General features: G+C 41.7%; 3 protein-coding genes and 1 pseudogene across 4 annotated transcripts; 2 read left to right on the top strand and 2 right to left on the bottom strand.

Annotated features, from left to right (window-relative positions):
• Positions 1-1,876: 1,876 nt before the first annotated feature.
• Positions 1,877-46,908, bottom strand: Gopc (golgi associated PDZ and coiled-coil motif containing). 2 transcript variants are annotated; one of them, XM_036168880.1, is made up of 9 exons: positions 46,404-46,908; positions 21,915-22,079; positions 20,080-20,103; positions 16,060-16,235; positions 14,604-14,769; positions 11,703-11,798; positions 9,531-9,695; positions 6,448-6,628; positions 1,877-3,853 (listed from the first exon to the last, which is right to left on the bottom strand). In XM_036168880.1, exons 1-9 carry the CDS (start codon positions 46,689-46,691, stop codon positions 3,726-3,728), a joined length of 1,389 nt encoding a protein of 462 aa, XP_036024773.1. In that variant the 5' UTR covers positions 46,692-46,908; the 3' UTR covers positions 1,877-3,725. The 2 variants fall into 2 exon arrangements, with proteins under 2 accessions (XP_036024773.1, XP_036024775.1); XM_036168882.1 differs by lacking the exon at positions 20,080-20,103.
• Positions 46,909-56,084: 9,176 nt separating this feature from the next.
• Positions 56,085-67,536, top strand: LOC118570514 (nephrocan). The gene is made up of 3 exons (XM_036169063.1): positions 56,085-56,299; positions 63,230-64,131; positions 66,847-67,536. Exons 1-3 carry the CDS (start codon positions 56,111-56,113, stop codon positions 67,292-67,294), a joined length of 1,539 nt encoding a protein of 512 aa, XP_036024956.1. The 5' UTR covers positions 56,085-56,110; the 3' UTR covers positions 67,295-67,536.
• Positions 67,537-76,715: 9,179 nt separating this feature from the next.
• Positions 76,716-79,457, bottom strand: LOC118570679 (annotated as a pseudogene).
• A 2,374-nt stretch (positions 79,458-81,831) lies between these two features.
• Positions 81,832-107,493, top strand: Nus1 (NUS1 dehydrodolichyl diphosphate synthase subunit). The gene is made up of 5 exons (XM_036169064.1): positions 81,832-82,379; positions 98,763-98,888; positions 99,671-99,820; positions 102,466-102,565; positions 104,867-107,493. The coding sequence occupies exons 1-5, from the start codon at positions 81,962-81,964 to the stop codon at positions 104,955-104,957; spliced, it is 885 nt and encodes a 294-aa protein (XP_036024957.1). The 5' UTR covers positions 81,832-81,961; the 3' UTR covers positions 104,958-107,493.
• Positions 107,494-144,179: the final 36,686 nt, after the last annotated feature.

Raw genomic sequence — 144,179 nt, forward strand, 5'->3', positions numbered from 1 at the left:
TTATATCATGTATCTCCTCTTTTCCCTCCTGAGTTCTGTGTCCTTGTGGTTAAGTATGCTCCTCATTAACATCCTTTTCCAAAGTTAATCAATGCCCCCTCCCTGCAGCTAGGATTCTTTCTGATTGACTATACCCTTTTACCATCCCATCCTTCAAGTACTCCATTGGTTCTTGGTAGAAGACAGCTATGCGCTACATATGGGTATGGGCTTCTCAAAGTTTTGTTTAGACCACATTTTATACGGTCAGTTAGTAGGCACCCACTGCCTAGCATGTACCAAAATTCCAAAGCCCTGAAGGTAAGCAAGTGTCAAACATGAATCCTGTTGTTTATACAAACTTTTCAGGTGTGTGGAACCTCTTACTACCAGAAGCCACATCAAGTGGCCCTGAGGACAACATACCATTACCCACTAAGCTGAGGTTTTTTGTTTTGTTTTGTTAATACTGTCTCTGACTCATGCCTGGCTCAGCAATAGAGGTAGAGGTGTCCAGTAAGAGCTTCAACATCCCCCACCCCCCCCCCCCCGCCACACACACACAGAATGCACACAGATGTGAGAGCTAAATCACAGCAACCCGACAGCTGGAGGCAAGGGTTTCTAAGTGTTCAGAACAAATGACAGTTTCCGAGTTTATGAACATTCACCAAAAATTATTTCACATATAAGTTGGAAAATTCTAAGTTAGATGTATGTAGATGTTGCCATGGAGGAATTTCCTTTCAAATATTAATAGGATTGGGTTTATCCTTTTATCAAGGCTGTCCTTGCTATGGAACATTAACTTTTAAGATCTGTAATGCAAAACTAAGCCAAAGAGACTAGGTAGGGTTCCTGTCTTCTGTTAAAAGTTTAAAACACACTAATGGTCCCAGAGTTTCCTTCCTTCTAACTACCATATTTTTAATTAATTCAGATGAAACAGTTATGACAAAACAATTAATTCCTACCAGTCCCATAATATTCTACTCCAGAATCTGGATTCAATCTTTGCATATTTCATGACATGTTGGTGCAAGTCATACATGCTTCTTAGAACCCACAAAAAACAAAACAAAACAAAATATTTAATGTGAATGAAAGAAAAAGCATTTATTTTCCTTCAAATCTGATCAATACCACTTTAGTGTAGAAGAGGACATTTTTATTTACAGGCTAATTAAGAATATGATGCTCAACTTAACTAGATATAATACATTTATCATAAATCACCTTACATGTGAACCAATATATTTTTGTTTTAAAATATGAAAACGACATAAGCCCACTGCTGTGGGGAATATTCCAGCACCATGGACAGGTTGTGCTAACTTGTAATTTTTCCACTCTAATCAACAGGCTTCATCTCTCTTGAATTTAATTTAACAATAATCCCTAAGCCAAATGTGGCATTTCCATCATGTTCAGAACAGAGAGCTGCAGGAGCCAATTTTGCACGTTAGGGTGACTATCTGTACACACCGTCTCTTGGACAATTCCCCTTTCTGTCTGTCATGTTCTCACTGTTATGGCTTTCAAGAGCTGTCCGCCCATCTTTTAGCTTTGTCCAAGAAGCTTCAGTGTTATCTGGGCATCTGTTTTAATGTGCAATATAAAACTACTTTTCACTCAGTGCTTTGGAGAAGGTGAAATACCCAGTTCATCCCTAATGACTGAAATGAACTCTGAAAATGAACTCCCCACGAGGCCTGGGAAAGTGCCAGGATGCCCATCACAGCAGCAGTCAATCACTGTGCTCTCACAGCCTTTGAAACCACAAAGCAGCAGAGAAGTACAGTACACTGACCTGCAGAAACATAAACTACTCTTTCCAAATACACACACACTGTAACCATCTCACACAGTCTCTCAGGGAACGCACAAAATGCCCATCCAGTTTCTAAAAATCTTATCCATTTATTGTGCAGATCTTGAAAAAAATCCAAAGGCTTATAGCTTATATTTCCTAAATATTCAGTCATACATATAAGGCATATTCTTTGGGGGAGAAAAAGCCATGGTCATTCCCAGGAAATGTATGTTGAAAGAATATAGGAACAACATCATGGTTTCATGTCATAGCAAAAATGTTTTCAGATCTGTTACCACGGATATTTTTCTTCACCTCACTGAACACACTGGCTACCACCTACTTTGAAGATCACAAGTCATGCAGTGGGGCATGTATTTGGCATGGGAGAAATACATGAGAAAAAAAAACAATCTTTCTCTTAAGAGGCTTAGCCTGTCAGGAGCAAACAATAATATGTAACTTTTTATTCATTTGTACAATTAAAACACTAACCTTGCTTACAGGCAATGTTACACTACTAAGTACCTCAGCATCAGTAACAATATACAGACGAAGTGCACCTCTAGTTACCAGTTAACATGGTGATACTCTGAAGGATGAAACACCCACACAGACCATAAATGAGCAACAGTTACAAACTAAACTTATAAATAGCGAAATCACAAAATAAAGTATATACACTTTATAGATTTAACTTTGAACAAATATATAATGCATCTGGGAAAAAGAAGCATACCAAGAAAGGAGATAATAGAGGCTTCTCCCACTTAATATTCCCTTAGGTGTAAATCCTTTAAAACAGTGACAGAGCAAAAGTCACCACCTCTTTAAAGACAGTATTTGACTTTGCCTAACAAGGTGCAAAGGTCTGTGGGAAGGAAGGAGGGATCAGGCACTCTGTGCTTAGTTCTAATACAAGACAACTAACATATTTACAGAGTTTGCACATGAGTATTGCTTTAGTCAAACATATACTCAAAAGATAACCAATACGGTCACTGTATCAAAATGTCTCTACCTTGTCTTGCCCACCTTGGCTCCTGGCTTTTTAAATGATTGGCAAGTCAGGTACTTAAAGCATACTGCAGTTTGAACACAATGTATTTCATGACATCGTAATGTTTCCTGACTATCACAAGACAAAGCTTATGAACAACTGAAAATGTATAAACATTTGAGACTAAACACTAATAGTGTAATGCTCCAGTGCCATGCACACAGATCAACATAATTGACAACAGGTATTTCACACTCGTCTGCGTTCCCTTTAAAAACCCAAAGTAAAATGCACACTAACTTTTCAGAAACTACTTCTAGTGCAGCATTGATTGCTACGGATTGCCTAAAGAAAATATTTTGTACTGCAATAAACTGGAAAGCAAACCCGTTATAACAAATGATCATGAAGAATTAATTTAGATATCAGGAATGTACAACACACCTTTTTAAAAAACCTGAAACAAATTTTTCAGTTAAGCAAAAATGTCAACCTAGATTTCTGTAATTCACTGAGTCAAGCTCTGCCATCTGAAGCTCTGCAGTTTTTCCTTAGGGAATATGTGATACGGATTCATTTATTCTGCTGTGTTTAAAGGGTACTTAGAAAATCCAGTTAGCATTGTCCTGTTAAATATGAAAGGAGCCAAATGAAATAGCATCCACTTGGCCCTTAAGAGCCTAGTAATACCCCTTGGGAGACACATGCTTTGGTGCTTAGAGTCCAGGAAAATCAAAATTGCCTTCCATGCAATAGCTAGCGAAGGCATACCACAGAAAACGGGGTCTGTGCACTTAGAGTTGCTCACACGAAGCCCTGAGGTTCCCGCCTGTCTGTGGGCAGCACACAGCCTGCCCTGCCTGATCTTGTGCAGTCTTCGTCACCATCCTCACTAGTGCCCCAAGTGCAGAGTCTGACGGCCATCGGGGTGGGTCAGTAAGCCTTCTTCTGGTGCAGGCTGTGCAGATCGGCTGCTCGGGCGCTGCTGTCATCCAGAGGGCTCTCCCCCGAAGCCCCCATGTGCCCGTTCTCATGTGCATCACTCACGGTCTTCTTACACCCTGGAAGAGGAGAACACAAGGAAAACCAGGAAGCCTGGGCTGGAAATATGTCTAAGTTTGATACTAACACTGTCTTGATCAAATTACTAGTATTTAAGGGTTCATCTTATAGCAGATAGCAACATCACACACATTTTAAAGTATTATCTATTGAAGCGACCTGAAAGTTGTGAAATAAACCTAAATAAACAACTTAGGGTTGATAAACATTTAATTTTATTTACACAACTATCTACTGAAATGCAAATATTTTAATTTTTATATTTTGCTTCTACATGACAATGCGTTCCTGGCCAGCCTAGGAGTCACAGGAAGACCTCAAACCCCACAAAGACACACTTTTTAGTTATCTGGCTAGTTAAAGTGATATGCCATATGGCATTTATTTTGGCGGAGTCCTATTTCATGATTTAAGTGCATGCAGTTTACATAAGTAACAGGGTGTTTTCTAACCTCAGCTATAACAAAAAATAAGAAACATGTTTTCTTCCTTTCTATTTATTTATTTGTTTGTTTGTTTGTTTGTGTTTGGTTTTTGTTTTTCAAGACAGGGTTTCTCTGTGTAGTCCTGGATATCCTGGCACTCACTCTGTAGACCAGGCTAGCCTCGATCACAGAGATCCACCTGCCTCTGCCCTCCGAGTGCTGGGATTAAAGGTGTACACCACCACTGCCCCAGCTTGGAACAGGTTTTCAAATCCCCATGATAGTAAAAAGACAATGGAACCATGGGATAGCAGCTTAACACTGTAAGGTTCTGACAAAATTCCACAACATTCCATCCATGTCCATCCCGAGGGCCACCTCCCTCCTCAAGACAGAGTCTCAATGTGTAGCTCTGGCTGTCCTGAAACTCACTTTGTAGACCAGGCTGGCCTCAAACTCAGTTTCAACGGTCTCAGCCTCCTAAGTGCTGCTGCTGTTCATTTCTAGAAACATTTTTAACATATTCATTTTTATTTATGTGTATAAGTATGTACACATGTGCCTAAATGCCTGTGGAGGCCAGAAGAGGGCATCAGATTCCCTGGAGCTGAAGTTACATTAGATTGTGAGCTACACAATGTGGGTGCTGGGAACTGAACTCTAGTCCTCCACAGCGTGGCAAGTGCTCTGAACCTGAGCCATCTCTCCAGTGCCAGTAGCCACTGGTTTTACAGAAGGTAGCTAGATTTGCATCTAGGTTTTTGTTTACTTTGTTACTAGTGCATGCAGAATCAGCTTCACAGACCTATTATTATTTTCAAATAACTGCCAATTTTCTTTAGTACTACACAGAAATCTAATAATGTGGACCTCAGGCATCAACATTACATTACATTAGAGTTAAATTGCTTTTCTTACACTGTGAAGGTGAACACACACAATTCTGTAAAATCTCATACAGGTTATGTGAAAAACACTGGATTCCTGAAATAAGAAGCAATTCAAAAGCTGACATATTTTACTGTATTACGTAAGAATTACATTTATTAGTGTGTCCATCCAGCTCATTACAAGCTTACATATGGGAACCAGTCAAGCTCCTGGGGATTGATGCTGTGTTCTACAAAACACTAATTTTCACTGGAGAACTCCTGTTTTATTTCTGGCAATCAGTACTCTCAACTGTCTTCTCTGAAGTAATAGACTGAAAATTTTTAAGATAATGGCCACCCAACAGTCTGAATAATCAGCATCTGTCAGTCATTCCTCCAGAAAAGTTAGGAAGCTAACCAGGGCGGTACTTAAGACCAGTACCTTTGCTCAGTCTGCTGAGTAACTGACATGCATACTTGCATCTCAAATGGAATTTTCCAAAGCAATGGATAAAAACAACTGGCACTGGTGCCTATGCAAAGAACACTCAAGGAAAATAAAGATAAAAATGGAGGGGTTTGTGGTGCATGCCTGTGATCTCAGCACTTGGAGTCTGAGGCAGGAGGACTGCGGACTCAAAGCCAGCCCAGGCTTTACAGTGGGATCCTGTCTCAAACAGCAGATCAAAACTAAGCAACACACTCCAAGAATTAGCATTTAATTTTTTTAAAAAATCAGTTTTTATAGTAACCCAAATGCCAATTTCATCTAAAAATCAATTCTGTTTCATCTCAGTATTATCATGAAAAGCTCCTCCAGTCCATGCGCCTCTCTCAAAGGTCCCAAGGACTCCCTGACACTTATCTAGGATAACTTGGAAACCACGACTATACCCAAAGAAAGTGCTAGCATATTTCTTTAATAATTACCAAATTAAAAATCTTGAGGCTCATATATCCTGATTTGGGCAATAACCATAGACATCAATTTAACCACTAATCCACACTTAAGTTCTAACTCTTGTGTTCTGAGAAAACAATTTGCATTAAGATAGTTGTACTCTAAAGGGACGTTGGTTTCTGTTTCAGAGTTGAGAGAACTGGAATCGTAAGTGTCTTAGCCAAGATGAACTAGAAAACATGTAAATTAGTGTGCATAATAAACTTCCAGAGTGACTGGTCCTTCCTTTGGTCGGCACCGTTAAAGCTGTGTTACTGGAGAACACTGAGGCTTTCACGTTTCAAACTGTTACTAATAATCAGCATATTCATAATACAATTTAGAGGCATTTTTACCTTGTAACACTTTCATTTCGCCACCACTCTCTTTGCAGCTAGCACCAGGATTACCACCTCCTTCTAACTCATCAAGGTACAGACGGTAACGGTGTCCACTCTCGTCTTCATACTCGACATTTTCATCATCAGAATCCACTTCAGGAGCCACATACACCACTTCAAATTCAATCTCTCCTCTCTAAACAGGGATGAAGACAGAGAGTCAGTCACTGTGATCATAATCAAGACAGAACTCCCAGTCTTCGGGGACAGGTTCTGGGAGGAGGAGATGGCAGGCATGTTCCTTTTCAATCAGGCATGACTCTCAAGAGTGAATTGCCGGACACCAAGATGGCCAGACCACTCCGTGGATCATCTCTACAAGGGAGTCCCTTCTAACTATTCCAGTTCCTTCTACTGATCAAAGAATTCATTCATTTGAGACAAAGTCTCAAGTAGACCAGCCTGGCCCTGAATCTGCACACAGCTGAGGATGAGCTTCAACTCCTGATCGTCCTGCCTCTACTTCCCTTTTTTTAAAAGAAGGATTTATTTATTTATTTTATGTATACGAGTGCTTTATCTGCTTGTATGACTTTATGCCAGAAGAAGGCATCAGATCCAATTATAGATGGTGTGAGCCACCATGTGGGTGCTAGGGATTGAACTCAGGACCTCTGGAAGAGCAGCTAGTGCTCTAAACCACTGAGCCATCTCTCCAGCCCCCTGCCGCCACCTCTTAAGAAAAGGGATTACAAGTGTATGAGTGACCTGACCGTAGTATTTTAAATAGCGTATCTAAAATAAAAGGGATGCTTAACTATTAAATTTACAGAATATTGGAACAAGTATCCAGTTTAAAGTCATCTTACACTTTACAAGCAATTTAGCCTATCTATTTAACAGATATTAAATAAACTTGTATATAAGGGTGTCAAACAAACTTTACCAGTTCAAGAAATTGCTATGACTTATTGTTCTCCCTTTGAGACAGGAACTTATTCTGTAGCCTCCACTAGCCTGGAACTCAACCACACTAGCTTCAAACTTGCGGCAATCTTCCTGCCTCAGACTCCCCATAGTGGGATTATGGGTGTGAATTACTACACTCAACTTATTTTTAAGTCTTAAACCTTTGTTTAAAAGAAAAAAAAAAAAAACCAAAAGCAAAAACCTCTTACTGAGACAACAGTTAATAAAGGTATTTATTAAGATAAGAAGTTACTGTATTTATTGCATAAAATTATAGCTTTTATTGATCCCCAGAGCATCCCTATTACAGTCTCTTTCTCATAAATGAGAAGCCTTGGTGAGTACTAAAGAGAACGCGTAGCTTTCTGCACATCACAAGCAAGCACAAAGCAACAGCAATTTGACTGTGAAGTTCTTACTCGTTTCTATGCTAGGCTAGATGCAGTATTTTTATGGTTATTCTTTAGTAACAGCTCTATGCTCGAGTATAAAATTACAATTTTAAGGTAAAGAAAGCTCAAGCTGTCCCCGCTATCTACTGAGACCGCAGTCACCACATCCTAGTCTTGCGCTTGTCTTTTGTCAGAACAGAGCGTGGAGTCTTTGGTGCTCTGCTTCCCGGCGCTGCCCTGACAAGGGTGCTACAGGCTGTTTCCTCCCCGCTCTCGCTGCCTCCCTGCAGCTCCTTTGCCAGAGCTGCTATTCATCCCTTCTTAGGCTATGACACACAGTCCACGTGAGCCTGGAGACGCTGCCTACAGCAGCGTTCTCTCTTAACAGATAGTTACATGACGGCATCATCCCAATACAGGGCGCCAGAGAAAGGTCTGCTGGAAGTAGACGGCTTTTGGTCACAAGATATAACTGAAAGGACCCTCAGCACTCCTCTAGCCCAGTTTTCTTAGTTAACAAAATTAAGGTGGGCCGAGGGATGGCTCAGTGGTTAAGGGCACTTGCTGCTCTCGAAGAGGATGCAGATTTGACTCCCAGCACCCACATAATTAAAAAATACCATGTGTGAAGGTAGATATATAATGTGGTCTCAAAGGTATGTCCATGTCCAGCTCATGCCCACATACATGTGCCTAGGATACCTATAAATGTGACCCAACACAAAATTGTAAAACATTGTGTGATTCCAAAGACTAAACTTTGCAGGTGACAATGCTCTGTCAGAGTACCAGAAGGTTAGAAATACACACAAACACAAATTTCAGGCTTAATATAGAAGACCTTTCTAAAAGTCATTTCAGCAGGTCTTCCATTTATTGAAGCCATTTAATCCATGTCATAGAGATGTTTCATGCATCATCATATAGAGCTGAGCTAATTAAATATACAGTCACATTCACATACGATTGTTCTACACTACTATAGTAACATCAATGATCCCCAACCATAATATTGTAATTCCCTCAATCCTATTTTCAGAGGAAAACAGAGGTGGTAAGGACATGAGATAACAAATCTGACTCTAAATATGGATTCTTATTCTATAATTTAATTTGCTAGGCAATTTTGAGCACATCCTTCATTCTCTAAGAATTTCAGTTGAGCTACTTTATTATTTACCACTATCATTATTTCATATTATTTGTATTGGTATTTTGCCTGCATGAATGTCTGTGCCCTTGGAAACCAGAAGAGGGCCTGGGATAGATCCTGGAACTGGAATTATTATTAATGTAGGTGCTGAGAGTCGAATCTGCGTCCTCTGCGAGAGCAGCAAGTGCCCTTAACCACTGAGCCATCCCTCAGCCCACCTTAATTTTGTTAACTAAGAAAACTGGGCTAGAGGAGTGCTGAGGGTCCTTTCAGTTATATTTTATGACCAAAAGCAGTCTACTTCCAGCAGTCCTTTCTCTAACACCCTATTCTGCAGTGATGCTGTCAATCATGCACTGAAGTGCCTATCCTATTCTGAATACCAACACTTACCTTACTGCTCCATTTCAACTGGACAGATGAGATCGCCACACAGAGGACTCATGCAATCTGTTCAAGTAGCTTTGGAAAGGAGTAAACATAACCATCCTTTTCAGCAAGTATGATCATATGACATCTGTAAGCTTCAAAGAATGGAAACAAGCTCTATACCAGTTTTAATAACATGAAGAAAATTAATTCACCTGCTGGGAAAGTATGGTTACAGCTTCTTTATGCTTTGTGTCCCTTAGGTTAACTCCATTCACTGCCAGAATAGCATCTCCAACATGGAGTCCTCCACATCTATCAGCAGGCTGTCCTGGATGGATCTCAGAGATGAGAATGGGAACACCATGCTCCTTCCCACCCTAACAATAACAATATCAAAGGCAGTTAGTTAGTTTACATGTTATAAAATGGCTGCAGATCATTTTAGAGACATTTTCTTAAAAACTCATTTCAATAAGTAGAGGGTTTCTGTAAACACTTGCTACCAAAGAGGCACCTCTGACTACAATAACTAAAAACATTCAATTTTATGAAATATTATAGACTCCAAAACTAAAATACTCAAACAAAAAACTGCAATAACCTCATTTCCTGAACATTGAGAACAAATGATACACTAGTGTTCCACAGCACTGTGTGCCATCATGTGGGCCCTTCCATAGCACTTTTGTCAAATCCAAACTGTTATGTACCGTGAATAAGAATGGTTCCCATAGTCTCACATACCTGAATGCTCGGTCGCCAGGGAGTGGAACTTTAGAGCAATAGAACACTGACTAAGATATGTCTGATAAGATCAATTATTTTATGTATAACCAAGATAATACAGTTTTTTGAGACAAGTCTATACAGCTCTGGAGCTTGGTATGTAGACCAGGATGGCCTTGAAGTCACAGATATCCACCTAGCTCTGTTTGACAAGTACTGAGATTAAAGGCATGTGCTACCATGTACAGCTCTAATCAAGATAATTTTAAAATTGCATGATAAATCTTCAATTTCAGAAATACAAAAATATGTAATGTTGAAGAAATACAGTAATAGTTAAGTGGTCTCACTTTATATAGCTTGTGTAATTGTTATGTTATTTCTATTTAAAAATTTTTATTTTATGAATATTGGTGTTTTGCCTGCCTTTATGTCTTTATAATATGGTCATGCCAGGTGCCTGAGAAGGCCAGAAGAGGGTGTCAGATCCCCTGGAAACGGAGTTACAAACAGTTATGAGCTGCCATGTAGATGTTAGAAACTGAACCTGGGTCCCTTCAAAGAGCAGCCAGTGTGCTTAACCACTGACCCAAGGGCATTGCCTTTTGAAAAGTAGATACTTAAGAAATAAATACATATAAATTAAATCTTTTTTTTTTTTTAATGTCCTGGAACTCTGTAGACCAGGCTGGCCTTGAACTCAGAGATCCTCCTGCCTTTGCCTCCCAAGTTCTGGGATTAAAGGGGTGCGTCATCATCACCCAGGAGTTAAATAATTTTTTATAAGAAACATTTCTACATTAGGCAATACCAGAAAATAAATGAACTCATGCAATACTGAAACAGTCTCAAATGAAAACCAAAGGAAAGCAGATATAAAACAAAATGACTCCTATTATTTATTGCTATTCATTCTGTTGTCCAAGAATAAGCTTTGGTAAATTAGCAAAAAAAAAAAAAAAAAAAAGAAGAAAAGAAAAATGCTGAAATACGGATCCAAGGTCCAGTGAAACCTGACAGGTAAAAGTGAGAAAATGACACATAACCCAAGGAGACTAGAATCTGGAGCCACTTAACCTGGGAGGAAACAGCCATGGCTGCACACAGGCTCCAGAAACGAAACAGACTTGTACAGATCGTGCTTCCAGCTGCACTGAAGATGTTAGCAACTAAGTTATAACAAGTTTTATACACAAAAAAGGTTTTTTGCAAAAGTGCTGCTGCCTAAGTCTTGAAAATTTTAGGGGCACCTGGCAGAGGGATGAGGATCTATCCCTGGCACAAGAGCAGGCTTTCTGGAGCCCATTACCTATGGGGAGACACCTTGCACAGCCTTGATGCAGCGGTGAGCAGCTTGGACCTGCCTCAACTGAATGAACCAGGTATTGGTGACTCCCCATGAGAGGCCTTACCTTAGGAGGAGGGGATGGGGAGGCTGGAGAGAAGGCTCAGGGAAGGGGGGGGGTGGATGAGAGGGGGATCTGTGGTTGGTATATAAAATGAAAAACATTTGTTCTTTAAATAAAAATAAATAAAAAGAAAAATTTAGTTGTTTTGAGCTATATCCAAAACACTTTGTTCCCCAGACAATGCCCCACAAAGGAGCCTGGTTCTACCAGACACCTGTCTGTTAGGAATCCGGAAGCACTACTTCTTACTGTAATTGAAATGCCAAGGCCTTCGTGATCTTCCTTAAGGAGGAGAACTTTCCGAATAGGACCGACTCCCTGGCTTTTCTTCAAAGAGTCTTGATCCTTATTGCAGGGAAAAAAGAAAAAAAAATTGTAGTATTTAAATAACAAACCAAGCAGAACTCTTGTTATATAACGTGTTTTTAGAAATCATTATTAATCTCCTAATATAAAGAGCACAGTAATTAAAAGATGAAAATGCTGTTCAGTAGGTACGGTAAATTTTAAGATAATTTTCTCACCTTTTGTAAATATCTGTTTAGATTATAAGGCATTATAAAATGACCAGGAATCAGTCAATAAACAAGTATCTTCAAGGAATAACATATCTTAATATCCTATACAAATGCTAACTGATTTGTAGAGTTGAGAATTTTTTCAAGTTGAACAACTACTTACTTTTTATTCTTTAGTGTTCTAGAACCTACATGTTAAAAACAGTTCCTTTAGTTGTTCTTTCTTTGACCTCCCTTGTCTTTTTTTTAGTGCAAACCTAAGACCTTATTGCACACTAAGCAAACACTGCTCTGGCACACTAAACTCCCTCTGGTATCTCTGACCCTTTTCTCTCTACTAAACTCCTTTTCAACTCAGCAGGTAGTTCTAACTGCCTTCCAATTCTAAGAAACGTGACAAACCCCCAAGCCAAACTCAAACCCAAACAAACAAAACAGGAGCCCAACCCAGCACCCCTCCAGTCTTCCCGTCTTCTTATTACCATCGTCTACCCTCCACGCAGGCTCACTTCCTTGCCTCCACATTACTTCGGTCACTATGATTAAGACTATTCCCTAGTCTGCAATTTTCTTTATGGTCACTTGGAACAATATTGCTGAATCCAGTGAACGCCTTTCGTCACCACCCTACCCAGCGGAAAGTTGACAGGGCCCATAAATACCTGGCTGGAAACCCACTCTTTCCCTCTGCCTGTATTACACTTCTTTCCCAGGTGATCTGCACCTGACTGCTCCAGGCTTCTCTCTTTGTGACCACTCTTTCCCTCTGCACTAAGTTTCCATCCGTGGCCTCCTGTTCCTGTTACTTTATACATGCTTTCCCTGGCTACTTACTTCCATGATTTCAACTCTACCAGACAAAACAGAACTTCAGTCTTCTTTCCTGAACTGCAGCCACTCCCTCAAGTGGATGGATTTCTAGATGTCACAGGGCATTCCAAACACTGCTTGTCTAGAACTGAGGTCATCTTTCTTCCCACAGAACTTCCTTTTCCTATACTTCCTCCATCAGTAAAAGCCAAAGAACACTTAGTTAGCCAAACCAAAAGCTCAGACCTACTTCCTCATCTACCAGCTGTCAACAAACAGCTCAGCCAGGCAAACCCTCCTCACTAACTCTCTCAGAGCTGCCCTCCTGTATTTCCAGTGTTTCTTCCCTAGCTTTTCCCATTTTCTCCTTGGATCACCACTATGCCCTTCTAACTTAGGTAGCTGGGCACATTACCATACTATTATGTTCACTATTTTATTTCAAAGTCCGTAATTATCAGAGTAATTAATTAAGACTCCTGTATTTAATGTAAAATAACTTTGGTCTTCCGGTTTCTAGCTAACTAGTTAGATGATGTCACAAAGTTATTTGAGTATGCTTTATCACTCTGACACCACCCCCACCAACCACTGTATCCCTCTTGTAACCAACCGGTTCTCAGACCCACTGGACCTCAAGGTTAACAGGGAGCATCAGGCTCTAGAAGACAGTGACATATCTGTGCACTGTGACCGTGTTCCTCATTATGTCCTATTAATTCTTCTTAGAATAACTTTTGTGGAGGCAACAGATTATTTTTAAGGCTGTGGTGGTTTGAATGAGAATAGATCATATATTTAAATGTTTGGTTTCTACTTGTTAGACTGTTAAGGAAGGACTAGGAGGTGTGGTCTTGTCTCTGTCTCTCTGCTTGCTGCCTGCGGATCAGGATGTCAGCTCTTAGCTACTGCTCCAGCCTGCCTGTTACTGTGCTCCTCATTGTGATGTTCATGGATTAATTCTCTGAAACAGTAAGCAAGCCCCCAATTAAGATCTTGCTTTTCTAAGTTGCTTTGGACACAGTGTTTTATCACAGCAACAGAACAGTAACTAACACAAGGCCACATTCATATGGTACGAAAATGTGTGAACCACTGTGGAAAAGTGGTTCATATATTAATTGTTTTATTTGTTTGCTTTTTTTGAGACAGGGTCTCACTATGTACCTCTGGCTGTCCTGGAACTAATTTTGTAGACCAGGCTGGCCTCGAACTCACAGAGATCCGCCTGCCTCTATCTCCCAAGTTCTGGGATTAAAGGAATGTGCCATCATCACTTGGCCCAATATATTAAATTTTTTTAGTTAAAGTCTATATTATCTAATACAATTTAATAAGGATTTATCCAGGTAGAATGCTCCCATACAATGATGGCCATAGAAGCAGAAACCTGGATAAAGACTTCAAATTCTTCTAACAGAAGACAAAATGAATGTAAATATTATTTCAGAATCTACGTGTGGATGTAGGTACCAAAATTCCCTTGAAAAGTTCTCCCAAGTACAACTCATCACAGATAAGTTTATAATAAATTTAAACATGCTCAATCATGGTACAGAAAAATTTGAAATATGATCCAAGGTACAAACATTAGTGTTTGCTAGACAGGGCTTACTGTCTGAAGAAACACACTCTTGGGACCTCAAGTCAGAAAATCGACCAAAATCCCTTTGGGTAACTGAACCTTCTAAAGAAGCTAACGAAGCTGAACCTCCTTTCACTCTTTAAGGAAGTTTCAAATACTGGTAGAAGGGAAGAAAGAAAGAGAAGCAGACTGGTAATCAAGCCAAGCCAGGCTGAGTGGGTGGGGGCAGGAACATACGTGGCCCGGGGGCGCCTGCATGGGTCGCTTCAGGTCATTGCGTCCTCTGCAGGCTCTGATGACGGTTTTGTGGCGATGTAAATGTATTTCCGCTTCTAACTGGTTCCAGAGCTTATCATGAGCAGGTCCCTTCATATCTCGTCCCAGTAACTGTATTTGTTGGACCCTTCACATGGGAAAAAAGAGAGGAGCTCTTGGTACGCTTATTAGATTTAAGATATTTGAGAAGAATTATTACTTTAAGTAGCTATTGCATACATTTTAGTTGATAACAAAACTAATACCCAGGTTTTTCCCAATGTCTCTCAGATTTGTACAGGTAAACTGAAAGGGACAGGAATTAAGGAAAAACCAGCTAAGGCTGGGCGGTGGTGGCCTGTAATCCCAGCACTCGGGAGGCAGAGGCAGGCGGATCTCTGTGAGTTCGAGGCCAGCCTGGGCTACCAAGTGAGATCCAGGAAAGGCGCAAAGCTACACAGGGAAACCCTGTCTCGAAAAACCAAAAAAAAAAAAAAAAAAAAAAAGGCAGCTAAAAAAACTTTTTTAAAGAGATAAGTGAGAACTACTTTAACTATATACTTAATTTAAATATATCTAAGAAAACATTTTTTGAGGTTAATGGCAACATGTTTTATTTCTTGCATAACTGAATTCAGTGTACTATTGCATAGAAGCAGTTAGATGACTCTGACCATATAAAAACATGTCTTTTAATTATATTTCAAAAACGATAAAAAAAATTTGTTTAAGGGCTAGAGAGAGAGAGTTCAGTGGTTAAGAGTACTTGATGCTCTTGAAGAGGACCCAGGTTCAGTTCCCATCACCCACATGGTCTCACAACATCTGTAACTATTGTTCTAGGGTATCCGACCTCCTTTTCTGACCTCTGAAGGCACTGCACACACAAGGTGTAGATGTAACATGCAGGCAAAACACTCACACATAAAATTTAAAAATCTAAAAATAATTTAAAAAAAATCTTTGCTTCATCTCAGTTCTTAATAGAACATAAAAATGAGTATAAAGTGATTTGATACTAGCATACCACCAAAGTTTGTGACTGATTTCCCTAACAATATTAAAGCCAACAGAACTAGCCTTTATAATAAAATTACTTTTATTCTTAAATACATCTGAGGGGCCAAAAAGAGCAGATGTAACGGACCAAGGGACTGCTTATTGATGACCACATGGGTACTGCCTGTCGCGGTCAAGACAGGAAATAACCGAAACGTATTGCTTGGCAGAGTTATAGGCATCTCACAGTGCGTTAGTATCAGTCTATATGTGTAAACGACACTTAGTATGGATAAATAAATAATGCTGCCAATATTAACTCAACACTGCTAAACCTGCAGCTACACACAAAAATAACTGAGGTAAAATGGTTCGTTTATAGGAGATGAGTCAGCCGCTGGTCGCTAAGAACACAAGCAGAGCTAGCTGTCTTACAAACCTGCCCGCCAGCTCCTTATCCAAGTACTTGGCAGCCAGTCTGGCCCCGTACACTTCAGCCTGCAGAACGGCTATGTGCCTGCGAAGGGCCTCGTTCTCCTTCCTGAGCAGTGTCACTTCAGCCTCCAGCTGAGCTTCCTTTACCTTCTCTGTTTTACTTGCTTCGAGTTCTCTTTCCTAGAGGAATTTAGAAACCATAACTTTATAACAATGTCCTTATGATTCTACAGCCAGGAGAATGATGCCCCATAAAAATACATGCAAGCTCAGGACATAACACAAAAACATGGGAAACTGGATTGGAACACAAGGCTGAATCTAGTTCTTTGTTTTTATACGTATTTCAGTGTGTGCCACACATATGTGGGCTGTCCGCGGAAGCCAAAAGAGGCTCAGATACCTGGGAGCTGCAGTTTCTGGTAGTTGTGAGCAGACTGATGGGGTGCTGGGTCCTCTGGAAGAACAGCAAATGCTCTTAACTGCTGAGCCATCTCTTTAGAGGATAATTCTTTGTTTCTGAGACAGCTTTCTCGGTAGCTCAGGCTGGCCTGCTCACTATATAGCTCTGGCTATCCCTGAATCTGAAATCCTTCATCCATCTTTCAAGTGCTGGGATTACGGATACATAAAACAATACAGTGTCTTGGACCTTCTTTTGGATAAGTGTGTGCCACGATGCACTCTGACATTAGAGAAGCAACAGTAGTCTAAAGTCAACACTGAGTTGACTCACTTTCTAAGATGACTAGACTAACAGAAAACAGTAAGTCACACATGGCAGCTCCCAACTGCAAGCCCCAGGAGGCTTGTGTTCCCAGCCACCCTTGGCTACACACCGTTTCAGGTTGACTTTTACCCACTGGACCATCTCACTGTCCTATTCTAAGTCTTAAGAAAATGCCACATAACCATACTTGGAGACCCTGTAGTTACTATGTTAGAACACACTTAAAAATTCTGTAGGAAAGAATGTCTGTGGTATAGAGCATTCTTTTCTTTCTTTTTTTTTTTTTAAGATTTCTTTATTTATTATGTATACAGTATTCTGCCTGTATGTATGCCTGCACACCAGAAGAAGGCACTAGATCTCATTATAGATAGTTGTGAGCCACCATGTGGGCGCTGGGAATTGAACTCAGGACCTCTGGAAGACCTCTGAGCCAACTCTCCAGCCTGGTATAAAGTATTCTCACTACATGGATCTAGGGTCTTGTATTTATAATTTCCAGCAGATCACAGAGTCATTTTTCTAAGGAAAACAACTTCTTCCCTTTGCCTCCAATGAAGTCAAACAGTCACCCATTTTCAGCTCTCATAAAAGAAGCTATATCTTTAGCCTTCTCTGTGCGTCTACAGGTACTAGAGGACATAATCCCAAAACCATCATTATTACATCCCCCCCCCCCCCCCCCCCCCCCCGCCCCAAGACAGGGTTTCTCTGTGTAGCTCTGGCTGCCCTGGATCTCGCTCTGTAGCCCAGGCTGGCCTCAAACTCAGAGATCCACCTGTCTCTGCCTCCTGAGTGCTGGGACTAAAGGTGTGCGCCACCACCACCCAGCTAAATTTTTACTGTGAGCTCATATATGAGAACTAATGTGCACTTTTCCTTGTGTTTACACAGTGTGTTTATGCTCACAGACCATGGGATCAGTATCCAAGTATAAAATGGGAAGCTTCAAGTCAAAGCAGAATGTAAAATGGAAGGTACAAGTCCTGGCCAAAGAAAGGCAAATTCCAAATCAGATGCTAAGTGTGTGACTAAACACACCTCTTCTACAGTTGAATAGAGGCGCCACAGGTATTAGTTCTGAGTCAAAACCACACAAACACTCCACATTAGCATCTATCCTGATCAGAGCCACTCCTGCTGACTTACAGAAGTCCACAGAGCCTAAGAAAATACGATTATACTTATATGATATGTATATCATGATATATGATACATTTATCATGAGATACAGAGGACATTACTCAATTCACCATTATGACCCCTTTATGAATACTCTGCTTCTCACAAGGAGAAGCTGTTTCTGTTGAGGAACTGGCAAATAGTATTATTCTGTTATAGGCACCAACTAAGCAGTTATTTTTCTTTTTATTCTAGATACTGAGAAGATATACACTGGATATGTACCCAGCCACTGGGAGGCTGAGGTAGGACAATCTGGAGTTCAAAGCCAGCCTCAGCTGTATAGCAAGTTTGAAGCTAGCCCAGGATACCAGAGACCCTCCCTGTCTTAAGCAAACACTTGGGCATGGTGGCTCACTCCTGTAATCCCAGCATTCTGGAGGCAGAGGCATGAGAAACTGCTCCAGTCTGAAGCCAGCTTGGGCTATACAGCAAGTTCCAGGACAGCCAGTGCTACACAGTGAGGTTTGCCTCAATAAAGAAGAGGGACAGAGAGAGAACACAAAACAAATATAAGCAAATGTTGGCCAACTTGCTGAATATATTTTGGTACTAATTTAGTTGATGCTTTTGTTCTATTTTGACCAACATAAAAATGAGATGTTCAAAAACAAGGTATTATGTCATCTTAATATACATGTATTTTAAGTGCACTATGTGTATATACACATGCAGAAGGGAAAACTATCAAATGCTGAATATCCAGCAATTTCTTTGAGTACAAATGTCTGTTATATATAAGGCTGGGAGTGTAGCTTAATGGTGAGGGCTTGCCTAGCATGGGTCTGATCCCACCTGGGGAACCCCGTCTCATTTGTGAGCATATTTAATATATGATGGGTGAGCAGGAGAAGATAAGCAGGGTTTGCCCCAGCTTTTGTAAATATGAACACACACACAAGCCCACTCACAGTCTCTAGGCATTCTTGGTAAGAGTCATGGAAAGCTAGTAACGTAGACTCTTTTCTAGCAGCTCCCTCCTTCCCCTTGCTTTCTCTTTGCTGAGATAGTCTCATCACGTAGCCCAGGCTGGCTGTGCTACCTTGCCTGGTTTTATGTGGTGCTGGGCGCTCTATCCACGCTAGCAACACTCCACTCACTGAGCTTCATTCCCAGCCTGAAGACCAAGACTTCTTTGGTGTATAGGTTATATCAACATTACTACAAGGATTATCTCCTTCCAATTACTTTAATGAGCTAGTTATAGTTGTACTAATGAATTTCAGATGCTTATGAGGCTACCACTTTCTCTTAATAATTCAAATTCCTAAAGACTCTGACAGTCTCTGAGACTTGAAATGAAGATATGTAAGCAAGCTAGCCACAGGGTGCACACACCTTTAACCCTAGCACTTGGGGGACAGAGACAGGCAGATCTATGTAAACTCAAAGACAGTCTGTCATTTAAAAAATATGCAAATAAGAATATGATTAAGGAAACTGAAGAGAATTACTTTAAGATTTAAAGATAATTTGTAAGTTTGTTTCCTGGTTAAACTTTTTGTATTAGGTAATAAGCATGAAGTTTGTTTTGTGTTTTAGACTTATAAAAAATGTATTTTTAAAAAGTGGTAAAGTCATAAGTCAACTGGAATCTGATTAGCTTGAGGTAACAGGAAAGACACTAAGAATTTACATGCTGTTACTGTCTAAAATAATTTCTGATAAAAATTTTAAAATGCAGTGCTTTAAAGGCTACACAATCATTTCCAAACCCGCTAAAAGGTACTAACACATGCAATGGATGGAGGAATCAGCATGCATACTCTCTAAATGGAAACAAGTTCAGATAGAAACTCGGGGGTAAAAACTAGGTCTCTTCAATACATCTTCAGTACCCTCATGCAGGTATTTTTGCTGAAGTAGAAGTGTGAGCAAATTACAAGACTCAAAGGTTGTCAAAAACTGATGGTCTCTACAAGTTCCAAATGAAAGGCAAGTCTTTAGCCCCAGGCGGGGAGCAAAGCACAATGGGCCCCTCTGAACTTCAGGTATCCAAACATGGGAAAACTGGCACTAACACTTTTCAGAGTATGAGGACAGGCAATACACAGAACACCAGAACACTTCAGCAGGACACAGTAACTAAAGCGTGAGAAATAATAGACTTACCAGCTCCTCCACAGAGGGGACAGACTTCAGATACAAGAAAAAAGGTTTGTAATTAGAAAACCATTAAACAGACAGATTTATCTAGTGGTATTATCATTACAAGGAAAGCTTCCACAGGTTGATTATCAGATGGGTAAATCTCATTAGCACAAATATATTTGCAAATCTATAAACAACAGTTTTAATATTAGACTAAACTTTTTTTTAAAGATTGATTTATTTTTATTATGTATACAGTGTTCTGTCTGCATGTATGCTTGCAGGCCAGAAGAGGGCACCAGATCTCATTACAGATGGTTGTGAACCACCATGTGGTTGCTGGGAATTGAACTCTGGAAGAGCAGCCAATGCTCTTAACCTCTGAGCCATTTCTCCAACCCCCTAAACTAAATTTTTTTAAATTAAAATTAGTTAATACAACTGTCCCACTATTTGTTTCTCTACAGCACCTGTTAAAAGTTTAGGACTTGGAGCTGGGCAGTGGTGGCATACACCTTTGGTTCCAGCACTTGGGAGGCAGAGGCAGGAGTATCTCTGTGAGTTCAAGGCCTGCCTGGTCCACAAAGTGAAATTCAGGATAGCCATGGCTACACCGAGAAACCCTGTCTGAAAAAAAACCCCCAAAAACTAACAAATAGTTTAGGAACTCTTCTAAGGAAAATGTAGAATGTTTCTGCATGTTAATATCACATAACTCAAATAAGAATTTATGATCTGACTTTTAAGGCAGTTAAATAAAAGCTATTAATATAGATCCACAGCCCTTCAGTTTATGAGGACTTTAGGAGAATATAAATGTTGAAGTAGATTTCAACATATCAGTACCTAAACCAGTCAAACCTGATTAAGGGCAACTAAGCCAAACTTGAACCTGTTCTACACTCAGGGCACCAGAAGCAGGGTTCCATGGCCCATCCCTCCCAAGCTTTACCTTCCTTACTGCTGTCTCCACATCGTTAGCCAAATGTCTGGCACAGGGTCGCACTCAATACATAGGTTAAATTGAAACAAGCCTTACAATTTTGTTTTCTATTTAAATAGCCTGTTTTGATTAAGTGTGTTCTGACTAACTAGAGTGAACTGACAACGAAACCATGTCTAGACAGGACAATGTTCAGCAGCAGAAGAAATGCTCACACTCTACTGGGAGCTAAGAACCTTGTTGGTGTTTAACTACCCCGGTCCCTTCTCTGTATTGCCAGCACTCTGACTTCACCAAGATACACGGACTAACACACAGCTAGGGCTGAGCGAACGAGACGCTGGCAAGTTACTGAGGAGATTTATCAAATGCTCTTTATGAAGGCTACCACAGTTATGACTTTTTCTGCTCCTCTTTAGACTCTTCCTTGTTCCTATCTAGGCAGAGACACGAGGAAATCCCAAGGCTGGATCTCATCTGCTAAAAACGGCAGAGCACAATAGAAGCTCAATCTCTAGGATATAGGGAGAGGCTGCATCAGTTCTGGGATGCCTGCCTCAGGGTTAGCTGAGGAAAAAAAAATCAACAACACTATTCAAGAACAATCTCAATGCCACTCGGGATTTTTGCTACAGCAGCTGAATTTAACCCCAACAGACAGTAGAACAAAAATTTGTTTATGTTATATCACAAATACGCTTTAAATATATTTATACCAAGATTTTAAAATAGAGACTTTTCTGTTCTATCAGGTAGCTATTGATATCATCACAGATGCTACTGGTGAACATGATGACCATAAACTTTCTACTGCCTAAATTCTCACAATGAACACAACAGTTGAGAATTGTAACTCCGCTAAACACCATCTCGACACCCTCCAAAGCACCACTGCCCACCATGGTTCACTTACCAACTTTGCCTTAATGGTGCCAGAGTCGGCACTTTGCCCAGTTTTGGCATGCAGCTGAAGCTGTGTAGAGTGCAGCTGTAAAAGCTGGTCGTGGACCTCCTTCTCCAGGACAACTTTCTCTGCTTGAGTCACTGTCAGTTCAGAGCGTAGATCGACCAGTTGAGCCTTACAGAGCAACAGGAAACATTAAAGGCGCTTAATTTCCTTTATTATTCAAGGATGACAAAAAGATAACCCTTGAAATGGAAACATAAACACTAGCCGACTGTTAGCTGATCAAAATACCCATCTGAACTAACGAAGGCTGGAAAGATGGTCAGTGGGTAAAAGCACACGCTACCGCCTTTGATCATCAGGGCACACATGCACACACACAAATAAACAAAATGCAATTAAAAAAATTTAAACTGGCCGGGCGGTGGTGGCGCACACCTTTAATCCCAGCACTCAGGAGGCAGAGCCAGGCAGATCTCTGTGAGTTCGAGGCCAGCCTGGTTTACAGAGCAAGTTTCAGGAAAGGCACAAAGCTACACAGAGAAACCCTGTCTTGAAAAACAAAACAAAATAAAAACAAACGAAAAAACAAAAAACAAAAAATTTAAACTGACCAGAAACCAAGTGTGAAAAACAGAAGTAGCAGGATCCTAACTCTACTTGAAGCAGTGTCTTCTAGTAAGAGGTTACTTCCATTTTACACAGCTTACTCTAACAACCCTTTTCAAAGGCTTTTCATGATAAAGATGACTTCAAAGCTTTTGAAATCACAGAAGTGTTCATCATCCCGTTCAGACAGTATGTGTTGTGGTGGTTCACTAACACCTTCATGTTAGTGGGATTCTGTCTTCAACCCAGAAACCATCAGCCTACATTAGACTTCTGGAACTTTTCCCACTTGCAACATCCATTAATTCGAATGGTTTCTAGTCCAAGCCGTCTTGAACCTGCTATGCAGCTGAGGATGACTCTGAACTTCTGATCCTTCTGCCTCCACTTCCTGGTGCTCAGATTAGATGTGTATTTCCATGTTCCATTTATGTGTAACTAGGGACTGAATCCTGGTCCTCATGCATGCCAACTGAACTGTACCCGCTGCTCTTTATTTTTAAATTTTATTGTGTGTATTCACTGTGTATGGCACTGTGTTACGTACGGACATTTTCGCACAAGCATATATTCTATGTTGAGCTTATGCCTGCCCTCCACTTCCTACTTTCCCTTTTCTTACAACCTTTTGCACTGGATTTTTAATAAGACCCCAGGTATGTAGGTATATAAGATAAATACACAAACATTTCCTGGTAATAAATCATAAATTTATTTTGAAACAATAACTAAACAATCCTCCATTTATTAAAGACCAATACTAATTTGCATAATGAGGTATGGTATTTATTTTTACATAGTTCTTGACTAAGGGTGTGATACTATAAGACACAGGAGGTGTGCCTAACATGGGTCACATGCCCATGGGTGGTCACATGTGGTTCAGAACAGCTATGAACGCAGCCCAACATAAAATGGCAAAATGGTAAACATACTTAAAACATAAGAATTTTTTTGGAACTAGAATACACAGTTCTCAATTGTGACTTCATAGGTGACAAGATGTCATGAGGTTGGCCAAGCTGTAGGTAGTGCACCTTCAACTTTTTCAGAGTTGATCAATACTCTGATTGGATAGATAAGTGTCAATGCAGAGACTATGGTTCTGTGTGCAGAAGTACGCTTAGGGCTATTTCAGAAGCTGCTGGAAATTCTTTCCTAATCCCAAGTCAAAACTCATTTACCAATAAAAAATGTTAGTAATTAAAATGCTACTATTTTTATTTATGTGTCTATGTTCCACAGATGTGCCTGCATACCTGATAAAGCCAGAACATACTGTATTTCCTGGAGTTGGAGTTACAGATGGTTGGTTGTGAGCTACCTGACGTGGGTGCTGGGAACTGAACTTGGGTCATCTGAAAGACCAGCAAGTGCTTTTAACCACTGAGCATCTCTGCAGCCTCCAAAATATTTATTTATTCATTTATTTGTATGTGTGTACATGTCAGTATGGAGTGCTGCAACATGTGTGGGGAGGTCAGAGGACAACGTTGGGTTTGGTCCTCACCTTCCACCTGGAGGTAGAGCCTCTCTTGTGTGCCGCTCGCTGCACTGCACATTCCGGGCTATCTACCCTGGGCTTCTAGGGAATTCTCTTGTCCTGGCCTGACATCTTTCCCCAACCCCCCAACCAATTTTACACTGGCTCAAGGGATCCAAACTCAAACTGTGAGGCTTGTACAGCAAGTGCTTTTTATCTGCTGAGCCATCTCCTTGGCTCAACTATTCTATTCTATTCTATTCTATTCTATTCTATTCTATTCTATTCTATTCTATTCTATTCTATTCTATTCTATTCTTCTCTATTCTATTCTATTGCATTCCATTCCATTCCATTCCATTCATGTTCTTTTTTGAGATAGTGTTTCTCTGTGTAGCAGTCCTGACTGTCCTGGAACTCACTCTGTAGACCAGGCTGGCCTCAAACGCAAAGATCCACCTGCCTCTGCCTCCCAAGTGCTGGGATGAAAGGCATGTGCCACCACCGCCCAGTTACTTTTTTTTTTTTTTAAATGAAACTAAAGTCAGAAACTCAAATACCAATTTTTGAGATCTACCATTCCAACACAATATAATCTAGGTATATACTGGCTTGAGTTTTATATGCTGAAGAATGGTAACGGGAAAACATTAAGTTTTTGTTTTCTGTAGGTAAGCTGTACATATCTGTATGAACAGAAAACCATGTGTGCTGTAAGAGCACTATCAATCATAACCTGCATCTGTGCCAAGGTGCTTCAGGCATGTTCCTCGGCACTGTGTGGTGCAGCAGTGTGCACAGTGCACACTGTGTGTGGACTCAGAACCAGGGCTGCCGTAAGGTTGTGTGAGGCAATACCGGCAGGTGCTGCCAGAGCACCTTGGGCTCACTATGTGTTTGAGTTTGAATTCACTTTTGGTTGCTGCACATTCAGAAGCCTTTTACTGTTCTCCAATTTCTTGAGCCCCTCACATTCAGTTGCAAGACCTCATACAGGAGCCCAAATCTCAATTTATGGGATGTTTTTGTCAGAAAACTACCCTTTGACCCCGTGGAGCAATTATTGTAAGTGCAAACGTGCCAAGTGCTGAGACCACAGTGAGCTTAAGTGTCAGAGTTAACCGTTAAGTTTTCAGTTATAGCAGAGAGGCCTCTCAAGAGGGCTTATGCCATTAGAAGGGTCTGTTTCTGCACAGCTGATAAGTGTTTTACCATTGTGTACTGCACACAGCCCTTACGTTTGCTCTTCCCAACTAGTCAGCACCTACACCTTTCTTTCCTATTCAACTCAAAAGACTTTGAAAATTTAATATTTAATTTAAAAATTAAAAAGCCAGAGAACTATACTGTCATAGAAAAAACAAACAAACAAACAAACAAATCATGAGTTACCTTGGCTCCAAGGAAAATCAACTTACGGTAGCAATCCTGTTTGGCTTTCTAAAAAAATCTACCAAGGTGACTTTATAAATGGAAATAAAGGATTTTATAATGTTAAAAACAGTGCTAGCAATACTCTGTGCAAGACATGCAAAAATAAGGTCAAAACCAGAACAAGACAAAAACGTTTCCAAGGTGCAGCCATTGATGCAAGAAGTTACATTAGGATTAAGAGCTTACTTAGGAGGAAGGTCTTAGATATGCCGATCTTTGTGTCATACGTCACAATATGAAGAACACCAGAAGTGCAAAGCTGAGAGACTAGCACTGGAACTGGGAGCAGAGATATAATATCCCAACACAGAGTTACATGGAGAAGAGAATGTAGGGCCTGGGACCTGGGAAGTTACTAGTCAGGGGTGGTCTGAGAAGGAGAGGAAAAAAAAATAGCACATGAGGACATCTAGTCAAAATGTGGTGGCAAAAATACTGTCACATGCGATGGCTAGTGTTGATTGCTAACTTGACAGAATTAGGATTACCTGGGAGATGGGCCTCTGTGTGTGTGTGTGTGTGTGTGTGTGTGTGTGTGTGTGTGTGTGTGATCTTGTTTTTGTTAATTCATGTGGGACGACCCATCTTAATTATAGGTGGAACCATTCTCTGGGTAGAGGGTCCTACACAGTATAAAATGCAGAACTCTGCAGAGCACTGCACGCAAGCAATTGCTGGTCTCTGCTCCTTGACTACGGATGTAATATGACCAGCTGTGCCGCCGTGACTTCCCCACAATGATGGACTGTAAGGTCAACCGTGACACAGAAAAGACCTGTTCTTCCTCAAGTTGTTTCTACCAGGGAAGAAACTTGTAATTTTTATTTGGTTTATTATTAGTACTATCACGGGGTACAACTTTGTCCAGTTAGTTCTCTTGTTCCACTTGGACATGAGTTCTGGAACAGAAGAAAGCTAGCTCTTTCTGGCTTGTGTGTCAGGTGCCTTTACCTTGGGAGGGTTTTTATTGCTACTGTTTTTAGACTGGGTCTATGTAGCCCAGGATGGACTGGAACTACATGAAGACTAGGCTGGTCTTGGATTTATAGAGCTGCCCCTGTCCTTGCCTCCCAAGTGCAGAGATTACAGGGGTGTACAACCATGCATGGCACCTGGCAGATTTCCCACCCCTACCCCCACCCCAAGACAGGGTTTCTCTGTATGTAGTCCTGGCTATCCTGGAACTCACTCTGTAGACCAGGCTGGCCTCAAACTCACAGACATCTGCCTGCCTCTGCCTCCCAAGTGCTGGGGATCAAAGACATGCGCCATCACCACCGCCCAGCTCTGGCAGATTATTTTATCACAGCAAGACACTGCTTCTTTCTTTGCTTCCTACAGACACCTCCATTACCCAGGCCTTCTTATTCTCTGTTGTTGCTGTCACCGTTGGTGCTAGAACAACTCAGGCCCTTGTGTATGTCAGGTAAACACTCTACCTTGGAGCTACATCCCCAGCCCTTCCCTCCTTTTCATAACATTCTTATTCAGGTATACCTTACATCGGAGCAATACACAACTCACATATTGTCAAAAAGAAGCATATCTATTTAATAGCACACAACTTAAAAAAAGAGCAGTCTGTTTTTGAATGTTACACAAATGCAATCATACAGGGCACATTCACTATCTGGCCTTTTGTTTCAAGAGTGCATTTAAGATTTACTTATGCAGGGGCTGGAGGGATGGCTCAGAGGTTAAGAGCACTGACTGCTCTTCCAGAGGTCCTGAGTTCAATTCCCGGCAACCACATGATGGCTCACAACCATCTATAATGAGATCTGACGCCCTTTTCTGGTGTGAAATGCAGACAGAACACTGTATACATAAGAAATGAATAAAAAAAAGATTCACTTATGCTATACTTTATTTTCATTTCATGTGATTTTCACTAAGACACAATTTGTCAATTTCTTTTACTTTCAATGGGTACCCCTTGTGGCTATAGGTATGAAAAGGATAAAACAACCTGTCATTTGTTACATATAGAGTACACTTGCCTTCCTTGACTGTGTGTGTCTAAGAGGGAAATTCTGGGTTACAGAATGGAAACAGTTGTTTTGTGATTGATTCCAAGACCCTTACAGAAAATGGCTAATATTTACATATAACCTATGTGCTCTATATACCTCTAGTCACCTCTAGATTACTCATGTAAATGCTATGGAAACAACTGTTATAGCATTCTTTTTTTCTTTTTAAATAAACTTTATTATCTTTTAAAAAATTGCAAAGAAATAAAACCATCACACACCAAAATTAACCAGACTCAAAGTCTGTACAACTTAAGAACTGTTAGAATTGGCATTAGGACAGAAGTTGTAAAGGTCAGGGTTACAGTGTATCATTGGCATTAGGACAGAGGTTGTAAAGGTCAAGGTTACAGTGTATCATTGGCATTAGGACAGAGGTTGTAAAGGTCAGGGTTACAGTGTATCATTGGCACTAGGACAGAGGTTGTAAAGGTCAGGGTTACAGTGTATCATTGGCATTAGGACAGAGGTTGTAAAGGTCAAGGTTACAGTGTATCATTGGCATTAGGACAGAGGTTGTAAAGGTCAGGGTTACAGTGTATCATTGGCACTAGGACAGAGGTTGTAAAGGTCAGGGTTACAGTGTATCATTGGCACTAGGACAGAGGTTGTAAAGGTCAGGGTTACAGTGTATCATTGGCACTAGGACAGAGGTTGTAAAGGTCAGGGTTATAGTGTATCATTGGCATTAGGACAGAGGTTGTAAAGGTCAAGGTTACAGTGTATCATTGGCATTAGGACACTGGTTGTAAAGGTCAGGGTTACAGTGTATCATTGGCATTAGGACAGTGGTTGTAAAGGTCAGGGTTACAGTGTATCATTGGCACTAGGACAGAGGTTGTAAAGGTCAGGGTTACAGTGTATCATTGGCACTAGGACAGAGGTTGTAAAGGTCAGGGTTATAGTGTATCATTGGCATTAGGACACGGGTTGTAAAGGTCAGGGTTATAGTGTATCATTGGCATTAGGACAGAGGTTGTAAAGGTCAGGGTTACAGTGTATCATTGGCATTAGGACAGAAGTTATAAAGGTCAGGGTTACAGTGTATCATTTAGGGAATACAGTTGAGTAGATCAAATTATTTTTACCTACATTTGACCTGTGGGGTCCCCTTTTCCCTCAAGGTCTGTTGGCCATCAGTCCATGAGGACAAAGGGGCAGAAATGGCGACGGAGAGCTTTGTGTGGCCTGTGAGCACAATGAAATAGCCTTCTGAGAGACAGCTTCAGTGAGACAGCTCAGCTTTATTCCAGAGTATAAGGCATATAGGGGATTGGGACGGTAAGGGGGGTGGTCACACTAGAGAGAAGTCAGGCATCTGGGTCTAGAGACATTCTCCAAATAAGACAAGGTAGAGAACAGGAAGCCTTCTGGAGGGGGTGGAGAGTGTCCTCCATATTGTATCGAGCTGGGAGAGAGCTGGCAAGCCATGGTAGACTGTAACCTCTGACCAGCAGGGCCTCTCAACATTGACCCATGGCTTCTTGACTGTCCAGATGTAGAACTGTGTGTGCTAAAGCTCAGGAGAAAAGGCCCAGCACCTTTTCAAGGGATTGTAGGCACCATCATGCCCACCAAGTATGAGAGCTACGCTCCACCTCTTCGTCTGTATGTGATTGCCAGTCTTTTTTTTCAAATGTTAGCTACCTTGATAAAGAGGTAAAGGCAGTTACCTGTGGTTTTAATTTTTTTTCCCTCATTGCTCACTTTTGCATGTGCTTTACAATGAACTTTGTCTTGAAGTCTTTGGCTCACATTTTCTTTCCTTGAGTATCTACATATGCTACCCTATTGGCCTCCAGTATAAAACACTGCCACTAAGAATCCAGTGCTAATTTTTCCCTTGGAAGTGACTTGTTTTTTTTAGATTCCCAGTTACTTTTGTGGCATTCTACTAAAATATATCTCGTCCTAGGTCCACTTCAATGTACAGAATCAATAGTAGTTTATTTCCATCTGTAGCCCAGGCTAGCCTTGAACGCCTGATATTCCTGCCTTACCCTCCTTAGTGCTGGGATTAGAGGCCTGAGCTGATACATCCAGTTGGTTTAGCATTTAAACAGTGAATTCATCAGTCATTTTTTCCCCTGTGGTAAAGTTTATATAGCATTAAATCATTATTTTAAAACAATTCAGTGGTATTACAACATTTAAAGTATCTGTAACCATTCAAAAGAAAAGCCCATGTTCACTAATGAGTTCTCTCTGCTTCTCCACTTCTACCAGCCTTCCAGTAACCACTAATGTGCATTTTCTCTCTTCTACAGAGTTACCTATTCCAGGTACTTTATATATAAATGAAACCATTTATGCCTGGCTTCTTTAATTTACAATACTGTTTTCAAGACTCATGCATGTTAACAGCACATATCAATACTTTGTTCTTCTGATGGCCATTTTGCTATGAAGGTCCAGCTAACATCAACAGTGCTCTTATAAACATACATGTACACCTATTTATGTTTTCAATTCTTTTGAGTATACCCAGAAGTGAAAATTCTGGGTTCATTGATATTTCTATGACTAACTTTTAAAGGAACTGTTGAACTGACTTCCATATGGACTCCTCAGATGCAGAATCATCTTGAGCTCCCACCAGCAATATAGAAAATAGGGTAGAGACAAGAGGATCCCTAAAGGTGACTGGCCAGCCAGCATAGTCTAATTGATGAGTCTCAGGCTCAATGAAGGTCCTTATCTCAAAAATATATACATAAAGGAAGGCTGGGGAGATGACTAGGTCTAAATGCTAGCTGCACAAATCTGATATTTGAGTTAAATTCTAGAATCTTAATAAAAGCCAGATGTGTAAGGATGCACACATAATAATCCCAGTACTCCTAAAAGGAGATGGGAGATGACAGAATCATCTGGAAGCTAGAGAGAGAGTGACCCTGGATTATGTAACACATCAGCAGAAAGAACAAGACAGATGTTTCTTCAAAACAAGGTGATGGCAAAACTGATGGGCATGGCATATGTCTTTAATTCTAGCACTTGGGAGGCAGAGGCAGCAGATCTGCCTGAGTTCGAGACAAGCCTGATCTACATAGTGAGTTTCAGGCCAGCTAGGGATATACTATGAGTCAGTCAGTCTCTCTCTCTCTCTCTCTCTCTCTCTCTCTCTCTCTCTCTCTCTCTCTCTCTTTTGGAGCTGAGGATCAAACCCAGGACCTTGGGCTTGCTAGGCAAGCACTCCACCACTGAGCTAAACCCCCAACCCCGTCACTATCTCAATAAACAAATAAACAACCAAGGTGGAAGGTAAGACCTGACTCCTAGAAGTTGTTCTCTAACCTCTACATGCAGGCTATGACTTATGTCCACCTATCCACACATCCTTAAATAAATAATAAACCCTTTCTTTCTACCTCATACACACACAAAAGCAGCTTTGGTTGAAAATTTCTAAAAACCTATAAGTATCCTCAGACCTTTGGAATGTTTGTTAGTGAGACATCCACACCACCCTGACTGGATTTCCTGTTGTTTATAGGCACTTCTCTGGCCTCTGTCACCTGTCTCTCCCTTTGGCATCTGCTGGTGACTTGTGTCTGGGCTCCTTGGAATCCCTTCTGCCACACAGGAATCTTTCCACTTGAGATGTGGGCAGGTCCTGCTACTGCAACTCACTATACTCTGGAATTTGAGAGGAAACCTTCACATCTAGTTTTGGTGAGCAGTCCACCGTTGGGTTTTATTTGTGATTCCAGTTTCCCTTTTTTAAGTTAAATTTTTTTTTACAAACGTTCTTTCATCACACTTTTCCTTATATCACAAGTTCTCATTCCTACTTTTACTATAATAGGGGTGCTATGATACTTTAGACCAGTGGCTCTCAACCTGTGGGTCTGACCCTTCCAGGGTCGCATATCAGATATCCTGCATATCAGATATCTACATTACAATTCATACCACAGCAGCAGAATTACAGTTATGAAGTAGCAACGAAATAATTTTATGGTTGAGGGTCACCATATGAAGAACTGTATTAATGAATCACAATGATAAGAAGGCTGATAACCACTGGTTTAGACTAACACTATGCAAAAGAAACAGCCAGACATTTGATTTAAATATTTCTGATAACTATATTAATAAAAGGGGCCAGAGAGATGGTTCAGTAAAGGTAACTGCCACCATGCCTGACAACCTAATTTTAAGCCCTGGGAGACCAACATGGTGGGAGGGAGAACTGACATCCATATGCAATGTAAAAATGTAAAAGGGGGGGCACCCTCAGCTACAAAGTGAATTTAATCTCAGCTTGGGCTACCTCAGACTCTATCTTAAACACACACACACACACACACACACACACACACACACACATATAAAAAAGCCAGTGAAATAATTTCTGTAGTACAGTTTATTTAACACAACATATTTAACACTTACTGACACATTACACTTTTTATACCAAGTCTTTAGGTCCATTATGAAGATATCTGTGTAGCATATCTCAATCAGAACTAGCCATTTTTCAAGTACACACAATGGCCTCATCACACTAGTTAGTAACTACTGATCTAGACATTATAATGTCAAACTAGGGATAAATTTCATTATAAATTACATGCTTAAAGGGATAATACTAGCAAGTGAATCATATGTAATAAACATATGTAATATATAAAATAGAGCAGTGTAGCTGGAAGTTTTCCGTGCCCTGCCTGGTCCTGCAGCTGTTTGGACCCAATTATACATACAGAGACTTATTTTACTTACAAACTGTAAGTTGCTAGCTAGCTCTTCTCTCTTAATTAACCCATTCCTGCCTTCCTCTAAGCTGTCTTGCCATAAGCCAAATGGCTTTCTTTATCAACCAATCAGAGCAACACATATTCATAGCATACAGAAAGACATCCCATAGCACTTCCCCTTTTCTGTCTAATCAAAAAGGTTTTAACTTTAACATAGTAAAGTTACATATAACAAAACAGTTTCCAAGCAAGAATTACAGTTACAATATCTAATCTCTTCGTATTTGGCAAAATTAAAGAAAATATTCTATCATCTATTTTATATTTGTTAGTCTAAAGTTTATCTTTTACCATAACCAAGGAAAATTATGATTATAACTATCTAGTCTTCAACTACATCAAAGACCCCAGGATATAATATTACCTAAGTAAATAGGAAGTGCACTGTAAGCAACTTCCAAAAATTCTGGAAATGACAGAGACAGCTGCCTGCCTGGATAGTCACCCAAAGTTCTTCTGTAATGTTGGAGCATCCATCTTCTGCCTATAGGCTTAGAGTCTTTCAGTCACTTCTCTCTGTGTCCTGTAGAATGTTTGGCAGTCTCCTCTGCAAAGCAGGAACCCAAAGGACTGTTTCGCCTTGTTTTGGCAAATTCAGTGGTCATTTTTCCGTGGGTCCTGCATATCCAGTCAATACAACATTTTGTCAAGCAGTCTAAGCAAGAACAGTTTCTTGCCCAAATGGTCATTTTGTGCCAAGAAGATAAACTCCATATAGAATGTCTTCAATGCCCATCTTTCTTTTTGAAGTAAATCGGCGCTGCCAGGAGCAGACGTGTTTCATTGTTCACATCTAAGTTTTTAAAACATTTTAAATGCCATATTCTATAGTCTTTAAGTCTTTGAAGTAAACCTACCTAACTGAAATATATCTAGAAATATACCTAGAAATCTTAACATGACTATAAGTTTGTCTATCACAGAAGACTAATTATTAATCTGCATTTCTTAATTATCCACTACAATTTAAATGAGTTAAATAAACATAATACCTTAAATGAGAGTAGAAATATATATACAGTATAACAAAATTAATTTCAAATTTATATCAATAGACTAAAATTCATAGCAATATAAAACATTTTTAAACAAGTTGTTCTTTTAAAAGTTCTTTTAAAAAATAATCTACCTTTTTATCCTATCATGTCTAGAGAGCAATATTTCATTTCCATCATTAGCTATAAGAGTATGTAGCAGGTTTTGTTTCTCATTTTTCGGCACCGGGAATCAAACTTGACCTTGCATGTATTAGACAAGCACTCTACCACCAGTCCTCAGTGACATTTCTATCGCCTTCGATAAATCTTCAACAGAAAAAAAACTCACAAGAAAAACCTTTCCAATACCATAAAGATGGTGGACAGGCCTCATTCAACAAATTATCCACCAAAGAAAAAAGTATAAACATTTAAAACCACATCCCACTAGACAATATTGAGCACACTTTGAAGACCACTGCTTTAAAGAGCCTGGCCTAGAAAGTCAAACAAACAACAGAAATCCTCTGAAATTATCATAAAAAGAAAACAATGATTTTCATAATATATGTACTCAGAGCAATATAGATAGCTTGCATTACACCCAGCATACCCAGAAAGTTTAGATTCAACAATTTAATCTACAACAACTTTTTTGTCTCGTTTCCTGCTGTTGCCTTCCATGCTACGTTTGATTTTTTTTCTTTGCAATGTCTTCTAGTGGACTTTTTCATTCTTTGCATTTCTTGCAAACTGGAAGCTGGAACTACATGCTTTTAGCCTTCTTAGTAAGAGTATGGCATGCTGTGTGTTTTATAAGTGGACATATATAGTCTAGTTCTCTTTCTAGGTTTTCTCTTTGAATCCACAAATAGCATGATATATTAATACATGTAAAAATCTGTCATTAACAAAGTTGTAAATGCAAATTAGCTCTAACTATATCCTGAAGGACAAGAAAAATGGGGCTGTGAACAGGTCTTCAAATTGAATGTGGTCTATTGCATAGGTTCAATTAAAGGAAGGAATTTCCTCTTAGTTTGCTCAACACAAAAATAAATATTGGGGCTGGAGAGATGGCTACGTGGTTAAGAGCACTGGTAGCTCTTCCAGAGGACACAGGTTCATTTCCCAGCATTCACAGGGTGACTCGAAACTGTCTATACCTCCAGTTCCAAGGGATCTGACGCTCTCTTCTGGCCTTCATGGCCACCAGACACGCATAGTTCACAGACATACAAGCAGACAAAACACCCATACGTATAAGATTTAAAAAAAAAAAAAAAAGATGCAGGTATCAAAATCTGAAGTCTTATTTTGTATCTTGGGAATAAGACTTTCAGAATTACTCTAAATTCTTGCTTAAAATGTAAGCATTCTGCCAAAGAAAATTTAATCACAGATAAACTTTAGGTAGTGATTTAAAATTCTTTCCTACTATTTAATGGCCACCCTTTAGCATGGCAGACTCTAGAAAGGGACCTACAAGAACCCAAAGACTATGATTATTATGATTATGACAATGTTTAGGTAATGCCATCAAAGCTGCATTTTTCCTAAGACTACCTAGGTGCTCAGTGGCCAGCTGTATTCCTTCCTGCCGCCACTCCTGATTTCCAGGCAGCACAGTGGAAGTATTATTATCAAGCAGGACCAGAGGAAAACTGCCTCTATCACTACAGAATACGGTTAGTGCACTAACAACAGTCACACTCCCACAAAGCAAGCAGCTACCCACCATATGGTAGGCAAGTCTATTACCTCTACTTGTCATACTTCACTTTCTTTTTACAGTTAAGGAAATGGAAAGCAGGACTTAAACAGTTCACCCAAGACACACAGCCAAGCAAGACTTGAAGCTAGTTTAAAAAAAAAAAAAGCTTGAGGATCCTTTACCTCATTGTTGTAGACCGTGCCTTTCTCTCCCTCTCAAATAAACAGGAAGCTTTTGCTGTTGTTGTTGTTGTTTTTGGTTTCCCAAGACAGGGTTTCTCTGTGTAGCCCTGGCTGTCCCAGAACTCATGCTGTAGACCAGGCTGGCCTCGAACACAGAGATCTGCCTGCCTCTGCCTCCTGATTGCTGGGATTAAAGGCATCATGCGCCACCACTGCTTGGCATAATACGAAGCTTTTTATTCAGAACAATTTCCTTTAAAAAATGTTTACAAAAGAAACTGCATGCCCTAAGTTTTCCTTGCTTGTCACTATTTTTTTCATTCAAAGTGAACTGATGGATACAGTTCTGCTTCATCTCTCTCTCTCTCTCTCTCTCTCTCTCTCTGTCTCTCTCTCTCTGTGTGTGTGTGTGTGTGTGTGTGTGTGGCTTGAGGGCTTCTGTACACGGATGCAGCAGGTTTTCATCAAGCCCACTCCAGATTCCCTCTTCTTGTGTGTTCCTTTCTTTCTTTCAATCTTTTGTTTTTCAGGTTCACTGAGTCCATGCAGCACTGCCATGGGGGAGGGGGGAGATGGGTTGTAGCTGATCAGGGTTCTAGCTGGTCAGGGTTGAATCCCTGAGGGAAACAGACTTTCCTTTTCCCAGCAGCCATGGCTTGCCAACAGCTCCTCAGTTACACTGCAACTTTTATTCTGAGCAAACAGGAAACTACTGGGATTAACTCCCTAAGACTTTCTTAGCTCTGTTCACTTGGGTCAAAGAACCCTCTCTATGTTGTGTGCACATCTGCCAGAGGTGGAGGAAAGGAAGGAAGAAGGAAGGAAGGGAAGTGGGGAAGGGAAGGAGAAAGAGAGCGAGAGATGGTGTGCGTGAATAAAAGCTAGCTTTCAGTAAGGGAACAGAGATCACTGTGAATATTTAGTGCTTAGGGTGACCAAGTTAAAAACAAAAACCAGCTGATCAACCTTAATCAACACCCCAAAGGTGTTTTAAAGAAAACATCTGACCTGGAAGGTTCCTTAAATCAACCCCAGGAAAAAGATTTTCTAAGACAGCGGTCCTCACAAGGCGGTCTTTGGGTCACCTGTGTCAGCAAAGGAAGGAAGGGGTCAGCAGACAACCCAAGGCCGATGTCACCAGGCGTCACCAGGCTTCGCTCCTGTTTCCTTCTCACAGTTTCACATCCAGCAGCTTCAGCCCACCCGGGTCCTTTTTCTTTTTTTTTTAAAGCACATGGTTAGAAAACAAGCCTAACTTCTCTTCCACGTGGCGTCCTCCTACCGGCACCATTTACTGAAGAAGTCTGTCCTTTACCACTCTGTGTTCTCGCAGGTTTTCGAGTCAGCTCACTGTAAACTGGGACGGTTCATTTCTGGGCTATTTCGGTGTCACTATGCTGCTGTTCCGGTGACTAGTTTGGTGGTTTATTTCCCTTTTTGCTTTCATAACTGCTTTGGCTATTCAGGCTTTTTTTGTAATTCTATACAAATTTTAGAGTTTGTTTTTTTTGTGTGAGGAATATCATTTGTACTGTGATAGGAACTGCATTAAATCTGTACATTTGTGTAGTATCAACAGTTTAACAATATTCTTTCAACACCAAACACAGGTACTTGTCCATTTTTTAAAGCCTTATTAAATTTCTTTTCTTGATTTTTTATTGGTATAAAACCTTAAAAGCACAGTGTGGTGGTCCCCATAGACTCATATATGGAATGTTTGTCCCCAGTTGTTGGAACCATTTGAGAAGGATTAGAAGGTGTGGCCTTGTTGGAGGAGGTGTGTCATTCCAGTTAGCTCTCTCTGCCTAGTGCTTGTGATCAGATGTAAACTCTTAACTACTGTGCCAGCTCCACTGACTGCCTGCTGCTGCCATGCTCCCTGCCATGATGTCATGAATGCTAACCCTCTGGAACTATAAACCCCAAATACACCCTTTCTTCTATAAGTTGCCTTGGCCATGGTACCTCTTCACAGCAAAAGAAAAGTAATTAAGACACACGGTAGCAAAAGCAAAAATAGACGAAGGAACTATAACACACTAGAAACGGCCAAACAAAACCCAACAACCACAGATCAGCCTACAGTGTGGAAGACTATGTGCAAACTATACATCTGATAGGGAAGTAATATCCAAAGGACACAAGGAACTAGGACTACTCCACAACAACTAACCAACTACCCCAGTTAAAAATGGACAAGACACTTGAGTAGACATTTCAGAAAATATTTAGAAACAGGTACATTAAAAAAAAAAAAAAAAAGTGTAACAGCAGGGATCACTAGTGAACTAATAAAAGTCAAATCAACAACAAAATATCACCACCACCACCCCAGTTAAAATAGTGACTACCAACGGAAATAAGCCAAGGAAAACACTAACAAGAATATGGAGGAGGGAAAAACAACAAATAGTATATCCATAATTGAAGACAATATGGTGTTTCCTCAAACAAACAAAGAAGCACAACACCAAAGATACAACTACCTGCAAATTCACAATTTAGGTCTATCCAAAGGAAATGAAATTAGTACACCAAAAAAACAAACAAAAACCTACACACACACACACACACACACACACACACACACACACACACACACGGAAGCCTATGCTCAGTGTAGCACTATTTGTTATAGCCAAGTTAAGAAATCAGCATATGGGCTGGAGCAATGGCTCAGGGGTTGAGAGTGCTGCCTGCTCTTTCAGAGGTCCTGAGTTCAATTCCCAGCAACCACATCTATGGCTCACAACCATCTATAATGAGATCTGGCGCCCTCTTCTGGTGTTCGGGCATATGTGCATGCAGAACACTGCATATGTGATAAATCTTTTTGTTAAAGATTTTATTTATTTATTATGTATATAGTGTTCTGCCTGCATGTATGCCTTCAGGCCAGAAGAAGGCATCAGACCTCATTACAGATGATTGTGAGCCACCATGTGGTTGCTGGAAATTGAACTCAGGTCCTCTGGAAGAGCAGTAGCCAGACACTCTTAACCACTGCTGAGCCATCTCTCCAATCCACGACAAATAAATCTTGTAAAAAAAGACAAAGAAAAAAAGAAATCAGCCTAGGTACCCATTAATGGATAAAACAACAAACAAAAAACAGTATATAAGATGTAGTACACACACACACTCACACACACAGGTGTATATACACACAATGGGACAGTATTCACAAATCAAAAGAATGTTATGTGGGCAACCCCAGCAGCCAGGTCAGCAGAACCCTAACCCAGTAACTGATGGAATCAGATGCAGAGATCCACAGCCAAGCACTGGGCTGAGCTCCTGGAGTCCAGCTGAAAAGAGGGAGAAAGGGTTATATGAGCAAGGGGGTTCAAGATCATGATGGGGAAACCCTCAGAGACAGCTGACCTGAGCTAATGGGAGCTCATGGACTCTGGACAGACAGTTAGGGAGCCTGCATGGGACCAAACTAGGCCCTTAGCATGTGGGAGACAGTTGTGCAGTTTGGTCTGTTTGAGGGGCCCCTGGCAGTAGGATCAGGATCTATCCCTGGTGTATGAACTGGCTTTAAGGAGTCTATTCCTTATGGTGGGAACTCCCCAAGGGAGGCCTTACCCCTTCTGAGGAGTGGATGGGGACATGGAGGGAGAGCAGGAGGAGGGGAGAGAGGGGTAACTGTGGTTGGTATGTAAAATTAAAAAAGAATGTCATGTGAAGCAACATGTGAGGTAAGCAACACGATAAGTGAAGTAAGCCAGACACAGGCTGAATACTGCATGATCTCACTCACATGTGGCACCTAAAAAACTGTTTTCATAGAAGTAGAGGTTCAAGGGTTACCAGGGACTTGAAGAGGTGGGGAATCAGTAAAGTCTAATCACAGGTACAAAGTCATAGTTAGAGAGGAAGGATACATTCTGGGGTTCTACCATACAGTTAGATGCCTAGGGTTAACAATAATGTATATATTTCAAAAGAGCCGGAAGAGCAGTTTTTACACATTCTTACCATAAAGAAATAATAAGTGTATCAAAACTAATGCTTATAAGTACAATAATTATATGTATGTATGCAGGCATACATGTAGACAGAACACTATACATCATTATAAATCTTTTTTTAAAGACTCAGAAAAATAAAGAGGTAAGATATCCAAGGTCCCTATAAAGTCAATTTTATATATTAATATACATATATATATATTGCACATATAATTATACATAATTAAAAGCTATGTGAAGGAAATTAAAAGACTACTCAGTAGAGGTGCGTAACCATTTTTCTGCAAGGAGTTTCAGCCATTACTCAAGCATTCTCACACTCGGGACACTCACAGTGGAGGTCACTTTCATGATAATAAAATATGACTTGCTTTTTCCTAGGCTGATGTCTGTACCAAGAATGCAAAAGCTCCAGTAAGTGAAGTGCTGACATGTGTGCACAGGCCATGAAGGGGCAGAGACTGCACCGGTAGTTGCTACTCTCTCCACTGCAGGCATTCAGCTTTAACACAATGTTCCTAAACCAGGCGGTGGTGGCGCATGCCTTTAATCCCAGCACTTGGGAGGCAGAGGCAGGCGATCTCTGTGAGTTCGAGGCCAGCCTGTGCCACAGAGTGAGTTTCAGGAAAGGCTCCAAAGCTACACTGAGAAACCCTGTCTCAAAAAAAGAAAAAACGGGCTGGAGAGATGGCTCAGAGGTTAAGAGCACGGACTGCTCTTCCAGAGGTCCTGAGTTCAATTCCCGGCACCCACATGGGGGCTCACAATCATCTGTAATGAGATCTGGTGCCCTCTTCTGTATACATAATAAACAAATAAATCTTAAAAAAAAAAAAAAAGAAAAGAAAAGAAAAAACACACAAAAAACCATAATGTTACTTACTCATAAAAATTACCAACTTCTTACAAGTTTCGGTCTTTGAATGTATGTCTTTTTAACTTTCTACATGATAAGTTGGAGGCAAAGCATGCACACTGCACACCAACACGTTATCCCGAAGAAAAAGCACCCAGGAGCCGAGCGGTGGTGGCACATCCCTTTAATCTCAGCACTAGGGAGGCAGAGGCAGGGGATCTCTGTGAGTTCAAGGCCAGCCTGGTCTACAGAGAGAGATCCAGGACAGGCTCCAAAGCTACACAGAGAAACCCTGTTTCGAAAAATAAAAATAAAAATCAATTTAAAAGAGCACCTAGGCATCTGCTTGACGAACATCCTGACATGGGAGAAAGACCACGTAGCTGAGTGTGAAGATGGACACCTGAGCACCAAGAGGCTAAACCAGGAAGATCACAATCAGAGGATAGCCTGGACTGCATAGTGACATCTGTCTCAAAGACAAAATATGGAAAAAAGGGACAAGCCACAGTTATTTAGATTAAAATGTGGCAGATACATTCCTGAGAATGAATAGAACAGTATTTGAGACTAAAGATAAAACTGGAGTTTTTTAAGTGAAAACCGGAATCCTGGAAAACTTGAAAGCCACCATCGTGAACTTGGTGACTTCCCCAAATCCTGCGATTTTCTTGATGACGTGGGAAACACTAACAAATTTAATACTTAAATATTCTGTAAATTTTTGTATCAAAAACTGGATAACCTTAAAAAAAATCAGCAAGTCATTTTTAAAATGACAAAAAAAATTACAAAATCATCCCTGAATAAAGAACCACTCAACCTACTAGACAGACCAATATTTACTAATGTAACAGTGGGGGTGGGTACAGGAGGGTAGTCAGGTGGCAGATATAAATACAAAGACGTAGGCAACAAAGGAAAAAAGTACAAAGATAAAATAAATATGAAAATGTCATAATAAAACTCATGGGTTGGGGATTTAGCTCAGTGGTAGAGCACTTGCCTAGCAAGCGTCAGGCCCTGGGTTCGATCCTCAGCTCAAAAAAAAAAACCAAAACAACAACAAAAAACTCATTATTTTGTACACTAAAAATAAAACAATTTAAAAACAAACCCATTATATGAATAGTTCATTTTATTGCTTTGAGACTCTATATTACAGCCAATCTTTAAGAAACAATCTCATCAGGAGGCAGAGGCAGGTAGATCTCTGAGTTTGAGGCCATCCTGATCTACAGAGCAAGTTTCAGGACAACCAGGGCAACACAGAAAAACCCTGTCTCTAAAACACAAAAACCAAAAAAACAACCCAATCTCATGTCTATAGCCATACACCCTGAACACACCAGATGTTGTCTGACCTCAGAAGAAATTATCTCGTCACCTCTTTAAGTTGTTCTGCAACAGTCTCGCTCCTAGCTGGCCTGGAACTTGCTATGTAGCCCAGGATGGTCAGGAACTCACAGGGATTTGCCTGCTTCTAATCCTGAGTTCTTACCAACTATTACCACCAGAGAATATCAACAATTGCCTGAAGGAGCTATCACAATACTCCTCCCTACCAAGCTACAAATCTCTGTCTGGTCATACTTTTTCCTATGAACAAAATGCTGTAACAATAAAACTGAATACAAAAACAGATGTAAGAATCCAACTATTACCCATTAAGCCAGATGTTAACAGATTTGAAAAATACAGAAAAAAATGTTATTCTGCTCATTAATTTTACTTGGCTTTGAAAAAGCTATTTTAATTTTAAAATACTATTAACATTAATATGGTGGTGGCATGCCTACCATCACAATACTTGGGAAGCCGAGGCAGGAGAAACCCAAGAGTCCAGCATAGATTACATACTAAAACCTACTTACTGTCCATCCCCATCCAGGTTAATATATATTAATATTTACAACTTATTTTCAACTTCTACAACAGTAGTGTCACACACACACACACACACACACACACACATACACACACACAAATAAAGCTCTCTGGGGTCCCCAAAATTTAAGTGCTAAGGGGTCCTGAAATAAAGAAGTTGAGAATATTGTCAGTGCTTTCGAAAGGTCTGTGTCGGTCAAATGCACCATGAGCTCTCACCCATCGCTGTACTTTTCATTTCCTAGTTTCTCTGCCTTATACAATGTGGGATAATATTTCCGTATCTCCTAGCTTAATTTCTATTAATCCATTATGCTTTAGGTTAACAGTAATTTCTTCAGGGAAATGGAGATAGGGGGATCAAAGATTCAAGGTCACCTTTGGATATAATTATGAGGTTGAGGCAGCCAAGATTTCAAGAGGTCCTGTTTCAGAAATAAAAATAAAGAAGCTGGGGAGATGGTTCGGTTGATAAAATGCTTGCTCTGCAAGAATGTGGACTGAAGTTCAGGTCTCCAGCACCCAAGTCAAAAGCCAGGCATGGAAGGGTGCCTGTAACCCCAGGACTGGCAAGCGGAGACAGGGCATCCCATGGGCTTGCTGGCCTGCCCAGTTTAACCAAATTGGCAAGCTCCAGGTTCAGAGAGAGACCCTTCTCAAGACATGAGGGGGATACCTGATGATGGTCTTTTACACACACACACACACACACACACACACACACACACACACACACACCATTGCACAATAAACAAATAAAACAGCACACACTTAAAGCAGCATGAAGACAAATGTATCATCAGCTTAATGTCAACCCAACTTCTGACCAAGGCTTACCACTTCTCTACTAACGATTTGAACAATAAATCATTACAATATGAACAATAAAGAGACTAGTTCAGCTTCTGTGGAAGAAAGACTGAGAAGGTATATTTTTGATTTTGGAAACAAGGTGTCATGCAGCCCAGGATGGTCCTAAATTCAATGTGTAGCTGAGGGTGCCCTTGACCCTCTTCTCTCCACCTACACAGTGCTGAGATTATAGACAAGGGCCACCATGCCCAGCATAGGTGTACTGTTTTGTTGTTATTTCTTAAAAGGATAGAATAAACAGAGCTTACATTCCAAAACAGAGGTGAATTATTTTAAGGCATTGGTTCATAGCCTTTGTTCCTCTATGGCTATTATTGCCATTGCAATTGATATTATACTGGTGACTCGAGCTGGGCCTCAACCAAGTGGCTCACCACTTTTTTTCTCTTCAGTTGCCAACTATATATATATATATATATATATATATATCCAAATACAACTTACAGCAAAAAGCTATGTGGATGGTACTTATATTTAATTTAAAAGGGAACCTATGATTTTTTTTTTTTTCAGTAAAACTGTTTTCCTAGCCACTAGGTTAATCTTTAGTGTAGTATTACCTAAAAACACAACGACTGGGTAAAGGGCAATTTGGAAGGAAACAGAAGACCAATTTATATGGGTTGTTCATTTTCTTTCTTTCTTTTCTTTTTCCCCCCTTTGGAGACAGGGTTTCATGTAGCCCAGGCTAGCCTTAAACTTCTGATCCTACTGCCTCCACCACCTAAGTACTGGGATTACAGATATAAATTACCCACACTGGAGTTATGTGTGTCTTGAGAAGATAAAACATTTTACTATAAGGTGGTTTAATATTAATCTCTAAAACCACGAAACTTGGTGTACATTTGTTACACAAACAGTAAGCGGCTTCAAATATTATTTCAACATCCATACAAAATAGTAAAAAAAAGAACTAGTTCATTTGTTTATTGAGACATAATTAAAACAGAGTAAGAAAGCATCACAATCTCTTCTAAGATTTCAATACTGAGAATCTCAGTAGACTGTCAACAGTTCATACAGCATCCCCTGAAATTCTGTGTATAGTATACTAGGTCTACTCTGAAAGGTGTGGCTAGCCAGAAGTCTTCTCACAGCAGTACACAACTACTCTACGTAAAGTACATAAGATGTTTCATGTGTAAAAATGAAGAACACAGATGAGTCATGCATAGTTGCAAATACATAGAAACAACAAAAATCAAATTACCTCCCTCGGGCTGGAGAGATTAACCTCAGAGGTTAAGAGCACTGACTGCTCTTCCAGAGGTCCTGAGTTCAATTCCCAGCAACCACATGGTGGCTCACAACCATTTGTAATGAGATCTAGTGCCCTAGACATACATGCAGGCAGAACACCGTATACATAATAAATAAATAAATCTTTAAAAAAAAATATTACCTCCCTCACCATTTTCTAAGATCTCTGAATCAAGAGTTGCATACACCCTGAAAAATACACTCACATTGTGATATGCTAGCATTTCTTTTTCTTCCTTCCTTCCTTCCTTCCTTTCCCAAGAAAGGGTTTCTCTGTGTAGCACGAGCTATCCTGGAACGTGCTTCGTAGACCAGGCTGGCCTCAAACTCATAAAGATCCACCTGCCTCTGACTCCTGAGTACTGGGATTAAAGGGGTGCACCATTACACCAGGCCTTATCTTTTTTTGGTTTTTTAGAGACTAGGTTTCTCTGTGTAACATTCCTGGCTGTCCTAGATCTCACTCTGTAGACCAGGCTGGCCTCAAACTCGCTGAGATCCATCTGCCTCCCAAATGCCGGGACTGAAGGCGTGTGCCCCTACGGCCTGGCCTTAGCATTTCTTTTTCAAAGAAATAATGCTACTTCCTAAGATGGGACATCGACTCCGAAGACGTAAATACAGTTTCTGAAAATAAGGAGAACCTGCATAAGTTATAACATGCATGATCTAGTACTTAGAAAAATATTCCCTTAAAGTATTTAAGAATTTCTAAAAAGTTGAGCACCTATTAGTAATAGAAAAACTCTTTTTTTCAAAATCAGATTTTATAGCTAACAACGGAAAGCACGATTGTTTAGCTTCCTTGGGTCATTTAAAAAAACAAGTTGGAAATTGTTTTATTCTTTAAAAACTAGTTACCACCAACATATGGTTAAAGATGTAAATGATAAGTAAGTTCTCGTGTGATAAGAGCTCCTCATCTTTGATCTTTAAAGTTACAATACTATTTTAAAAGGCACCAAATGCAATTTTACTACCTGAAAACCCAGCTGATAGTAATTACCATTCATTGAAAAAAAACCAAGAGACATTTTCTCTTATCTGTACTTAATGCTTTGTTTGTTTGGTTGGTTTTATTGTTGTTGTTTTCGGATGCAGGGTTTCTCTGTGTAACAGTCCTGGCTGTCCTGGAACTTACTTTGTAGTCCAGGCTGGCCTCGAACTCACAAAGGTCTACCTGCCTATACCTCCTAAATGCTGGGATAAAAGGCAAGTCCCACCACTGCCCAGCTATCCTTAATACTTTTACATAAACTTTCATCCCAACCTTTTCAAAAAGGAACCGTAAAATCCTACATATGTTAATAGATGCTAATCAAATACTAGTGGCACCATGTTTTCCACAGTTAACTAATATGGAAGGTTGATAACCACTAAAGGACAGGAAACAAATCTGGCATACACATTTAATCTGGACATAATGGGCACTATCATTATTACAGTTAGCAGTAATGAGGAACTCTTTGGAAAGCTAAGGCACATACAACTTCACACATCACAGATTATCTCATTTTTAAAACCTGTTTAAAATGAAAGACCTTTCTCTGTTTAAACTGTCTATTTCTAAAGTGCTTTCCACATAATGTTAATACACCATGATTTCTAAATCTTGTACCACTGCCCTCGTTTAATTTTTCACACAAAATGGGAGGCTTGGAATTTTTGTCTTGGAATCTCCCCACCCACCCTCTGATTAGAGACCAAAGCAAAAGACTGTCTTTGTACACTCTAAAATGTCTAAAATTTGGAAAATACTGTAGAGTACAAACACATATACCTCAAAGTTGGAAGTTACTTGAATATTGACAGGGAGCTCTAAAGACATATCTGTCTGTAATTTAAGGACCAAGTGCGAATGTAAACCGAGAAGGACGGTAGTAACATACATTCCATTCCATTTCCCTAAGAACTTTCCCTTAAAGTTCATGCATGTCTCTGTGTACAGTCACGGACGTTGATCTGGGCTACATCAGATGAAAATAATCAGAGCTGCAACTGTCTGAAAACATATCAATCTGGCTTGATCATTATCAAAGCTGGTCTGCAAAACTCACACGTCCAAAGGAGGGCCGAGGTAGTATTTCCCCGACAGAGGATCTTGGTTAATGTGACACTTACAGGGCAGATAGTGTGATTAGCTCCTGTTCCCTATCAGTGAGATGCTGGGAGGTGGACGACAGACCCAGGAGCCCCACACGTCGGTCTCCATCCTTTTCCTCCCCCACCCGCTCCTCCTCACTCCTTTGCTTCACACACACACACACACACACACACACACACACACACACACACTAAACGCACTCTCGATTACATTCGAAGCTGAGAGGTGTCCCAGGGGACAGTTTTACAGGGTCGTTTTCCTGGCGCGTTAAATGGGAATCTAACGCCCTCGGACAGCCTGGGGTTGAATGCCTTTGCTGCCAGCCCCCGAGGCTCACCTCTAGCTTGTGGTTGATCTGGGACACAGTCTGGGCTTTGTGGCAAAGCTGCGCAAAGCAGGAGCTAAGGCTGGTCATCTTCTGTCGCCCCTCGTAAGTGATGTCCGCCTGGTCCGGATCGATCTCCCCCAGAAGCAGATCCACATCCACGAAGGCCTTGTCGAACTCCTTCTCCAGCACCTCCAGCCACCGGAACATGGACACCCCGCCAGGGGAGACCCCCACAGGGCAGGAGGCGCCCCCTGGGCCGCCGCCGGCTCCCGCCGGGCATGGGCCGCCCGCCGACATGGCGCCGTCCAGGGCCTCGCCGACTGCTGCTCAGCCTGGCCGCCGGCCCCGCGCGCAGGGAACTGCTGGCACCGCGGCGCCCCTCGCGAGCGCACACCAGCCCCGCCGGCCCCCTCGCTCCCCTCGCGCCGCCAACGCCGGCAGCGCAGCGCCAGAGCCGCAGAGACAGCGCGGCTGAAGCAGCGACGGCGCCACACGGAAGACCCGCCCGCATCCCGGCCCGCCCCCGCCGCGCATGCGTGGCGGAGCCCCGAGCGAGCGCAGCCCAGAGGGAGGAAGTGGGCGGGGCCGTGCGGGAGCTTGGCCAATGAAAGGCCTCCGCCTCCGCCTCCGCCTCCGCCTCCGCCTCCGCCAGCCTGTCTGCGGCCATATTGACAACTGGCAAAAGCCTGGGAAGCCGTGCGATGCGCTGTCTACGTGCGAGTGGGGAAGGCGGGAGGAAAGGAAGGGTTCCAAACCGCAGAGGGGACTGGCATCCGCCAGTTTGACTTCACAGTGGGCGGGAACCGGTCCACAGACACCTGGGAAAGTCGCTGCTAGGGTGACAGGGAGCTCGGGTGGGAGCGCCGAGGGGCCGTGTGAGCATGCGCAATAGCCACGTTTTGCCTTCGGCTTTCCAGTTCTTACTTAGGGCGGGGTGGGTGGGTACACTGGCTGTTCTTGGTAAACCAGACAGTGCATTCCAGTTAGAAACTGCCTGAAGCTGTCCACGACCGGGTTTTTGCTGAATCAAAGGCCCATTCTTGTGTGGTTGACAAGTGTGGGTTCAGGGCCTACACGCTGTCACATGCTAGCTGCTCCACCTCGGCGGTGTTACCTAACTTGGCAACCTAGTTGCCAAAATTTACTTCACTTAGTATTAAGGCAAAGTGAAAGCGTTAATATTTGGGACATGGCATTCATCTTACAATATCACGGATCATATATTTGTAAAGCAGCTACTTGGGATGCTGTGCTTATCTTCTAAACTAGTATAGTGCCGCCTTCCTGTGTCATTTTTATATGTTCATAAAAATTGAATACATGTCCCAGTTGAGGCACTTGAGGACATACAGTCTAGTGAAAAGACCCTCACTTAAGCTGAGCTCATAAACTAGTGAGGCTCGCACAAATTTTAATTCCAAAGGTATGTGCATTGGGGAGCATTTAGCAAGGGCTTTCTTTACATCCCGCCTCCCATCTCTTCCACTCCCCACCTCCACCTCTGTCTAGTCTAAGAGTAGACAGTCTGGAAGGGAAAAGAGAAGCCAGTCAGTCTAATTCGAGTAGACTGGTAGGAGCTTGTGTCTCCCACCTCACCTACAGAAGTATTTGGAGACTGAGTCCAGAATATTTTGTAAACTGTTCTTGGAATAGACCCCTGTATGGCCTTCTAGGCCTCTCATCAAAGTAGTCCCAATAAGAATTAAGAAACAGAGTTAGTTTGCATTGTGAGTAGCAATGCAAGGCTGGTTAGTATCAACCAATAAAGTTTTGGCTTCAGTGAACTTAGCTAAGTGAAACGCATGCGATCCTTCTGTTGAGCGTAAGCAGAGACTGTCTCATAAAGCCTTAGTACACAATAGTATAAAACTTCCCATCCTCTTCCAATGTCGCTTGTATTTTGTTTTATTTTATGCATATGGTGTTTTGCTTGCATGTATGGTATTTCTGTGTACCACATGCATGCTTGGTGCCCAGGAAAGCCAGAATAGAGTACTACATCCTCTGGAACTGGAGTTACAGATGCTGTTAGCCACCATGTGGGTGCTAGGAACCAAATTCTTCGGCAAGAGCAGCCAGTGCTCTTACTGAGCTCTCTCCAGCCCTCCTGCAGATTTGTTATGTTTTTTTTTTTTTTTTTGTGCAATATTTGCAAGAACATTGAGGAAGCTCCAGGCTATTTTCTCTAGTTATACCCCCCCCCCCACACACACACACACAAGAACTTGAAATAAATGAAAAATTACTGTGGGACAATAGTAAAATACTTAAAACTACAATAACACTAGCTTTCAATTATTAAGAATGTGCTATGTGTCAGTCATTTCTTTGATTTTCAAAAAACCCTATGGTAGGTATAATTACTCTTTTATAAATGAGTTGTAGGCAGATCAGGCATTTTAGTAATGCCACAAAGCAGATATTTTAATGTAGGCATCTTTCTTACTAATCCTTCATGTTAACATTAGGACACAAAGAGTAGGGAATCCATGCTGCTAGTGTGAAAAATATTTCCCAGGTGTGTGCACACTCAACTATCACAACATATAAAATGTATTTCCCATTATAACGTTTAGTTTAGATAAACCACACAAATAAAATTTGTGTTTCTTTAAGAGTATTAAACTTAGTACTTATTATGTGTGAGACTCTGAGCTGCATTTTGTATTTATGGACCAGTGTTCTTATGGCTGGCGAATATCCTAATTTTCAGCATTGTATAACCCAGCTTCATTTCTGCCACAGCCTTTACAACTCCAACAAGTCATCCCTTGGATGTCTCAGGCTCATTTCATGTCAGATTGTCCCTTCTCATTATCGAGCCGTGAGGCAGCCGCCGCATCCTTTAGGCTCACCACCTTGGCAGCCAGTGATGATTTTAAATGCTCATGAGATTGCCTAATAGAACGTTTTGTCCACTTGGAGTTGGGATTTTGCAGTTCTGCAAGTCACAGTAGTGCAGGACCGTGGAGAAGACATCTGGTGCTGCCATCTGTCGTCCGGGTGCTCTCGCTGCGTTTCTTGCTTTGTCTTCGCTGCGATTGGGACTGTCTGTCATTTCAGTACCTGGGACGTTGGTTATCACGCAGCTTTAAAAAGACTGTGATATCTCTATTTTCAGTTGGATTGAAAGATACTTCCAATAACTCATCAATGATGCTTGTGTGATTTGAAATAACATCACTAAGACCAGTTCGGTTTTATTTTGTCATTGTTGTTTTGAGACAAGATTTTGCTATGTATCTTTGGCTGGCCTGGATCTTGTTGTATAGACCAGGCTAGCCTAAAACTTCTAGCAATCTTCCTGTCTCTGCCTCACGATTTCTGGGATTCAGACATGAGCCACCACACTCAGCTTGACAATTGTATTCATGTTGAGTGTCACAACTAAAGACAAACAGAGTGAGGACCAAGGAAACAGAGACAGAAGGAAGATGCTGATAGGTTCTTTGGTAGCTAGTTGGTAGCTGTGAAGTTAGTGAATGGTAGAGATTTTCCTAGAGCACCCCCAACTCTCATGACACTGGCAAGTCTATGGAAAACTTGCCTTCCATGGGATCAGGGAGACGATCAGTTTTTTGGGTTTTGTTTGTTTGTTTGTTTGTTTTTTGTTTTGTTTGTTTGGTTTTTCAAGACAAGGTTTCTCTGTGTAGTTTTGGTGCCTGTCCTGGAACTTGCTCTGTAGATCAGGCTGGGTTTGAACTCACAGAGATCGGTCTGGCTCTACCTCCTGAGTCCTGGGAGTAAAGGCATGTATGTGCCACCACCGCCTGGCTGACGATCAGTTTTTAACTGTCTTGTGTTCCAGGCTTTATCCTAAGTATCTCTTATTCCTGTTAATTTCCTATAACCCTGCCAGGAACAGGAAAAGAGATTAAGTGCTCTTGATAGTTATAAACAGTTGTATGAAGAATAAAAAAAAAAAATGCAAGGAAAGTTTGTTGCCATTTTATTTGAGCCATGTACTAATTTTAATAGTTATTATATCTATTATATAAATTGCTACAATTTATAATTTTGAGAAAGTCGTGCAAAAGAAGCATTTCTGGGGGTTGGGGATTTAGCTCAGTGGTAGAGCGCTTGCCTATCAAGCGCAAGGCCCTGGTTCGTTCCTCAGCTCTGGGGAAAAAAAAGGTGAAGCATTTCTGGGTGGTTTGTTTAGCTTCTTTCTTCCTCTGTTTGTTTCTTTTAATATAAATGGGGGAAACTGATTGTTGTCATATTCTAAAAATGTGAGAATTTTAGTGGAGTAATTTAGGATTAGCTCAGCCACACTGCCTCCCTTCTTTCTCCTCGAGGGAATGTATGGACTCTGTTCCCAGTTAAGTTTCTACAGATGCCTGCAATAGCTCTTTGTGATAATCATTTGAAACATCTCAGACTGGAAGCCCTAATCTGTAACATGCTTGTACTGCAATCTCAGGTGCTGCTGGCCTGGGAGATGGCTCAGTGAGTAGTGTGTTGGCTGCCCAAGAATGAAGGCTTGAGTTGAGGCCCTTAGCAGCCTCTTTTAAAAAGTCAGAGTGGTGATGGTGTGCATCTGTGATCTCAATGCTGGGAGGCACAGACAGGAGGGTTCTGGGTCTTTCTGGTCAGCCCATCTAGCTGAGTCAATGAGATCCAGTTTCAGTGAAAGACCTTGCTCCAAAAACTGAGTTGGAGAACGACAAAAGGAGACACTTGTGGTCACCCTCTAGCCTCTCTATGTGCACGAATGGACACGTGTATTTACGCGCGCATGCTACACACACACACACACACACACACACACACAAATTTAAAAAGAAAAATCTCAAATTCTAACAGAATCTGGACTATAGGAAGAATGCTATAACTATGGGTAACTTTGATAGTTAAGATAGTCTACTATTTACCTAGGAAATTCTAAAAGCAGTTACTTTTCAAACACACCTTTAATACATGCAACAGAACATAGCTGAATAAACTTTTTTCTTTTTTCTTTCTTTTTTTTTTCTTTTGGTTTTTCGAGACAGGATTTCTCTGTGTAGTTTTGGTGCCTGTCCTGGAGCTCGCTCTGTAGACCAGGCTGGCCTCGAACTCACAGAGATCTGCCTGGCTCTGCCTCCACCACCACCCAGGTAAATAGACTTTTATATTGTCTAATGGGTTAGAGATATTTCTAGAATTAGTCCTTAAATTTTAAGTAATATTTTTCTAATTTGAAGAGAAAGGTTTATTTAACAATATTCTGTCTTATTTATTAAGTCCAGTATAATTTAGGTTTCAAGAACTATTTTTCCTGTTCCACAATTAAAGCTTCCTAGACACCGTATTTTGTGTATAGACAGACTTAAAGTCTGACAAAAGGTTGTCAATCCTTGCTACTATATATCTGTTTTCCTTTGTACTACTAAGGCACACTTGAAGTTCTTCTCTGCTCCACACTCTTGGTTTGCTCTTTCCCACGGCTCATTATCTAGGCCACCATCGTCAATGGCTATCAGCATTTACCTACCGGTCACTGATTCTTTCTCTTTATTCCCTGTCAAGTTAGTGTTTACTTCTCAGGTTGTCAGTCTTTACAGATCAAACACAGCTCACCCTCATTAACCTCCTTCATTTATGTTTCTAATAGGTTACTTCTTCAAGCACCCTCCCCGCAAGAAGTACATTCTAAACACCCTTCAATGTTTTCTTTTCTCTGTACTTTGATTTTAAAATACAAGAATGCTTCGACACAACTTTTTCCGAGACTTGCTGTTTGTAGCCCAGGCTGGTTTTGAACTCACTATTCTTCTGCCTCAGAAGAATCTACCACCATTCCCAGTTAGCTTCACTTTATAGAAGGAAAAAAAAAAATGAAGTGTAGAGTGCATTCTTTTAGAGTGTATTTTTTTCTGTTTTACTTTTAACACATTTGTTAAACATGCCCAGAATAAAACATTTTGAAAGAATCATGTACACATTTAAAACAAAATGCTCAAAGTATTTTTTTTAACCTAAGAAATTCGTGTGTCTTTATTTTTGAAAAGCTTTCTGTTTACCATTTGGCTAATCAGTTTGTAGTCAGACCACGAGCTGATACCCCTAGTGGTAGATCAGGTGCAATTCAGGTAAATCGGTTTCTTTTCTGGATTTCAGTTTTCTAAGGATAGCAGGGAAATTAAAACTCATCAAAAATGTCACAAACAAGAGACAAATCCTCCATTTAACATAACAGGGATAATCATTTAAAAGAAATTTCTACAGAGTTCTTCATGATGCCTTTTGTGGTAATGGCTCCCAAAATATTACAAACAAGATATTATGTAACTTCAGAATGCAGGCCAATTATTTTTGATCCTTGATTTTAATAAATCAGGAAAGGTCAATATCCATTCCAGTTTCCTGAAGCTTTTTTCTTCTTTAAACAGTGGCACTACTGATATTTTGGACTGCAAGAATTCCTTCCTATGGGGGACGGCTTGTCCAGTAGGATGTTTAGCAGCATCTCTACTTGTTACCACTTCCCCTCCAGTTTCATGTTTCACCTTGCAGGGTGTCCCAGGAAGGGCCCTTATGCTATTGTTCTTGATCCTGGTTGTAACTTAAGGAAACCTTTCTCATTATGCCCAGAGTCCTGGAAATCCTGCGAACAAAGGGAGAGGAATTCCTCCGCAGCAGGAACCCAGTTAGTTAGGTGGCACCTGCCTGGGTTTCCAGACACAACAGCCACATCGACCAAAGGAAAAGCGGTGGTGGAATCTTACATCATAAATCAGAGCAGGACCTAGGAGAAGCTGCTGCTAGGAGCTTGAACCATTGTGGCCACGGAGAACTCCAGCTGATGTCAGGGTCACCAAAGCAGTAGTAAATTGATGGCAACTTCACTCCTAGGCCCTTCCTTAACTCGATTCAAGCAACTCTTCAGGAGCCAGGTGTTCTAGTGGTGACTGGTCCCAGGGTTGAGTAGCGACCCCTCCTAGTGGCACCTTATGTACACAGACTCTCCTATGCAATGTGCGCATGGCCATTCCATGCAGCACGAGGGCTCCCTCTGCTGGTGTGATGGGTGCATGATGCCTGACCTAAAGCGAGGAGAAGAAAGAGGGCCTGTTGAAGAGGCTGTGACCAAGGAGGAAGGTCAGGGTGTAGGTTGGGGCTGTGCTACCTCCTGAGTCCACTGAGGCTCAGCCTGAGGTGGCAGACTGATCTGAAGACACATAGGTAGTAGCAGCTGAGCCTATCCACTGGAAACTGGAGTGCCAAGGCACTGGGAACTGGTCTGTAACTCTCCCCTGCTCAGGCCACTGAATGAGTTGGAACAACCACAGATCAGTTGCAAGCTGTTGTGCAAACACTTAAGCAAAATAGAAAGAAGGCAGATGGAAAATACGGTTTCTAAACAAAACAAAACAAAACAATACTTTCAATGGAAGGGAAGAGTAAAGATAAGGCAGGAAGGAACCTGGTTTGAGAAGCTGAACCAAAACCTAATCAAGCCCAATCCCATTTATTTAATTCCTTGAGACTGTTATTTTCTGTGCTGAAAGGTTAAACATAGGTTCTAGGATGCATATCGAATAGAGCTGCTAGGTAAGTCATTGTATTTACATAGTATTCCTGTACTGGCGTTTTCTTCCTGCCGTAAACCTGGTACAAGCATCACTCTGGGTTTGTGCTCTGGGTTCTCTCATGTGAAGAGCATGGCTTATTCTTGGTCTTAGGGACTCAAGTTCCAGAACCAGAAACCTGAACCATATGTGACTACCCCTCAGTTAGCATGCGGAAGCTCCAGATGTCAGCAGAAGGAAGCTAAGCTGCAGGGCAGTTCCTGTGGTGATTTCTTTCTTTCTTCCCCCTTTTTTGACAGGGTCTTCTTGTGTTGAACAGATTGCCTGGAACTCACAATCCTCCTTCCTCAGTCTCTGGAGTGTTGGGATTTCGGGGCTCCACCATGCCAAGTCTATGGCTACTTCCTCGCACAATCAATAGTGAAAGCAGCCTCCACATTAGATCCTGCAAAACATGAGAGTGACATACAGATTCGCATGTGTCTATCGAGCACTTCTCATGCCTTTTCAAAGCCTAAGCATAGAAAAGGGCTAGAAAACAATTTTTTTTATACACACATCCCTCCATTCTTTTTTTTTTAAGATTTATTTATTTATTTATTATGTACACGGAAGAGGGCACCAGATCTCATTACAGATGATTGTGAGCCACCATGTGGGTGTTGGGAATTGAACTCAGGACCTCTGGAAGAGCAGTCGGCTGCTCTAAACCTCTGAGCCATCTCTCCAGCCCCCAAAACAGTTTTTTAACTTTGAGACAGGACTAAAGCTGACTTTCTCCCCTTCTTGCTATCTTTCTTTCTTAAATTTTTTATTACATTTTGGTGTGTGTGTGTGTGTGTGTGTGTGTGTGTGTGTGTGTGTGTGTGTGTTGGCAGGCATGCAGAGGTCAGCGGACAGCCTTTGAAAGTCAGTTCTCACTTATCAGGGATTGACCTCAGCTCATGAGGGTGGTAGGCAAGTGCCTTTACCCACAGAGCCATCTCGACTGCCCTTTTTACTTTCCTCCAGTTTTTAAAAGCACCTATGTACTTTGAAATTGGAAAATTTTGAAAACTTTCAAAGTAGCTATTGTTAGACAAAAGCAATAAAGTAGATAAAGGCAGAACATGGATGAAAAGGAATTTTTTTAAATCACTCTTTGTCTCTGATAAAATTAAAAACAACAACAAAATCTAGGAGCAAATAGGAAAAACCACCTGAAAGACACTTAGTACTGGTACCCTGGCTCTCAAATCAATTGGTTATTAAGTCAGTGAAGCTGGTTTCTAACTGCAATCGTATCACAGAGCTGGGGGTTCGCTGGGGCTTTTCTCCATTAAAGGGTTGCTGTGGCTAAGCAGCGTGATAAAGTTCAGTTTTCTGTTAAACACTTCCAAAGGCCTCAGCAGGGATGCGCCATGTGGGACAAAAAGCCACGGCAGAGAATCACCCTGGATACACAACGCTGTCTGTCCATCTACACCCGGACAAGATTTCACAATCAGCAAATCCCTCTGAAGAAAAGAAAGGCCTTTTGTACCATCATCACAAGAAAGATAAAGACAGTAGACCTATTTAGTGTTCTGTTTTTAATAGAGTTAATATTTTTGAGTGAGAAAGCTACTTTCCCGGACATTGTATTTGGGTGAATGAGAGCTAGATAAAGCAAGCTCTTTATCTACGGCTCTAAATAGTTCTCATTGCAACCCATTGTTTCATCTAGCAATAAAACAACACAGAAACAGTAACAAGTAGAGAACCGGCCTGTTTCCCCTTAATAATTAATGTGAGAAGAAAACACCTGCTTGCTGAGGTCCTGCAAAAATGGTTTTAATACAGGGTCACAGAAAATGCAAAGGTTTTATGGCCCACTATAAACCAGCTCTTTGTCTTTTCCCACTAATTCCTTAGTGTCACATTTAACAAAACGAGGAAACTACAGATAATAGGAGTGTTTGCAGATTAGACTCGCAAGCCATAAATAACATAGGGTTTTGTTCACCTAGAGATATTAAGGCAGCTTATCAATGTTTACGCCCTTCCTCTTTGTAATGATTGCTAAACCCAGGCAAATGAAACAAATGGAGTTTTCTCCCCCCTCTGTCGTCTCAACACTGACAGAGTACACATTCATAAGATTCTGTTATCAGAGGCCACGGTATAAAGAGTAAGGTGTCACCTCAACAGTTGCTTGCTTCCCGCAGACTTCTGCGTTGGAAGATGCGTCTGCTTTGGGCCTTCCTTCTTTGCCTCTCTCTGAGCCATGGCCTGGGCACTAACTGTCCAGGGCGATGCAGCTGCGATTCTGCGCAGTTTGTACAATGCTACAGGCTCCTGGAAGTACCTTCAGGCATTCCTCCCACCACCAGGAGACTCTACATTAGCCACAGCAGAATCCAGCACCTTCAGGTAACCTCACCCATCTCCACTGAAATTGCTACAGTTTTGTTCTTGGAGCAGGGAGGGTGCGGGTTGAGTGTGGGGATTTTAACATTTGAATCATCCTAATCAAAAAGGGCTAATTCTCAAGTTAAACCATTCTGCTGCCGCTTGCTGAACATGAGTGAGATGCTCTATGATTCTGGGTATTTCTTTTTAGGGAACTAGTCACATACACCCTGCCCTGAAAGTCAGAATTTCATTTCAACTTTTATCCAACAATTGAAAAGCCATGCTTTGACAAAGCACTCATGAAGAATGGACTCTTCTGAAAGAGTACGTTCATTGCCTAGCATGGAGAACAAATCCTTCCAAAGGAAAGGGTTTCATTTTATGCCACAGGTAGCCAAACAGAGCATCACAAAACTATCAAGATGAACTGGCCAGATTCACTCCTACAAACCCATGTCCAGTTGGGTTCCTGGTCTTTTTGAGAACCTAGGTGGGGCTATGTGGCTTAACTTTGTCAAGTTACTTGCAGTTCTCATGATGGGGCTTGAATTATGACTTCAATTTTCTTGCTTCTGTATCCAGAGGACACTGGAAAGGGTACCATAGATTTGTCTGACTTTTTTAAGTTAAAAGAAATCGATTTTTGACCTTTGGTGTTTTGGAAGGCATCAGGAGACAAGGGCTCTCTCAGGTTAGATGCCTGACCATCTTAGACAAGCTACTAGCAAATCTCTGTGCCTCGTTTTTTTACTCTTGATGAAGTGTGAAGGCTGCATTAGCTAGGTCCTCTTCTAGATGGTAAAGTCTAGGGCTGTCCGATCTTTCCCTTCAGTTTTCGCTGCTCGGAGGTCCAAACCCCCAACACAAGGAAATGGTTTTCCGAGAACTATTAGGAGAAGCTGCTCCCCTCCAAATAGAGACACCGCTGCATTTTCATGTGGTCGAGAACTTTTCCAGGCTCTACAAGTCCAACTCTCTGCATCTGTTTGCTCCCTTTCTACCTAACAGTGCCTAGCACCAGAGGGCAAATCCGCCCTTGCCTGCTGGGTCTTCGCGTTTAGTCAAGACAGCTGGGTAAATGCGAGACACTTCAATATTTGTTCTGCGGCCTCAGCTGCCAGCAGAGTCTGGTAATGATTCTGCCACGCTGTTGTCAATTGATGACTCATCAAATCCTGTTATTGACTGAGCCAATCTGTCACCTGTTTAGGCTTATTGAACGGTAGTATCGCCGCCTCTACGACTTTAACTCTCTTAGTGGTCTCTTGGGAGGGCAGGTCACACCGGAAAGATTGATGGAAGACAGATTGTTTCGTTGAGGAGACAAAGAGCTCCAAGTCACCATCTTTCTCTTGTGCACAGGGAGAGCAACGCATATTCTACAGGGAATACAAGGTCTCTTCTGTCTATTTGGTTTGGACTTAACAGAACTGGGTGCCCATATGTAAAGAAAGCTACTTTGAGTAAAGCCTCAGATTATTAGTAACACAAATTTTGTATGACTTAATTATAAACGTAAATATAAGCCGCATTTAATGGGTTTGTTATTTGTTCATGCAGTTTAACTGTGTTTGGGATTGTGAACACATGCTTGAGATTAAGAATAAAAGACTAGGGGTTGGGGATTTAGCTCAGTGGTAGAGCGCTTGCCTAGCAAACACAAGGCACTGGGTTCAGTCCTTAGCTCTGGGGGGAAAAAAAAAGGAATAAAAGACTAAAACTTCTGCTTCTGCCCTTAGTAGAAGAGGAATTTTACTTATTGGACTTGCCTGTAAAAACCCCCACTTTTCTGAGGTTCATGCTTTTGGCCCATAATTGTCTCCCCTTTCCCTTTGCCCACATTACATTACGTGTCTGGTCTCATCCTAGCTCCTTGTTTTCCCTGCTGCCCTAAGTCCTGCGTCTTCTTGGGTGTCTTTAGCCTCTAGGTGATGCCTAGTCTAATGTCCCAGTCTCATGCCTCCTTGGTCTCAAGATGTATATTTCCTCAATTTCACCTTACCTCAGCCATCTTAGTTCTATCACTTGGTTCTGTGAAAATCACATCTCATAGTTCCCGTTACCACTGTGACCATCTCCACTCAGTTGCCTCTCTTCTACCTATGGAGACGTGGAGCCCTGCATTTACCCATGTTGTCCCAGATACTCGGTTTAGTGCCCACCTCCTTCCTCTCATCCCACTGCTACTTCTCTCTGCATCCCACTTTTAATTATCTAAACACCCTTCCAGCAGGCCTCAACCTAAAAGGAGGGTGCTAATTCTCCTTTATTTCTTCTATCCACAGACAAGTAGGTGCTGCTGGAGATGATCACACAAACAACAAATAGAAGGTCTCCAACCAGATGAATGTCTTGTTCATCCCTTTTCTTCTTCTTCTTCTTCTTCTTCTTCTTCTTCTTCTTCTTCTTCTTCTTCTTCTTCTTTTTTAATTTTATGTGCATTGGTGTTTTGCCTGCATGTATGTCTGTGTGAGGGTGTCATATCCCCTGGAACTGGAGTTACAGACAATTGTGAGCTGTCATGTGGTTGCTAGGAATTGAACCTGGGTCCTCTGGAAGAGCAGCCAGTGCTCTTAACCTCTGAGCCATCTCTCCAGCTGCTGCCCGCCCCCTTTTTTCTTCTTTGTTTGGGTTTGCCCTTCACTGCCTCACAATCTTCTACAACTCCAGTACAGTTTTGGGTGCCCTCGTCAATGCCGCTGCCTCAGTCCTAACAGATGGCTGGTGGTCCACGACAAAATTCCACCTTCCTTCATTCCCGCTCAGTGTGTGCTAACACTATCTCCACCTCCCCTTCTTCTCCTTCTGTCTGGATATATATGATATATATATATATATATATATATATATATCATATATATATGATATATATATATATTACATATCATATATATATATATACACACACATATATGATAGCTTATTATCCATTATAGTCATCAGACGTTGTATTGTTTCTTCATTTTGTCTATTGTGAGGCATGGCGCTATGAATACTTACGTTTCAGTACAGAAGTTTTTGTATGGCTCTAGATTGTCCCTTTTTTTTTTTTTTTTTGGTATCTACATAGGAATAATTTTTTTCCTGAAATGGGGGCTCTTCCAGCATGTTGAATAACTGTCGGACTATCTTCCACAGTGGATACATGATTTTGTATTCCTGTAGCACATTTGACACTTCCAACCATTCCACATTCTCCCTGACTGTCGTGGCTCCTTCTCTTTGTGACTGAAGCCATCTCGGTGGGTTCAGTTCAGATTTGTGCTTCCCCAGTGGCTAGTGACACTGAACATTTTTTTTTTTTATTTGCTTGTTGGTCATTTATATATTGTTTTGGAGGGGAGAAGTATAAATGCAAATTCCTTGCTTATTTTTTAATTGGGCTACTTGTGTTTTAATTATCAAGTTGTAAGCATTCTTCAGGTATTGCAGGCACAAGTCTCTTGTTAGAGATATTACTAGTGATTTTATTCTCCCAGTCTGTGGGCTGATTGTTGTTTTTTTTGGTGGTGGTGTTTTGTTTGTTTTTGGTAGTGTTCTTTCAATACACGGATGTGTTTAGCGTTAAATGGTTCTGGTTTCTTCTTTGTGTGTCTGTGTTTCATTTGTACTTCCAGCCTCATATCTAAGATGCTTCACCTCAGCCAAGGTCATGAATATTTATGCCTATCATTTCCTCCGAGAATTTATAGTTTTAGCTCTCACATTTAGGTCCACAGTCTCCATCCAGTTACCTTTTACATGTGGTGTGAGAAAGGAGTTATCCTTACTCCTTAGTATTCTTCATCTTTTCCTGTTGCTACTCAGTAACTAACAGTTACTTTCAAGCCACCATGAAGTACTTGATTGTACTGAATGAAAGACATGAAAAGCATGTGACCCAAGTCCCATGTAAACACTGCCAGGGCATCAAGTTCGCTCTTGTTTGGGGAGGCACAGACTCAGTTCAGTTCTTTGTGTCCATGTCTGTAACAGAACTAAATCAGCCCACTCATGTCATTCAAGTTATACAAGCCCAAGCGATACATTCTCTTCTATGGAAGAGGTCAAGTGTGAGTATAGTTTGGAGTCAATTAAAATGATTCAAACATACATTATTATTATTATCATTATTATTAGTGTGTGTGTGTGTGTGTGTGTGTGTGTATGGAAGAGAAGTTATATCAATTTCCAACTGGGTCACTTAACAGTGGGACTACAGATTATTTTTATTGTCTTTCCACATTTCCCAAGATCTTTAAGATAATTTATAGAAAACAAATGTTTCTTTCATAATCAGAAATGAATGAAGGTTTCTTTAGAAACTCCTTGCTGGTTGCTTCATACAGGCCAGAGGCCACCTCACTGTGGGAGTGGCAGTGTTGTCCTTTATTGGGCCTATAAAGAGTCCAAGCAAGGAGAACGTGTGTGGCACCCCGACAGTTGGACCACAGCCTGTCCTGGACTGAAACCAGAAACAAAGCCTCTCATGGGAAAGCCGATGGGGGCAAACCTGCTCTACACCACCTCACTGGCTTTGTCTTATTAAGAAACCTGAATAAGCTGCGGGCCGTGCCAAAGTCAGCAGTAGGGCAAACTCGTCTCTCTCCACTTTTGTCAGCACATCCTTGCTGAGGTCATGGGAACGGGGAAATCCGTTCTGGCAAACTCATTTCCCCATTGTCAGCTCGGCAAACCCACCCCCACTATTCAGAATTAGTGGGTGACTTCCACAGTCTGACCAGGAGACTACGTTCTCTGCCCTAATATGTCACAGCCAAAAGGGTCATAAAAATACAACACTTGAATAAGAAACCTGTGCTGGTGACGTGCTGTCAGAATATGCTTGGGCAGGCAATTTCAATCTTCCTTTCTTTCTATTTTTTCGAGACAGGGTTTCTCTGTGTAGTTTTGGTGCCTGTCCTGGATCTCGCTCTGTAGACTAGGCTGGCTTCGAACTCACAGAGATCTGCCTGGCTCTGTCCCCCAAGTGCTGGGATTAAAGGCGTGCACCACCACCGCCTGGCTAGCAAATGGTATTTTTGTTTTTTGGTTTTTTTTTGTTTTCAGTCTGGCAATTTCTTAAGCCTTGGCAGTCCTCTTTGAAGAGTCAATAATCACACTTAGTAAAAATTAAACAGTAAAATTTCTAGAAAGTGGTGGCTATGTTAGTTAACAGCCATCAAAACTAATCCATGGGGTTGGGGATTTAGCTCAGGGGTAGAGTGCTTGCCTAGCAAGCACAAGGCCCTGGGTTCGATCTTCAGCTCAAAAACAAAACAAAACAAAAAAACAAAAAAGACAACAAAACAACAACAACAACAAAAACCCACAACCTAATCCATGCTGACTCTAACAAAAGTAATAAGAAAATACTTCCATGCTTGATAAAAGAAAAAAGCTAGCTACTAAATTCAGTTAGCATGTGGCGGCATCTCCTTATTATCTAGGCTGCTTGCTGTGCTTCATAAGTAGAAGTGAAAGCAAATTGAAACTTGGTAACATGCTTTGTCTAGTCCCAAAATGAATGACCCATTCGGATCCATGCAGATGACTCTCACAGCGTCATTAAGGTTTGTGGTCATTGAGGATAAGTAGAAGTTTTAGCAACACCAGATTCTTTTTTGGGGGATCCAACAGGTCAAGAAATGAAGGTCCATGTCTATTCCTGACTTTATATAAAAGATAAGCACCTAGCAAAGGTCATTTCAGAATGTAGCATGCAAATGGAACAGGCTAGTTACTTTTGGGAGAGGGGGACTGAGATTTACCATTGAAATGGGAGACCCAGACAAGATAACTTATAAAATACCCGTTTTTCTAAAACTGTGTGGAATTGTGTCCAGATCTGGAGTTCCTTTTGAAATGTCATGATTATAGGCCAAACACAATAAAAATGGTGGGGCTGAGGAAGGGTGGGCTTTGGAGTCCACAGACCTTGTTGAACTTCTCACTTACTACTGCCTAGTTTTCTCATCTCAATACTAGTATTGGTAATAGCAAACTTGAAATGCTGTTGGGAGGCTGTGGGAAATATTTAAGAAAGTGCATGGCAGTCATAAATACTGAGCAAGTGCAAGAAAACACTTGCTGTGAAGATGAGGACAAATTAATAGAGCTGATGGATCATTGAGGAAGTCCTGAACAGCAATATATACCTCAATGCCAATGTGTACTGCGAAGACACGTGTATACCTTTGTCTCTTCGGGAATCTTTTTCATTAGTGAAGTACACATTGGGGACAGAAAATAGTTGGGCTTATTTTCTAAATTAAACATAACTGAAAATGTTTTGAGTAATATTCCAATGACAGAAGAATCGGTGACATTCAAGTTTTTGCTTTCCATATTTTTCCTCTTGTAATCTTAGTTTTTAGGATAAGAAACTTTTTGCAGTTTGGTGAGCCGTTTGTAGATTGTTCAACTTCTGATTGTTGTAATGCAACAAGAGAACACTGTGGGGCACGAAGCATTGTGCAATTTTTAAGCACTGCTGCCTTGAAAAGAATTTCCTGGCTCCGAAAAAAAAAATGTAGTAAGAGTTGCCCAATATCATACATGTGCCAGTAGTGTGTGAAAGAGTGTTTTTAATCTATTATACTGATGGGAGCTATATTAGTCAGGTTTCTCAAGACCTAAGTTGGGAGGCAGATGTGGAGGGGAATCCAGGAAGAGTTGGGGGTGGGTAGGGATGGAAATGATCTAAATACATTATAAACATGTATGAAATTACCAAAGAACTTAAAAGATTATCTAGACTTGGTTTTTAATTTTTATTCTAAAAGATAATTAAGAAAACTCAAAGGGAAGTCTGAAATATCACTAGTGTTGTAACGATAATGTGTGCATTTTTTTTGACAGAATCTTAATTTATGTCTCTATTTTCTTGTCTTCTCCCTTCTCTCTGTCATCATCACTGCTGCTGCTGCTGCTGCTGCTGCTGCTGCTGCTGCTGCTGCTGCTTTGCAGCTCTCTAACTTCACTGGACTGTTGGCCCTGGAAGATTTTATCCTGCTGGCCAGTGGAACAGAGTCTGTAGAAAACGACACCTTCAAAACCCTGAGTGCTTTAAGGACCCTAGAACTTTGGAAAAATAAATTGAGACGAGTCCCCAGTGCTCTCCCAGCCAACCTTGAGGTGTTAAAACTAAACGATAACTTGATATGTGCTCTACACGGATCAGATTTTGAAGGACTGAAGAAATTAAAAGTCCTTGAACTTAAAAACAACTTGATCTCGTCCCTGTCTCCCAGCACGCTCCCCTCGCTCATCAGTTTGCAAAGACTGATGGTGGACGGTAACAACATAGAGTCTATAGCTGGACCACTGAGCCTTCCACAGCTCAAGTACATGAGCATGGAGAACAACAGACTCCATCTTATACCAGGGAATGTCTTCACTTCTCTGCAGAATTTGCAGTTCCTCAGTTTCAGCGGTAACTTTCTGACGAAGATTCCTATAAATCTACCCAAATCTTTGCTATCGTTAAAGATGGAGAGAAACCAGCTCAAAGTCATTAGGTTTCGAGATGTGAGACACTTGGAGAACCTGTCCCATCTTTACCTGTCAGAGAACTCCCTGTCTTCCATTGATGGGGTGCAGCTACTTACCAACTTAACTACTCTTGAGGTCTCCCAAAACCGGCTTCAAATGTTGCCGCCCAGGCTCCCGGCGAGGTTACAGAAGCTTGACTGTAGCAGTAACTTCATTCAGAAAGTGACAGCGCCAGAGTTCCAGGACCTCCGAGACCTGAAACACCTGTTTCTAGACAACAACGTCGTCAGCTTGTTCGAGGCTGGAGCCCTTCAGAGGTGTTCTCAGCTGTCCAACCTGGCCCTGGAGCAGAATCTGCTATTGTCCATACCTCTGAGGTGAGTGGATGCTGTCATTTTCTGCAGATTGCACATCCTGCAGGCACTGGGACACATCAGCGGTCCACCTGAGTCATCGGTCAGAAAATAAAACTAGGGCTTTGGGACAGACGTTCCAACAGTGGTAGAGAATCCCCAGCATACAAACCGAACTCGTAGGGAATTACTTTTGCTGGTGGAACAGAACACACAGGGGCTATGGAAACTGACAAATATAATATGAATACACTGTGAAGAGTGTGTCTTGATTTCTACATATACTGTGTGCATAACTGGCTGACTGGGCATGGGTAGCCACCGGCCAGGACACCAGGAAGTGGATGGGACATATTTGGCAAGGTATTTTTAGTTTGAAGAGCATCAACGTAGCACTCATGTGGGAAAAAATTATAATCTATAATTACTTATTAGGAAGCTCCTATTCTTCTCAGCCCTATGACCACCGGCTTAAGCAGGCTCCGCGTAGCCGAGTCTGTTTGAGAGGGTGAATCTATCAGCCTTGGTCTTCCTTTCTGTTTTCGGCTATGCATCTGCTTCTCTTCTCCTTCTGGCCCCTCCTCTCCCTTCCTTTCTTCCTCCCCAACCTTTTCCCCCTCTTTAACTCTTCCTTGCCCTCCTTCTATTTTCTTCTTTCTCTTCCTGTCTCCTCACCACTCACACTTCAGTTTCCCTTTCCAAATATTCCTCCCTCCATATGCAATTCACTTCAACTGTTTCCTTAACTGCCCAGCCATCCCCTTAACTACTCACCCATCCCCTTAACTACTCAGCCATCCCTTAACTGCCCAGCCATCCCTTAACTACTCACCCATCCCCTTAACTACTCAGCCATCCCCTTAACTACTCACCCATCCCCTTAACTGCCCAGCCATCCCCTTAACTACTCAGCCATCCCCTTAACTACTCAGCCATCCCCTTAACTACTCACCCATCCCCTTAACTGCCCAGCCATCCCTTAACTACTCAGCCATCCCTTAACTACTCAGCCATCCCCTTAACTACTCAGCCATCCCCTTAACTACTCAGCCATCCCCTTAACTGCCCAGCCATCCCCTTAACTACTCAGCCATCCCCTTAACTACTCAGCCATCCCCTTAACTACTCAGCCATCCCCTTAACTGCCCAGCCATCCCCTTAACTACTCAGCCATCCCCTTAACTACTCACCCATCCCCTTAACTGCCCAGCCATCCCCTTAACTACTCAGCCATCCCCTTAACTACTCAGCCATCCCCTTAACTACTCAGCCATCCCCTTAACTACTCAGCCATCCCCTTAACTGCCCAGCCATTCCCTTAACTACTCAGCCATCCCCTTAACTACTCAGCTATCCCCATAACTACTCATGATCTAGTCATAAATTTACATCTGTGTGCACGTGTTTGCGTGGAGGACAAATCAAGGCTCCTGTGTGGAGGGATGAGAACAGCTAGCCAGAGTTGATTCTGTCCTTCTGTAATGTGAGTCCTGGGCATTGAATCCAAGCTGTCAGGCTTGGCAGGGGGCACCTTCACCAGCTAAGTCATCTCACTGCCCCCCCCCCATTTACTTTTAAGACATAGCATGTTATTTATTATCTCTATTTAAACATTTTAAAAACTTTACAACACTTCATTTAAAAAAGGCCTTCTCATCCTGCCCACTATCTTTATCAAGTTTCTTAGAATTAATAAAACAGTTTCTGGCTTCCATGGCACCCACCAGGAAAGGAAGAATTATCTTTAATATGTACGGATTTTTTTTTTTTCTTCTGAGCTGGAAAGGAACTTTTTATTATGTAGTGTGATAGCTGTACCCAGTACAAAACATCAAAAAGTGATTCCTGCCACCCGCACGAAGAGATATTATCACTTAAAGTAGACAGAAGACGATTTGAGCAGCGAGCTTCTACTTCCTCTCTCCTGTCCTCTCTCCTTGTTGTTTTCCAATAGTCTTGTCTCCTCTTTAAGATGCCTCCTGCACTAGGGATACTACCATGTGTGATGGAACTGCAGAGGCATCCCCTTTTGTCTTTTGACTTTGAACATGACTTTTGCAATACAAAATTTTTTAAGCTTATTGATGTATCAGTTTTTAATAGCATCTAGATTTTTGAGCCATAGAAGTTTTTTCCTTTTTCTTTTCTTTTTTCTTTTTTTTTTTTGAGCTGAGGATCAAACCCAGGGCCTTGCGCTTGCTAGGCAAGTGCTCTACCACTGAGCTAAATCCCCAACCTGAAGTTTTTTTAAATTAAAAAAATTTAAAATTTTTACTAATTTACAAAACAATTAGTATTTTAAAATTTTGATAATATTTTATAATCACATAATAGCTCATTATTTTCTAAAATATTGGACATTAGGATTTTATTGCTTCTTGCTGTTATAATTCAACATGCTACAAACACTTGCAAATAAATCTTTATTCATTTTCCATATTATTTCCTGGCTGGACTCATGACATTATTTAAACTTGTTACATTTCATTACATGGCTTCTGAAATGGAACCAACTGATGATTTCCTCAACAGCTTTTAGTATATCTTTTGGAGAAGAACGTTTTAAAGTTTAAAAACAAATCATTTAATAATTTCATACATCAAATCATACAGCTTGTTTCCTGCCTTGGGAAGAGATGAAGCTGTATAGAGAGGCGGCCGCTGCCTGTTGTCTTGGAGGTTCTGAACGATGGTTGATGGTAGTAGCATCCTCTCTCATGCTGTTTCTTAACTTTGCAGGCTCCCTAAGACCCTGGCCAGGCTGGACCTCAAGGGCAATGCCATCCAGGACATGGCTGAGAGGGAGCTCAGGGACCTCAAACTGCTTCAGGTTCTCAACCTGAGGAACAACAAGATCTCTGCCTTGGACCTCAAGGCGCTGGAGGGGTTGCCCCGACTCCGGCACCTGTACCTCGATGGAAATCCCTGGAACTGCACATGCAGCCTCCTACGAGCCAGGGAAGTCCTGAAGGCCAAGGGCACGGATGTGAAAGGAGGCCAGTGTGCGGCCCCGGCAGAACGACAAGGGGAGAGCTGGATGTCTTCCAAGAAGATCGTGAGGCAGTGCGAGCATCACATACGCCAGAACGAGAAAAGCAAAGAGACCAAGAAGAAATCAAAACCGGAAGACTCTTCCAGCACCAGACTCGGCGTGGATGACGACGATGACGATTACGACATAGATTAGAGATGAGCTTTGTTTTCAGTTTAGAGAATGATTTTTAACGTTCACTCTCTTCAGCAGAAATGTGCTGCCATTTAGATAGGCAAGCCTCCTTTGTAAGTGGTGTTTGTATTTTTGAAGGTGAAATAAGGGTTAAGATTAGTTAAAATGTGGGAGAAAAGAAACAATAGATGTGTTTCCCATTTTGAAACAATTTGTATCTTAGTCTGCAACCTAGGCAAATAATGTCAAATAAAATTAACATTCAATCAACTTCCCATAAATAGAGTATTTCATGTTACCAAATAATTGTTGACATTTGTTTGTTTTTGTTTTTTCAAGACAGGGTTTCTCTGTGTAGCTTTGCACTGTTCCTGGAATTCACTCTGTAGTCCAGGCTGGTCTCGAACTCACAGAGATTCACCTGTCTCTGCCTCCCAAGTGCTGGGATTAAAGGCGTGCTCCACCACCGCCCGGCTTATTATTATTATTTTTTTTAATTGTTGACATTTTTGTACAAAGCTGCTGATAATGGCCTACACTACAAACTCCTACTATAAGCCACAAGAACAGGATGACCAAGTGTGAAAGCCCCTACTAGAACAATCCACAGTAATTCACAGAATCAACGGGAAAGCTGAGGAGGCTGGCGAGAACAGTGGGTTCTCCTTGCAGGAGAATGAAATGCCTAGGACATAGATAATCATCAGGGAAGGCTCCTCGCAGTTTCTGAGGCATCAGTGCATGGTTGTGTGGTACGAGCTTGTAGCGGAGGCCTTGCTCACTCACCTCATGGTGACCAGAAAGGAAAGAGATAGAAGAGAGCCAACCAACTGGATATGGCTTTTAACTAACACCCAATCACCTGCCTTCCTCTAGCTAGTCTCCTCTACTTCAAAGTTCCATAGTGGCTTGGGTGGGGTGGGTGGGGATTCCAGGAGTCATTTCAGGTTCAAATATGGGAGCCAGGGATCAGGACCCCATGAGGGGCTCAACAGAAGTATGCAATGGGGTCATCCTTAGCTTCTCCAGGGCTCTCCTCTCTGGAGAATAAAGCACTTTCTAGTGCTCCCGGAATCTGTTTACCTATCTTCAAGACTTCTACCCTTGGAGGTGGGGGGCAGGGAGGTCATTTGGCCTAGTTTGACTCCTGTTTGCCCAGGGGACAGAAGGTCTTTATCAAAACCCAAAGGAAGGCAGAAGAGGAAGTGTGAGTTAGCGGTGTATTATCACAGATGTCGCTGCGTGCTCTAAGTTATAACATTCGGTTTCTCCGAGTTAACCACAGTCTCCACAGTGCCTTCCTTTGGTAAACTGCATGTTCTTGAGGGTGCTTTGAGTACAGGAGCATACAGATAGCAGAATCATACCTTTTTTTTTTTTTTTTTTATCAGTCCGTTCACTATTTATGTGAATGCATTTGAAACCCCATTCAAAGTTAGTTTTTGTTCTCGTTAGAAAAAAAAAAAAATTATCTGTGAAATAGTTAAGAAAGTTTTCCACCAAATACCCCTCTTGGCAGAGAAAAAAAAAAAACAGAGATCAGGAAGTTGGGCAAAGAAGCCACCAAAAGTAGCCCTTTCTCCAGTGGCATGTTTTAAATTAAAATTTCACACAGGCCGGGCGGTGGTGGCACACACCTTTAATCCCAGCACTTGGGAGGCAGAGGCAGGCGGATCTCTGTGAGTTCAAGGCTAGTCTGGTCTACAAAGCAAGTTCTAGGAAAGGTGCAAAGCTACACAGAGAAACACTGTCTTGAAAAACAAAAACAAAAACAAAAAAAGAAAAAAAATTCACACAGGTTTTTACTTTATTTGATTTATGTTTGTATTTTCTTTCTTCAAAATATTTATGAAAATTGAAATTCTTTGAGAGGAGTCTTATGTATATTTTGGTTTCTAAAACTCCCTAGTACACTGACATTTCCTTCCCTGGCACAGAAATACATAAATAAGAGGATTTAGACGCATTTTTTTCTTGCTATTACACGAGTTAGATCTATAGTTCTCTCTAAAAAAGATTAGTTATGTGTGATGTGTAATGATTTACATACTCTAACACCTCCTGGGAATTTATTCTCAGTTTCCAAAGCTGCAAGGGCTTGAGAATGAAGCTAGTCATTTTGCACATGGCGGGGATAGCCTGGAGGGCTCACAGACAGGAAAAGGCAGAGCTAGGGCTTGTTTTCAGTGCTTCCCCAGACTGAACCAGGGTTTGCTGCTTGCTGAATAAGGGCTCTACTGTGAGACACACTCCACCCCTGCATCCGTCTTTGGTTTGGGTTCAGCCTTCCAACATAGCGTGCATGCGTGTGTGTGTGTGTGTGTGTGTGTGTGTGTGTGTGTGTGTGTGTGTGTACATGTGTGTCCATGTGTGTCCATGTGTGTAGGGATTGAACCCAGAGCCTTGTGCTTACTAGGCAAGTTCTCTATCATGTATCAATTTCCCCAGCTCTTTCAAAATGTTTTCTTCTGAGACAAGATCTCATTATGTTGACCAAGTTAGCCTTGAGCTCACTCTGTAGCCCAGACAAGGTTTGAACTTGTGATCCTCTTGCCCCCGGCTTCTTGAGTAGGGATTATGGGCTTGTGCAACCAGAACCAGCGTACTTCTAGGCCTTTTAGATAAGGTACATGGATTTTACCAGCACTGAGAAATTAAATACACATACACACACACACACACACCCACCCACCCACACACACACACTTAAAGCTCTGTTTTGTCAAGGACCATAGTTCAGTTATGTCTATCATCACTCAGTTAGATAATTTACTCAGCTAAATTTGCTTAATCATATATACACACACATCAATGAATGAATTACTGTGCTCATAAGTGACCCAGAATTTCAACGGTTTTCCATCATATACTTGCAATTGTTTGATGAATGTTAAAAACTGAATGATTGCTAGAGTATTGACCCAAAACTAAAGGAAGGACACAAATGGCCCAAAGCACAATTTATGAGAAGAAACTTTTTGTGACTGGTGATAACCTAGTTCTAATAGTGGGTTATCTCATCATTAAATTGACAGATTTTTGTACTATCTCTGAGCCCTAGGTTTGCCTTTATTCTAGATGTATCTGGTTTTGACAAAGAATGACATATTTTCCTATTTTTCTCTCTAAGGTAAAATATTATTTTAATATACTCTGTAAGTTTCCCACCAAACACTGTTGCTAGGAAATCTAGTATAGAGGACTTGATGTAATAGCCATTATTCAGATGTCCAGGTAGTCACCTTGATGGCTAAGATCCGATATCAGCTTGACTGGATTTAAAATTGCACAGGAGATTAATGCCAGGGAAGTCTACAGGGGCATTTCCAAGAAGGATTAACTGGAGAGAGATTCACCCTGAATGTGGGTGATGCCATCTCACAGACTGGGACTCAGGCCCCATAAAAGGGAAAAAGAACCAAGTCAGGGCATTCCCTTTCCTCTGTCCCCCAAGATGTGAATAAGTAATGTCCCTCTTGCTACAGCTTCTGGGCCTTCCCCACCACGAGGGATTATACTCTCAAGCCATAACAGAAATAAATCCTCTCATTTGTTCTCCCAGAAGCTATTTCTTGTCGGGTACTCAGTTACAGAAACAAGAGAAGTAATTAAGACCATCACTGACAAATGGCTGTACATGGATCTAGTGTGGATTTAGAAAATACTTTATGGTCATTTGGCCTCAGCCATTTTCTTCCCACTTCCCACTACCCGAAACCCTGGATCAGACCACTGTTTGTAAGGCTTGTACTATTTATTTCTTCTCGGCCACTTTTACTATTTATTTATTAAAAAAAATTTTTTTTGAGATAGGGTGTAGCTTTGGAGCCTTTCCTGGAACTTGCTCTGTAGAACAGGCTGCCCTTGAACTCACAGAGATCTGCCTCTGCCTCCCTAGTGCTGGGATTAAAGGCGTGCGCCATCACTGGGCATTTTATTATTTATTTATTGCTTATGCTGGGGATTGAACTAAAGCCTTGTGCAAACTGGGCAGAGTCTCTACCTCTGAACAAAACCCCCAGCACTGACTTCTTTCAGTAATCACAAAAGCCACTGAAAATTTCCCAAAGAGGCCACAAGTGTCCAGAAGTTAAAAGGTAGCTCATGATAATGATCCATCTAGAAATATAATGACATTCCAAAATAGGCTATCTTACAGGCTGTATATTTTTAACTTTAGTTGATTAAAGGTTTTTTTTCTATTAATTGGTTTTAGGTATTATACATAAAAATGGGTTTATTATGAAATTTTTGTACACATATTTTATTACATTTTGTTATAATATTTATCTCTCTCCCAGCCCCTTTCCCTTCCTGCTGTCCATTTCTCCCCCACTTTCACATCACACATGTTCCATTACCCTCTCCCACTGCTATCTCTTTTCTTGAGACCTTTTTTTGCTCTTTCACGGTTCCCTTTCTGCAAAGGCTACGTGTCCCACAAGAATTCTATGAAAATTACTTCCTCCCGTTCTTGTAGTCATTCCTAAAGAGTGAATGTTCAGCTGTTTCCTCATCCTTTCCTTTGTTTGGGGGCCTTTAAAAATGTGAAGGTCAGCCTGGTGATGGTGGCAGACGCCTTTAATCCCAGCACTCGGGAGGCAGAGCTAGGTGGATCTCTGTGAGTTCGAGGCCAGCCTGGGCTAGCTAGTAAGTTCCAGGACAGGTACCAAAACTACACAGAGAAACCCTGTCTCAAAAAACAAACAAACAAAAATAATTCAAGTTGTAAAGTGTGTGAATGATAACTCCATTATATACACACACACAGAGACACACACACAGACAGACACACAGACACAGACAGACACAGACACACACACAGACACACACAGACGCACACAGACACACACAGACACACAGACACAGACACAGACACAGACACACACACACACACACACACACACACACACACACACACTTTAGGCGGCCTCCCCATTTTCAAAGGTCTCAGTGTTGGTTACTTTTCCTTCCTCTATCCTGCCCTCCCAACCACACCCCTTAGCCCTTCCTGCTTCAGCACCCCCTCCATCCTTTCCATCCCTCTGATGGCGTCTTCCTAGCTTCCTGCCATCTATGGGTTTACAGGGAGTTACCCTTTAATGGGGGGACAACGCCACCGCCAGCCACGGCAGGTTATTATAATGGTTTGAATGGGGGACATTCTCTATGGGTTCAGGTGTTTGAGCATTTGGTCCCCAGTTGTTGGAGCTGTTTGGGGAGGTAATGCAGCCTCACTGGAGGAAGTACATCACTTGGGGGTGGGCTTTGAGAGGTCATAGCCTCAACTCACTTCTAGTTCTTGCTCTACTTCATGTTTGTGGTTAAAGATGTGATCTCTTAGCTTCCTGCTCCTGGTGCCATGCTTTCCTGCCATGGCAGACTCTCATCCCTCTAGAACTGTAAGATGAACTAAACGCTTTCCTCCATTAAGTTGCCTTGGTTATGGTATTTTATCACAGCAACAGAAAGTTAATTAATATAGGTATTAAATAAACCCTCTGCATCAGGTATGGATTACCTCTTCTCAAGTTACTGGCCAGTAGGGTTTCACAGACTTGCTCCCTGTCATCCATTACAGGCTATTGCTGTTACTCTCAATTACCCTCCAGGACTAGGACTGAGAGTAAGGCCCCATTACTGAAGATACCACATACCTGAGTCATAGGACATACAGATCATAGGCTATGGGGTGAACCCAGTACTATGATGCTGCTAAATAGACATAATAGACTGCCCTTGAATTCCTTCTCTTTATGTCTGTAGACTAGTGCATCTCTCAAACTTGATAAGAGAAGCTTCTTTAGGCAGGAGATGGCAATTGATACAGAGACCCATAACTATTCATTGTGCAGAGACTGAGCAATGGTGGAGTGTTCAACTCCAAATGGGATGTCTATATTATACTTGCTTCCACAAGGCTCAAGAATCATAGCAGAAGAGGGGGCAGACATTTGCAAAATGAGGTTTACTAGACATGACAGTGAAGTTGCACCCATGAACTCACAATGGCTGGTACAGCAGGTCCAAGACTCACCAGTCAAAATCCCAACATGGATGGGGGATGTTAATGAAACACCACTCTGACCTGAGGAGCTATTGCCAATTAGTGACTGTTGGAAAAGGAAGGGTCAGTTTTCTACGGTGATGCAGGCCCCGGGAGGCCCATGCTCCCATACTCATGCACATATAGGCAGCACAAAATGGGCTCAGAAGGTATTGAAAAAATGAGAAAGATCAAGAAAGCAAATGAAGTTGGGAGGGTATGTGGTGGAGGATAAGGGAGGAGTGGAAGGGCAGATTTGCTTAAAACATTATACACATGTATGAATATTCAATAAAATATTTAAAATATATAAAAAGAAAAGACAAAATAAAACAGTGAATAAAACATTAAATAAGAAGATAAAAAAATATTTTACACTGTTGAAAAGTTATTGGCGGATGTTTCTGTCCCACTGGCCAGCTCCCAAATAACCACACAGAGACTTATTATTAACTATAAATGTTCAGCCAATAGCTTAGGCTTATTACTAACTAGCTCTTATAACATAAATTAACCCACACTTATTAATTTATGTGTTGCCATGTGGCTCATAACTTGTTATCTCATTTTCTACACATCCTGCTTCCTCTGCGTCTGGCTGGCGACTCTGCCCTTCTTCATCCCCACAGTCTCTCAGTCTGGCTCTCCCACCTAACCTCTTCCTGCATAGCTATTGGCCAGTTAGCCTTTTATTAAACCAATGAGAGTAACACATTCACAGTGTACAAAAGGATTATTCCACAGCAAAAAGTATTCAAAATTTTACTTCACCATTAAAAAAAATTAGATGTATGACTGAGGATGTAGCACATGTGCTAGCATTTGTGGAGTCCAGGATTTGATCCCCAGCACTTATATTCCAAGCATAGCGGCACATAGCTTAATCCTAGCACTCTAGAGGAGACAGAATGATCAGAAGTTCAAGGTCACCCTCAGTTACTAGCAAGTTCAAGGTGAGCCTGGGGAACATGAGGCCCTGTCTCAAAAGTGAAAAGTGAATAATACTAAATATGAAGTAGATTGACAGATGCTGGTTTAACTGACATGATTCTCTGGTTTGCTCCCCTCAGCTGCTGAAATATGGTAAGGTTTTAATAAAAAAGAATGTCAAGATAATAAAACTTGATTATTTACAACATTAAATACAGCCAGCATTTATAGGTTACATGTGGGTGTATAAAGTTTGAGCCATGAATCTAAGGGGCCAATGAGCTAATTTAAATATGTAAATCAAGACTAGATAACCTAGAAAAGTGGTTGAAGATTGAACCAAACTACAGTGTTTATTCCATACCTACATAATTTTAGGGACTCACCAAGTATAATAGGAAGGCAAAAATAGTTCAAAAGTTGTATAAATTGAAAAAAAAAAGAAAAAGCTCAAAGTTGGCAAGAAGACACTTTTATCAAAAAGAGTATTGCCAGGAATTAAATGGACTCTCAAAAGGGATACACCAACAGGTCTGTACCTTTATAGGGATGGGGGAAAAAAAGGAACATGGGTAAAAGAACCACACAGTATAGTACTAACAATACACGACACTCTCATGAATAAAATGTCTCATGAATTCTTATCCCAGAATTAAAGAAAATTTGCTCAACTTGACAAAGAATGTCTACAAAAGCTGCAAAGAACACTTTCAGCGTGGGGAAGTGAGGCCTTCCTGTAAGGTCAGAGGCCCCGGGGCCCTCTCTCATCTCTCCTTTTTCGTCATCATATTGGAAATACCAGCTGACACAATAAGACAAGGAAGGGAAGCAAACACTTCACTGGTTGGGAAGGAAGACATTGTGGATGGCAGAGCTGCAGATGTAGGAATCCACAAAAGGTGCTACTAGAATAACAAGACACTGTAGCAAGGTTGTAGGATGCAAGGTTAACAGAGAAAGCCAATCATTTCTTTATGTATCAGCAATAAACAAGTAGAATTTAAAATTCAGAACATAATGCTATTTATGTTGGAATCCCAATGAAATACTTATGTATAAGCCTAACAAATTATGTTCAATGTCTGCATGAAGAGCTCTGAAAAATGGATGAAGGGACTTGAAGGAGAGATTGTAACTGTGGCTTTGTGGTTGAACGCTTGTCTAGTATTTACAAGGCTATGAGTTCAATCCCCAGCCCTCTGTGTCCTCCAAAAAGATTATTCATTACAATGAGTAAAAAAAAAAAGTATATTTAAGAAAGAAATCGGAGAACAACTCACTAAAGAAATAGACAACCAACGATCTTGTAAAGAAAGATTTACTACTCTCTTGATCTGGGATATTTCTCAACTTGGTCTATAGATTCAATGATTTGACTCCCCCGTCAAAAACTTATCAAATTATTTTATGGGTATTGACATTTTCTTCCAAAATAATCCTACCTTGACCATATGATCCAACAATATAGCTGAGTTAGGCTTGAGTTCTAGTACTTACCTAAATAGGTTTGAATAACAGCTTGATCTATGAGAACCGTAACTTGGAAGCAATCAACATGCCCTTCAGCAGGTGGATATATAAGTCCACTCAGACAATGGAACATTAACACTATAAAGAAATGACTTACGGAATCATGAAATGCAAAAACAGCCTTACTCTGTACTAAGTAAAAGAAGGCAGTGTGAAAACCTACTTCCTGTGTAACTTCAACTGTGGAGTGTTCTGGAAAAGGACAACTGTGGAAACAGTAAAAGGGTTACTGGTTGCCATGACTTAGCTGTAAGAGGGATGGTTTGAGTTGAGTACAAAGAATTTTTAGGGCAAAAGGTGTTATGTATGATAACACCATGGTGGGAACATTGTAGAGTTTTCAAAACCTACAGAACTATACCAGCACGAGTGAGCACTTAAGTGTAGTGTGGGAGACAATGATGTGTCGAAACAGATTCAGCAGCTGCTAGGAATGCATACCTCTTGTTAAGATATTGAAACGGCATGAGGCAGTGGTTACATGGGAGCTGTCTGTACCATGTGTCTTATTTTTTCAATAATTTTTTTGACAACTTCAGTATGCTGTTTCCATGCATTTCTTTTCATCTTGATTTTCTTTCTTTTGAAAATTTGAAGCTTTTATTACCAAGGACGTCATTACAAATATTCAGTTTCCCAATATTAAATTTACCAACTTAATTACAAATATTAAATTTCCCAGTTTCACAGTGGGCACGTGCACATTTGACATACTGTGTTTTAAAATAATCTTCATTATAATTTATTTATTTGTTTTTATTCTTCAAGATCCAGAAGATGGGCCCGGTGGTGGTGACACACACCTTTAATCCCAGCACTCAGGAGGCAGAGCCAGATGGATCTTTGTGAGTTCAAGGCCAGCCTGGTTTACTGAGCGAGATCCAGGACAGGCACTGAAACTATACAGAGAAACCCTGTCTTGGGGGGGGGGGATCCAGAAGATGGGCCATGTCTCTTTATTTATTTTATCTTTTCATAGAGTGGAAAATTTTATAACAATGGTTTCAACAATAAAACAAGTGAATACTTAGAAACATGAACAGTGTCTCCCATAACAGTGGCCATCGGAGGGAAGAGAAAAGAGAAGTCTGCGGGTTTGCCTCTTTGTCAAAGCAGAAGCAGGACCCCAAAGCAAAGGCCAACTTCCCTCCATTCAGCTGGGAGCCCTGAGACCACAGTTGGGCAGCAGCTCAGGGCAGGGTGGAGGCAGCCAGAGGCTAGGTCACAGAGAGAGGGTGGGCAGGAGTCCAGGATCCAATTCCTCTAGGTGACATCACCATGGGGCATCATGGGCTGAGGAGTCTGCAGATAGAACATCGGCACTGCAGAGACTGAGACAGTAAGCTGCTCATCACCCGCTTGGCGTCCCCGGAGCTCTGGGAGCAGGCAGAGTTGCTAAAGGGACAGTACCTGGCTCCCCAGGCACACCACTTCAGCTTAAGCATGAGACCCGTCATGTCGAGGAGGTTCATGTGGTCCAGCCCTGGGTGGTCCAAAGCCAGGTCGCACTCGCTCGTTGGAAGCTTACACCTCAGCGCTTTATTGGGCCTCCGTGGGTCGGACATACTGTTGGTGACACAGCCAACTGGAGACCATGTTGTCCATCTTTCACTACTCACGCCTCTTTATTTTACCACATAGTGGAGGGGTGGGGGGAATCCACGGTAAAGGCTCATTGTGGGAATCAGCCATAAGGTTACAGTTCTCTAGAACAGATATTACAAGGATTGAAATTTTATCTCATTTTTTTTTTCTTCAGCTGATTAAATTACTGAGCACTCACCACAAACCAGACACAGGAAGCATTCCAAAGCACACAATTGCTTTAGTTCTCAGGACAATCAGAAGCCAGGAACACCATTAACTGGGAACCATGAACATCATTAGGAACCTTCACAGAGCTATCTCCACTTCGATGAGGCTGCAGGAAAGAGAAGAAGGGCTAAGCGTAAGGATTATGTCCTTAATTACGTCATCAGCCTACGAGGGCGTCCCAGCCCAAAAAGTGGGCATGCTCTGTGTTCTCTCTTTCCACACTCTCTCCTTCCATATTCTCCCCCCTCTGCGTGGTTGTTCTCTCTGTCTCTGTCTCTGTCTCTGTCTCTGTCCCAATAAAGCTTTAGAAAGGTAACCATGGCTTGTGACTCTTTGGGTGGTGGCCAGCCATGAGCCCCGCAGCTTAACAAACACTAAGTGGGTGGAATCATGTCTGTTGAGTCAGAACCTGGTACCTTATTCATTATTCTTTAATTTAAAATTTTTCTGAACATTTTATTTATTATCATTTTTATGTGTATAGGTGTTTTGCCTGCATGTATGTCTGTGTACCACACTCATGCAGTGTCTACAGATGTCATCGGATCCCCTGGAACTGGAGTCACAGACAGTTATGAGCTGCCATGTGGGTGCTAGGAATAGAACCCGGGTCCTCCAGAAAAAGAGCAAGTACTTTTAACTACTGAGACATCTTGTCAGCCCCTTTATTCACTATTCTTAATTATCTGGAAACTATTACTTCTGTCAAGACAAAAATGGCTTCACTTGCCTACACATCATTTGTTCATTGTGACAATTAAAATAATGCATTTTATAACTGGAAAGTAAAGAAAATATTGACACTGAAATGTTTGGGACTTCATGACTATCTCAGGCTGCATTACTCTTCATTATTATTATTTCTTTTGTTCCTGGTCTAATTTAGGATGTATTAGGTTACATGTGTTTAATAAGTCAAGACTTTATATTCTGAAACCCCAGTTTCCTTAAAAGGTTACATTACTTCCTTTTTTGGGGGAAATAACAAAATAAGAAAATGCAGCAGGAGGCATCCACTGTGGCTTTTCTGTTATTTCAGAATAGCAGCTTAGAGTGAAAGGCACTCTCTGAGTAGAGAGATGAGCCAGGGGTTGGGAACCACTGCCAGATGTAGATTCATGGTGCGTTGGCCATGCCAGACCACTGTACCTTGGATGTACTTTTTACTATTGCCTCAGTCTAACGAGACGAAATGTACCCACACGCCTGGTTACACAAGGTGCTTCTATTACAGGTAGGCAGAAGAGGACAGCAGAAGTCTAGGACGCAAGATGTGTCTGCCCAAAAGCTGTCCTGGGAGGATGGAATCTCATTTCAAATGTCTCACCTCCATTGCAAATGAGGCACCCCAGAAAGCGGCCTGTGTGTGTGCGGGGGGGGGGGGGGGTATAATCTGGACAACTTGCTAAGCTGTAGTGCCAGGTGGGTATTAGAACAAAGACCCGGCAGTTGAGGGCAGTACCTCAGTGTTACATTCTAAACGTTACAGTGTTCCATTCTAAAAACATCTACAGGTATTCCTGAGAATTCCAGAAAAGAGGTTGAACTAACTCAGCCCAAGATCACACAGAGAACTGTCCTGCATAAGACACCTCCATCTCTACAGAGGCAGAAAAGCTGAAAAGCAGACCTCCACTGCTCTATCCCTTAGGAGGCTGAACATCCTTAATGTAGAGGAACTGTTTACCTGCTTCTGCTATTTTAAGAGGAAAACAGTTACCAAGAGATGCAGGATCTACACGTCAGCGGGTGACGCCAGATGGAGACGTGGCCAGAAATCTCTTGCTTGAGTTTGTAATCCAAAGCAGTACGTAGATGCATCTCTAATGCTGCTGCAGATCTGAGAATCTGCCAACAGGACATGAGCGCGATGGCTGTAGCCTCGCCAGAGCAGCAATCATGGGAACAAAGAGCCGAGTACAACAGAGAAACACGGTAGGGTGTTGGCTGAGAGGGTTGGTGCCTCTGTAATGGTTAGCCAGGTGGCCATGTAATGAACCCCCTCCCTCCCCATGGACTTTTGCTACCAGTGGCTCTCAACAGCAATGGGTGTCTAGCAGCTTCCTTAGGAGTTCATCTGGGCTGCAGAACATTACCATGCAGCCAGAGGAGAAGGCTGCATCTTGCTTGCTTCACAGTCTTTCCTCTCCCACTACTTTATCCATGATCAGAAGAGCTGTGCCCAGCAGACCGAGAGGGAGAGAAATGTGCAGGGTGCGTCTCCAGCCCAAGCTGGCACTTCCTCGGGTGGAGCTTGCCAAAGGCAGGAAGATTTGCAAGATGGACACAGGATGCAAGTTTTAAACGACAGCAAAGCAAGTCTTACAAACAGAAATGAGGCCAATTGAAAAAGATGCCGGATGGTAAAAAAATTAAGAAATGGAAACAGTTCCTGGTGAGAAAAGGGGACTGTACAGACCCAAACTAGCTGTATTACACATATTCAAACACACACACACACACACACACACACACACACACACACACACACACATATATATATATATATTGGTTTTTCGAGACGGGGTTTCTCTGTAGCTTTGGAGCCTGTCCTGGCTGTAGACCAGGCTGGTCTCGAACTCACAGAGATCCACCTGCCTTTGCCTCCCAAGTGCTGGGATTACAGGCATGCGCCACCACTGCCCGGCCATATATTTATATATTTGTATGGAAATATAATACATACATATGCTGTAGGTAGACATGGTGGTCTTGAGAAATGAGTTCAGATTTGGATAACGCCAAGCCAGGATTCAGAAGAAAGAGCCTAAGCAAAAGAGGCAATAATTCTCCAGAACTGCTGCAGGGAAGTTCCGAGTGGCTGGCGATTAGTTTAAGTGGAGATTAGCTAGAATGTGGGGCTGTAAAGTAACAGGACTAGAGGTCACTTTACATCAGATGGCAGAGGTGACTGAGCATCATGCCCATCTTCCCATCCACTGAAACCTAATTCATAATCGGAAGTCAGAATTACTTAATGAAGTGACCGGGTCATCAGGTGGTGGACCACCTTTTCCACGTGAGTAGTGGGCAGCCACAGCATTCTGTAACTGTTCGGGCAAGGATGCAGCTATTCTAGAGACACTTCTGCTCCCGAGCTTGGCTGTTTGATTATTGAAACAAAATGGATTCCAAGGAATTAGAGTTTCCACAAGGGTCTCTTGTTGAGAGAAGGAAAAGGCTGGAACTTGGAGCCAGAAGAGGACTTGTCTCTGGGAAAAAGACTTCAACACAACTTGCCAGACTCTTCTTAACGGAAGAGACTGGGGCTGAGACAATGGTGTGTGTGTGTGTGTGTGTGTGTGTGTGTGTGTGTGTGTGTGTGTGTGTGTGTACACGCTGATCCTCTTCTCATACGGCCACATTGAATCAGTTTCCCCCTTCTGTCTTGTTTCATTGGTCTATTGAGGAGGGGCAGCATCGCCTGACTTGTTAGGGATGCCAGGGACTGATTCTGACCTTAACAATGCCACAGCAGTTCTCTTACCAGGACCTATGCTTAAGGGCCTCATTCCCACTCTGGGAAAAGTTTTATTCTGGTCGGAGGATTGGACAACGAACTAGGATGAGACCTCTCCAAGAACATTCTAGCCTTTGGGAACATCTATTCGGGAGACCCTGGTTGATTTCCAACATCTGCACCTGCTGACCTGGGTGGAGTCTCTGTAATTTCCAACTGACTTAGCCCACTTTTGTTTTGTTTGTTTGTTTTGAGACAGGGTTTCTCTGCGTGCAGCCCTAACTGTCCTGGCACTCACTCTGTAGACCAGGCTGGCCTCGAACTCACGAGATCCACCAGCCTCTGCCTCCTGAGTGCACGGGCCACCACGCCCGGTGTCCACTGAAGATCACTCTTAACTCCTTGGGAATCGTCTGTTCCATGGCCGTGAAAGGTGATGGACAACACGGGATGCCCCAATCCCCTAGTCTCTGGGAACAGCCCAGTCCACTCACGACTCCATACGCACCTGGACCGGAGAAAAGGCCGGAGGCGTTGGCGCATCGCCCTCCTCACCTCCAGGGGGCGCCAGCGGCCGGACGTCCGCCTCATTCTCCGGCGCACGCTCTTCCCTAGTCGCTGGGCGGCAGCGGCGGCAGCGGCTCCAGCCTCGACTCCCCGGGCGCGTCAGAGCTCCCCGGCAGCCAATCAGAACGGTCCATGTACCAGCGGGGGCGGGGCTGCCGAGGGCGGAGGAAGATGGCGGCGGGGGCTAGGTGAGGTGTCGGCCGTGGCGAGGGGCTCGGGCGCGGGGGGGGGGGGGGCCGCGGAGCGATGGCCCGCTCCGGCCGCTGGGGCGGATAAGACCCCGTCGCGCCGCCGCGGGTGTGGGCCGGAGGGAGGAGACGGTGCCCGAGCGCCACGGAGTATGACGGGGCTGTACGAGCTGGTGTGCCGGGTGCTGCACGCGCTGCTCTGCCTGCACTGCACGCTCACCTCCTGGCTCCGCGTTCGCTTCCGCACCTGGAACTGGATCTGGCGGCGCTGCTGTCGCGCCGCCTCCGCCGCGGTCCTAGCGCCGCTCGGCTTCACGCTCCGCAAGCCCCCGGCCGCCTGCAGGAACCGGCGTCATCACCGGCATCCCCACGGGGGACCCGGGCCGGCCGCCACCCACCCCCGGCTGCGCTGGCGCGCGGACGGCCGGTCCCTGCAGAAGCTGCCGGTGCACATGGGCCTGGTGATCACCGAGGAGGAGCAGGAGGAGCCCAGCTTCTCGGACATCGCGAGCCTCGTGGTGTGGTGTATGGCCGTGGGGATCTCCTACATTAGCATCTACGACCACCAAGGTGAGGACGGGGCGAGGGGTGAGGTGGCAGGGACGCTTCCGAGTCCCAGGACTACACGTCCGTCTGACTAGTTGGCTCCTGGTCGCCTTGCGAGGCCTCCTCCCTCCAGGCCCAGCGAGTTTAGGTGGCTCTGGGCCCTTAAGTCTAAATCACAGTGCTGGTGCTTTCGAGGAAGGGAGTTTAGTTTTATTGAACGTTGACCAAGTCTTTGGATTTGGTTGTGTATTTTTTAACACTTAAAGAAAAAATACTTATGATATTCCTTTGAGGTAGATGGTATCTATTTAAATGGCTGTGTTTTACAAAAGAGGGAGCTGACATTCAAATATTCAAAACCATAAACTGATTTGCCCAAGGTCACCAAAGTAGTAATGGGGAAATAATTGTAACCAGTCAATGTGTTCTTCAAAGTGTCTCTTGAAAGGGGTTCAGTGCATTCATCTTAAGAACGACTGGGCAGTGGAGGACTTAAACATGAGCTGTATCGTAGGTTTTCCAGATGAGCTCTTGGAGTTAAATGGCGTTTGAACTGAGTTTCTGAAAAGCATGTGAGAGTTTAGATAGGCCCAGAACACGATGCTGCCCTGCTCTCTCCAAGCCTGTGATCATTTATCCTCAGTGGCCAGTACAATACTGCAGTTGTCTTCTGTAAGTTCTGATCGAGGCAATGAATTTCACCATAGCCCTGTTAAGTACAAAATTCAACACTTAACTTCGTGGCAACAAGCCTAAAGCACTGTGCCAGATATAGTCCTCGGAATCTTGCCTTCATCGTGTGTGCTCTCAGGCTGGCGGTGGCGAGAAAGGCACACACCAGGTGATGGATGACGTTTGGGGAGTAGAGTTACTGCTAGAAAAGAAATTCTGAACCGAGGAACTTGAGAGTTGGTGGAGAGGAGATGAAATTTGAGCAGGGCATTGAAGAATAGGGGAGAGAGAGTGAATGGAGGCTCCAGAAGTCAGGCTTGAGTTTCAGTCCGTCCTAAGTGCAGTGGTATTTCCTTGAGGATGTGGTGATAAGGATGAGTTAGGAGGGTTGGTATTCAGGAAAGAAAAACGACTGTTTTATCCTTGGTTCAATAAATTGCCCGTGTGCTCTGGAGAAGCCCCTTGAGTTTTACCTTTACATCTTTACCAGCTAGGTAGTTAAGTGCGGGGTTTGGCTAGGGTAAGTAGTAATCACTGACTGCTCTATCATTGTTCTCCAAGCTACCAAAGAGTTTTGTTCCATGGGAGCCTGCAATCTGAGATGATGATTTGCCCTATAGGGTAAAGCTTAATATATCCAGAGACTGACAGTACAGAACTTGCTAAAGACTCAAGAGACCAGTAGAAGTCAGGAGACTATTAGGTGACAGAGTCCTTGGCTAAACCAGTACAGTCAGAAGTGTGGGATATAATATGGCAATTAAAAAATGGAAATTAAAGCCATTAAGTACTGTGCATTGACTTATATCCAGTAGGAAGGAAAAGCTATGCCAAGTCTTTGGACACAACTGCGTCCAAGCAGAGATTATACTGCCGTCACACTTCCTTGTTCCTGCAATTCCTGTTAGTGCGTGTCTGATGTGACTCAGGTCCTGGGTCATGTGCTCTTAGACGGAACATGATTGGCAGTGAGAAGAAGTCAATTAAACCAAATTTTGAGGAGAACCGAGCAGAGATTGAAGGGACGTTTTTACTGAATGGGCTTCAAGGATTCTGTGTGCTCCTATAAAAGCATTTTTAAGCAATAATTTCATAGTTTGAATAAGAGGTCTTCAATTATCCGGCTTTTGACTGATTCGTTTATTCAGCAAGCCATAGTTGGGTATATATAAATACCATGCCTTTCCAGGCATGAGCATGCAGGAGTAAATGAAAACAAAACCTAAGATTTTATTGAGAGTCTTGCAGCCTCTGTTGATGTGTTAGAAAGTAGATAGTTTTAGAAGCATAATGAGGAGAAATAAGCCAGAGCAGAGGAGAGGGTGGCTGAAAGGCAATGATGAAGGAAGAGAGAGCTTTAAATTGGGTGGCCAAGTCAAACTTTTAGATAGATAAAGATATTTAAACGTTTTTCTGTTTCCTCCAATATACTTCTATTTAAGCTTGCTTCTGTACACTTAGAAAAATTTATGTGTATTGACATATACATAAATGCTACATTCACTGATACGTGCCTTGCTGTAGAGGTCTGAACATGAAGAAGTAAGTGTAAGAAATGGTATAACATTCAGGGAGAGATGCCTACTGCACATAATGCAGGCTGATGAATAAATCACAAATGACAACTGAGTGTGATAGACTTTAGGGAGAGGAAAGAGGCAGTTCCCTTAGATGTGCTGTACTCACCGTGTGGTCCTAGGAAGAGGGAAACGACATTTGCACTGGAACTAGCAAAAGCAGATAGGACTTGAACACTGTCCCGCCCCTGTGTGTAAACTGGGAATGGCACCTCTTTGGTAAGATCGTGATAAGATTCCATTAAACGATAGCATTGGCTGGAGTCTTGGGGACGGTGACTGGACAGGTAAGGTTCCGTAGCAGAATGTTGGAAAAGAAGGTAAGATGAATACTTAGGCAGCTGTTTTGCTCATGTGGTTTTGTAGAAATCTATCCCAAAGTTCAGTGTTTTAAAATAATTGTGTGTTCACTCAGTTCAGTTGTGCAATTTTCCTTGGGGTCACTTATGTAGCTGGCAGTCAGATGACTAGCAGAGGCATAGAGGCTGTCATTGTGTGTCATCCATTGGTGCCTGGTTTGTCATGCTGGAATAGAGAGGAGATGGTTATCTGTCTGCTTATGCATCCCACACGGCTACTGTGGGCTTCCTTATATAATAGAGGCCTCAAAATTATCAGAGTGCCTCCAGATCAGGTGTTCCCAGAGTCAGACCAAAGCTGCATGGCTTTAGGACCTAGCTTAAGCAATCAGTCACACATCTGTCTTGAGTGAGGGAAGTGGATTTTACCTCCCATCGGTGGGGAAAATGGCCAGTGCCTCAGACAGAGCGGAGGGGAGTTGATAGCAGCCACCTTGGAGACAAGCTTATTGATTTAATTTCCCCCGCTTCTACATCTCTTCAACCTCAAAGCTGTATTTAAATAACATTTATTCTGATTACGATGGGTTTTAGATGGTTTTTAATCCTTGGACTAAAATACCGGTAGATATTTACATACTTTGAAGTGTCTTTTCCTGCGAACTGATGGTCTTGCTTGCTTGCTTTTGTAGAGAGAGGCAGGGTCTTGGTAGGCTGGCCTTCAACTTAAGGTTCTCTTGCCTCCGTTTCTCTAGTGCTGGGATTATAGGTAGGCTTTTGTCCTTATTTATTTATTTTTTTTTAATTTAATGAGCTCTTCCTATGCTGTCCAAATCTGTGGACTCAGATGATTGGGTGTTAGCTTCCCTAAAGCTGGGACTGTAGGTTCACCCCATAGCCACAACAAAACACATTTCAAAGATGCTTTATAGATATTAATTTTGGTGGTTCTGGGGATCCAACTCTGGGCCTTTGGCAAGTTGAGCGCTGTAGCCCTGAGCTACTCAGTTAAGCCCTTGTACTTTTTTATTATACTTGTAAACTTTTTTTGATTATGATAATTTCTGCTGTATTCATTTATCGGGAATTGAGGTTTTCTTTGATTGGTCATAAGTTTTTCAGCTCATAGTTCTCATAAGGAGAATTGACTATTTTTTCTTTTTTTAATTATTAAATATGTTTATTTATTAAAATTTTTTTCCATTTTACATACCAACCCCAGTTTTCCCCCCTCCCACCCTTTCTCCCCGCCTCCTCACCTTCCTCCCATGAGATTTGACTATTTTGGCTACATGATTATGATTTAGGAAATGATCATGATAGGGATTGTGTTAAAAACTGTTTCTTAATGTATTTAGTGTAACAGTCTTGGGGCTATTATGCTTTCTTGTGTACACTTGAAGTACACAGTGCTCCATATTGTCTGGATGGGTTCTGTCCTCATTGCCCAATTGTGTTGGTACCATGCTTATTGTAGGGTTGTTTAGAAAAGCTTGAGAAGGAGTCCTTGGAATGTTTATAGGAAATACTGATTCTTCACACTTACTGATCAGCTGAATTAAGATAGTCCAACCTGGGCGGGCATCTCTATTTTTATCAAGCCAGTTGTATGGCGCTTCTGCACACTGGAGTTTGACCTTAACATAGAACAAAAGCTTCTCTGGCACTTGCCTTATGTAAGATTAATCATGGGCTGGAGCTGGATATAGTACTGAGGTCCTATATGCACGCACACATACACACACACACACTTCATCTTTCACATTGTTCATGTAATGATAATTTGGGGGTAGTGTTTTTTTTTTTTTTTTATCATAAATTGAAATGAGTCAGCAAGGTATTTTCTGTATGACATCCAGTGACCAGACATCAAAAATACTTTCTTTCTGCCTTTATCCCTTTGTAAATCTGTTCTGTGCATTAGTTTTGTGGTAGTGATTTCTCACACTAGCTCTAATGGGACTGCCCAGTGCCATCCCAGCCTTCTCAGCCTATTTCTCATAGTATCTGTACCTTTTATTACACCATGTTTAGGTTTCTTGCTGTCACCTCTTTTTCTCTTTTTGTGGTGCTTGGAGTGCTCCCTTTCTTCTTCTTCGTTTGGTTTTCAATACAGGGTTTCACTGTGTAGCCAGAGCTGTCCTGGAACTCCCTCTAGAGCAGCTGGCCTTGGACTCACCTGCTGCCTCTTCCTCCCTAGTGCTGGCACTAAAGGCATGCACCACCACGCCTAGCTCACTCTAGCTCTGATTGTTTTGAGTCTGCCCTTACCTCCGGCTTGTGTCTCTTGTCTCTTTGCCTGACTTACTCTGTTCCTGGATCTGCTAAGAACGTTGGGTACCTCTAAGGATAGTTCTGTTTTCTCAGTGTGTGTCCGCACTTGACGTTTATAAATCAGAAGCTCCATGGACGTCATCTCTGCTTTTCCTTTTTGCTTCTTTCAGGGTATGGCTGGGTATTAAATGCCTGCCAAGGTTAGGCAGTACACTTTCTTTGACTCCAGAGAGGGAGGGCTGTGCTTCCCGCACACAAGCATTAGGAACTGAGCTGCAGCTTTATTTCCCAAGAGTGAAACCTAGAATCCAGGAAATTAAACTTAAGTCTGTTCTAGTTTGACCTATGACATAGATACTAGCAGGAGGTCTCTCTCTCTCTCTCTCTCTCTCTCTCTCTCTCTCTTTAAATTTATTTATTTGTATTTTACGTGCATTGGTATTTGCCTGCATGTATGTCTGTGTGAGGGTGTCGGATCCCCTGGAATAGGAGTTACAGACAGTTGTGAGCTGCCATGTGGGTGCTGGGAATTGAACCCTGCTCCTCTGGAAGAGCAGCCAGTGCTCTTAACCCCCTCGCCAGCCCGGGTAGAACTCTTAATAATGATTGTTCTCCTTATGTTGAATTACAGAGGTGTTAGATGTATTGAAAGTCCAAATACATGCATGATTGTATTTGATGTACTAAACAGTGTGTCTAGAGTGGTTCTGTTCCCTTATTTAGAAACTCATAGAAGAGAACCTGTGTACCTGCTCTTCACTCTTTCCTGGAATTCTGCATTTAATCTCACCATCTTGCGATGTCCTAGTCTCGTTTTTTCTTGCAAAGGACTCTACCAAAATCCTATCATTGATTCTTTTTTTTTTTTTTTTCCCAAGACAGGGTTTCTCTGTGTAGTTTTTTATTTTAATTTTTTTACTTATTTATTTTTTTTTTGGGGGTGCCTGTCCTGGATCTCACTCTATAGACCAGGCTGGCCTCGAACTCACAGAGATCTGCCTGACTCTGCTTCCCAAGTGCTGGGATCAAAGGCGTGTGCCACCACCTCCCAGTCTGTCATGGATTCTTAGAGCAGCCAGCCAGCCCCGCCTCCTTGGGTAGGCTCTTTGAGTTATTTCATCCCTGTCTTGCTTTGAGAGGTTCTGTTCTGCTTTGTTTTTGGATGTGAGGAATGATTTTGTTCTCAGTTCTCTTCTATTAAACCACAGTGCTAGATCTATGAATTAAGCCTTTTAAGAAAAGGTTTATTATCTTTAATTTGTATGTATGCTCTTTAAGTGGAGGTGTTCTTGGAGGCCAGAAGAGGTCATTAGATCCCTGAAGGCAGAGGAACAGGCAGCTGTGAGCTCCCTTATGTTGGTGCTGGAAAGGGAACTTGGGTCCTCTGCAGCAGCAGGACATGCTTTCACTACTGAGCTATCCCTTCAGCCCCATCTACTCAATTTTAGTAGTAACAATTTTTTTTTGTTGTTGTTGTTAAATTCTTGAAGAAAATATTTAGCTATTTGGTATGGAGGTGTGCGTGTCACAGCACATTCATGGAGGTCAGAGAACAGCCTGCAGGAGTTGATTCTCTTCTTCCTCCATGTGAGGCCCAGGGGGATTGAACTCAGGACTCTGGGCTCAAAGACAGTGCCTCTCTGGCTGGACCATCCCGCTGTTCCCTTTGTTCAATTCTTACTGTGTGGTACATGCTATACAAAAATGCAGTAATTCTAAAGGATTTTCAATTCAAGAAACAGAGAATCAAAAAGCCAAGATACATATCCCCCAAGGAACCAGGTCTAGAATTCGAACCACATTTTATTTAAAAGCTTTTGTTCTTAGAACTGTTAGGTTATTGTCATCATTTAGAGAACAGACAGTAGTCACTTTATGGACTGACTCTATTGTATCATCTTCAGGTCATGGTCTCGTGGCACTGACATACAGGTGATAGAAACCTCCTGAGAAGCATTTAAGGCAGGTAGTTTTCCTTACCTCACTCATCTAAATGATTCACCCTAGCTATTGGACACCTGTTTAATCACTGCACTTCAGCTATGGAGCACATGCTCTCCATGAACCGTTTGTCAGATAAGCAGAGCTATGAAGGCATGCATTCTTGTTTTCAGAACATGCAACTTGAGCTGGAGCTGTTGGGGCGGGGTGGGGTGGAGGAGTTCTTGCCTCATGTATGTGAAGCCCTGTGCTCAGTCCCCGATGTTGATGAAACAGACAGACAAATTAAATCACATCAAATGTGCAGCTGGGACTGAGAAAGTCTTCTTCAACATACACACTGTGTTGGGGGGCATAGAGCCGTTACAGGAAGCAGTCAGTGCCCGTTGGTTTCCTAGCTACAGTATGTTAATGTTCTAGCATAATTGTTGATCTGGGAGGTGTCCTGAGGCTCGTCATTAAAATAAAATAGTTTAATGGCTTACCAGGGTTTGTGTTTATGACTGTGGTAGTCATATAAAATTTTAGTTTGTTTTTTTTCTTCATTTAAAATAATTGTACTACTAAGTACATGTTTTCTTCTCCAAAGACTCCCCTCCAGTAAGTAGCGTGATAGTTGTGTGTTACAGAGATTAAATGAAGGTAACCAACAGGTAATTTACTTAGGTCTCTAGTTGATAAAAAAAAATGCATTCAAGTGGAAGGCATTGTATATAAGGAAGTAGTGCTTGAATTGCATAGCTCGGAGGAGTGGATAGATAGCTAGGAGAGACTGTTTAGTGTTGTTTTTCTTTGTCCTGTGAATCCTTTTCGCTAGATGTTTCTTAAAAGGTCTGCTTCTACAGAAGGAACAACTGTAAAAATTTTTCTGTTAAATGTCATTTTATAGGTTTGATTATACATTTCACATGAGTTTTTTTAAAAGATTTATTTATTTATTATGTATACAATGTTCTGCCTGCACGTATGTCTGTAGGCCAGAAGAGGGCACCAGATCTCATTACAGATGGTTGTGAGCCACCATGTGGTTGCTGGGAATTGAACTCAGGACCTCTGGAAGAACAGCCAGTGCTCTTAACCTCTGAGCCATCTCTCCAGCCCTGCCCTCACATGAGTTTTAAAAGAACCTTTAGGAAGTACTGGCAAGATTTGTTGAATGAACACTTGTTTAAACTTGTTCCCTGATTCTCTTCATTTGGTAAGGTGCTTATGTCGTGGCTTATTGCTTAGTGTTCACATGCTTGGGTGTATAGGTGCGCTGAATGTTGAGACCTGAGCATGATCCTGGAATGTCATTGTTGTCTCAGAGCAGAGATTTTAGAAGACCTCAATGGAGCCCGAGAACTGTGTGTACTGGGTAGATTGGTGGGCTGAATTCTGTTTGAAATGTTGCTGTTCCTGGTTTCTGTGGCGCCATGTTTGTTTGGATTTCTTGATGCACATCTGTACCTACTGCGTCTCATGCCTGGCTTCTCTTTTGTTTCCCTTTAAATGTGAGCTGTATGCAGGTCTGCCTTTCACTTCCATATGGCCATGAACAGCTGTGTAAATGGAATATGGGCAACTGAGTGCTGTCTCAGGTGATTTTCAGCATCACTGTGTGTTGACATGCAGTTTGTACCTTTAAGCCCCATTGCTTCATAACTTCAGATTCTGTATCTCCAAATTATATGTCCAAAACGTTGCTCTTGAATATCCCCCAAATCTGCCGTTTCCTGTTTTTCTCCACCAACTGAATATTCTCTTCCATTCTGTTGAAGGTGTAGTCTGCCATCTGCCTTCAGGCTCCTGTGGAGTGTGTCTGAAGTGTCCTACTTGGATTGGTGTTACCTGCCCTGCCCAGACTTCAGGGACTGCCATCTTTCACTTGTGTTACTACACTAGCCCCCCCCCCCCCCATTAGTCTTTATTTAGATTCTGACCCCTCTACAATTCATTCTTCACCTACCAGCAAAGTAATTTTCTGTGGTAGAATGCTCTACCACTGAGCCAAGTTTTTAGCTCTTAGTTTTTCTGAGAAAGCATCTCACTCTAGCTCAGGCTGACCTTGAACTCACTGTTGCCTAGGTTGGCCTTGAACTCAAGATCTTTCTGCATCCCAGTCCTAATTTTATAGGTAGGTCTATACAACCTTGCCTGGCTGTGATCTGTTTTATTTTTTAAATAACATCATTCAAACTCTGAATGAAACCCTCTAGTAGATTCCTATGGTACTTAGAATGCTAAATTCACTACCAGGAGTAATGGGCATCCTCATGTTGAGTTTTTTCAATGTCTCTAGTCTCACTTAATATCCATGTTCCAGTTTTATTTCTGTTGCTGTAATAAAGCATTTTGACCAAAAGCAGCTCAGGGGAGGAAAGAGTTTATTTGGCTTATACTTACAGTTCACAGTCCACCATTGGGGAAGTCTAGGCAGGAACTCAAACAGAAACCAAGGAGAACACTGCTTGGTGGCTCTATCACAGCTCATGCTTAGCTACCTTCTTAGAACCCAGGACCACTGTTTAGGCAATGGTGTCAGCCACAGTATCTATTAACAATCAAGACAGTCTCCCACAGCCATGTCCACAGGTCATTCTCATCTTTGTGACTCCTCAGTTGAGACTTCTCAAGTGACTCTTGGCTGTGTCAAAATGATAATTAAGTCAACTGGGACAGTCCCTCTTTCTGCTTTCCTGTTAATGCTCAAAGTGGTACTCTTCTTTCCTTAATAAAATGAACTCTGAATGCTGAGAGAATATACATCAGAGCTGTCTCTGTAATAGCCATCAGCTGAGGAAATCCTGATTTATTGGTTGGTGGATGTGTGGTGCTGGGATTCAAACCCAGGGCCTTAGAGCATGCTAGGCAAGTGCTCTGCTTCTGAATTCTGAACTACATTATCAAGTCCCAGAAATACCAGCTTCTCTACTTTGAGATCTGAACAAAATCAGCCAAAAATTTTTGGTAAAATACCAGGATTGAGATATTCATGAGGGGGGAGCAAGGAAGGATACATTTTGTATCAGTGACAGAGCAGCACAAAAGAGCTGCTTCCCCAGGTATTCCAGGAGTGCTGTGTGTACTCCAGGGGCACATCCAAAAGCAGAACACTTGTGTTTGGATGGGTAAGGGGAGGAACATTCCAGTGTGTCATGGTGGAAGGTCAGGGAATATTCTATTGATGTCTAAACTTTGTACTTAGTTTTTAACACCACAGTTACAAACGTTTCATAGAATATAAAAAGAGACGTGCTTGGCTCCCAAAGTTCATAGTTCATTTTACCAAAAAACACACATACACACACACACACACACACACACACACACACACACACCACACACACACACACACACACACACACACACACACACACACACACACCCACACACCCACACACACCACACACACGCAGTCACTGTTTTTTTCTGAGATTCAGCTTTCCTAGCATAGAATTGTATCCTTTCATGGAAATTAGAGGTGTGTGTATGTGCTTGTGTACATGTATGTGTGTTTTCAAAGATTACTCTTTCACTATACTTTTCTGTTTGTGATAACTTTCTTTTGAGAGATCAAGCATTTGTTGTAAGATAGTTATAGATGAACAGAAACAGAAATTCCTTCTGTTATTACAGAACTTCCATTTGAGTCCTAGGTGACTCTGCAAGAACACTTGTAGTTAGACTTGCTTTGGGACCGTCAGCTCCCCAATAATGACACGGAGACTTATTATTAATTTTGAAAGCTTGGCCTTAGCTTAGGCTTGTTCCCAACTAGCTCTTTTTTTTTTTTTCCTGGAGCTGAGGACCGAACCCAGGGCCTTGCACTTGCTAGGCAAGCGCTCTACCACTGAGCTAAATCCCCAGCCCCCCAACTAGCTCTTATAAATTGACCTGTTTCTTTTAATCTATGTTCTGCCATGTGGCTTTTTACCTTTCATTCTGTATGTCGGACTCCCTCTGTGTCTTGCTGGCATCTCTCACGTGCCTGGATTCATCCCGAGTTCCACTCTGCCCTGAAGTCCTGCCTGTCCTCTCCTGCCTAGCTATTGGCCATTCAGCTCTTTAGTAAACCAATCACAACAACACATCTTCACACAGTGTAAACAAATATCTCACAACAGATACTTGTTTGCCCTGTGAACCCTCTCAAGCCTTTAAAATACTACAGAAAAATAATTAATTACCTCTGTGGCTGTGATAATTCTCTGTTGCTATGATAATACTGTGTGACATCCTTCCTTCAGCAAGACCACACCTCTGAAGTGTCCTCAGACACTGCCACCAGTTGAGGACCATGTGTTCAAATACATGAGCCTATGTGGGACATTCAAACCACATGCTATAGTTCTAGGTTTTTCGAAAGTTAATACTTGTTGGCTTTCGAGATAGCCCAGCAGCTAAATGGGATTGCTGCTCCACCTGATAACCCGAATTGCATCTCCAGAGCCATTTCAGTGTGGAAAACATCTCCACCAAGTTGTCTTCCAACTTGCCTGGACATGGCAGGTGCACCAAGCACACACAGCACCAAGGGTAATGAATGCTGAATGAGTAGTAATTCAGACCGAGATTTCAGCTCAAATCCTTCCACACCTAAGGACAATGTTTGACCACCCCGAATCTACCTATTCCTCTTCATTAAAGGATAGGAGAAGTACCCCCCCCCCCCTCTGGCTGCTGTTGTCTTGCTGTGTAACTCAGGCTGGTCTTGAATTCTCAGTCCCGTGCCATAGCTTCCTAAATGCTGGAATTATAGTCATGCACCACTGGGTCTGGCTTAAAATAAATAGTTAAATTGCAGTACTATATTCTGCTTTCTCAAAATTGTGTTTTCAGATGGGTTTTCCTTAAATTGGTTAAATCCAAACGGTTATGAATGCTCACCCTCTTTTTCATTCCAACAGTCTTGGATCAGTCAGTTTAAGTTGTAGAAGGCAAATAGGAAGGATTATGAAATGAGAAAAACATTTCCACGTACTCTGTGCTATTACTTGAGAAATTATGTAAGTCAAGGCCAGCCTTCTGTCTTACTGCCTTTTTTGTGTATTATGTGACGCATGTGTAGACTTTGATAGCCAAAGAGAATTGTAAGCTAGTAGTACTCATCTACTTTATGGATGAAATGAAGCCATAGAGTGTGAGCAGCTCTAGGGTCAGCTGTGCAGCACTAGGAATTAATTTTCCTCGTAATCTGCTTTATGTAAGGCTAGGACAGAAACTGTATAGTTTATATTTCAACGGTTCTCTGCCCAGCTTAGCCTAGAGCATGGCTCTCTCTTTCTGCGAGTCTGGATCGACCATTCTGTATGGTAAATTCTGCATGGTATCAGGAAATGTCTGCGGGTATTGTGAGAGGTTCCTGGAAAGTAAGCTTTCCATTCATGTCCCTTCAGGTGTTGTTAGTTGGCACTTTGGGCACTGATAATTCAGCTCATTAAGTAAACACCGAACTCCTGTTATGTGGAAGGAGACTAGGGGGAAGAGAGGGACAGACTAGAAGTTCATGGGAAGGAAGACATGGTGGAGGTAGTTGGTTAAGTTAATGCTCCTTTAAAAAGTGCGATACTAAGTTTATTAAGGGATTTGAACACAGTCCTTGTTAACTGGGCGAAGAATGGGACACTTGGGAAGGTCTCAGGAAGGAAATGACACTTTAGCTGCCCTGTAAAGAATTGGAAGAATTGAAGTTCATGTAAAGGGTAGGGTTGGGGTGACTACATCTGCTTGTGGAGCCTAAAGTAGTCTCAGTTTTGTTGATTATAGAGCTGCAAAGAAATAGGTTGATCTATTTCCCAAACAAATATTATTTCTACCATTTGTTGGAAGCATAGACAGCAGTGTTTATGTTGAGTGGTTTATTGCACTGTGGAACCATTGAAGACATTGAAGTTGGAGTGTGCCAAGATGCACCCAAAGCTGAGTAATTTGGTAACATTCTGGAAGGGGCAGGGTGACTTGCTGGAAGGTACTTGTCATAAAGAAGCCTGCATGATGGGAAACTATAGTGGTAGTGGACAGATGTAATGAGGGTGTAGAAACTGTGGCTATAGCGGAGCCTGAGATCTTAGCTTCCTAGTGGGCATGGAGGTGGTAATGCTGTGGAGGGAAGAGGATGCCTGGGTGACTGGGCAGGTCACACTACCTTTAGAAAGAGAACTGCAAGCTTTCCCACCCACCTCATCCATTTATAGTTCTCACTTTGCCTCTTTTCCTCCATTCCTTACCCCCAAATGCATAAAACTTACTTTTACAGCACATCCTTTCCTGCTTTGAGATGAAGTCTCAGCAATTTAGGATATAGCCCAGGCTGTTCTGAAATTTGGATATAGCCTTAAACCCACAGTGATCACGCTTGTTAGCTTCCTTAAGTTCTGGGATTACAGATGTGAGTTACTGTGCCCTCCCCTGACTTGTTCTGATTATTTTGAGAACGTGGCTCCCGTGGTCCCCCACCCCCATCCCTGGCCAGTCTCGAACTTCCTCTGTAGACCAGGATGGCCTCGAACTCACAGAGATCTGCCAGTCTCTACTTCTCCAGTGCTGGGATTAAAAATGTGTACCACCACTGTCACGTCTTCTCCCTGCTCACATTTACTTGTTACAGAACTTGGAGGTAAAAGTTGGCTGGAATGAATTGGATGTGTTAGGAACAAAACAATCCCTTCTTACTTAAAAATTCGACCATTTTGTTCACCATGGATACCTTTACATTAACTTTATAGAGATTCCTCATTATTTTATTAGGCTTCTTGGCATACCTTTAAATATGCACCCTAAATTTTGCCATATTCATTTTATCCGTGTTCTGCCCCCTAGTGGATTTAAGGATTTCTGAGTGACTAAACTCAGGGAGAAGCCTATGGGCAGTGAGAGAGGGCGGAGGAATTCTCTCCATTTGGGGAGGTAAGAAAACTGGTCTGGACTTCATCCTAGTAGATATTGAGACTCTTGTAATATTTGAATGTTTGTATTAGATATTTATCTGGTCTTGGAAGTGGCGTGGATATTTTTGTATTATACATATGAGGTTTTTGACTTGCACTTAATGACATTTGTAGCTGTCGTTGCTTAAGTTTGCCTGTTTTTAAAAAGGATTGTCTTTACTTTTAATCACATGGAGTGTGCAAGTGTGAATGCATATGCTCACAGAGTCCAGAAGAAGACATAGGCTCCCCTGGAGCTGGAGTTGCAGATGATTGAGCTGCCTGATACAGGAGCTGGGAACGAACTCGGGTTTGCTGCAAGAGTAGTCTGTACCCTTAACTGCTGAGCCACCTCCCAAGGCCCTGCGCACTCTTTGGTGGAAGGAGGTAGTTCCTTCAGGTTGTCCTCTGACATTCTCATCCATATGCTGTGGCAGGCACATGTGGGCTCATGCCCCATGGTGGGCAGACAGGCAGGCATTCCCACCCAAATAAATAAGTTAATTTTAGAAAATGTGATTTTCTGCTACTTAGTCTAAAAGCCATGGGATTGTCTTCATTCACCTCTTATGTCATATTCTCTATACTAAGTTGTTTATTATAGTCTTTGAACTATGTGTGGGTCCTGTAGTAGTCTGTTGCTTGTCTGTACATTGCTTGTAAGTTGTTGGATATCTGTTTGGCATGCAGTATGAAATAAAAATTAAGAGTCTCATCTCACTCTTTTTCTCATAACATTTGCTCATAACATTTGTGTGTATTTTGCACATTCCAGACTCCACTTTGTCTTAAGCATTTTCTCCATCCTCTCTATAGGGATCTTTTTAATTTCCTAGATTGTTTAGCTCAAATCTTGCTTTGAAACATTGCTTCACTCTGTCTGTCTGTCAGTCTGCATCCATCCATCCATCCATCTGTCTATCGTGTGTGGGGCAGTGAATGTGTGCCAAGGCATATGTGTGGAGGTCGGAAGGCAGTTGTGGAAATTGACTCTTTTCATCATGTGGCTTTTGGAATTGAATCACAGCAAGTACCTTTGCCCACTGTTGAGACATCCCAGTAAGCCTTCTTCCATTGGAAGACATTGCTTTTTATTACTGCTTGTCTTGGTGGTGAAGAGACACCATGGCCATAACAACCCTTATAAAAGAAAACATTTAATTGGGGCTGGCTTATGTTTTAGAGGTTCAGGCCGTTATCATCATGGAGGGAAGGGAAGCATGGTGGCATGCAGGCAGACATGGTACTAGAGGTAGCTGAGAGTTCTACATCTGGGTTGACAGGCAGCAGGAAGGCAAGTGAACCACTGGGCTTGGCTTGAGCTTCTGAAACCTCAAAGCCCACCCCAGTGACACACTTCCTCTTCAAGGCCACACCTCCTCCAACAAGGGCACATGTCCTAATCCTTTCAAATAGTGCCACTCCCAGTGAGCCTCTGGGGGCCAATTTCATTCAGACCACCACACCACTGTTACGGGAGTCCAGCTTGGTATTTGCATGCAGCTGATCCTCTCCCTTCTCTTCATGTCTCCTCCCCTCCTCCTCCTCTTTTTAAGTTAGATCATTAGATGGGTGCTACATAGTTTCCTTCTTTTTCCTCTCTAAGGGATGTGGTGGTCACTAACCTAACTTCTGTGCATGATTAGAAGATCAAAAAACATTGTATTTTTGTACTTGGGTTTAAATTTTCTAAGTTTTGTGTGGTTCTGCTTCTTCCTCTGGATCATTGACTGCCTTGGTTCATGAGGGAGGAGGGAGCAGAAGCAGGAAACTGGTTTCAGATGTCTGTGGATATGGCGGAGATAGCCCTCTGGGAGATGACTTTGGCAAATCAGCTCAGCTTTATTCCAGAAATAGGGAATATGTAGGGTTGGGAGGGCCTGGGACAAACCCTAATTTGCCTTAGGTGGCAGGCTCCTATCATAAGGCTGAATTGGTGGTAGCAGTGCTGAGTTAGTCCTACAGCAAAGCTCCTAGTTCAAGTCTTAGTTACCAGGTGTGCAGCAGGAGGAAAGACTTGTAGCCGGGGAACTGGGCCAAGGGTCATGATAGAGGTAAACCAGGCACCCAGGCTTAGAGACAGCTTTCAGAGAAGCTCAGCCTAGGGAGAGGCTCCAGATAAAGGCAGGTAGAGAGCAGGAACTCTCACTGCAGCGGGGGAGGGAGAAATCTTCCACGTTACCCAGCTTAGAGAAAGCTGCCGGCCTATGGTGGGCTGCGACCTCTGGCCAGCAGAGCCTCCCAACAGTTTTGCTCTTACTTTATTCTTTACCTTGTGCATAAATTACACTGCTTTCTCTTGTTATGAAACAAATTAAATTGAGGCAGTAGCATTTAATGTATATAATAAATCTGTAGGGAAAAGATGTTAGATTGGGAGTCAGGAGTAAAGACATTCTTAGACCAGTCCTTTCAGGACACTGGATTTCAGTTTCTTAGGACGTAAATAAAGGTTTCAGGGAACAGGTCTCTTACAATTCCTTCTTAGGTCTTAGTCTGTCATATTCACACGTTCACATTGCTTCCAGGTAGCTAACGTGTTTCTGACTGAGCCTAAAGCCAGACTCTTGCATTAACCAGCTCTGCTGTCATCTAGTTTGGACTAGTCATTACTGCTTCATTTGAAATGGATCCAGTTTTGGGTCTAGTGTTGTATCCACAGCACACATCCACGAGTCTTTGAAGACTAGCACCTAACCTGGTTGTGATCTCTTTGCTCATACTTTTCTTTTTAAGGTATTTTCAAGAGAAATAATTCCAGATTGATGGATGAAATTTTAAAACAGCAGCAGGAACTTTTGGGCCTAGATTGTTCCAAATACTCACGAGAGTTTGCAAACAGTAACGACAAAGACGATCAAGGTAAGTGAGTGTGAGCAGGTGTGCACACGGCCGTTGAAGAGTGTGCTTCAGGACAGCTCTGTCACATTCATCATTTATTTTGCTCTGTTAGTCCTTCTTATCAGTTACCTTGCTAGAAGATAATACTCAGACAGTGATACAATAGCAGCTGACATAGAAATGAATCCATGTTAAAGAGTTTATTTAACCACACAGATTTTATGCCTTGTGAACAAAGGAGCCCAAGAACAGATACATTTATAATAGTAAATTTAGTGAGTGCATACATTGATGCAGAACTGGTTTTTCTGTAGGGTGATAGGAAAGAGCAAGTCAGACTTTGGCACTGTTGTCCGTTTTGTGGAGTCTTGACAGTTCTAAAGCAGCTTCCGGAGTCAGACCAGCTTATGCGCAGTGCACACACACTCCACTGAAGCGTAGTCTCCTGCTTTGTCTCGAGTTTTATGTTACTACTAAATTGACTGTGAGCATAGGTGGCATTTTGAGATAAGCCAGAATTGTAACTAGCCTCTTGGAGAGGGTTTACTCACTATATGCAAAGCTACTTTTAGGATTTGGAGAAGGTGGTATATAAAAATTGGCGGCATTGTGACCTGGGGTGCATGGCCCCGCTCAGAGAAGAAGCATAGCAGCTGTGTTGGATACTGACACTGAAGGGTTTGACTGGTTCCTGCTTATCACAGTTGTATCTTTATTTTGGTCTGAACTTGCTTCATAAAACTGATTTTGAAGTGAATATGGAAGATTGTGTTTTAAATACTGTCTTGTCTTTTTTTCTCTAGTTTTAAATTGCCATTCAGCAGTGAAGGTGCTGTCCCCAGAAGATGGAAAAGCGGATATTGTGAGAGCTGCCCAGGACTTTTGCCAGTTAGTAGCTCAGCAGCAGAGGAGACCCACAGATTTGGATGTAGATCTGCTAGGCGGCTTACTTAGTAAGTCAGGAATGTTTCCCATTGTGTCTCCCAGGAAAGAGAATATTCGGTTCTTTTCATTCTATACAATCTGGTTTACCTGGCCTGGTGGCTCATGCCTTTAATCTCAGCATTCAGGAGGCAAAGGCAGACAGATCTTTGTGGTCCAGGCTAGCTAGCCAGGGCTAAATAGTGAGACACCGTTTGGGGGTGGGTGGGTAATTGCTGTACCCCTTACAGTTCTGACGGTTAATGACCCACATGTGAAAACGATTTCACGCTATGGAACTTACCCTTGTACTGAACATGAAGATTTACCAAGATGTACTGAGTATGTGTGTGGGCAGCTGGGCAGCCGTCAGGATAGCTGTCTGGAAGTGCTCTCTTCTCCACTGAGAAGAAAGGCAGGCGCCTTTCCCCATGGACCAACGTACTTGGTCAAGGAGGCATTTTTTAAGGAACTTTTCTCTTTAATGCGTCGTCCTGGAAGACGGAGTTCAGTGTGCTGTCACTCTTTTCTGTCCCTCCGCCACTGCTTGTCCCCTTTTGGTCCGGGCCTTTGTTACACAGCCTTTACCCATGCCTCCCTCCTTTTTGTGTTCACTCTGTTTGCTATGCAGAGAAACCATGGTGTATGCTGTATGTTACTAAAGCACAGCACTACATGTAAACACACACAGCACTACATGTAAACACACACACACCCCTCCACCTCACCATACTGCTGGTGAAAGTCTTTGGTTAGTTTTTTTGCTTTGGAGTCCCTTTAGGAACTTTTTGCTCTAACCATGGTTCTTCTTACTAGCATTGTCTTTAACATTAAAAAAAAGACAAATCTTTCTAACAAATTAATGTCCGTTGATGGCTTCTGGAACCATGTGACGATATCAAGACATTGATATTTCATTCATTACCATAGAATGTTGTTTCCCTTACTAATCATGCATTTTCTGCCTCAGTTATTCTCTTAGCTCTTGATTCCGGTCTTCCGCCCTAACTTGCTACCTACTCTTGTTGACTGCTCACCTCTTATTTTCTGTCACTGGTTCACTGTTTGGGCTCAGGGAGTGGCAGACATTGTAGGACTATTTCATCAGAGTTACTGAGATATTGGCCATTTCTTGGACATTTTGAAGCCCAATTACAGAGGAATTATGAAATGTGTCCTAAATGGTGGCCTGGGGTGGCCTATAGATGGTCTTCAGGTAGCACATTGGGAAATTATTGAAGTGGCGAGCCAAGGAAATGCAGGGTTTGTTAATTTATAATGAAAATGTTTACAGACTTCAAAAATTCTTTCATTTTTTGAGATTACTATTTCCCCTTCCCTTTCCTCTGTCTAAATCCTCCATGTTACCCCTCCACATTCTCTTTGAAATTCGTGGGTTTGCATCAGTTGTTGTTATACATAGCCCCTCTCCTAAACATGACCGCTCAGCTGTGTGATGTTATTTACATGCGTGTTTTCAGGGCTGACCGTTGGTATTGGATCAGCAGTTGGTGTGTGCTTATCCCCAGGGAAGACCGTGTCTCCTCTCAGCGTTCCTTCTTGGCCCGTAGTTCTTTGTGTAGGGTTGAGCTCATAGGCCTTCCCCTGTGCCCTTCAGCATGTCTGTGGTTGTCCTTGCTTGGCTTCGGTTCAGGCGGGTGTATTGTTGACTGTGTGGGTGTAGCTTCTCACATTGCTAGAGACACTCTCAACAGATGCTCTCATCCTCTTGCTCTTACATTCTTTAGTGTGGGTTTTAAACTTCATCAACTGATAGGATATTACCAAGTACTCTGAACACCATCATTCCCATTTCTGTTAATCTATATTTTGCCACATGGCCTATGTGTTACCCGCCTGCTGGCGTCTTGTTCTTTGGGCGGCTAGGTGGCATCTGCCTCAACTCCTCCCTTCTTTCTCCCTGTATTCCGTTTGGCTTTCTTGCCTAGCTACATTCTGCCTGGCTATAGGACAAATCAACTTTGTCAACCAATGAAAGCAACACATATTCACAGCATACAGAAAGACAGTCCTACAACACACCACACAAAGACAGGCATGCAGGTGGTCACAGCAGAATTATAAAAAACTACAAACAAAATGTCTAGCAACTGGTGAGTGGATCAAATGAGTTATATCTACAGAATATACTACTACCCAACAAAAGACTAAAGAATAATGAAGTACTAATGCACTAAACTTAGACAGACCTCAAAGGCATTAGCCTGTTGGGTGTGGGAGCCCACAGAGGTTTCTCTTTAAGGTTGCTTGAGTTCTAGGGAACACTGAAAACATTTATTTTGCCCAGCTAAGAATTAGTCTTTCAGGTTCCTTAGCTATAAAATATGGGCATGGAATGAAAGGAGGTAGATGCTGTTCTTCCTTCCTTCTTTTCTTTTTGTTTTTGTTTGAGATAGCATGTCACTGTATAGACCAGACTGGACTCAAACTCACAGAGATCCACCTGCCTTCACCTCCTGAACATTGTTTTATCTTTTTTTTTTTTAAGATTTGTTTTTATTAAAGTTTTTCTTGTTAAAGTTAAACATTTCAGATAAGGCTTCAGATAAGAGAACCGAGAGGAGATTAAGAAGCCACCTAACTGATAGATTTATGCCCTCGTCATGTTTGTATATAAATGGTACATGTCAATTTTGTGGGTGTCTTTATTCCCAAGGTTCACACGGTCTCCCTGATCCTGATCTAGTGTTGAAGTTTGGTCCTGTGGACAGCACATTAGGCTTTATTCCCTGGCAAATCAGATTGACTGAGATCATGTAAGTAACTGAATGTGTATTGGCTTTGTTCTTTGTCCTAGCACTGTGCTACATCTAATGGCACTACCTCAGCCTTCTCTCAGGAGCTTAAGTCTGAGTGGACAGTAAAGGATGGGGTTGTGCAGACATTTGATACTGACATCAATTATCTTAGGGGATGGAGAATGAGCATTATCTGCATGCTGGAGTCGTTGTTCCAAAGAAAAAGTAGGAGTCCACTGAGGCATGTGATAGTGATAGAAGTTTGGTATTGTAGTAACGATAGGAAGCATAGTGAGCAGGAGGGAAGCAAAGGAAAAGGTAGGATGTTTACAGACGCAGGAGCTGGCCCTGTGGAGAGACAGTGTGAGTGAAAGAGGGGTCCATCCATTTCGTTACTTTAGTAACGGAGTGAGTGGACTGGGAGCGGGAACGGGTTGAACCTATAGGTAGTTCAGGAATGGTGATTTTGGAAGGTTTAGTTAGCTAGCTCTTATGGCCAGAGTTGGGTTGGAGAAAAGATAAAGTAAAAAGACAATTGAAGGGGCCATACCTGTGATTTGGGGATAAGTATAATGAAGGGAATGAAATTATTTACAAAGAACAGGGTTTGTAGACTCTTCCTAAAATGGCCAGGAAATAAATATCTTAGTTAAGTCTTTCAGGTCATGTAGTATCTTTTTCTACTTAACTAAAATTTGCCCAACTCAGCAAGTGCAGCTAAATAATCACAGATAACACATGAACAAATAGGTATGACTGTTATTTATAAACATAAACAACTTGTGGAGAAGGAACAGGAGGTCAAGGCCAACCTGGGCCACCAAGTGATTTCTGGATAAGTCTGAGCTACCAAGTGAAACCTTGTCTAACAAACAAACAAAACACATAAGCAAATGACGACAGACTGTTATTTGTTGACCCCTGATTTAGAATAAAAGAGAGGTGGTTTTGTTTTGTTGTTTTAATTTTATTTTTTCTTAGACATGGTTTCTCTGTAGTCCTGGCTGTCCTGGAATTCACTCTGCAGACCAGGCTGACCTTGGAACTCACAGAGCTCTGCCTGCCTCTGGAGTGCTGGGATTAAAGGCATGTGCCACATGCCCGTTTAATGTGTTACTTTTTAAAATGGGCATTTTAATGTGGAGTTGAGGATCACATAGCTCAGGTGATGGATACCAAGCCACACGACAGGTTGTACATTGTACCTGTGTCTACACGCTTGTCCCAGTGCTCAGACTTGGTTGAATTTTGTTTCCTCCAGCAGACTAAGCATCCTGATGTCAGCTAAGGCATCTATCTCAGCCCTAAAATGAGCACACTAAGAGGCATTTGCAGTTTCTGAGACACTGAGGTGTACACGGTGCTGAAGACTGGGAGATAGGGCCCTTGGTAGAACGTGCTGGGAGACATAGGGTTGCTGGAGGGTTGGTTTGTTAGTTTCCATCTATTTATTTTACATCCCTGCCTGCCTCAGCCTCCCCCAACAAGGGAATGTTGAAGTTTTAAGGGGGACAAAAAGCAAATTTTAGGAAGAATACCATTAAGTATTGTTTGAATAGAGACGGTAAGACAAGGTTGGCAGCAGACATTATTTTCATTTGATGTTAAGATTAGAAGGATAAGTTGGCTACTTCTTCAAAATTCCTGACAGATGGAGGAAAGACAGAGGACCATAGGGTCAGGTGGGAGCTCTTTTGTGGTAAGGCGGTGTGTGGTGTGTGTGTGTGTGTGTGTGTGTGTGTGTGTGTGTGTGTGTGTGTGTGTGTGTGTGTTTCTGAATGTGACTGGAACTCTGAATGTGGCTTTTGTAATCTGACTCTGTGTCACTGTTTTGAATTTCCAAACCTCGTTATTAAGCTGTTTAACGTTGAGGGCTTTTTCATGTCACTTTTTGAAAATTGTTTAAGGTCTTTAAAGGAAGCCCTGTTATGTGTTCCTACTACCTCTCATGCTGTCTTTATGGTATAAGTGCTCCTGTAGTAGTTGGCAGCATGGGTTACACATTCATTCATTGCTTGCTCACTGTGTTACTATGTTACTGTGTGCGAGTGCCTGGCTTCTTCCACAGACTGTTGACAGTACTGACTTGACTAGGACCACGCAGCCTTCTGAAGTGAGTTTGAGTGCGTTACTGACACATAGAGTTTTAGCTTTAGCTTAGGTTTGTGCATGAATAAATTGTGACTATTTTCGCTTGAGCTGTCTCACAATGAGTCTGACTAAAATTTAGCCTCTTCTGCCTATAAGTGACCGTTTTCTGCCCTTCCCTTCCTTTGGGACGTATCATCTAATTCTCCTCTCCTTGTGCTCTCTTTTCAGCTCTTTGCCTTCTCACCTAAACATCAGTTATGAGGACTTTTTCTCCGCCCTTCGTCAGTATGCAGCTTGTGAACAGCGTCTGGGAAAGTAGTGGTTCCTGGTTGCATCATATGGTTTCAGACTTCTGGAGAAAAGGACCTAATTGACTCTGATGTTTACAAAGTACCTATAAAACCTTGTACACACCTAGTTCATATTCCTCATAATTTATCAACAAACACAAAAAAGTGTCTTACTTGAGAGTGAATGAGTGTGTGTGTGTGTGTGTGTGTGTGTGTGTGTGTGCATGTGTGTGTGGAGATAAATTTATAAATGGGGCACATTGGAGATTGGAGTACATAGAATGGAGTACACTACACAGTTCAAGCACGTAGGGGCCATGTCTTGGAACTGAGAGTTCAGATGTAAAGGCTTCAGCTCCTGCTACTTCTCTGTTTTTGTGGAGAGTACAGGCAGTGAGTAGAGCTGGCTTAGTTTGTGGTGGGAGGGGATGGTTTTTGTTCAGTCTTTATAGTGACCAAACTTTAATTTTTAAGAATAATATATTGACTTACTGGTGGAAGTGTTCTCACTTTGAGGGACACTCGGAGAGTCTGCATTGTTCGCGTGCTGAAGTTTGCTCATCTGCAGAGCAAAGGGAACCTCCTCAGTTTTCCGTCCGTTTCATTTCATTATAGTCAACAGTGTGACCTGAGAGTATTGCTCCAGTGTCTGGCTTGTAAAGATCATTTGAAAAAAAGAATCTTACAATATTGAAGTACAGAATACAAAAAATTTAAATACTGAATTAGGCAGTCAAAAACCAAAAAAGTGAATAAATGATCATCTTAAAGATGGAGAATTTTCTAAGAAGGCAGTTTTGTTTCCTTGTGTGAAGAGTACTATGTTCTATAGTACCCAAGGCATTTATAAAGAGATGTTTCCATTAGCTTTTTATTTCAAAGAAACATTTGAGAGAAGTTACCAAGGCAGCTCTTTCCCTCAGAAGTAGCCCGCCCTCCCCTGAGTGCTCCTGGGCTTTTCTTTGTCCAGTAAACCTCAGTGACAACCTTGCATATGATTAAGTAGGATGGAGGCCTGTATTACCAAAGTCTGGGAGCATAATTTACTTGATTCTACATTCTCTTGAATTCTAGAGAACAGCACTGGTTCTGACAGAATTGAATTCTCGATAGATGTTTAATGCTTTTCCACTGATAATCTCTGAATGGAAAGCGTTCTTTATATTTGATGGACAGTTTTCAGAAAACTTTGATCAACAAGTGTACCCGAGTCATGTACATCCAGAATAGAGCAGTTTAAATACTAGGCCTCAGAAATCTGAAAAACAGCAAAGAATGTGGGTTTGGAAAGTATGGTCTAGAATTGCCTGTCAGATTCTGAAGAATCTGTGTTTCAGCTTTGGATTACAAACCCCATTTATGATTTTTAAAATATACTTGAAATAAAAAGATTAAAATGAATTTTGGTCCAGTGACATTACTTTGCACTTCGGTTTTTTTGTACACAATTTTAAAGTCTTAATTTATTGCCAAAATTTTGTGTGATGCTACAGTGTATTTAAAGGTTATTAGAGAATCCCCCTTTTCTGTTCCTTGTGCGGTGACCTCTGTTCCTCTGGTTTTATTCCTCCATTGGGGTTGGGGTAATTTAAGGCAGTTGATCACCTGTTGTAAATGTGATAATATAAATACAGACCTTCTGGGGTATGTGCAGCTTTAATGAATTAAATTTACTGGGTTCAGTTGAAATAAGGGGATTCAAAGTTGTTAAAATGAAGTTTGCCAAATTACTCTTTGGGATAGAGCCAAAATTGTGAAGCGGTAGATTACTACATTTTCTTTCTTCCATAATATAACACAACAAAACAAATCTGTTGTGGCCTTAGGGAAAAAAGCTTAAGCAAATTAAGGGTTTTGAATTTAAATCCAGGCATTGAGGAATCTTTTCACTTGAGGTCAACTGCTCGTGCAGTCTCTACAACTTGAATCGCACTGGTCACCCTTCAGTTCCTGCCAAGGTCATCATCACAAGCTGGATATCATCAAACTCCCTTTGTGCTCCCAAGGAACTTCGTGTCTTCGTGTGTATTAAAGGGTGTTCTCTTTAAGTTGTTTCTCCTTGACACGCTCCACAATGGGAAGACACTGAGTCGAACCTGCTCCACAGAGGGCATGGAGCACACAAAGAAGTTGGAGGGATTAACTTCGCTCGGAGTCTGATTGTAGATTGCTCCTTGAAACTGACTGGTTAATGTTTGAACTTTAAAAGCTTATTATAATGTGAATAGCAAATTCTGGTATATTGTGACTAAGGCTTAAGAATGCCTGTTTTTGACAATAAAAATGTTCTATTAATAATCAACAGTGCCAAATACACTGTGCATATCTATAATTTACCATTTGAATGTATGTTAATTAGCTACTCCCTTCTCTGTGATGGTCCCATGCTTAGTGTCAGTGAAGTCCTTGTGATGTGTGTCATGCCTGTAGATTTTGGCAACGTGTAAATAATATGTACAGTAAGTTTTTATGATTAAGGAATCAAATTTATTGAATTTTATTATTGAAAGTTGAAATAAGATGTACGAACAAAAAATCAATAAAAGAATATACTCTTTTCATGAACTGTAGTAGTATGTGAATGTTATATTTAGTCTATACAGTTAGGGATTCCAAAGTGTAATGAGAAGTACAGCAATCCTGCTTTTAGACAATATGCTCTTGAACACATTCTCATCTTTACTAGGTTAAATATTTGCAGTCTTACGTTTGCTTTTTAATTAATACTAGAGTAAGGTTCAGCTTTGTCTTGCTGGGATTGTCAAGTTACATAGTAACTAAAAGCTGAATTTTCACCCAACATAGGAATGTTGAAATAAGTATGTAGCTTTTTAAGAAGTACTTTAAGAAAGGTAAGAACTGTGATGTCTTATGCAACAGTGTTCCCTTTCTAATTTAAGAGCTAATTGTAAGACAGCTATGTACGCCTAGTTTTCGTCTCAATCCGGGACTCACCAAAGGTTACATTTTAACTCTTGTTAATAGGAAAGGCATTTAACAAAAGTGTAGATGCCTTGTTGCACAGCGGTTTGACTTGGAAAATGAATGTGGGATGGTTTGAAGGAAAACCCAGGGCATGTGTTAGCAGTTTTCATAGAGTCTAACCAATATCTGTAAAGTGATAAAATTTGTGCAAGAGGAGAATGTGAAAAGAATTTTCTTGAGGCTTAGCATTTATTATAAAGAACAATAAAATTTAAAAAAATAAAAGGATTCATGGAACCAAAAGGAAGACTGCCCTCCCCCACTACATTTTTTTGGTGACAGTCCTTCTAGGACTCCCTCACACTTCTATTTTAAAATGTGATACTATATCGGGCTTAATAAGGAGATTCTTTTAAACTATACACTTAGGATTTGAGTTTTTCCGTTGAGTAGTTGGTTATTTGTGGATATAAATAGCAATACCAACCTGTTAGTTGTGGAAAGAGACAGTCTACTTTCATTTTAATGAGTAATCCTTGTCCAAAATCTTTGTTCATTTTTTTTTCTTTCCACCCTATAACAATTTGGGGACTAGAAATTTATTTTAGCATCACATATAAGTAAGTGTAAAAATTGAAAGGTAATCCCAGGTTCTTTGCTGACCATTCCCTTTCTTTAGAACTAATGATGTAAGTTGCTGTTAGGAAGACAAAGTCTGGAGCTTGGGAAAGAAAAGTGAAGAAACATTTGGAAGATAGGTAAGTCAGCTCAAGTCTGTACAAGATGGGTGTGAGCTCAAGTCTAGAAGATGGCTAAGTGTGAGCTCAAGTCTGTAGAAGATGGGTAAGTGTGAGCTCAAGTCTCTAGAAGATGGGTAAGTGTGAACTCAAGTCTCTAGAAGATGGGTAAGTGTGAACTCAAGTCTCTAGAAGATGGGTAAGTGTGAACTCAAGTGTGTATGTAGAAGATGGGTAAGTGTGAGCTCAAGTCTCTAGAAGATGGGTAAGTGTGAGCTCAAGTCTCTAGAAGATGGGTAAGTGTGAGCTCAAGTCTCTAGAAGATGGGTGTGAGCTCAAGTATGCCCATTGTGGTGATGTGGTTCAGTAGCTGTATCTTGTATGGGTTTGGTTGTAGGAACCTGTTATTTTATAAGTGCTCTTTACAGTGTTAGTTAAACCTTAGTAACAGCTATACAGGATTGCACTAAATTTGCTCTATTCAGTGAAGAAGAGCAGGGATAGTAATAATATCCAAGGATTTCTGCAATAGGTTTCAAGCTGTGGCTCATCCCTGTCACCCTTCACTGTTAAAACTCCCTGAGAACTTACTTCCTTTCTTACTGCCTCCAAATTCCCTACCTCTTCCCAGTACCACATCCTCAAATTTATTCTGTGTGATTCAGTTATTATGGAACTGTTCATACAGCCTATCTGTTGGTAGAATGCAGCAACACAGTGATTTGATATGTGTGTACACTGGAATGGCTGAATTAAGCCCATGGACACGGTCAATGCCTCCCCAGTTGTGTGTGTGTGTGTGTGTGTGTGTGTGTGTGTGTGTGTGTGTGTGTGTTGAGAGTAGTAATTTTCAAGAATACAACACATTACTATTAACCATGCCATACAATAGATCGCTTTATTCTTTTTAATAAACTGGGGGTTTTGCATCTGTGTATGTCTGTGGACCACATGCATGCCTGGTACCCAAGGGGGCGAAAAGAGGGCATTCAATCCCTCAGGACTAGAGTTACTAGATGTTTGTGAGTTGCCATATGGGTGCTGGGAATGGAATCCAGGTTCTCTGAAAGAGCAGCCGGTGAGTGTTCTTAACTGCGAAGCCATTTCTCCAGCCCCACTTTATGCCCGAAGCTTTGTGTCCTCTGTGTCTCTTTCCCACCCAGCCCCCAGCCCCCCTGGCTAACCATCACTCTCACTCTGCTTCTCTGAGCTCGCCTTTTTATATACATGTAAGTGAGATAATGCTGCATTTGTCTCTTTGTGCCGGATTCATCTGACATAAATGCTCCTATGTAACCCCTCCTAAGAAAATAGTACCTTTAAAAAAAGACAATAGAAGGCCGGGCGGTGGTGGCGCACGCCTTTAATCCCAGCACTCAGGAGGCAGAGCCAGGCGGATCTCTGTGAGTTCGAGGCCAGCCTGGACTACCAAGTGAGTTCCAGGAAAAGGCGCACAGCTACACAGAGAAACCCTGTCTCGAAAAACAAAACAAACAAACAAAAAAACAAAAAAAGACTAGGACTGAGTTGCATAGATTGGCTGGTTATCTGTCTCATTGTGGCTGATGAACATGAACATGCAGATGTTTTAGTTTATTCATTCCCTTTGATACACACCTAGTGGTGGGATTGCTGAGTCACTACATAATACCTTTGCTTTCCTTACGCTTCTACTGACTTATTTTACCACCAACATGCAAGGTTTTTGTTGTCAACATATTAGTCAGCTGTTGGGATTTTCATTTGCATTTGGTTTGCGTATATATTCATCATTCCACCCCCCTCCCTCTATGCCCCAAGTGTATGTGTGTGTGTATGCCTAAATGAGCATGCATGTGAAGGCCAGAGAGGGTCGTTGGGAGTCTCATCCCTCCCACCCCCATTGCTTTATACCCCTTTCCTCTTTGAGACAAGTTCCTTCACTGAATCAGAAGCTGGCAATTCAGCTAGGCAGGCTCTCCAGTAAGCTCGGCCCCCAATGCTGGGGTTACAAGTATATGAGGCTCTGCCTCTCTTTTAGGTGGGTGCTGTGGATTTGAATTGAGGTTCTATTGCGAGTTCTACCCACTGAGCCATCTTCCAGTTCCATTTTCTCTTGTCTCTCTGCTGATTGTTTCCTTTAACTGTGCAGACACGTTTTTTTGTTTGATGTAACCCTTTGGTTTTGCTTTTCTTGGCACTGCTTTTGGGGTCTTACATATAAAAACCTTGTTCAGTGTCATGGAAGCTCTTAGATTTTTTTCTAGTGATTTTGCAGTTTCAAGTGTTATGGTTAAGTCTAATCCATTTTGAGTTGAGTTTTGCATGTGGTATGAAGTAGTGCCTAATTTCATTCTTTTGCATGTGGATATCCAGTTTTCATAGTACCATTGATTCAAGATACCATTCTTTCACTCTTGTGTATTCTTGGGCTTCATCGTTGAAAACCAACTGCCCATAAGTTTGTGGATTTACTTGTATATTGTAAATTTTGTTCCATTGCTCTGTCTCTTCTATTTTTATTCATTTATTTATTTTGCCATCACTACACTGTTTTGATTCCTATAGCTTTTTAATACATTTTGAAATGCTGTGATGCCTGTAGGTATTTTCCTTTGGCTATTTTCTTGGTAGTTCCTATGAATTTTAGGTTTTTTTTTTTTTTTTCTGTGCCTGTGAAAAGTATCAGTGGAATTTTGATACAGATGCCTTGAGTTTGCCTCTTCCTTCCAGTAATGTGGACATTTTAGCAATGTTAATCACTATAGTCTTCGACCATGGGTGTCTTCCCATTTATTTGTATCCTTTTTCTTACTTCTTTTATAAATGTTTTGTATATTCCAGTGTACACGTCTCTTACCTCCTTGATTGAACGTTTTCCCAAGGATTTACTTCTTGTAGTTTTGAAGTTGGATTGTTTTCTAGATTTTTAAAAACAGCTAATTGTTAGTGTATGGAAACACTGTTAATGCTTTCATGCTGACCTCTGTGTATACAGGATAGGGACTTGTCTTGTTCAGGTATCATGTTGTTTAATGGTGAAAATCTAGAGACTCATTGTAACCTAATTTGCCAACTTTCACTGTTAGCCTGAATGTTACTACAGCCAAAACTGTATGTTATGTTTTGTTGTTTTTCTTTTTGAGATGGTCTCATCATGTATCACTGGCCGGCCATCTAACTCCCAGAGATCTGACTGTCTCTACCTCCCAGGGGCTGGGAGTAAAGGCATGGACACAACACCTTTCTCTAGCAACTCCTAGTTCCATTTTACACTTCTCTCTGCTTGTGAGTTTTTAAATATTTCTTAGTTTCTTTTCATTTTTCTTTCTTTCCTTTTTTTTTTTTTTTTTCATTTGTGTTGTATACAGTGTTTCTGTCTGCATGAATGTCTGCATGCGAGAAGAGGGCACCAGATCTCATTACAGACGGTAGTTGCTGGGAATTGAACTCAGGACCTCTGGAAGAGCAGCCAGTGTAGCTGGAGTTTTCTCTCTGGGTCCCGCCAAGCCCTGGCAGTCTGATAGCCCACTTATATTATTTAAACTGTTTGGCCTAATGATTCAGGCTTCTTGCTAGCTGTTCTTATATCTTAAATTAACCCATTTCTATAAATCTAAACCTTGCCACATGGCTTGTGGCTTACACATGTTGGTACTCATGGTGGCGGCTGGCAGCATCTCCCTGCCTCAGCCTTCCTTCCACCTCTCAAAATTCTTCTTCTCCTTGTCCCACCTACCCTATCCTTCCTGCCTGGCTACTGGCCAATCAGAGTTTTATTTATCAGTCAATCATCTACAGCAAACCAGTACTCTTAACCTCTGAGCCCCAGCCCCCTTTCTTAGTTTCTTAAGCATAAAGATTACTTATGTTTATTGGAATTTACTATTATTTTCCTAGAAGTTGAACCCCAGAGAAGCACTAGGATTGCGTCTTTAACATGTTTGTGCTGTGGCTAAATTAGAAGAGGGTTTGTTTTGTTTACACTTCAATATATCACAGTTCATCATCACAGTTAGTTAGGGCAGGAACCTGAAGGCAGGAGCTGATGCAGAGGCCATGGAAAAGTGTTGCTTACTGGCCTGCTCTTCCTGGTTTGCTCAGCCCATAGAACTCAGGACCACCAGCCCCAGGGTGGCAACACTCACAATGGTCTGGGCCCTCCTACACCAAACACTAATTAAGAAAATGCTCTACAGGCTTGTCTATAGACTGATTTTATGGAGGCATTTTCTCAATTGAGGTTCTCTCTCAAGTGACTCTCGCTTATGTAGAGTTGACATAAAAACTAGCCAGCACACTCACCTGGCCAAAAATAAAATCACCATTTTCAAAAGACTGGAGAGATTTTCTGCAATTTCTTTTTCTTTTGAGTCATTCTGCCTTTAAAATCTCAGTTTTATTATAAGTACATCGTGGTCCCCAGATATACCTTGTTGCTGAGTTGTAATAAATTTCTCATTTCCAAAGCTTGCCCTTTCTACTTGCTATGTCCAGTACTAAATTAGGTCATTGTAATGTTTTACTGATCTATTAAAACAGTAGCCTCCTGTTATGGGAAAATTAGACCATACTTCTCTTTCAGTTCATATACTGAAGCAATTCCTCCACCCCATCTCCCTCATGTAGTGTTATGTGGAAATAGAGTCTGTAGGGGTGGTAATTAAGATTAAATAAGTCATAAGGTGGGTTCTGAATCAACAGGTTTGGTATCCTTCAGAAATGAGGAAGGTATACCAGAGCTGAAGATGGTGGCCATCTGATGGAAGCAAGGAAGAGAGCCCTCAGCCAGATAGTGGTTTGATCAGAGAGCTCCTGTACCCAGAAAAAGAAAACTTGGTTTCAGTTTTATACACTTAGTGTATGGTCTGTTTGTTTGCTTGTTTTTTGTTTGTTTGGTTTTTTTTGTTTGTTTGGTTTTCTGGCCAAGGAGACTAATACACCTCTCAACATTTTACCCCACCTCTCTTAGTTACTGCCTATTGCTGAGAAGGGACACCATGACCAAGGAAGCTTATAGAAGAAAGCTTGAGAGGGTGAATTCATGACCTTCATGGTAGGGAGTATGGTGGCAGGCAGGCAGGCAGGCATGCATGGTATTGGAGCAGTAGCTGAGAACTTACATCTTATTGACAAGTTGGAGGGAGAGACTGGGAATGATGGGCTTTTGAATCTCCAAAGCACACTCCCAGTGGCACACCTCCTCCAAGACCACACCTAATTCTTCGTAAACTATCCACTAGCTGGGAACCAAATATTCAGATACATGAGTCTGTAAAGGATATTCCCATTCCAACCACCACACCACCTTACCTCTCTTCTATACATGTAACAAGCCATTGCAGATAAATTCCCACAGCACAGCTTTTCCCTCTTCATTTCTAATGATGTCAAGCTTTCCATTTCCTGTGTTGTAGGTTCAGCCTCTACACTGCAGTTGAAGAGCCCTGTATAATTGTAGCCTCTGCATCTGGCATGTTTCCAGTTTCCTTAAAAATACTCTGTAGTAGCTGGGTGCGGTGTCTCTAAATCTGTAATCTCAGCACTTGGGAGGGTCAGGAATTCAAAGCCAGCCAGTGCTACAAGGGACCCTGCCTAAAAAACACCAGATTGTCCACAAAATAAGCATAGTCTTACTGTAATAATGTACCATTTGCTCTTGTTTATCATAGTCTGCAACTTTGCCTGAATTGTGGACTTACTAGGGATGCTTTTCCATTTCTGCCTGTTGGAACCGTTCACCTTTTGTGACCCATGGGGCAATGCTGCTGCTTCTGTGATGTCTTTCCCAGTTCTCCCAAGCAGACAGCTTTGTCTGCATGAGACACCCCACCACACAGAAATGTCCCTTTTCTGATTGGACATACTTCCCATGTCTGACATGCAGTAGTCTCTCATTGAATATTTTAATGAATTATGGATATATATATATATATATATATATATATATATATGCACACACACATATATAGATATACATATATATGAAATCTGTTGTTTCTAACTGGTACAATATTTAACATTGTGTGGGGAATACATTTATATCAAATCGGTTCCACTAGGACTCCCTGTTTGTCTGTTATATAATGCTCTGTAAAACAGTCCTTCCATGTCAATTTCCTACTGAGTATTTCCTCTAATCCATTATATTGAGGCAAATTCCTAAACTGTACAGTCAAGATCCTATTGCTTAAGTCCAGCACACTAACCTGGTTTATTTAAGGGAAGGGGGAGGGAGGGAGAGCACCCTTGATAACTCTGGATGTCGACCTTGACCACCTGGAATGAGGAAACAGGAACTAAGGAATTGCCTCCATCAGATTGGCCTATAGACATGTCTGTGGGACGTCTTCTTGAATGCTAGTTGAGAGCCTCACCCACTGTGGGGAGTGCCATGCCTGAACACATAGCCCTAGGTTATATAACGGGGCTATCTGAGCAGAAGCAAAGGGCTATCCCTGCTTCAGTTCTCACCTCCAGCTTCCTGCTTGCCGGGCCTCCTGCCTGACTACTCTGATGATGCAGTGGAAGATGAAATCAATAGTATTGATTTAATTGTATGCAAATTCTTACAGAGTTTTTTTTTTTTTTTCCTTTCAGTTTTGTTATTTTTCTTGTTTTCCAGGTATTAGGTCATACAGACAGCAAACATATAACTTTAACTCTTTACAAGTCTTGTCTTTTTTTCCTCTTTTTAAATTCATGTTAGCTAATACTTCAAATGCAGAGTGTTGGAGATTCATGGCCCATCCATGCCTCATATTAGGGTTAAGTGGAAACGCATCTAGTGTTTCTTCATCAGTGTGGTACTGTTTGGGGTCTTAATGTGCCTTTATATTGTAGTGGATAGCCATCCCAGCATTGGCCTGGAAGTTCCAACCCCCATTGAGGCTTCGGTAATGGTCACGCCCACAAGGTAGGGCGGAGGAGGAAGCGGAAGACCAAGGATCGGGAAGGGGTCACTCTCTTGGTTCCCGGACTCTGGATGCTGGAGGTAGACCGAGCAGAGTTCTCCAGAGAACATAGCCGGACTGCACGATACCCTTGCCAGACCCTGTAGCCTACCCCTTCATTTGTAAGTACCCCACAAAATAAACCTCCCTTTTAACTACATGGAGTGGCCTTAATAATTTCACCAATATCTGGCGCCCAACGTGGGGCTCGGACCCATGACCCTGAGATTAAGAGTCTCATGCTCTACAGACTGAGTTAGCTGGGCGGGGGGTGGGGGGGTGGGGATGATGTAGTGGATAGCCATCCCAGCATTGGCCTGGAAGTTCCAACCCCCATTGAGGCTTCGGTAATGGTCACGCCCACAAGGTAGGGCGGAGGAGGAAGTGGAAGACCAAGGATCGGGAAGGGGTCACTCTCTTGGTTCCCGGACTCTGGACGCTGGAGGTAGACCGAGCAGAGTTCTCCAGAGAACACAGCCGGACTGCACGATACCCTTGCCAGACCCTGTAACCTACCCCTTCATTTGTAAGTACCCCACAAAATAACCTCCCTTTTAACTACGTGGAGTGGCCTTAATAATTTCACCAATATTATATCTTTATCTTTTTGTTTGTTTATTTTCTGGGTATCCCTGGCTGTCCTGGAATTCCTCTGTAGACCAGGCTGAACTCACTCACACAGATCATCTGCATCTTTCTCCTGAGTGCTGTGATTTAAGGCATGAACCACCATCGACCAGCAATATAATTATATACTTCTGTATACACATGTGGATATGGTTCCCATTTATTACATAGGTATTATCACTAATGAGCATTAGATTTTGTTGAAGTTACTTTAGACTATTCAGACATAGGATTGGTGAGGTGGATCAGTCAATAGAGCATGAAGATCTGTGTTTGATCCCCATTTCCCACACAGAAAATCTGGGTATGCGAACGCATGCCCACAATCTCAGTACTGGGGAGGCAGTGTCAGGATCTTGGGGGCTTGCTGGCCAACCCATCTAACCGATTCAGGTTCAGTGAGAGATCCTACATAAAAACATATGGTGGGGACTTACACAATGGAATATTATTCAGAAATAATAGTGAAGAAATAGTGAAGAAAACTAAAATTAAGAAAAGTGCAGATAAATGTGTAGAGCTAAGAAAATCATCCTAAGTGAGGTAACCCAGGTTCCCAAAACACAAATAGTGTATGTTTTCTCTTATGTGCAGATGTTAGCTTTTAAGCCTTAAATAGGTGTGGATAACCACGGATAACCACAGATGTTAGGTATGTAGGAAGGGACCTGTGGGAGAGGAGCTCTCTGGAAGAGAGGGGAATAGAATATAGTGTTAGGAAGAGATATGGGAGAGCAGACTAGGAGGAGTAAGTGGGGAGGGGATGAGAGGGCAGGGGAAGGATGGACTGGGGAGGGACAACTCACACCAAAGGCCTCTTGAAAGCCATATGGAAACACCGTAAAAGCTCCCTAAAATATATACATATATAAAAAGATTTTAAATGGAGTCATCATATAATAGTCCAGCTAGACATTTCATGTCACCAAGGAAAACCTCCAGTGCCAGGAATGAGTTACAACTTGTTGAGTCATTGGCCAAAGATTTCCATGGACCCACCCCTAACCCCCAACACCACAGAGTAATTGTCAAGGCTATTGGTTGCTCTCCATGACCTGATGATAAGGTCCTATTGCTGAAGACAACACCTAATGTATGTTGTCAGACATGAAAAAATCAAGATGGTACCCAATTAGAAACTTAACACCTGCTGACTAACTAGCATCATGGTCCTAGAGGATACTCTGCATGCTATCTGAGGAGAAAAATAATCATTAGTCTCACCGTATGGACTCTGACCTAAAGAGCTACCTCCTACCACATTCAGTGGTATAGTAGTGGTCCAAATGTTATGGTAACAACCAACCACGTTTTGGTTGGCTTTAAGGCCTACCTCAGGAGATGGAACCCATACCCAACACTGCTAAGGCAGCCAAAACTCCAAGATAGGTAGTTCATGGGCCTAGGGGAAAACCTGCTATTATTCTGCTAAAGAACATAGCCATAAAGTTACCTATACTGCTATACCTATAGGTCAGTGCATTGTTCAACTGTGATTAGAGAAACTTCTTGCAGTAGATGGGAATTAACACAGAGACCCACAACCCATGTGCAGAGAGTGAGAGACTTTGAGCCCTCAGTCCTAAATGGGACCTCTTCATCAAATCTTTTCCATCAAGGTCCAGGACTCTATACAGAAGAGGAAATGGAAAGATTGTAAGAGCCTGTGGTGATGGAAGACTCCATGGAAAAAGTGTCTTCCAGACCACACCAGGACTGATGCACAGATGAACCCACAGAAACTGTGGTAGCACACATAAAACTTGTTACAGCTTCAAGCCAGATGGGGTTCCAGCACTGACAGGGGAAGTAGAGGGGAATTCCCACCCCTAACCAAGAAGCTAATTTGCAGTTGATACCTGTCAGAGGGAAAGTCAGTTTTCTCCAATGGGGTGTCAGTGGGTGTACCAACCACACACACTCCACGGTAAGCCCCATGTCCAGGAATAGTTGGCCAACACAAAATGGACTCCATGTTTTGTTTTGTGTGTGTGGCTTTTTGTTTCATTTTGGCATTTTTTGTTTTTTGTTTTTTTGAGAGAGAACATGTAGTTAGGTAGGTGGGAAAGGATCTGAGAGGAGTTATAGAAGGGGAAACAGAAATATGTTCTATGAGAAAATTTTTATTAAAGTGGAACATGATTGAGGAGATACCTGATGTTGACCTTTGGCCTCTATATTTATCTGCACATACATGTGCACACACAGACTGCAGTGGTGAATCTATGCTTTTTTTTGCAGATCTTTTAATGTGATGAATTAATAGATTTCTTTATTATTTTTTAGGATTTACCTATTCAACATGTATGAATGTTTTGTTTGCATATATACATATACATACATACATACACACACACACACACACACACACACACACACACACACACATATATATATGTGTGTGTGCCTGGTATCTGCAAAGGTGTCAGATTCACTGGAACTGGAGTTACACATGTTGTGAGCCATCATGTGGTTGTAGGGAACTGAACCCAGGTCCTCTGGAAGAGCAACCAGTGCTCTTAACCACTGAGCCATCTCTCCAGCCCCAATGGATTTCTTAATACTGAATCATTTTTTATATTCCTGTGTGAGAATTCACAGACAGCATGTATATTATTATTATTTATTTGTAATATGACACTAGCAACTGTTTGAGATTTTTTTGTATGTTTGTTTATTTTTTGTTTTTGTTTTTCGAGACAGGGTTTCTTTATGTGTCTTTGTGCCTTTCCTGGAACTCACTTGGTAGTCCAGGCTGGCCTCGAACTCACAGAGATCCGCCTGGCTCTGCCTCCCGAGTGCTGGGATTAAAGGCGTGAGCCACCACAGCTGGCCTGATTGAGATTTTAATTGTTTTAGAATTTTGCATTGATAGTCTTAAATGAGTTCAGTTTGAAGTTTTCTGCCCTTTAAAATATAATTCAAGTGTTTGGATTGATGTTATGTTTTCATCATAACAGTAAGGGAAAGTTTTTCTTCTTGTACAACTGTTTAAGTAGCCTGGCATGATTTGGTCCTGGAAGATTTCGTGGAACCGTATAGTCCTGTGCTTATTTACTTTAGGCCTTTGATGAGTTTCAAAATTGCAATTTTAATTTGTCCTGTGTCAAATTTGGTAAGATATATTTTTGCTGGTAATGACCTTTTTTTCTTTGCAAAGAGACAACTTAAGTAATCAAAAATTTTCATGATTTTTTTAAAAAAAGATTTATTTATTTATTTATAATGTATACGGTGTTCTGTCTGCATGTCTGCCTGCAGGCCAGAAGAGGGCGCTAGATCTCATTATGGATGATTGTGAGCCACCATGTGGTTGTTGGGAATTGAACTCAGGACCTCTGGAAGAGCAGTCAGTGCTCTTAACTGCTACACCATCTCTCCAGCCCTTTTTCATGATTTTTAAGTGCATATTATTGGCATCCAAGTTGTTTCCCCTCTCATTTCCTGTTCTGTGTCTTTGTCCTCAGTCTCCTCGTTTCCCTCCCCACCCTCCACCCCCACCCCCATTAGCTGATTGGTGAATCAATTCTTTTGTTGCTTAATGTTTATGAGTCAGATTTTTGTTTTGTTATTTTGTCCCTAAATAAGTATTTGTCTCTTTAGCTTATTGCATTTTCTTCTAGCTGTCTTTATTGCTATTTTACAGCTTTTAAAATAAGACATAGATTCATTTTATTGAAGAAGTATATAGGCTGTAAAGTTTTCACCAGTCACTGCTTTAATTTCATGTTATATATTTTAATATCTAATTTTATTGGACTTTTTGTAGGCATTTGTCAATCTTAATTTATATTTTCCTCTGACTTACCTGAGTTATATGTAGTCCTTTTGTTTGCTTTGAGACAGGGCTCTGCTATGTAGCCCAGGTTTGCTTAGACTCCGGATCCTCCTCTGTCAGCTTCTCAAGTACTAGGATAGTTATGTGGATCAACATCTCTTCCTAGATTTTAATTTCTTTTGATTTGTGTATTTTATTTTATATGTGTGCATGCCCAGTCCCTGTGGAGGTCAGAAGAGGGTGTCAGATCCCCTGTAACTGGAATTACAGACCACGTGGGTGTTGGCAGCTGAATCTGGGTCTTTTCTAAGCATAGCAAGTGTTCACAGCGGCTGCACCATCTCTCCAGCCTCTGTTTCTAGTTTTTTTTTTTTTTTTTTTTTTTTTTTTTTTTTTGTGTGTGTGTGTGTGTGTGTGTGTGTGTGTGTGTGTGTGTTTTTAAGATTTGTTTTTATTTATGTGCATGTCTGTGTTTCTGTGTGAATGAACGTCATGGTTGCACTGGGCTTGTGGGGGCCAGAAGAAGGTATCAAAGGTGTCAGAACCTCTGGAGCTGGAGTTACAGCCAGTTGGCAGCCAACTGATGTGGGTGCCAGCAACTGAATGCGGGTCCTCTGTAAGAGCAGGGTGGCCTCTTAACACAGTTCCATCTCTTGACAATATTGTGATCAGAGAATATTGTTGCCTCTCTTTCTAGCTTCTCCAACTCTCAGAGACTTTCTTTGTGATATGTCAATTTCTTTGAATTTACTTAACCTTGTTTGAGAAGATAAGATTCTGTGATGTCAGGGTACAATTTTGGAGATATATGGTATGTACCTTCCTAACTATTTCATTAGGCTATTTATATACATTCATGTGTATATTTGCTTGATTTCTTTTGGATTGATGTGGTATATTACTAGTATGTTTCTGTTGACTCTACCTTGCCCGTTTTATGAGGGAGGTATACATATTGTGTACTGAGATATTCTGAACTGCTGTATTTTTGCTATGGAGTCTGGCCATTCACTGTAAAGTGTTTTTATTGCTTATGATGCTTTGGGGCCTGAGTTCTCCTGTGTGAATTCTCAAGCTCTCAGTCTGCTTTACTTTTATCTGCAGCCGCCTAGCCTCTTTTGCCTATTCTCCTATTTTTAGCCTTCTTTCTGTACAAGGCAAATGAGTTAGGCTCATTTGCATTTATTGATGCGGCTTACTATTGACTGTCTTCAGAAGAATGAGCCTGACTTGCAAATGCATTATTAGAGCCACCTTGGGGGTCTACAGCACTGTGCCAAAGACTTTGTAAACAGTTCATGTCAATGATCTGGTCTCTGTTTACTTGATTTTTATAAGGAAGACTATTTGACAGCTTTGTCAAAAAGAATAGGACTACTCTAAATCAACAATCTGAATGTTTCAAATTTATCTAACATTTCTTGGCATGGCGGTGTGTGCTTTTAACGCCAGCATTCAGGAGGCAGACACCAGCGGATCTCTGTGTTTGACATTGTCCTGGTCTACATAGAGAATTCCTTATCAGCCAAGGCTACATAATGAGACACTACCTCAAAAAACAAAAAACAAAAAACAAACAAAAAAAACCCCACAAACAAACAAACAAACAAATAACCAACAGTGAATGGAAAGATAAGCATTGAGCAGGATTATTATATATTTTTATTAGACAAATTCAGATGATCAAGCAGCATTCTCATCAAGTCTAGAACAGGATTCACGGGTTGGGGGAAGGGCATCAGAGGCACAATACAGGGGATGGCACTCTGTGTTCATCATCCTGTGAGAAGATACCATCTAAACTTCACTTATCAGATGGGTGGAGACATCGGCAAAGCAAAGAACAGGTCGCTGATGTCTGTCTTCTCCCCATCGCTTATACCCTCAGCTGTTACCAAGACCTGGTTGTTGCCTTGAGAGTGGTAGGTATTATATGAGTCAGTTCTGTGAGTTTTACCTCCACCCCCATCCCCAGAGCCCTTTGCTGTGACTCAGAAGAGCATGATGGTGCCACTGATCAGCCATCTGTAGACTTGCTCAGATGAATCTGTAGTTTAATTTATTCTTATTTGTTAATTTACTGGTAATAGTATCATACTTAAAAAAAAAATAAGTGCTATTTACTTTGCATGCAGGGGCAGCGAGTGAATAGAGTTTAGAGAACAGTGTGCAGAAATCCATTCTCTCCTAAGTCTGTTCTCTCCTACCATGTGGGGGTCCAAGGGATCAAACTCAGGTCACTAAGCTTGGTGGCAGGCGCCTTTACCCATTTCACTGGCCCTAGTATATACTTTTTAAAGGAATGCCTTCATCTAGAAAATCATTTAGGGTTTCTTAAGGCAATCAGCATTACAGCCCAGCCGGAAACAAGGAGAATCTTCATATAGCGGTATAGAATAAAAATAAAGGTGTATGTCTTAGGCTTTGTGTATGAACTGACAGACACGTCTGCGTAGGCTGCTGCCTTTACACTCTTCTTCAGCCCAGTGTTTTTTTCCCTCTTTAGTGTGGTGGTTAAATGTGCCACATCGAAGGAATGGAGAGTCTCCAGCACAGATCCAAGTTTCTGAAATCTTCATGATTTTGCCTCAGTGTCCTCTGCTCTGTAATTTTCTATTCATTGTCATGTTGCCCCTTGTCCCTCTTTCTGGCCCTGGCTTTCTCTCTACTTCTTAACCCATGACACGTATTTATTTCAGTGTTCCAGTGCTATAGAAGAAAGCACCCCATGTTTACTGGCTTAAAATAATTTCTTCACTATTCTTTAGATCAGAAATTCAGACCAGGAAGAGAAAAGTTGATCCATCTCTGCTTCATGTCATGTCTGTCCAGGGTATGATGTCTTCATGTTTCCTCACATCCCTGTCAGATGCCTCCATTAGGTAGTGTCTACCAGCAGAGGCTCTTTTTTCTGCTGGGGTCAGAAAAAAAAGATATATAAAAAGGATAGAATAGAGGGTAGATTATTGAATCTACTCTGAAAAGTAAAGAGAGGATATAGATATGATAGAAATAAAAAGATAGATTATTGAATCTACTTTTAAAAAAACAACTACTAGTTTTAAATACTGTACATTGGATTGGATTTTTATATATTGTACACAAATTATATATATTGTTAGAAAATGCTGTATGTATATTTCTAATCTTGTTCAGGATATTGCACTTAGACAGTTCATTTAACAATGTAATGTAATTTGCTAGTCCTTAAACGTTATTATTACCAACTATTAGTATATAAAGAAATGAAAGTTAGTAGTTAGACATTACAATTGAACTTGTAGTCATATTAGGTATGTTTTCAAGGTCGAGCAGAGACATATTTGATAGACAGGTCATCTTCAAACCCTTCAGAGATTTACAGAATATGGCATTTAAAATGTTTCAATAACTTAGAATTTTTTCTTTTTTTATGACTATGAGACAGGTCGGCTCCTGGCAGCACCAATTTACTTCAGAGAAGATATGGGCATTGAAGAAAACTGCATATGGACTTAACTTTCATTGTGGCAAATGTTAGCCACTAGACAACAAAGTGTCCTCAAATCAACTGCTGACAGTACGCTATCCAAAATGGACAGAGACAGGACACAAAACAAATGACTACCAATCCTTGCCAAGACAAGTGTGGTTGCGGCTTTAGCAACAGACGTCCTCTGAGGCCAGGACAATATGACACCATCGCTGAAGTGGCCTTTGCAATCCTGAAAAGGTACAGTGCCCCTTTCTTCGAAGGCAGCTGAATAGGCAGTGGACCAATGGCTTCTGGTGTGCAGCGGAATAGTAGTTGAAACAGTTATTCTTGAAAGAGTAACTAGCCTGACAGAGTCTAACCTCTCAATGGTAGACTGACATTTGATAAAAGAGATGAAGCCACCCACAAGCCAAGAAGAATGGACAGCAGAATTCCAAAAACGCCAACTATTTCCAGAATTTAAAATCCGGAATCATGACAGGACACTGGTAGAATTCAGGTTTATCTGGTACATGGACTACTTGCACCAAATGTGAGGTCAAACTGAAGGTACATCCTACTTCATAAATGAGTCTGTCAGATACGCTAAGCCTATAGGCTGAAGATGATGTCCCAACGTTGTGGAGAAACCTTGGGTGACTGTCCAGGCAGCTGGTTGTTTCTGTCAACTCACATTTTTTTGGAAGCTGCTTGTCTGTACTTCCTGTTTTACTGGGTAATATTATTTCCTTCTTGGGTCTCTGAGGGAGCTGAAGATTAGATAGTTATAGTTTTCCTTGTTAAGAATTTCAGAAAAGAAACTCACTAAAGAGGTGTAAAGTGTATAAATTTGAAAGACATTATAAGATAGTTCTCTGTTAGTAATATAAGTTAGGATAGAAAGTGAATCAGGTACATTTTGGACTCACCAAAATAGGCTAGATAATGGAATACTTTCTCTAAGTCTGTCAAATGCAAATGGACTAGACATTGTTGATGTATTTATTGCTTATATATATTGTATATAGTTATTGTACTTATTGTATATAGTTTTTCTTATATTAGTTATAACTTTTTATTATATTTTATTTTTATTAGAAAAAAGGGGAAATGTGATATTTTATTTGTATATTAATAAATAAAGTTTGCCTGGAGATCAGAGGTCATAGCGAGCCATAAACAGAAGTCAGGCAGTGGTAGCACACGCCCTTAATCCAATCACATGGCAGGCAGAATCTCTGTATGTTCAAGGACATAGCAGGGTGGGGGGGTGGAAGGTGGGTAGGGGTGGTGGTGGTGGTGGTGGTGGTGGTGCACAACTTTAATCCCAGCACTTGAGTGGCAGAGGCAGGTGGATCTCTATGAGTTTGAGGCCAGCCTGGTCTACAGATTGAGATCCAGGACAGGCTCTAAAGCTACACAGAGAAGCTTTGTCTCGAACCCCACTGCCCCACAAAATGTAATAATAATAGGGTTTAGTTAGCTGAGATTTCTGAACTTTAGTCCCAACACTTTGAGTAAGTTTCATGAGGAGTAAAGGAATTTGCCATCAAACCTGATGATCCAAGTTTGATTGTCAGGACTCAGTGATGTAAAGACAGAGCCGACTCTCAAATGTTGGCTTCTGAACAACACATACACACACATACGCACACACACACACACACACACACACACACACACACACACACACACACACCCTCCTTTGCATTGTGTCTGTCCCTGACTTTCCTTTCCCACCAGTATACAACATTTCACCTGCCTACATTTGCTTATTATTCAGTTTGGCAGTTCTGTTCTACTTAACTCAGCTCCTCTCTATTTGATTACCCCTCCATTAAAGCCACTCAAAACTTAGTTCTCAAGTCTCTCTTCCTTTTTCTCTAAGTTCCCCTCAGCCTCTTCCATTATTGTTCTTGAAAGTCATGTGTACCGGTTTATCACAACACTCATCAGGTTTATTCATATTTCCCATGAGTCTGGAGAGAGGCTTGGTTTGAGTGGAAGCCATTTGTGTAGTTTATTTATAAAGCCCTTACAGTTCTGAAAGATTTGACAAGTTTTTCTCAGAAAAGTTATCTTTACAGATAGTTGTTTTATTTATTTATTTTTAAAAATATCTTTGTTTGTTTGTTTGTTTGTTTGTTTGTTTCTCGAGACAGGGTTTCTCTGTGTAGCATTGTGCCTTTCCTGGAACTCACCTGATAGACCAGGCTGGCCTTGATCTCAAAAAGATCCGCCTGCCTCTGCCTCCCGAGTGCTGGGACTAAAGGCGTGTGCCACCACCACCCGGCTATTTTTTGAATATCTTTTGAGACAGTTTCATTATATAGGCCAGGCTGGTCTGATAGTCTCGGCCTCCTTAGTGCTGGGGTGCAAGTGCATGCTACCTTACATAGCTTAGGTATTCATTTTAAACCATTTAAAAAAATAGGCTTCCCTTTGAGGAAACCCTAAGTGCCAATTAAAAGTTCTAGAGTCTTTTGGTTTTTAAGGAATAGCAATAGACATATTGAGGAAAAACAAGGGTTGACACTTACTACATCCCAGATCAGGGCACCAGGGCCAGAAGTCCTTTCTGCCCCTGCCCAGCCTGCACCCTCATTCCCCTTCTCTGGATTAGACTGTGCCATTACTCTTCTCAGAGCTGGCCCTGGAAAGGCTTGTTCCAGGTCCAGCTGTGGGCTAGGAGATGAAGCCAATCTCCTCCGTATTTATACCCACCCATGTGTTAAAGGTGGTTGTCCAAACAAAACCAGGGCTCAATTGTTAGGAACAGAAGTGGAAAACATAAACGTCTGCTAAACTCCATTCATTCAGATGAGTTTATTTACTATAATCTTGGAAAACAAGATGTTGTAGAATATTATCTTAAGGTGTGTTACTTTTGTTTATGTTGCATTTGTTTAACTCTGTGAAGCTGTGTTACTTTGTGTATCTAAAATACCTGATGGTCTAATAAAGAACTGAACAGCCAATAGCAAGGCAGGAGAAAAGATAGGCGGGGCTGGCAAGCAGAGAGAATATATAGAAGGAGAAATCTGGGAGAGGAGGAAAGAGCAAGAGAAGGAGGAGGACTCCAGGGCCAGCCACCCAGGTATACATCTAGCAACATAGTAAGAAAGAAAGGAATACAGAAATAGAGAAAGGGAAAACCGCAGAGGCAAAAGATAGATGGGATAATTTAAAGTTAAGGAAAATTGGCAAGAAACAAGCCAAGCTAAGGCCGAGCATTCGTAATTAAGAATAAACCTCCATGTGTGATTTATTTGGGAGCTGGGTGGCAGTGCCCCCCCCCCCCCAGAGTAAAACAAACAACAACAATAAGAAATAGTAAGAAGTCTGGCACTGAAACAGATAGTACACAAGGAATTTATATGCTGGTCAGGGGAGAATTAAATGGCAGGAAAATGGAGCAGAGAGTGAGCAGTGGTGTGTGTGGTTTAAAATGACGACCTAGGCCATGCTATGGTAGAATACTCTTGTACTCCAGCACTAGGGAGGAGAGACAAACAGTGTGCCCAGTAGGGACAGGATCAGAAAGGATTCAGATAAAGATCAAGTCTGGAAGCTATTCCTAGAGGAAGAAGGGCAAGCTTCAAAGGCCAACTTGGCTGGCTGCAGAGTTTTGCCTTAGGTCATCACACTCTATTGTTTATTTAGCTCATAAATAAGGCAGCATCCCTGGACGCTTGAGCACAGCTAGAAGCTGAGGTCAGACCTGCAAGCTTTTCTTACAATAATTAAGTCATCTGGGAAATCGTGCCGCTCTGGATATTTGTGGGGTCTTACTCCAAAAAGAGAACGCGTAAGCATATGATGGTGAAGAGCAGGGTCAGCTGTATGATTTGCAGGGCTCAGTGCAAAATGAAAATTCAGGGCTTCTTGCTAAAAAAACTATTAAGAGTTTGCAGGTGTTGATAGCATTAACCATGCATGAAGCCATTTTTAGTGGGGAATATTGCTCCCTGTAGAATCTAAAAGGGCAAGTGGTTCCTGTTCATCCCCTTCAAAGCACCTCTTAATATACCTGCACTTGGCAGCACTATGGCTGTGTAAACACTGACTGGAGTGTGGCATCTCTCAGGTCCCAAAGAAACCAGGAACAGATGGCTGACTGTGGCACCTACTACTATACCCAAGCCCATGGTGGCCTCTAGGCTCTCTAAGCATCAGTTACCTGTTACAGAGTTCTGCCTCCTCTCAGCTCTCCTCACCATGTACCCTACCCTAAACCTCTCCAGCCCAGGAGCTTCGCTTTGCTTCCTCCAACTTCTCTTTCCTGAATAACCCTGTCCATTTGGCTATGTGCTCTTTGTGTCTGTCTCCTCTCTTGGTTCTCTTGGTTCTTGGCTTCTCTCTTGGTCTGCTTGCCCTCTTCTCTCTCTCTCTCTCTCTCTCTCTCTCTCTCTCTCTCTCTCTCCTTCCTCTCTTGCTTTCTCCACCTCTCTCTCCTCTCATGGCTCAACCCAGTCTGGACCCTTCCAGATGCCTCTTGCTGCACTCTCCCTCATATTTTCAGTAAAATTCTTCTCCTCAACCCTATCTTAGAGCTATCATTTCATTTAGTATCAAAGCCTAATACGAGGACTCAGAAGCTGTTGCTTGACTGAACACAAAGCATTTCATTTTTTTTTTTTTCTGAGCTAAATTTTCTCATTTGTTATGGGGGTTCTATACTAACAGTATTTGAATTTGTTGTTTTAAAGCTATAGACTCCTTTTTCATAAACAACAACAAAAAAACATTTAGAGTTTGATATGGTCTAAATTTATCCTCAACACTAGTGTTGAAATCTAATCTCCAATGTGATGGAATTAAGAAAAGGAGCCCTTGAGAGGTGATTGTCATGAATAAATTGAATTCCTGTCTTTATAAAGGACTGAAGAGACCAGGGTTATTCCCTCCCCCTATGGGAGGCCATCTGTAAGTTAGGAAGTGAGTTTTACCAGATACCACATCTTCAAATACCTTAATCTTGAACTTCTCATTTGCAATGGTTAATCTTGGTTGTCAATTTGATGGACTCTAGAATCAACTAAGGCACATGGTGTCTTAGTTAGGGTTTTATTGCTGTGAAAAGACACCATGACCACAGCAAGTCTTAGAAAACATTTAATTGGGGCTTACAGTTTCAGAAGTTCAGTCCATTATCACATCAAACAGGTGGACATGGTGCTGGAGAAGGAGCTGAGAGTTCAACATCTGGATCCACAGGCAGCAAAAGGGGACTGCGTGCCACTCTGGGCATAGCTTGAGCATAATAAGACTTCAAAACCTGCCCCTACAGTGACACACTTCCTCCAACAAGGCCACACCTCCTAATAGTGCAGTGGCACTTTGGGGCCAAGCATTCAAACACGTCAGTCTGTGGGCGCCATGCCTATTCAACTCACCATACACAGTTCTGGCTTGGTCTGTGAGATTACTTCCTGCAAGAGTTAACTAAGTTGGGAAGAACCTTCCCCATCATGGGCAGCACCTTCTGGCAGCCAAGATATAAGAAGTCAGGGGTTGGGGATTTAGCTCAATGGTAGAGCACTTTTCTAGCAAGTGCAAGGCCCTGGGTTTGGTCCTCAGCTCTGAAATAAAAAAAAAAAGATACAAGAGGTCTGAGGGAAAAGTAGTGTTGCCTTTGCCTGCCTCCTTTCACCCCTTGCTGGTGAGTGCATCTCCTCTCTTGCTACTACTGCTGCCATCCTCTGCTGATCAGAGCCTAGTTTCTCCAGCCTTTGAACATAGAGCAAAGACCAATAGCTCTTCAGGAATCCTCTAGGTGTCTAGTACCAGATTAGGACTTCTGCGACACCCAGCCTTGTAAAATGAGTAGCTGCTGGGTTCTCAGCTTTGCCAACATTCACACAGCCATTTTTGGAATACCTAGGATGTGTCATTTTATGAGTTCTGCTTCTCTGGAGAACTCTAATAAACTAATTTCCAGAACAACAAGAAATACATTTATTTTGCAACAGCAGTTTAACTGGACTAGGACAGAGCTCCAAGCATAAGAGAAACTTCTCTGATTAAAACCCCCTCTCTTGTCAAAGGTTCTGGGATTCACAGAATACTTCTGTATTCATATTTAGATCAGAGTTGCAAATTGCAGCCTTCAGCTCTTAGTTGCCTGCTCTGTGTCTTTGTGCATAAAGTTTTTTGTTTTTTGGAGACAGGGTTTCTCTATGTAGCTTTGGCACCTTTCCTAGAACTCACTCTGTAGCCCAGGCTAGCCTCAAACTCCCAGAGATCCACCTGCCTCTGCCTCCCAAGTGCTGAGATTAAAGGTGTGCACCGCCACTGCCCAGCTTTGCATAAAGTTTTATTAGAAAATAGCCACACACATTTGTTTTTATATACAAATACTCCCTAATTTTGTTTTTTGAGATGCCTTGTTTTTTTCCCCTTAAATCACTGTGTAGCCCAGGTTGGCATCACACTGCTATGGAGGATCCTTCTGCATGCTGTGAATATGCATTTTTCTCATTGGTTGATGATAAAGTTGTTTTGGCCTATAGCCAGGCAGAAAAGGCTGGGCAGGAAAGCCAAATGGAGATACAGGGAGACAAAGAGGGGCAGAATCAGGGAGACTCCTGTCAGCTGCCGAGGAAGCAAGATGTATAGAAAATGAGGTAACAGCCAGGTGGTGGTGGCACACGCCTGTAATCCCAGCACTCGGGAGGCAGAGGCAGGTGGATCTCTGTGAGTTCAAGGACAGCCTGGTCTACAGAGCTAGTCTAGGACAGGCACCAAAGTTACAGAGAAACCCTGTCTCGAAAACCAAAAACCAAACCCCCCCCCCCAAAAAAAAAGAAAATGAGGTAACAATCCATGAGCTATGTGGCTAAACATAGATAAGAATTGTGGGTTAATTTAAGTGTAAGAGCTAGTTAATAATAAGCCTGAGCCATCAGCCAAACATTATAATTAATATAAGCCTCTGAGTGATTATTTGAAAACCACTGCAAGATGGACTGGAACAGAGAAAAGCCTCCGTTTACATCACACTGTGGAAATCTTCCTGTCTTAGCTTCTGAATTTACATGTGTGCGATACCATGCTTAATTTACTTCTCATTTCTTAACAGAAAAACCTTTGCTACCTTCTAAGCTATGTGATTTCTTCCAGTGATGAGAAGATGCCAACTATGGGGTGCGGAGCAATGGATAAGCTACTGAGGTAGAGAGTTAGACAGCAGCCGATGAGCTAGACAGGAAGAGGTGCATGGCACATGAATATATACTGAAAGCAGGGCAGGAGCCACGTTGCTAACACAGAGATACAAGGATGATATGACAAGTAGCAGGTGTCCCCGAATTTAGATTTATTTGAAATGTGGATTATTCTAGAAATTTCTCTCAATGGAGGTCTAGATCCTGAGCCTTGTGGGAGAATAGAGGTGGAGAATGGAGAAATATGGGGGCAGGTAGCAGGTGAGTCCTCATCAAAGTTAGAGAGATGAGAGGATAATGGTCCCACAGAACACAGCAGTGAAAGTCATGTCCACAGTGGATTGAATATTGAGACTAACTAGAAGGGAAAAGCCAGGAAGGGCATAGCAATGACTAATGGAAAACAAGAGCCTGTTCCCTAAACACTTGTGGTAACCACTGTAAAACAAATGGAATTGCACAGATGCGCAAATCAATTTCTGACTTTATGTAGCAAATATTTCCAGGCTGTTTCTACTAGAAATACTTCTATCAGAAGCTATAATGTCCATGGAGTATAATTCTGTACATTTTAGTTTCCCTGTGGTAGTTCTAAGTGTAGAGATTCTAAAGTAAGTTTCCCAGAACCTTAGAACACTGTGAATGAGACTTTGGCAGACATTGTGAGCTGAATTTTGATCCACCCACTATCAATTCATGTACTGAAGGAATTACCCCTATGCAACTCCATATGTCACTGTATTTGGAAATAGGCTCTTCAAAGAGGTGATTAGGTTAAAATGGGTTCAACGGTGTGGATAGCTGAAAAAGCAATAAGGAATCATACCTAAAAAACAAACAAAAACCACCCTACAATATGTAACTCAGTGTGTGTGTTAATACATATTATTATGTAAACTTATATACATTAATTAAATTAACTTTTATCTTTGGGTTGATGGTTCTCCCTCTAAGAGCCACCTAACAAAATCCCTAATACCAAGCGGGGCATAGTGGCGCATGCCTTTAATCCCAGCACTTGGGAGGCAGAGGCAGAACTCTGTAAGTTCAAGGCCATCTTGGTTTACATAGTTCCAGGACAGCCAGGGCTATAGAGACACATTTTTTTTCTCAAACTTAAAATGACAACAAAAATAATACTGCCAGACACAAGAAGCCTTCTTTTGAATTATTGGCCAGGGCTGTCTATGAGACTCCCCAAACTCCCAGCCCGTTGCTGCTGCTCTTAGTTACTCTCCAGTGGGGGAAGCTTGTAACACGAATCCTAATTGGTCTTTTGGTAAAAACCTGGAGTCAGATATTAGGGTGAAAGCTGAAAGATCAGAGAAGCAGAGAAGCCAGCCACTAGAGTTCTAACAAATCCTTATCCTGAAAGAGCCTGAGCTCCTTTCTCCTCCAGCCTTATATTCCTTTCTCCACCCAGTCATATCACTTCCGGTCTCAACCTCCCTAGTTGTGGGATTAAAGGCGTGTGTTCCTCCCAAGTACTGGGAGCAAAGGCTTGAGATCCCAAGTGCTGGGATTAAAGGTGTGAGCCACCACTGCCTGGCCTCTATGGCTAACTAGTACCTGGCTTTGACCTCTGATCTTCAGATAAGCTTTATTTGTTAGAGCTTACACAACATATCACCGCAGAAGCTAAGTCCCTATTGCTTGTGTGTGTATATATATACACATACAAATAGATATATGCATGCAATAACAATTGAAGAGAGGCCATGAATTTGGAGGAGAGTGGAGAGTGATATATGGGAGGGCTTGGAGGGAGGAAAAGGAATGGAGAAATGTAATTAAAATATAATCTCATAAATAAACCAACAAGAACAAAAGAAAATGAGGTCGTTAGGCTGGGCCCTATTTGCCTTTGACTGGTATTTCTGTGTCAAGTGTGGATTCTGACATACAGACATCAGGATACACTTGCAGAGTGATGACCATAAGAGGTCACAGAGAAGGCAGCCACACGCCAGTCCAAGAGGCCTCCAGGGAAAACATGTCAAAATTTAGTAAATGAATAATAATAGTTGTGGGGTGCCTTAGGCAGGCAAGGTGAAACAAATGGAACACAGCTTTACATAATTTAACAAATGCAGCATACACAAATGCAACACACCTTTAACGCAGTTAACGTCATATCCTGAAGCTAAACAAACATAACACATTTTTGCCTAGCTAAAATAATATTCTGCCACACTTCACTTATTTTACTTTTTGGAAAATGTAATTAGGCATACTGAAGTTGTCTCAAACTTCCCTCTAGCTGCATGATATTGAAGAGCAGTGAAGAAACAGTGGGGCTGCTCCCAGGTTTCAGAAACGTGAGCACGTTTTCCTCACAGTGGAGGCAGTAATGAAGTCCATCTGGTCCTTGCCTTTGCACTGCTTTCTGGTGGTTTGAAATGCTTATCCACCTGCTGCAGACACAATCCCTCCTGGTATCCTCTCCCTCTCTTTTATGCACCGAAGCAAATGGTTTCCTCTGAGATTTTCCCAATCCCTCCCTCTTGCGATTCACATCAATGATTGAAAATAAATGGTTCAGGCTTACAAACTGCACTACTTCATTAACTCTCTCAGCTTAGCCAGATCCAGATTCTAGGTTTGTCTTTCCTGGGAAGCTGGACAATGTATCACAGAGCCCTCTTGCCTTCCTGTTTGACTCCAGACCTGTGGGAGTGTTTTCATTCCGGGTGTTCTATGTAGTGTCTCTCATTCCCACCCCCTCTCTTCGCCTCCTCCCTCCCCTACAATTATAAAGCTCCAGGACATCCCCACAGGTCACCAACCCCATTATTGACTTCCCTGTGGTTTTCTTTCCTCCAACTCACAGGCTACTTGTAGGATGTAGATGGAAATAGCTCAGTTAGCTTCCTGACCCTTGGATGAACACATGCCTCTTGAAGAAATAGTGTGTGCTGATAACTCATTAGGAAAACTACAAGGGTCCTGGTCCTTTACAAATTGAAGAAAAAAATAATTAAGAAATTTCATTTTTTTCATTGGAGTCCTCCCAAGCAATATAACTGAAATGTTATTTTAGGAATATCCCCGCTCATGAATTACCTCCATTAATCATTTTATTTAAGTTTCCTTGATTTAATGTTGAACTATATATAAGACAGTTGTAAGCTATAATATAAGGCATTGCTCCTATTTACAAGAAATTTTAGAGTAATTCATTTGTTCTCACCTGTGGCTAAATGTAATAGTTTTTCCAGGAGGAGTTAAAACCACTATTTCAGTCCTAAGAATTATAGTATAAATGGCTCAAGAAGGATTTCAGGGCAGTTTTGAAAAGGATACTAATAGTACAGCCAGAATTGAGGGCCACTAAGGTAGGGGTGTGAGCCTATGCCTTTCTCACAGAGATAATGTGGACGTTCCAGGGAGTTCCCTTCATGTGCCTGGTTTTAAGTGTATTCACTTATTATAGTTCATATAATTCTTTCTAGAGGGTCACTGTGTGGAAAGGACTTTCTTCACTCTGTACCATTATCTATCTGTCTGTCTGCCTGCCTGCCTGCCTGTCTAGTGTATTTATTATCTGTCCATCTATTATCTATTTATCTACCTAGTCCTCTCTCAGTAACCAGTCACCACTGAACTATGTGCTCCCTAAAGTCAGGGACCAAGATTTGCAGTTAAATTAATGTGAATTTCAATCTGGACAGTTGACATTAAGCAACTGTGGTAGCTTGAATATAAATGGCCCATAGGGCGTGGCACTACTAGGAGGTGTGGCCTTGTTGGAGGAAGTGTGTCTCAGTCACTTCCTGCTGCCTTCGGATCCAGATGTGGAACTCTAAGCTACCTCTCTAGCACCGTGTCTGCCTGCATACCACCAAGCTTCCCACCATGACAATAATGAACTAAATCTCTGACCTGTATGCCAGCCCCAATTAAATGTTTTCCTTTATAAGCATTGCTGTGGCCCTGGTGTCACCTTATAGCAATGGAAACCCTAACTAAGAGAGCCACTAAGCCATACACATGACAAGTCAAATGTCAGTAATATTAAGGAAACTGAATCCAACTCATTCAGCCAGGGAGTTGGCACACAAATATAGTAAAAATGATGCCTACATAGCACTTAGCTGGATCTGGAATGTGGCAAATGGGCTGCAAATAGCTACCAATGTTAGCTATTGTCATTGTTAGTCTGTCATCCTAGATTCTGGCAAAGAGCTTTATGCTCAAGTATTTAATAAGTAAAAACACCACTAGAATGCACTTGATTTTGGAGACTCATTGAACTCTGATGGATACTTATGAAATTATTTAACAAAAGACAGCCTCTTGCTATTTCAAAGAGCAATGCTGTGCAACTCAGAAATGAAGTGTCCTGGGTGAGTTTTCATTTCTGGGACCAGTTGGACCTCTGCAGGTCCCTGTCCTGGTCATGAACTGGGGGCCACTGAGCTTCTATACCATATCACATGGGCTCTTTTGCTAACAGATAGTGCTGAATGGCAGAGACCATTGGAGAGAAGGGACATCTAATCTTCACTCTGTTCCTACTTAAGCCTGATTTCTTCAGCTGCTGCTGTAGTCGGAAATTTTCCTGTGTCCCACCTGGCCCATGGTCTGGTCAAATCTCTCTCATTTGCAGTCCTGCAGCTGCTTATAAAATAATCACTCAGAGGCTTAATATTATTTACAAACTATGGCAGGCTATGGCAGGCTTCTTGCTAGCTAGCTCTTATAACTTAACACATTTCTATTAATCTATAAGTTGACACATGGCCATGGCTTACCAGTATTTACATCTTGCTTCTGGTGGTGCTGGTGGCTTTCTCACCTCTGCCTTTCTTCTTCCTGTCTCTCTCCTGGATTTCCTGCTTGCCTCTAAGCTGCCTTGCCATAGGCCAATGCAGCTTTATTTATCAACCAATCAGACAACACATATTTACAGCATACAGAAAGTCATCCCACAGCAGGCTGCCTTTGCCTGTGACTACAGCTTCCCTTGGGAAGGATGCATAGCTGTGCACCAGCTTTCCCTGCATTTGGGAAGTACTCTTTCCTTCTTCTCTTGCTCCTTTGGGTTTATGGGTGGTGATAGTTTCCAATTAGTGATAGTCTCTTATTGGCTTCCTTAGTTCTCCCATACATGGAAGAGATTAGGAAGTGGTCTTATCATTGAAATCTTTTCAAGCATAGAGCTGGACTCCATTTCCTAGGAGGTGCCTAACCCTAGCTACCATTTCCTCAAAGGTGTCATGTTCTCTTCTGGAAACTTGCAGTAAGCAGCATACTTTTACTAGGTCTCCACTGTGAGTGCCACCACTAAGGTGTACATTGAAACTTCTACGGCAGGTGACATTGTCCCAGCCTCAGTCTTTGTGTATGTCTGGGAAATTTGCCGCCTCAGATTTTAGCTGGAAGGAAATGCCAGTGGCTGTATTTTTGTCTTCTAAGAATCTGCTGATTCTGATAATGGAGGAGTTTCCTGCTCTTCCAAGTTTGGGGCTTGGAGTTGAGGGTTGAGGTAGATAATGAGTGGGAGGTTGGAGTTGAGGGTTGAGGTAGATAATGAGTGGGAGGGTGGAGTTGAGGATTGACCCCCATACCCAAATTATGACTCTTACTCCTTAATTACGACAAATGTGCCATGTCAAAAATTTTTCTCTAGGACAGCAGTGAAAATAGATACCTGAGGTCTATATTTCTCTGAGTCGACCCTATTCCTTACACACACACACACACACACACACACACACACACACACACACACACACACACACACACACACACATGCTTAGCATAATGATATTTAGGGAGCATTCTTTCTGACTGGGTTGGCTTCATTTGAATCACATGTTCTAGGTGATTCCACACTCGTGACCTCTTGTTAGTCCTGAATATGGGCCTTACAACATAAATCCAGGAATTACCATTTTAGTGTCAAGGCTCGCTCAAATAGCTCACCATACAGATTAATTTAATGGTACCCAAGTGGTGACAGTTTTGCCCCATTAGTGACATTTGGCAGTGTGAGCAGCGTTTGCCACTTGGAGAGTAAAAGGCAACAACACTCTAAGCATTCTGCACTGTGTAGGATTGCTCCTCCCACGCCCCCACAATAAGAATCCAGTTCAAAGATTTCCCCCAAGTATCTTTCATACATATTTTACCAAGGAGGAAAAATCAGTAGGACTAACTTTTGGACATGTCATGGTGAGATTGCTCTGATTTGGTGCAGTCTCTCTTTCGATGAGTGAAAAGCCAACGTGATCACATTCCCGTTTTCTTCTTCCTAATAACACACATCTGTGCATATGTGAGCTTGTGAGTGCACACACACCACACACTCACACATACTCACATACACACACACTCACATGCACATGCTCACGAGAGAGGTGTCAAGATACATATCAAGAGCCATCAAAAGGGCTGCTTGAGGCATGGTGTGTGTTGAAAGTTGACAGCTAGTTCTGCCCCATGGTTTTAGATCGAGGAAGGTCAGTAGAGACATCAGAGAACAGAGTCTTTCCTTCTCTTTCCCTTTTCCCTCCCATTTGGCCTCACTGATAGAGTTGACAAGTAAAATACAGAATGCGTGGAAATCCACAGACTAGGTAGGAATTTGTTCTTGCACATTTCTGAAGGCTGTTTTATCCAAGGCTGGTTTGGTTCCTGGTGGGAGGTCTCTTCCAGTGACCACCTTGTCACGGTGTCCTTGTGGCCTCTTCCCTGATGTGCACACATGGATAGATCTCTGCATTTCTTCCTCTTCTCAAAAGCCCACTCATCCTGTTAGATTCGAATTCCACATTCATGATCTCAGTTAAGTGTACTTAAAAGCCCTTCTTCACATCCAGTCAGGTGGGGAATTCAACCTATGATCTTAGGGATAGACACATCCCATAACATCACTTTGGTTTGAATTTCAGATAAATGACAAGTGGTTTTCGGGGACACATATCAAAACCATTTATTGTTAGTATGAAATTTAGAATGTAATCATTCTGTGTTTTTATTTACTAACTTTATTTCCTGGGCCATGACCTGCCATACATAGGCAGCATAGACCATTCCAATATCAAAACCGCAGGGTGAGGTGTGCCACTCCAAGTCATGTGTTTACAGAGCAGGCCCAGGTTGGCATAAAAATCATGTCCTTTCTCTACTGCTTGTCTGTGTCTTTCCTCACACTCGTGTGTCTGTAATTATGTGTGATTATACCCTTTCCAGAGTGTAAAAAGCATAAATGTTATTATTTGCAGTATATAATTGTTTCTATGAATTCCAGATATTGAACAATGTGCAAACCAAGGGGGGAGAATTTTTTCTGTTTTATTTATTTATTCATTTGTAATTTGGATTCTGGAGATTGAACTAGATTCCTCACCCTTGAGTGGCAGTTGCCCCTGACAGTCATCTCCCAGCCCAGTGGCCTTTTAAAAAAAATTAACTTCTTTTTTTTTTAAAGATTTATTTATTTATCATGCATACAGTGTTCTGTCTGCAGGTATCCCTGCAGGCCAAAAGAGGGCACCAGATCTCATTACAGGTGGTTGTGAGCCACCATGTGGGTGCTGGGAATTGGACTCAGGACCTCTGGAAGACTAGCCAATGCTCTCAACTGCTGAGCCATCTCTCCAGCCTTCAAATTTAACTTCTTTATTGATTCTTTGGGAGTTTCACATCATGTACCCCAATTCTGCTCACCTTCCAGTCCCTCCCATATGTTACTGGTACATGATATAAATGTTCATATATCATCATTTACCTCAGATAACTTATTAAAACACTACTAATTATGTAACTTTCCTCTAACTAAAAACTGGGAAACAACAGCCCCAAAGCAATAGTCTCTGTTGCTGTGGTATGTATCTCTTTATCTCTTTGTTTTGTTAATATTTGTCCATCTATTCATTAACAAACACTTTATATATATATATATATATATATATATATATATATATATATATATATATATATATATATATATATATATATATAATGAGTAGGACATTTGATACGCATGTCCAAATAGCTAAGACTCTTTACTGGCTTTTAGAACTTTTATGTTTTGATTGGTGAGCCACACTTGCTTAACCATTTGTTTTACCTAGATATTGCCATGTAACAACCAACTTACACCTTAGTGGCTTGAAGCAGCAGTATCCATATGCCACAGTTCTAAGAATCTGTGTACAGTTTCTGTGGGTATCTGTTCCAAGGTTTCTGACACGTTACAGCCAATCAGTATTGATTATTTTGTGGGTCTTGTCTCAGGCTCCAGTGGGGAAGGGGTCGCAAAGCTCACTCTTGGTTGTTGGAAGCGTTGAATTCCTCAAGAGTTACTGGACTGAGTCCTTAGTTCCTCACTGTGGCTGTGGGGCAGAAGTTGCTCTGAGTGTCTTTCCAATCAGGCCTCTGTATAGCACATCTGAGAACATGGACATGAGTCCTCTCAGAGGAATTAGCAGAGGGAAGGAAAGAGGTGAGGGGGAGAGGGAGGGAGAGAGCCAGCACCCAGAAGACAAATCAGCCTTTTATAGCCTACCCATGGAAGTGGCATGCTGATACTTTCACTTCATTCTGTTTGTTTGAAAGGCATCTCTAGGTCCATCCCTTAGAGTAAGTCAACTTCCATACTTTAATTTCTGTCTTTTTCAAAGTCTGATTTTGTGAAAATAATTATTGTAAATTATCATGAGCGACAGAGGCATGTTTTTGAACTTAAGGAGCAGGCATGTAAGGTGATCTTCAGAAATGAAGTAGTTACAAATCAGGTAGCATGCTCATCCACCCCATAGATGGAATGACAAAACAGACCTTTCCAGTGTCTGCCCCGGAACTCCCATCTGGACCAGAGGTGAGTGCCTGGGTTATAGTCAGAGAGGCAACTGTGCCTGGGTTATAGTCAGAGAGGCAACTGTGCCTGGGTCCCACTGCTGGACACAGGCTACCCTGGGAGGACCTGACCAACTTGGCCCCAGTTTCTTGCCAATTGGTGGGACGTGCGGGAAGGCTCCCCTTTTCCAAGACTGCAGGCAGACACTGCAGTCTCCACACCCTGCCCCAACACCCATCTGCTGGAGACCCCAGCCACTTCCTGAGAATCAGAGACCAGTCCCAAGCTTCCATCCTGCCCTGGAACTCCCATCTGGACCAGAGAACAGAGGAACTCCCATCTGGACAAGAGGAGATCCCATCTGGACAAAATAAGGAGACCCCAGGGACTTCCCGAGACTCAGAGTTCAGCCCTCCAGCTCCTATCCGGCCAGCACTCTCATCTGGACCAGTGCTCCCATCTGGCCCAGAGCTTCCATCTGGACCAGAGAGAGGCTCCCTAAATCTGTCAACTCTCTCTGGACCAAGTACAATGATAAGACCAAGAACGAACACAAGAGGAGATGGGCAGACGTCAAGGCAGAAGTACATACAACAAAATAAAGAGCAATACAGCATCACCAGAACCTAGCCCTTCTCCAACAGCTAGACCTGAACATCACGGAAGGGAAGAAGAAGAAGAAAACAACCTTATAAGTAACATCATGAAGAGGCTAGAGCCTTATACAGAAGAAATAAAAAATAAAGTAGAGGAACAGACAAACAAAAAATGGGAAGAACGCTATAAAAAACTAGAGACAATTAAAGCAGAAGAAAACAATAAATCCTTGAATGAAAATCATGAAAAAGCAAGTGAGACAATCCAAGACCTGAAGAGGGAAATAGAAAAAATGAAGAAGACACTAGCAGAAGGAATGTTGGAAATAGAAAATCTGAGTAAACAAACAGGAACTTCAGAGGCAAGTATAACCAAAAGAATGCAAGAGATGGAAGAGAGGATCTCTGGTGTTGAAGATACGGTAGAAGAAATAGATTCATCAGTCAAAGAAAACACTAAAACTAACAAAGTCATGACCCAAAATGTCCAAGAAATTTGGGACACCATGAAAAGATCAAACCTACAAATAATAGGGATAGAGGAAGGAGAAGAATACCAACCCAAAGGCACAGAAAATATATTTAACAAGATCATAGAAGAAAACTTTCCCAACTTAAAGAAGGAAATGCCTATGAAGATACAAGAAGCCTATAGAACACCAAACAGACTAGACCCCCCCCCCAAATTCCCCTTGCCACATAATAATTAAACAACTAAATGTACAGAATAAAGAAAGAATATTAAGGTCAGCAAAGGAAAAAGGCCAAGTGACTTATAAAAGCAAAGTTATCAGAATAATACCTGAATTCTCGATGGAGACCTTGAAAGCCAGAAGGACCTGGACAGATATAATGCAGACACTAAGAGACCATGGATGCCAGCCTAGACTAATATCCCCAGCAAAACTTTCAATCATCATAGATGGAGTGAACAAGACCTTCCAAGACAAAACTAGATTTAAACAATACTTATCCCCAAACCCAGCTCTACAGAAAGCACTAGAAGGAAAATTCCAACCTAAGGAATGCAGATACACCCATGAAAACACAGGCAATAGATAACACCACAGCAGTAAACCCCAAAGAAGAGAAGTACACACACACTACCACCAAAAAATAAAAATAACAACAGGAATGAACAATCACTGGTCATTAATATCCCTTAATATCAGTGGACTTAATTCACCTATAAAAAGACAGACTAACAGAATGGATATGAAAACAGGACCCATCTTTTCAGCTGCATACAAGAAACACACCTCAAATCCAAAAACAGTCACCTCCTAAGAATAAAAGGCTGGGAAAAGACTTTCCAATCAAATGGTCTTAAGAAGCAAGCTGGTGTAGCCATCGTAATATCCAGCAAAATAGAGTTCAAACTAAAATCAATCGAAAGAGATGATGAAGGACATTACATACTCATCCCAGGAAAGATCCACCAAGATGAAGTTTCAATTCTGAACATTTATGCCCCAAACATAAGGGCACCCAAATATGTAAAAGAAACATTACTAAAGCTTAAATCACATATAAAACCCCACACATTAATAGTGGGAGATCAACACCCCACTTTCACCTCTGGACAGATCGGCCAAATTGAAACTTAACAGAGACATAATGGACAAAACTGATGTTATGGCTCAAATGGACTTAATCAATATCTACAGAACATTCCACCCAAACAAAAAAGAATATACCTTCTTCTCAGCACCCCATGGAACCTTCTCTAAAATCGACCACATACTTGGCCACAAAGCAAATCTCAACAGATACAAAACAATTGGAATAACCTCCTGTGTTCTATCAGACCACCATGGTTTAAAGTTAGATTTCAACAACAGAAAAAACTACAGAAATCCTACAATGTCATGGAAACTGAATAACGCTCAACTGAATCACCAATGGGTTAAGGAAGAACTAAAGAAAGAAATTAAAGACTTCCTAGAGATCAATGAAAATGAATATACCACATACCCAAACTTATGGGATACTATGAAAGCATTGCAAAGAGGGAAATTCATAGCACTGAATGCCCACATAAAGAAGCTGGAGAAATCTCATGCTATTGACTTGACAGCACACCTGAAAGCCCTTGAACAGGAAGAAGCAAAGTCTCCCAGGAGGAACAGATGCCAGGAAATTATCAAATTGAGAGCTGAAATAAATAAAATAGAAATAAAGAGAACAATACAAAGGATTAATGAAACAAAGAGTTGGTTCTTTGAGAAGATCAACAAGATAGACAAGCCCTTATCCAAACTAACCAAAAGACAGAGGGAGACCATCCAAATTAACAAAATCAGAAACGAAAAGGGGGCATAACAACAGACAATGAGGAAATCCAGAGAATCATCAGGTCATACTTCAAAAACCTCTGCTCCACAAAACTGGAAAATCTAAAAGAAATGGATAATTTTCTGGATAGGTACCATAAACCTAAGTTAAATCAAGACCAGATAAACCATTTAAATAGTCCAATAACCCCTAAGGAAATAGAATCAGTCATTAAAAGTCTCCCAACCAAAAAAAGCCCTGGACCTGATGGTTTCACTGCAGCATTTTACCAGATCTTCAAAGAAGACTTAATACCAATACTCTTTAAATTGTTCCACACAATAGAAGCAGAAGATATATTACCAAACTCCTTCTATGAGGCTACAATTACCCTGATTCCTAAACCAAACAAAGATGCAACAAAGAAAGAGAACTACAGACCGATCTCCCTCATGAACATTGATGCAAAAATAATAAAATTCTGGCAAGCAGACTCCAAGAACACATCAAAACAATTATCCACCATGATCAAGTAGGTTTCATTCCAGGGATACAAGGGTGGTTCAACATATGAAAGTCCGTCAATGTAATACACCATATAAACAAACTCAAAAAAATAAACAAAACAAAAAACACATGATCATCTCACTAGATGCAGAAAAGGCATTTGACAAAATTCAACACCCCTTCATGATAAAGGTCTTGGAGCGATCAGGAATACAGGCAACATACCTAAACATAATAAAGGCAATCTACAGCAAGCCAACAGCCAACATCAAATTAAATGGAGAGAAACTCAAAGCAATACCACTAAAATCAGGAACAAGGCAAGGCTGTCCCCTCTCCCCCTACTTATTCAATATAGTACTTGAAGTTCTAGCCAGAGCTATAAGACAACATAAAGAGATTAAGGGGATACAAATTGGAAAGGAAGAAGTCAAGCTCTCCCTATTTGCAGATGACATATTAGTATACATGAGTGACCCCAAAAATTCAACCAAGGAACTGATACAGCTAATAAAAACCTTCAGCAACATTGCAGGATACAAGATCAACTAAAAAAAAATCAGTAGCCCTTCTATATACAGTAGACAAACAGGCTGAGAAGGAAACCAGAGATACATCACCCTTTACAATAGCCACAAATGATATAAAATACCTTGGGGTTATGCTAACTAAGCATGTGAAGGACCTATATGACAAGAACTTTAAGTCCCTGAAAAAAGAAATTGAAGAAGATGTCAGAAAATGGAAAGATCTCCCATGCTCATGGATAGGCAGGATTAACATAGTAAAAATGGCGATCTTACCAAAAGCAATCTACAGATTCAACACAATTCCCATCAAATTACCAACACAATTCTTCACAGATCTGGAAAGAATAATACTCAACTTCATATGGAAAAACAAAAAACCCAGGATAGCCAAAAGAATCATGTACAATAAAACAACCTCAGGAGGCATCACCATCCCTGACCTCAAGCTCTACTATAGAGCTACTGTAATAAAAACAGCTTGGTACCGGCATAAAAACCGACATGTGGACCGATGAAATTGAATTGAAGACCCTGACATTAACCCGCACACCTATGAACATATAATTTTTGACGAAGAAGCCAAAAATGTACAATGGAAAAAAGAAAGCATCTTCAACAAATGGTGCTGGCATAACTGGATGTCAATGTGTAGAAGGCTGCAAATAGATTCATATCTGTCACCATGCACAAAACTTAAATCCAAGTGGATCAAAGACCTCAACATAAATCCAGCTACTCTGAACCTGATAGTAGAGAAATTAGGAAGTACTCTTGAATGCATTGGCACCAGAGATCACTTTCTAAATATAACACCAGTAGCACAGACACTGAGAGAAACAATCAATCAATCAATGGGACCTGTTGAAACTGAGAAGCTTTTATAGAGCAAAGGACATGGTCAACAAGACAAAGCGACAGC

The sequence above is a fragment of the Onychomys torridus genome, chromosome 19 (assembly GCF_903995425.1).
Source record: "Onychomys torridus chromosome 19, mOncTor1.1, whole genome shotgun sequence".
Classification (NCBI taxonomy): domain Eukaryota; kingdom Metazoa; phylum Chordata; class Mammalia; order Rodentia; family Cricetidae; genus Onychomys; species Onychomys torridus.

What these genes read in the sequence shown, in the direction of transcription:
- Gopc (XM_036168880.1), bottom strand. Translation starts at nt 46,691, where the DNA reads ATGTCGGCGGGCGGCCCATGCCCGGCGGGAGCCGGCGGCGGCCCAGGG. An exon ending in GCACCATTAAGGCAAAGTTG is followed by an intron (nt 20,104 to 21,914) that starts GTAAGTGAACCA and finishes TTGTATCTGAAG; the next exon opens with TCTGTCCCCTCTGTGGAGGA. An exon ending in CGAAATGAAAGTGTTACAAG is followed by an intron (nt 3,854 to 6,447) that starts GTAAAAATGCCT and finishes CTCCTCTTCCAG; the next exon opens with GGTGTAAGAAGACCGTGAGT.
- LOC118570514 (XM_036169063.1), top strand. Translation starts at nt 56,111, where the DNA reads ATGCGTCTGCTTTGGGCCTTCCTTCTTTGCCTCTCTCTGAGCCATGGC. An exon ending in GCAGAATCCAGCACCTTCAG is followed by an intron (nt 56,300 to 63,229) that starts GTAACCTCACCC and finishes GCTGCTTTGCAG; the next exon opens with CTCTCTAACTTCACTGGACT. An exon ending in CTATTGTCCATACCTCTGAG is followed by an intron (nt 64,132 to 66,846) that starts GTGAGTGGATGC and finishes TTAACTTTGCAG; the next exon opens with GCTCCCTAAGACCCTGGCCA.
- Nus1 (XM_036169064.1), top strand. Translation starts at nt 81,962, where the DNA reads ATGACGGGGCTGTACGAGCTGGTGTGCCGGGTGCTGCACGCGCTGCTC. An exon ending in TAGCATCTACGACCACCAAG is followed by an intron (nt 82,380 to 98,762) that starts GTGAGGACGGGG and finishes TTTCTTTTTAAG; the next exon opens with GTATTTTCAAGAGAAATAAT. An exon ending in TAACGACAAAGACGATCAAG is followed by an intron (nt 98,889 to 99,670) that starts GTAAGTGAGTGT and finishes TTTTTTCTCTAG; the next exon opens with TTTTAAATTGCCATTCAGCA.